Source organism: Aspergillus heteromorphus, assembly GCF_003184545.1.
Source record: "Aspergillus heteromorphus CBS 117.55 chromosome Unknown BO70scaffold_53, whole genome shotgun sequence".
NCBI classification, from domain to species: domain Eukaryota; kingdom Fungi; phylum Ascomycota; class Eurotiomycetes; order Eurotiales; family Aspergillaceae; genus Aspergillus; species Aspergillus heteromorphus.
The window spans coordinates 1-131742 of NW_020290458.1; the positions used below are offsets into that span (position 1 = coordinate 1).

The 131742-nt window shown below is 47.8% G+C and overlaps 42 protein-coding genes across 42 annotated transcripts; 23 read left to right on the forward strand and 19 right to left on the reverse strand.

The window, feature by feature from the left end:
* The first annotated feature begins 993 nt into the window (after positions 1–993).
* On the forward strand, positions 994–1654 carry BO70DRAFT_188177 (uncharacterized protein). Its single transcript, XM_025538488.1, has one exon. It carries the CDS (start codon positions 1033–1035, stop codon positions 1453–1455), a length of 423 nt encoding a protein of 140 aa, XP_025394419.1. The 5' UTR covers positions 994–1032; the 3' UTR covers positions 1456–1654.
* A 36-nt stretch (positions 1655–1690) lies between these two features.
* Positions 1691–6402, reverse strand: BO70DRAFT_302445 (M protein repeat protein; the record flags this gene model as incomplete). Its single annotated transcript, XM_025539754.1, has 4 exons — positions 1691–1808; positions 1861–1931; positions 2008–3780; positions 4357–6402. 4 exons carry the CDS (start codon positions 6400–6402, stop codon positions 1691–1693), a joined length of 4008 nt encoding a protein of 1335 aa, XP_025394420.1.
* Positions 6403–7199: 797 nt separating this feature from the next.
* BO70DRAFT_188193 (uncharacterized protein) lies at positions 7200–9973 on the reverse strand. The gene has a single exon (XM_025538489.1). It carries the CDS (start codon positions 9852–9854, stop codon positions 7524–7526), a length of 2331 nt encoding a protein of 776 aa, XP_025394421.1. The 5' UTR covers positions 9855–9973; the 3' UTR covers positions 7200–7523.
* Positions 9974–10092: 119 nt separating this feature from the next.
* BO70DRAFT_383361 (phosphotyrosyl phosphatase activator) lies at positions 10093–11749 on the forward strand. The gene is made up of 3 exons (XM_025545582.1): positions 10093–10844; positions 10891–11242; positions 11287–11749. The coding sequence occupies exons 1-3, from the start codon at positions 10216–10218 to the stop codon at positions 11659–11661; spliced, it is 1356 nt and encodes a 451-aa protein (XP_025394422.1). The 5' UTR covers positions 10093–10215; the 3' UTR covers positions 11662–11749.
* Positions 11654–13130, reverse strand: BO70DRAFT_346564 (Saf4/Yju2 family protein). The gene is made up of 2 exons (XM_025541550.1): positions 12992–13130; positions 11654–12915 (listed from the first exon to the last, which is right to left on the reverse strand). Exons 1-2 carry the CDS (start codon positions 13002–13004, stop codon positions 11819–11821), a joined length of 1110 nt encoding a protein of 369 aa, XP_025394423.1. The 5' UTR covers positions 13005–13130; the 3' UTR covers positions 11654–11818.
* Positions 13131–17404: 4274 nt separating this feature from the next.
* BO70DRAFT_420641 (beta-glucosidase) lies at positions 17405–20049 on the reverse strand (the record flags this gene model as incomplete). The annotated part of the gene is made up of 3 exons (XM_025547516.1): positions 17405–18958; positions 19009–19260; positions 19303–20049. The coding sequence occupies 3 exons, from the start codon at positions 20047–20049 to the stop codon at positions 17405–17407; spliced, it is 2553 nt and encodes an 850-aa protein (XP_025394424.1).
* A 105-nt stretch (positions 20050–20154) lies between these two features.
* On the reverse strand, positions 20155–22395 carry BO70DRAFT_433430 (sugar phosphate isomerase/epimerase family protein; the record flags this gene model as incomplete). The annotated part of the gene is made up of 3 exons (XM_025548406.1): positions 21716–22395; positions 20996–21660; positions 20155–20302 (listed from the first exon to the last, which is right to left on the reverse strand). The coding sequence occupies exons 1-3, from the start codon at positions 22094–22096 to the stop codon at positions 20155–20157; spliced, it is 1194 nt and encodes a 397-aa protein (XP_025394425.1). The 5' UTR covers positions 22097–22395.
* A 224-nt stretch (positions 22396–22619) lies between these two features.
* BO70DRAFT_375012 (6-phosphogluconate dehydrogenase, decarboxylating) lies at positions 22620–25769 on the forward strand (the record flags this gene model as incomplete). Its single annotated transcript, XM_025545003.1, has 4 exons — positions 22620–24151; positions 24234–24238; positions 24770–25279; positions 25372–25769. The coding sequence occupies 4 exons, from the start codon at positions 22620–22622 to the stop codon at positions 25767–25769; spliced, it is 2445 nt and encodes an 814-aa protein (XP_025394426.1).
* A 521-nt stretch (positions 25770–26290) lies between these two features.
* BO70DRAFT_366799 (uncharacterized protein) lies at positions 26291–27301 on the reverse strand. Its single transcript, XM_025544429.1, has 2 exons — positions 27203–27301; positions 26291–27117 (listed from the first exon to the last, which is right to left on the reverse strand). Exon 2 carries the CDS (start codon positions 27111–27113, stop codon positions 26355–26357), a length of 759 nt encoding a protein of 252 aa, XP_025394427.1. The 5' UTR covers positions 27114–27117; positions 27203–27301; the 3' UTR covers positions 26291–26354.
* A 181-nt stretch (positions 27302–27482) lies between these two features.
* On the reverse strand, positions 27483–29790 carry BO70DRAFT_366800 (proline-specific permease). The gene is made up of 5 exons (XM_025544430.1): positions 29184–29790; positions 29119–29131; positions 28960–29069; positions 28111–28907; positions 27483–28011 (listed from the first exon to the last, which is right to left on the reverse strand). The coding sequence occupies exons 1-5, from the start codon at positions 29566–29568 to the stop codon at positions 27649–27651; spliced, it is 1668 nt and encodes a 555-aa protein (XP_025394428.1). The 5' UTR covers positions 29569–29790; the 3' UTR covers positions 27483–27648.
* A 1791-nt stretch (positions 29791–31581) lies between these two features.
* BO70DRAFT_366801 (putative proline utilization protein PrnX) lies at positions 31582–33092 on the forward strand. The gene has a single exon (XM_025544431.1). It carries the CDS (start codon positions 31804–31806, stop codon positions 32848–32850), a length of 1047 nt encoding a protein of 348 aa, XP_025394429.1. The 5' UTR covers positions 31582–31803; the 3' UTR covers positions 32851–33092.
* Positions 33093–33288: 196 nt separating this feature from the next.
* Positions 33289–36131, forward strand: BO70DRAFT_383369 (Zn(II)2Cys6 transcription factor; the record flags this gene model as incomplete). Its single annotated transcript, XM_025545583.1, has 7 exons — positions 33289–33368; positions 33403–33597; positions 33665–33933; positions 33995–34080; positions 34128–34762; positions 34810–34980; positions 35025–36131. 7 exons carry the CDS (start codon positions 33289–33291, stop codon positions 36028–36030), a joined length of 2442 nt encoding a protein of 813 aa, XP_025394430.1. The 3' UTR covers positions 36031–36131.
* A 214-nt stretch (positions 36132–36345) lies between these two features.
* On the reverse strand, positions 36346–39381 carry BO70DRAFT_302443 (BUD22-domain-containing protein; the record flags this gene model as incomplete). Its single annotated transcript, XM_025539753.1, has 5 exons — positions 36346–37425; positions 37536–37879; positions 38302–38400; positions 38507–39160; positions 39225–39381. The coding sequence occupies 5 exons, from the start codon at positions 39379–39381 to the stop codon at positions 36346–36348; spliced, it is 2334 nt and encodes a 777-aa protein (XP_025394431.1).
* A 581-nt stretch (positions 39382–39962) lies between these two features.
* BO70DRAFT_375016 (CCR4-NOT core ubiquitin-protein ligase subunit MOT2) lies at positions 39963–45894 on the forward strand (the record flags this gene model as incomplete). The annotated part of the gene is made up of 7 exons (XM_025545004.1): positions 39963–40015; positions 40095–40161; positions 40258–40373; positions 40437–40805; positions 40854–42612; positions 42643–42709; positions 43658–45894. 7 exons carry the CDS (start codon positions 39963–39965, stop codon positions 45892–45894), a joined length of 4668 nt encoding a protein of 1555 aa, XP_025394432.1.
* A 454-nt stretch (positions 45895–46348) lies between these two features.
* BO70DRAFT_356812 (uncharacterized protein) lies at positions 46349–46950 on the forward strand (the record flags this gene model as incomplete). Its single annotated transcript, XM_025541950.1, has 2 exons — positions 46349–46385; positions 46604–46950. The coding sequence occupies 2 exons, from the start codon at positions 46349–46351 to the stop codon at positions 46948–46950; spliced, it is 384 nt and encodes a 127-aa protein (XP_025394433.1).
* Positions 46951–49578: 2628 nt separating this feature from the next.
* On the forward strand, positions 49579–51435 carry BO70DRAFT_401164 (uncharacterized protein; the record flags this gene model as incomplete). Its single annotated transcript, XM_025546973.1, has 1 exon — positions 49579–51435. The coding sequence occupies one exon, from the start codon at positions 49579–49581 to the stop codon at positions 51433–51435; it is 1857 nt and encodes a 618-aa protein (XP_025394434.1).
* A 967-nt stretch (positions 51436–52402) lies between these two features.
* On the forward strand, positions 52403–55640 carry BO70DRAFT_383374 (beta-mannosidase mndA; the record flags this gene model as incomplete). The annotated part of the gene is made up of 5 exons (XM_025545584.1): positions 52403–52774; positions 52835–52841; positions 52892–52972; positions 53029–53255; positions 53308–55640. The coding sequence occupies exons 1-5, from the start codon at positions 52591–52593 to the stop codon at positions 55638–55640; spliced, it is 2832 nt and encodes a 943-aa protein (XP_025394435.1). The 5' UTR covers positions 52403–52590.
* Positions 55641–56315: 675 nt separating this feature from the next.
* On the forward strand, positions 56316–58612 carry BO70DRAFT_390899 (putative MFS sugar transporter; the record flags this gene model as incomplete). Its single annotated transcript, XM_025546198.1, has 7 exons — positions 56316–56730; positions 56852–56941; positions 57028–57437; positions 57492–57683; positions 57739–57833; positions 57887–58271; positions 58523–58612. 7 exons carry the CDS (start codon positions 56316–56318, stop codon positions 58610–58612), a joined length of 1677 nt encoding a protein of 558 aa, XP_025394436.1.
* A 241-nt stretch (positions 58613–58853) lies between these two features.
* Positions 58854–59292, forward strand: BO70DRAFT_366805 (uncharacterized protein). Its single transcript, XM_025544432.1, has one exon. It carries the CDS (start codon positions 58950–58952, stop codon positions 59127–59129), a length of 180 nt encoding a protein of 59 aa, XP_025394437.1. The 5' UTR covers positions 58854–58949; the 3' UTR covers positions 59130–59292.
* A 191-nt stretch (positions 59293–59483) lies between these two features.
* Positions 59484–60620, forward strand: BO70DRAFT_390900 (class I SAM-dependent methyltransferase; the record flags this gene model as incomplete). Its single annotated transcript, XM_025546199.1, has 2 exons — positions 59484–59670; positions 59748–60620. The coding sequence occupies 2 exons, from the start codon at positions 59484–59486 to the stop codon at positions 60506–60508; spliced, it is 948 nt and encodes a 315-aa protein (XP_025394438.1). The 3' UTR covers positions 60509–60620.
* Positions 60621–60839: 219 nt separating this feature from the next.
* Positions 60840–62604, forward strand: BO70DRAFT_383375 (SIS domain-containing protein; the record flags this gene model as incomplete). Its single annotated transcript, XM_025545585.1, has 2 exons — positions 60840–61638; positions 61714–62604. The coding sequence occupies exons 1-2, from the start codon at positions 61207–61209 to the stop codon at positions 62602–62604; spliced, it is 1323 nt and encodes a 440-aa protein (XP_025394439.1). The 5' UTR covers positions 60840–61206.
* Positions 62605–64052: 1448 nt separating this feature from the next.
* BO70DRAFT_302425 (nicotinamide/nicotinic acid mononucleotide adenylyltransferase) lies at positions 64053–65021 on the reverse strand (the record flags this gene model as incomplete). The annotated part of the gene is made up of 3 exons (XM_025539752.1): positions 64053–64313; positions 64385–64658; positions 64723–65021. 3 exons carry the CDS (start codon positions 65019–65021, stop codon positions 64053–64055), a joined length of 834 nt encoding a protein of 277 aa, XP_025394440.1.
* A 626-nt stretch (positions 65022–65647) lies between these two features.
* On the reverse strand, positions 65648–66219 carry BO70DRAFT_188494 (uncharacterized protein). The gene has a single exon (XM_025538490.1). It carries the CDS (start codon positions 66176–66178, stop codon positions 65852–65854), a length of 327 nt encoding a protein of 108 aa, XP_025394441.1. The 5' UTR covers positions 66179–66219; the 3' UTR covers positions 65648–65851.
* A 1333-nt stretch (positions 66220–67552) lies between these two features.
* BO70DRAFT_188523 (uncharacterized protein) lies at positions 67553–68370 on the forward strand. The gene is made up of 2 exons (XM_025538492.1): positions 67553–68083; positions 68150–68370. Exons 1-2 carry the CDS (start codon positions 67800–67802, stop codon positions 68325–68327), a joined length of 462 nt encoding a protein of 153 aa, XP_025394442.1. The 5' UTR covers positions 67553–67799; the 3' UTR covers positions 68328–68370.
* Positions 68252–73692, forward strand: BO70DRAFT_188500 (HECT-type E3 ubiquitin transferase UFD4). The gene is made up of 5 exons (XM_025538491.1): positions 68252–68993; positions 69043–70660; positions 70714–73149; positions 73201–73350; positions 73407–73692. The coding sequence occupies exons 1-5, from the start codon at positions 68415–68417 to the stop codon at positions 73601–73603; spliced, it is 4980 nt and encodes a 1659-aa protein (XP_025394443.1). The 5' UTR covers positions 68252–68414; the 3' UTR covers positions 73604–73692.
* Positions 73693–74050: 358 nt separating this feature from the next.
* Positions 74051–74818, reverse strand: BO70DRAFT_276106 (PaaI family thioesterase; the record flags this gene model as incomplete). Its single annotated transcript, XM_025538986.1, has 3 exons — positions 74051–74077; positions 74138–74526; positions 74593–74818. Coding segments are annotated over 3 exons (642 nt in total), but the record flags the coding sequence as incomplete, so codon positions are not given.
* Positions 74819–76406: 1588 nt separating this feature from the next.
* Positions 76407–76983, forward strand: BO70DRAFT_255999 (uncharacterized protein; the record flags this gene model as incomplete). Its single annotated transcript, XM_025538850.1, has 3 exons — positions 76407–76655; positions 76728–76843; positions 76923–76983. Coding segments are annotated over 3 exons (426 nt in total), but the record flags the coding sequence as incomplete, so codon positions are not given.
* A 127-nt stretch (positions 76984–77110) lies between these two features.
* On the reverse strand, positions 77111–79676 carry mak5 (ATP-dependent RNA helicase MAK5). The gene is made up of 3 exons (XM_025544433.1): positions 79396–79676; positions 78087–79346; positions 77111–78034 (listed from the first exon to the last, which is right to left on the reverse strand). Exons 1-3 carry the CDS (start codon positions 79579–79581, stop codon positions 77180–77182), a joined length of 2301 nt encoding a protein of 766 aa, XP_025394446.1. The 5' UTR covers positions 79582–79676; the 3' UTR covers positions 77111–77179.
* A 149-nt stretch (positions 79677–79825) lies between these two features.
* Positions 79826–81482, forward strand: BO70DRAFT_366813 (tRNA methyltransferase TRM7). The gene has a single exon (XM_025544434.1). The coding sequence runs from the start codon at positions 79862–79864 to the stop codon at positions 81233–81235; it is 1374 nt and encodes a 457-aa protein (XP_025394447.1). The 5' UTR covers positions 79826–79861; the 3' UTR covers positions 81236–81482.
* Positions 81483–81550: 68 nt separating this feature from the next.
* Positions 81551–84903, reverse strand: BO70DRAFT_366814 (sulfite reductase subunit alpha). The gene is made up of 2 exons (XM_025544435.1): positions 83080–84903; positions 81551–83050 (listed from the first exon to the last, which is right to left on the reverse strand). Exons 1-2 carry the CDS (start codon positions 84836–84838, stop codon positions 81702–81704), a joined length of 3108 nt encoding a protein of 1035 aa, XP_025394448.1. The 5' UTR covers positions 84839–84903; the 3' UTR covers positions 81551–81701.
* A 352-nt stretch (positions 84904–85255) lies between these two features.
* Positions 85256–86256, forward strand: BO70DRAFT_366816 (uncharacterized protein). Its single transcript, XM_025544436.1, has 2 exons — positions 85256–85341; positions 85469–86256. The coding sequence occupies exons 1-2, from the start codon at positions 85303–85305 to the stop codon at positions 86129–86131; spliced, it is 702 nt and encodes a 233-aa protein (XP_025394449.1). The 5' UTR covers positions 85256–85302; the 3' UTR covers positions 86132–86256.
* An 87-nt stretch (positions 86257–86343) lies between these two features.
* BO70DRAFT_366817 (uncharacterized protein) lies at positions 86344–87090 on the reverse strand. Its single transcript, XM_025544437.1, has one exon. It carries the CDS (start codon positions 86983–86985, stop codon positions 86803–86805), a length of 183 nt encoding a protein of 60 aa, XP_025394450.1. The 5' UTR covers positions 86986–87090; the 3' UTR covers positions 86344–86802.
* Positions 87091–87678: 588 nt separating this feature from the next.
* On the reverse strand, positions 87679–88531 carry BO70DRAFT_366818 (uncharacterized protein). The gene has a single exon (XM_025544438.1). It carries the CDS (start codon positions 88408–88410, stop codon positions 87943–87945), a length of 468 nt encoding a protein of 155 aa, XP_025394451.1. The 5' UTR covers positions 88411–88531; the 3' UTR covers positions 87679–87942.
* Positions 88532–92024: 3493 nt separating this feature from the next.
* On the forward strand, positions 92025–92872 carry BO70DRAFT_346634 (uncharacterized protein). Its single transcript, XM_025541551.1, has 2 exons — positions 92025–92220; positions 92270–92872. Exon 2 carries the CDS (start codon positions 92272–92274, stop codon positions 92608–92610), a length of 339 nt encoding a protein of 112 aa, XP_025394452.1. The 5' UTR covers positions 92025–92220; positions 92270–92271; the 3' UTR covers positions 92611–92872.
* Positions 92873–93267: 395 nt separating this feature from the next.
* BO70DRAFT_366820 (uncharacterized protein) lies at positions 93268–93987 on the forward strand. Its single transcript, XM_025544439.1, has one exon. It carries the CDS (start codon positions 93308–93310, stop codon positions 93605–93607), a length of 300 nt encoding a protein of 99 aa, XP_025394453.1. The 5' UTR covers positions 93268–93307; the 3' UTR covers positions 93608–93987.
* pre9 (proteasome core particle subunit alpha 3) lies at positions 93638–95090 on the reverse strand. Its single transcript, XM_025544440.1, has 4 exons — positions 94926–95090; positions 94675–94859; positions 94171–94589; positions 93638–94084 (listed from the first exon to the last, which is right to left on the reverse strand). Exons 1-4 carry the CDS (start codon positions 94947–94949, stop codon positions 93945–93947), a joined length of 768 nt encoding a protein of 255 aa, XP_025394454.1. The 5' UTR covers positions 94950–95090; the 3' UTR covers positions 93638–93944.
* A 160-nt stretch (positions 95091–95250) lies between these two features.
* Positions 95251–97132, forward strand: BO70DRAFT_433452 (FF domain protein). The gene is made up of 2 exons (XM_025548407.1): positions 95251–95361; positions 95416–97132. Exons 1-2 carry the CDS (start codon positions 95292–95294, stop codon positions 97056–97058), a joined length of 1713 nt encoding a protein of 570 aa, XP_025394455.1. The 5' UTR covers positions 95251–95291; the 3' UTR covers positions 97059–97132.
* A 13-nt stretch (positions 97133–97145) lies between these two features.
* Positions 97146–98425, reverse strand: BO70DRAFT_324957 (uncharacterized protein). The gene has a single exon (XM_025540628.1). The coding sequence runs from the start codon at positions 98249–98251 to the stop codon at positions 97421–97423; it is 831 nt and encodes a 276-aa protein (XP_025394456.1). The 5' UTR covers positions 98252–98425; the 3' UTR covers positions 97146–97420.
* A 689-nt stretch (positions 98426–99114) lies between these two features.
* BO70DRAFT_356830 (putative PHD finger domain protein) lies at positions 99115–102082 on the forward strand (the record flags this gene model as incomplete). The annotated part of the gene is made up of 3 exons (XM_025541951.1): positions 99115–99121; positions 99243–100093; positions 100151–102082. The coding sequence occupies 3 exons, from the start codon at positions 99115–99117 to the stop codon at positions 102080–102082; spliced, it is 2790 nt and encodes a 929-aa protein (XP_025394457.1).
* A 394-nt stretch (positions 102083–102476) lies between these two features.
* Positions 102477–103829, reverse strand: BO70DRAFT_346646 (LUC7 domain-containing protein). The gene is made up of 3 exons (XM_025541553.1): positions 103732–103829; positions 103314–103645; positions 102477–103200 (listed from the first exon to the last, which is right to left on the reverse strand). The coding sequence occupies exons 1-3, from the start codon at positions 103772–103774 to the stop codon at positions 102748–102750; spliced, it is 828 nt and encodes a 275-aa protein (XP_025394458.1). The 5' UTR covers positions 103775–103829; the 3' UTR covers positions 102477–102747.
* Positions 103830–103985: 156 nt separating this feature from the next.
* On the forward strand, positions 103986–106324 carry gpi16 (GPI-anchor transamidase subunit GPI16). Its single transcript, XM_025548408.1, has 3 exons — positions 103986–104588; positions 104650–105044; positions 105099–106324. Exons 1-3 carry the CDS (start codon positions 104230–104232, stop codon positions 106130–106132), a joined length of 1788 nt encoding a protein of 595 aa, XP_025394459.1. The 5' UTR covers positions 103986–104229; the 3' UTR covers positions 106133–106324.
* Positions 106325–106366: 42 nt separating this feature from the next.
* BO70DRAFT_433457 (uncharacterized protein) lies at positions 106367–106951 on the reverse strand (the record flags this gene model as incomplete). Its single annotated transcript, XM_025548409.1, has 2 exons — positions 106367–106786; positions 106898–106951. 2 exons carry the CDS (start codon positions 106949–106951, stop codon positions 106580–106582), a joined length of 261 nt encoding a protein of 86 aa, XP_025394460.1. The 3' UTR covers positions 106367–106579.
* Between the last annotated feature and the right edge of the window lie 24791 nt (positions 106952–131742).

Consider the following 131742-nt stretch of genomic DNA (forward strand, 5'->3'; position numbering starts at 1 on the left):
ACTACAACCACAGCCAGAGCCATTACTATACCAACCCCAACCCCAACCCCAACCATAACCAGAACCAGAACCATAACCACCACAACATACACACCAGACCACACAAACCAAACCACCAACCCTCACCCTCATCCCCACCACCAAACCAAGAACCAAAACCAGCAACCCACCCCCTCCGCCACTGGCTCTCGCTGCGTCTCACCCGTCCATCGAAATCGATCTCCAACCTCGCTGGGCTGTTTTCCAGACCCAGACCCAGACCCAGACCGGGAACTCGTACCCATTCCCACTCCCATTCCCAACTCAAACCTCAAACCCTAATAATAAACCCTCGACCCAAACCCAACCCGAAATCCCAGTTCCGAACCAGATTACACCATCAACTATAACGACAACTACAATTCCCGTGACTGCGACTGGGACTGCGATTGCCACTGGGACTGTCACAGCGACAGCGACAGTCACCCCCCAACTGTTACAATCGCAGAAACAGAGCCAGAGATATTGATAGAAACACAAACAACAACAACAACAGAAACCAAGCCTGAAACAGCCCCAAACCCTTCCCCATACCCAGCCAAATCCAAATCCAAAAACCTCCCCACCAAACCAAGTAAGCGCCGACTTCTCTTCCGCTCCGTCTCCAACCGGAGCATCCTCCATCGGTATCGGTATCGGTATTCGGCTCGGAAGACACATCTCGACGCTGTTCGGGACGGAGAGTCGATATCTACATTTACATCCCCATCCACATGCACATCCACATCCACATCTACATCTACCTCCGAAGAGGAAGAGGAAGATGTCGAGAATGAAACGGAGGATGAGGATGAGGATGAGGACGAACTCACCCGTTCCTACGCGGCATATTGCCAGGCATTCACCTCGGGTTTGACGCATGAGAATTACGAGTTGGAGTACCGCTATACCTCTGCCAATGATGATGACAATAACGAGGACATTGGTAATGGCAATTCCAATGGCAATGGCAATGGCAATTTTAATGGCGATGATCACACGCATCCCAAAAACATGGAAAACAAAAACAAGGAAACAGAAACATATCCCACGCAGAATCTCAAAGGGAAACTCCCCATCCATACACGATTCTATCTCCCGCCGTCAGAGCCAGACCATTACATTGGACAGGCACAGCCCCAGACCCAGAACCAAGACCGATATCAAGAATATGACCCCCCCCGCAGCACCCACAACCTCGAGATCCTACACTGGCTGCGCACATCCACCTTCGACGACGCCTCATCCTCGCCCTCGCACGACCTGTCCGAACAGCTCCCGCGGGTGTCGCCCCCGGCGCGGATCGTGACTCCCGCGCGATACGAGCAGTCCCGACGGGCGGCGAGACTGCGGCAGCGGCGGGAGGACAAACCGGAGCGAGGGCACATCTGGGGCTCCATCCAGGCGTGTTGGGCCAGGATGCGTCGGAAGGACTAGACTAGACAGACAGACAGACATCCACCTCTCTCTACATCACATCTACCTCTACATTCTATCCAGACTGCATCAAGCACATCAACGTCATTCGTGCAACATCACTCGCCCAATGGGATCCCCCCGGAGCGGCACAATAGGCCCCTGCTCAAACAGACTGGGTATCCTGAGCTTCTTATTACATACAGCTAGCCCCATACAAACAAAGGAAATCATCATGCAGGCCGCGCAATCATCCTCACGAGCTGCTCTCATCCACCACCTCCGTCCCGCTGCCCTCCGGCGGCGGCGTCGTCGACTGGCTCGGTGGGTTCGGCGTCGCCCGTCGCGACATCTCGGCCAGTTCGCCTAGGATTCTGACACACTCCAGTCAGCCTGCACCCGATACCACCAGACAGAGACACTCACCGGCGGTGTTCGTCGTACCAGTCGTCGTTCGTCGTCCGGATGTGCTTAAGCTGCTCCTGGATGCTTGCCATCTGCAACGAGCCAATCAGTCAGTCACGGCCGGCAAGGGAACGGACCAGGTTAGAAAAGGTTCATGGGGAATCCCACCGTTCCCTGAATGGATGAGCCAAGGTCCTCACCTTCCGCGGCCGCGGGACCGTCCTCGCCCGCCCACCGGCTGCCCTCCAGCCCGGTCGAGCCCTGGTGACCCGCCTTCAGCGCCGCCAGCTCCGCCTCCAGCTCGCGCACCCGCCGCCGGCTGGTCGCGATCGACGAGTCCACCTCGCCCAGCTGGTTCAGCAGCGACATGTTCTTGTCGATCTGGCTGTTCAGGTCCCGCTCGCCCTGCAGCAGCCGCTCCTCCATCGCCCGGTTCTGCGTCTTGAACTCCTGCAGCTGGCCTGTGATCGTCTCGTGCTGGCTCTTCAGGTAGGACAGCTCATCCTTCGACACCGCCAGCTGCTGCAGCACGTTCCCCAGCTCCGCCTGCGTGCTCTCCGACGCCGCCAGTGACCGCTCCAGCTCCTGCGCCCGGCTCGCCGCCGCCTCGTGCTTCTGCTCCCACTCGTTCTTCTCCGTCAGCACCGTCGACAGGTCCGCGTTGTGCTTGCCCGCGAGCTCCTTCGACTCCGCCGCAACGTGCTCGGCTTCGTTCAGCTTCTGCTCGAGGTCCGCGATGGTGAGCTTCAGGCTCTCCAGGACGGAGGCGTCCTGCGCGGCCGCGTGCGCCTCGGCCAGCTGGGTGTGGACCTCCACCAGGACCGCGTCGTGCGCCTTCTGGAGTTCCGCAATCTTCGTCTGGCTGGCAGACTCGAGGTCCGCCCGCAGGTTGGACAGCTTCTCTTCCTGCAGGGTGAGCAGCTGCTCGATGACCTGGCTGTGCTCGGCATCCGTTTCGGCCGCCCGGGACGTCTGGCTGGCCTGCAGCTCGGCCTGGAACTGGACCTTGGTCTCTTCGTGCTGCCGCTGCAGCTCGGCGATTTCCTGGGCGCGGGTCTCGCTCTGCTGCGCAACCTCCTCGGCGTGGCGCTGCAGGGTGGACCGGAGCTCGGCCTCGAGCGACTCCACCTGCTCCGCGTGCTTCGCCTCCAGGTCGCGGTGGGCGGCCATGGACGCGTCGACCTTGGCCTGGAGATCGCTGAGCGCCTGCTCGTGCGAGCCAGTCGCATTGGTCTTAGCTTTCTCCAGCTCGGCCACCAGCTCGGCGGCGTGCGAGGCCTTGAGGGTTTCGAGGGCCTCGGCGTGCTGCTGCGCCACCACCGCGGCTTCCTTGATCTTCTCCTCGAGCACCTGGCCGGCCGCCGTAGTCTGCTCCTCCAGGGACTTGAGCTGGCTCTCCTGTTCGGCATCCTTGGCCTTGGTCTTGTCCTCGAAGTCGTTCAGGTGCTGCTGCAGCGCCTCCGCCTGCCCTTGCTTGCTTTGGATCTCGTCCTGGAGCGACTTGATCTCGCCCTGTCCCGTCGACAGCTGGGCCTCCAGGGCTCCGACCTTCTCCTTGAGCGACTCAATCTCCTGGATGGCGACGTCTTGGGCCGTGTTGCTGCCGTCTTCCACTGCCTGGCGAGCCTCGGTGAGACCCTGTTCCGTAGCCTCCAGGCGCTGCTGGAGCGCGTGCAGCTCGGCCTGGTGGGCCGCGTCGAGCTCGACGATCAACTCCTCCCGGTCCTCTTCCGCAATGGCTTCCGCTTGTTCGAGTTTCTCGCGGAGCTCCTGCAGTTGCTGGGAGTGGGTGGCACCAGCAGACTCGGCGATCTCTTTAGCAGCAGCAAGCTCCTGCGCGTGAGCAGCCGCAGCCGCGGCAAACGCCTCCTCGTGCTCGGCCCTGATCTTCGAAATAGCGGTTTCATGAGCAGACTCCAGGTCCTTAACCTGCTCGCCAACCTGGTTCTCAGCGGCCGATGCGAGGGCTGCGTCATGCTCAGCAGTGAGCTTGGCGATAGCAGACTCGTGCGCAGCCTGGAGCTCGGTGACCTTTTCGCGGACCTGGCTGTCAACAGCAGCAGAAAGTGCCTCTTCATGAGCAGCCTTGAGTTGAGACAGGAGTTCGTCGTGTTCGGCCTTGAGCTGGGCAATAGCTGTCTCATGGGCGGCCTCAAGATCCTTAACCTTCTCGCCAATCTGGCTCTCGGCGGCGGAGGATAGTGCTTCCTCGTGGGCAGCCTTGAGCTGGACAAGAACCTCTTCGTGTTCAGCCTTGAGCGTCGTAATCACGGTCTCGTGGGCGGTCTCCAGCTCCTTGACCTTCTCTTCAAGCTGGCTCTCTGCGGCCGACGAGAGGGCGACCTCATGCTCAGCAGTGAGCTTGGCAATGGCAGACTCATGCGCCGCCTCGAGCTCCTTGACCTTCTCTACAACTTGGTCAGCGGCAGCGGAAGACAGGGCTTCTTCATGCTCAGCCTTGAGTTGGGCGATCGCGGCGTCATGGGCAGCTTCAAGCTCCTTGACCTTCTCTACAACCTGGCTCTCAGCAGCAGAAGACAGCGCCTCCTCGTGCTCAGCCTTGAGCTGGGCAATGGCGGCCTCGTGCGCAGTCTCGAGCTCCCGAACCGTTTCACCGACCTGGGTCTCAGCAGCGGAAGAAAGCGCGGCTTCATGTTCGGCCTTGAGTTGGGCGATAGAAGCCTCGTGGGCGGCCTCCAGCTCCTTGACCTTCTCGCTCAGCCCGGTGTCGGCCGCCAAGGTGAGCGCCTCGTCGTGCTCCGCCTTGAGTTTGGCGATCACGGCTTCATGCGCGGCCTCCAGCTCCTGGGCCTTTTCGCCGAGTTCCTTTTCAGCGACCGCGGCGAGCGCCTCTTCATGTTCAGCCTTGAGTTGAGCAACCAGAGCCTCGTGAGCGGCCTCGAGTTCCTTGATCTTCTCTCCGAGCTCGTTCTCCGCCACCACGCGGGCCTGCTCCAGCTCCGCCTGTGCCTTGTCGAGTGCCTTCTTCAGCTCGGTGATCTCCGCATCCTTCTCGGCCAGGCGAGCGGTGGTTTCCTCGCTGCTCTGGCTGGTGGCTGAGCCGGCGTCTTCCAGCTGGGCTTCCAGCGACGCAACCTTGTCCTCCAGGGCAAGGATGGCCTGCTTTGCAGCTTCTTCGGCCGCCCGGGTCTCCTGCTGCTTGGACTGGTTCAACCGGTCCATTTCCATGTGCAGATTCTCAACCACCTGGTCCCGGCCGTTCAGCTCCCGATGGAGGACTTCCAGCTGCGAGACGGTCTTTTCCAGATTGGCGCTGGTCTCAGCGAACTGGCTCTTCTGCAACTCCAGTTCCGCCTTCAAGGAGTCTATCTGCTCGGCATAACCAGCAGCCGCAGCTTTTTGCTCCGCCAATTCCTTCTCGTGCGCTTCCAGTTGCGCCTGGTGCGACAGCTTCAGTTCTTCCAGAGCGGCGGCGGTCTCATCATCTCCCTGGGAGGCAGCGGACTTGACCGCCTCTTCCAGGTCCTTGAGAGACTTCTCCTCCAGCTCCCGATGCCGTACCTCAGCCTCCGCCAGCTGGACCTGCAAGGCCTGCAGCTTTTCCTCGTGGCTAGCGGTCAGCTGTTCAATCTCTGCCGCGTGCTGCTCCCGGATCGCCTTCGTTGCCTCGTCGACGTCCTGAGCAGAATCATTCGGGGCGAGGGACAGCTCAGTCAATTTAATGTTGACGGTATCCAGATCCTCCTTCAGCTTCGCCACGGTGGCCTCGCTTTCGGAGAGCTTGGTCTGCAGCGACACCAGCTTCTCGACCTCCTCCTCTGCACCCTTGGGCGTTGCGCTCAGTCTCTTGGAGGCGAGGGTGGTCGCCGGACGGGTAACGGTGGAGGTCGGCCGGGTGGTGGTGCGTGCGGTCGCGGACGAGGAGGTGGTCGGACGAGTAGTCGACGGGGCGGTGGTAGGCTTGGTCAGCGGTCTCACGGTGGAGGCCGTGCTGGGGCGTGCGGTGGAAGTCCGCTTCTCCGCCGTGGTCGAGCCCGCGATGCTGGAACGGCGGTCCAGAGCCGCAGCGGTGGCCTTCACCGGGGCGCGGGTGGCCGGGGTGCCGACCAGCGACATGCGCTTGGCAGCGGTGCTCGAGATGCCGCGCTTCTCGTCGCCGGAGCTGGCCACGGAGCGGTGGGACTTCTCATCGGCGGAGCTGCTGACGGAGGCCCGGGATCGGTGGGAGGGGGTGGTTGTGGTGCCCAGGGGCTTGCGAACGGTGGTGGTGGTCGCGGGACGGGTGGGCGGCTTGTTCAGGGTGGTGCCATTGGTAGTCGAGGTACGCGTCGTAGACGTAGGCTTGGGCGGACCGGTCAAGGAGATGGGCCGCTTGGTGGTGGTCGTACCTGACACGGGGCGCCGGGTGGTGGTGGTGGCCGTCGGGCTCTTCTTGAGGGGGGAGGCTTTGGCGTTCTCCTTGTCCTTGGCCACATCCGGGCTGGTCATGGGCTCCTCGCTGCCGGAGAGAATGCTGGATTCCACGGGAGTGGCGGGGGGCGCCATCTCCACATCGACCTCGGCGGGGGCGATTGGGGTGATGGGATCCTCGGTGGACGCCATTGTGTAGGGGAGGGAGGAGTCGAGGATAGTGGAGGAGGGAGGTGGGAGCACCCGAGGGTTCGGAGTGGTCAGGTCTTAGCGAGGCAGTCGAACTAACGAATTGAGAGCGTCCACGTTAGCTGGATCGGCGAGCAAAAGCAAAGCATGCGAGATCACATAGACGAATGATGCGGTGGACAGCGGGGAGAAAATCGCAGGGACAGCTAAGCAAGCCGCCAACCAGAGGCATGGCATTGCATGAGCGCCCATCCCAAATTGGCGAGGCTCAAGAGTTCCCCGTTGAGGGAGCTGCGACGGATAACCGAGGCGGGCCTCCTTTTTTTTTTTTTTTCCCTCCCAACTCCGGGGACACGGCGATGAGGGGATGGCGGCGCACGCACACACTTGCACGGAGGGGAGAGCACACTCAATGGCAGCAGAGGGGATAGGGGAGGATTGGGTGCAGCTTGGGGGAGGGAGTCAAGCCGGAGGGGGGAGGGGGAGGGGGAGGCAGGGGGGGAAGAGGCACGGTTCAGGGTTCTTGGATTTCCCCGGAGGTGCCGATCAAAACAGCTGGGGTCACTCACCAGGAATGAATGGACAGCGCGCGGGAGGGGGAAAACAACGGAGGGGGGAATTAAAGAGAAGAATTAAAGAATTACAAAGTAGATAGAAGAAGAAGATGAGGAAAGGGGGATATGAAACAATGCGGGGGGGATAAAGGGGGTGAGGATGAGATGAGGAGAGGAAGAGGTGGAGGGAGAAGGAGAAGGAGGAGGAGAAGGAGGAGGAGACAAGAATCAAAGAAGGGGAAGGAGGGGAGAGCCAAAAGGCGGAAGGGCCGGCCAGCAGTCCTGATTCGCCTGAGGCCGCTCTTCCCCGGTCAGGAGGTCACCGTGTTCCCCCAGCACTACAATTCACTAGTCCTGGCACACCGGAGTACTCCCCTGATTATTGATTGCGCTCATTACCAGACAAAAACATTCCCCGGGCCCGTCCCTTCCTGTCCACTGGTTCGCGTCCCCCGAGCCACTCCGATCCATGGTTCCTCCCCAGCCCTCCAGAGTATACCGAAACCAACAACAACAAATCATGGGGATCACAGTTTCACAGTATCACACTTCACCTCTCCCTCCTACTACTTATCGCTGTATCTTCGGTAGCCACCATTCATGCGACGCTAGTTCGTCTCGCGACATCTGGGGCAGGAGCCGGTCATACAGCTGCTCGCTTTCCTCGCGCACCTCCCGCACCTGCCGCCGGCCCAGTCGCTTGCCGTAGTGGCTCCAGATCTGGTAGTATCGATTGGCACCTGTGGGAATGAGTATGGCCATCAGCTGGAGGGTTGGGATTGACCGACCTTGGAACTCCTGCAGCCCTTGGATCAGAGCCTGCATTTGATCATCTGTCCACTCTTGCTCCTCCGTCCACCCTCGCGCGCCCGCCTTCGAGGCAGAACTCGTGGAGCCCCGGGTTGGGGGAGGCGGGGGCTGCGGTCGGTGGGAGTAATAACTGCCGCCCCAGCCATCGTCTGCCAGGGATTTGCGGAGTTTCTTCAGGGGCTGTTGGAGCTTCGAGCTGCTAGCCCCGGAGGCCACATACTTGCCCTGTACCTGTCGGCCCACCCGGACGCACAGCTGGAGCAGGACCTTCATCGTCCGATCCAGGCAGTCATACGCCTCTGGGAAGAGGGAACTGTCCGTCTCGTAGGCCTGGAGGCTGATGAGAATGAGCTCCACCAGCGGCGGTAGGACATGCCTCTCGAAGTCTTTCACTTGTCGTGTCGCCTTCCGGGGCTGGCCCCCTTCCAACCGCTCCCTTCTCGACAGCCGGGCGACCTCATCCAGACAGGCGTCTCCATGCTCCTTGATGGCTTCGAGGCCGGTGCCATAGCTGAGCACGTCGTTATCCGATGGTCCAACCCCATCCTGGAGGCCGCGGCAGATGCTCCGGAGGAGCTCGGCGCAAGAGGAGATCTCGCCCGTGACCTGTCCAAAATCGGCAATGTGGGAGGTAGTAGCCCGGTCTCGCAGCTGGCGCGCAGTCGAGGTGAGCGTCTTCCAGTTTTCCGTCTGGCCGTCGTGTTTCGATGCTTGGAGGAACCACGGGCTCTCGTCCAGCTCGACTTCATGGACGATCTCCTCGGTGGTGTCGGGCGCCGCATCGGAGCCCTGGTGAGAAGGCTGGTAAGCATCCTCGGAGGCTGGGGAGCTGGGCTGGGGGGCTGCACGCTTTCTCCGCCTGGGCTCCGATTCTACTTCATCCGTTGTTGCATGATGTTTGGATTGTGTATGGCGCCTCTTGCGTGTGTGTTTATTTGTAGGGGAGACTTGAGCCACTGCAGCCGTCGAGCTAGGCGGTGCCTCGGCCACAGGGGCGGGAGAGCTAGGGCGGTCTGGTCTTGCTGCAGTGTCACTGAGGGCTCTGGACTGTGTCGAGGGGGGTGCAGTTGGAGTCGCGGAGGTCTCACTGGGCTCGTCTAGCTCTGGTGTAGCCGTGGCCCTAGTCTGGTCATGTTCCGGGGATGTAGTCGTGGGCTGGGTAATCCTTTTCGTAGCTGAAGTCTCCGTAGGCTGAGGCTTACTCGGAGGGGTGGTCGAGGTGGATGCAGGCCCGCTCTCAATCACGACCCAAACCGTGTCCGCAGGGGCAGCGCCATCAGGCGCCGTGGTCTCCGTTGCACTCTGTATCTCCGCAGCGTCGACCCACTCGTCCTCGCCGAGTTCCTCATTGGTTTCAGCGACATCCTGGCCTTGTGAGGTTGTGGACTTCCTGGTAGCCGGCCGCTGGCCAGGAGTGAGCTCGTTATCACTGGAGAAGTCAACGTCTGATCGGAGACCTTCCACGCTGAGAGGGCCTTGGTGACTCTTTCTGGGGGTCCCGGGATCGTCTATATGGGCGTCGGCTTGCTCGTCGGCTTCCTGGTCGGGTTGTTCAACGGCTTCCTGGTCAACTTCCTCATCAGATTGTTCCTCGGACTGTTCCTCCACTTCTTCAACCAAACTTTGCTCGGATTGTTCGTCGGCTTCCTCATCGGCTTCCTCCTCGGATCGTTCACTAGCTTCCTCATCCAATTGCTCATCGGCTCCTTCGTCATATATCTCGTCCGCGGAGGGGGACTTCTCTCCGACACCATACTGAAGCAACGGACTCTTATGGCGGCGCAACCGTGGCAATCTGACACCGGGAGCTCCCGGCTCCGACTCATGGAACCACTGGGAAGGCGCTTCCGTCGGAGGGATTTGCGACGAAATTGGCGATGACGATCGAGTGTCCGGGAAGTCTGCAGTGGGGGAGTGGGAGATTTCTTCAGCGGGGCGAGTCCTCGCAGGGAGGGTGCGTCTGCGGGGATGCGGAGTCGAGAGCTGTTGGGTCTGACTGGGCTGGGTCCGCATGATGCCATTCAAGAAGTCGACGGAGTCGGAGGCATCGCGCTTCTTCCTGCGGGGCGTGGCCAGACGAGACAAGGGCATTTTAGCTGGCCATGGAATTGAGTGCCGGGGATATCAATGGCAGATGGTTGGCGCGAGACATCAGGCAGTCAGCCTGTGACTGGGTCAGCGAGAGAGAGAGAGAGGGAGAGATTGCGAGGGGGAAAGAGAGGAGAAGCCAAACAAAGAACCCGTGATCCGATCGGGAGTCGGCGTCATCGCCGGCCTTATCGATAAGGCCGTCATCGCCCACTTCCTCCCCTCCAATTCAACCCATCCTCCTTCACCAACATTCGCTCTACGACCAGCCACTCGCCACACTCAGGTTCAGCGGTGGAAAATCACAGCCATCCTGACCCCCTATACAACTCTTCATCGGTGTTTCCATCCCGAACCTCCCAACATGGCCACAGACACCCCCTCAGTCCGGATCCTCCCTCCCCTCGACCCCTCCGCGGGGCACGTCTTCATCGAGCCCACCAAACGCATCCACGAGCACAGCGACGTGCCCGAGTTCCTGTGCTCCAAGGCCTACGTGGACATCATGACTTTCCTGCTGCAGCTGAACCGATCCATGTTCCCCGCCAAGCTGTCGGACGGGCGCGTCCAGCCCTGGCCCTTGAACTCCGACGCGGTCGAATACTCGGCCCCCGTTCGCCAGCTGCAGCTGCTGCTCTCCAGGCTGGAGGCCATCCTCGAGGAGGCCCTGCCGGACACGGGCCCCCGTCGCTTTGGCAACATCAGCTTCCGCAGGTGGTACGAGATTGTCGAGAGTCGCGCCTCCAGCCTGCTGGAGGAGTGTCTGTCGCCAGACGTCCTACACAGAAAGTCGTCCGACGAGGGACCAACGGCGGAGGCGGAGCTCAAGGCGTACTTCCTGGGGAGCTGGGGGAGCCCGCAGAGACTGGACTACGGGACGGGGCATGAGCTGAGCTTCCTGGCGTTCTTGGCGGGCATCTGGAAGCTGAGTGGGTTCCCGAAGAGCAGCCCGGGGGTCGAGGAGAGGGCGCTTGTTCTGGGCGTGGTGCAGCCGTGGGTGTGACATACTGTCTGGCGAGATCGACGCTGACTCGGATAGGTACCTCGAGCTCGTGCGCACCATCATCAAGACCTACACCCTGGAGCCGGCGGGCTCCCACGGCGTCTGGGGATTGGACGACCACTCTTTCGTCCCCTACATTTTTGGGTCGGCCCAGTTCGCCCCCGCGCTGTCCGAGTTGGACCGCGTGCCGGAGGAGGGCTCCCTGCCTGATGCGCCGGACCCAAACGGGGTGGCAAAGGCCAACGTCGTGGAGCGGGAACGGCGGGGCAACCTGTACTTCTCTGCCATCGGGTTCATCTACGACGTGAAGAAGGGGCCGTTCTGGGAGCACAGCCCCATGCTCTATGACATTTCGGGCATCCGGACCGGCTGGGCCAAGATCAACAAAGTACGTCAGCCGTCGTTTCTGGTAGTACCGACTAACGGCCGCAGGGCATGATCAAGATGTACAACGCGGAAGTGCTGTCCAAGTTCCCGGTGGTGCAACATTTCCCGTTTGGCTCCCTGTTCAGCTGGGACCGCGACCCTAATGCGGTGCCACCCCCGACAACTGCCCACAGCACCTCGGGGCCCCAGTCTCGACCAACCGACGCACAGGCACCGGGAACCAAAGCCCCTTGGGCAACGTCTCCAGCCGTGCCGTCGCCAGGCGGCACCGCGGCGCCCTGGGCCAGAGGTCCAGCCAGCGGGCCGGCCCTGCCTGACACCTCGCGGTTACCCCCTGGACCGATGGCGCCTACGAGAGCCCCGTGGGGACCGGGGGACATGGACCCCAGGGAGGGGACCAAGGCCCCGTGGGCCAAATGAAGTCCTTTTTGACGCAATCACGCTGTACCTATACTATACCCTTTGCATATCCGTTTGCATCCACGATGCAGAAAAGCATGAGATGGCTTCATTCATGATCCGTAACTCCGCCCAGGGTATCATCGATAACTATACAGGCGCCATAGACCCATGGCCGTCATTCAGAGTCCGTCGCGTAGTCCACCAGTCCAACGGGGCCTGACGTCTTGGTCCCAGCCGGCTCAGCAGACTCATGCACGACATGAGCTGTCTCATCCCCCGCCACAGCATCATCCCTCGTACCACCAGCAGCTTTACCCCCCGAGGCCAAGGCCAGCTTCCGTCTCTTGACGTCCGGGCGCCACTCGCTGCCATCGCTGGCGAGAAACGGATCCACGACCGCGCGCGTATTGCCCGTCAACTCACTACGAAAGACCGCTTTGCGATCAGCCACCAGTTGCGCAGCTTTGGTTCCCTTCCCCTTTCTTCCCCCCGCTGTATCCACACCCGTCTCGAAAAACAACGGCTTCACCCTCGCCCTCCTCCCCCCCTCCCCCACCCCGTGGACCCCCTCTCCAAAATCCACCATCCCCGCCCGGACACGATCACTCTCAATCTCATCAACAACCTCGATCCCCAAACTCATCTTATCCTTCAACGCCTCCCTCTCCGCCTCCTTCGCCTGCAACCCCTTCCTCTCGACCCGAAACGTCCTCCTCAGCCGTCTAGACATCTCATACGGATCCTCCCAATCACGACTCTGCCTGCTCTGCAACTCGAGTATACGATCCCTCTCCGACTCCCCCCGACGCTTATCCTCGACCTTCCCCTCCAGCTTCGCCAACGCATCCTCCTTACCCCCCTGTGCCCCCGTCTTCACAAAAATCTCCCCCGCCCCCTCCGCCCCCTCCGCCCCCTGATCCCCCAAATCCCTCCTCCTCCCCCCCTCATGCACCACATACTCCGTATTCCGCGGATCGGTCCTGATCTCAATCCACCCGCCACACGCGGTATGTTTCATGCGAAAGCTGTACACGGGGGTGGAGTAGTAATTGCCGACTTTCTTTTTCTCGGCGTTGAAGCGCACGCCTTGCCCGATGAGGGTCTCGTGGGGGGTGCAGGTCGTGCACCACACCGCGAAGGGCATTTCGAAGCGCACGATTAAGGACCCTTTGGTGTGCAGGTGGCGGGCCCGCGCGCCCAGGGGGTGTTTTTTGTGCAGCGCGTTCGCGGTGGTCGTGCCTTCGAGGTCCGGGGGGATGTAGCGGCCCATGTCTGGAGGGGAGGATTGTTTAGCAAGAGGGTGGTAGATATTGGGATGGACTGGGAGGGAGGGAGACGGGGTACCTACTGAAGCCTTGCATTCTGGCGGGTGGTCTCCGAGACGGAGTGTGTATGCCGGAGTGGCGAGGATATGTGCGTGCGTGGATGTGATGTAGTGTAGCGTAGCCTAGCGAGCCAGCGCGGCGTTGGGTCGAGTCGAAAGTCCAAACCAAAGAAAGTCGTGGTGGTGCCGATGCCGATGACGACGGGGCTGGCGATGGTTGGAATTTGTGAGGATGACTCAGCCGTGGGTAGTGAATTATGTGCGTGCATAATCCCGGCCTGGTGCCAACGCCGGTCACTGTGCCATACTCTGTGCCCTACCTATCACGATCATTCCAGCTGATTCTTTCAGGTGAAGGGGGCCAATGAAATTTTCTTGGGTGATGCACTCAACTGTGCTTTATTCAATTTCGTCGTCATCCTTTGGAAATTCCCTCCGAGGGGTGGGCAATATATAAACCCTGTTTTCTTCCTCCATCCTCCTCTCTTCTTCTTCTTCTTCTTCTCCTTCTCACATCTCCCATCGCCCATCTACTGTCAATACAGACATTCAGAGTTGGTCTTGAGCATCAAAATGCCTTGGCCTTCTGACATGGTGATGGTTATATATCCATAAATGATTTTGATTATACCATCCCCACCCAAGCCATAGCCCTGGGCATCAAAATATCCTAGACTTACCACCTGGATTACCTTCCATCAAGATATATTTACTTGACCTACCTTCCTTCAAGATGCAATATCCTTGCCCTACTTTCCACTCAGTCATATTATTCCTTCTATACCCCTCATCAGATTCATAAATTGGAGGGACGTCCCTCTGTATCCTCATCAGCTACCGAACTGTGGCATCAACCCCATCAGACTCGGTTACAACAATCGAAAACCCTACATACACCCTAAATGAACGTCATCTGCAACCAGAATGTTGACTTTGGACACACGGAACAATCTATCCATCAACTGGCACATCCACACTGTACCTCGATACACTATTTTGCGGAACCGCAACGTGATGTGCCGGTTTTATATACGCTTCTGGTTCCTCTCTCTTCAGGGATCGACGTCGGTACAACTCCTGACCGTCTTGTTCGGTGCCCCCTTGGCATGTCGTCGCGACCAATTGCTATGCACGCAAAGAGCAGCCGGATCGGAGTATCGAAAAACACGAACACAGCCAAACAACCCCCAGATCTTGAACGATGGTGGGGTTGGTTTGGCCCTGTTTGGCCCTGTTTTTATACGTACACCAGGCCTATCCTCTCGAGTACGCATAACCAGACCCGTTAGCTCAATTCGCACCGGATTTTAAAAACTCAAAGTCGAGATGTCCAATCCGTGGACTGCCACGAGAAAGCAGAGGCTCGCCTGCTCGGTTTAAAGAACCGTGTCCAGGCAAAAGACATACCTTGAACATTTGGCAAAAAAAGCACCAGTTGACGAGGAATGTGTTATTGACCGTCTCCCTGCTCGGGTATGCAATCGAAGTGGCCTGCGTCGCGGTGCACGCACTACATGGCTACCTTTCATCTGTTGTCGTCGATGAATGTGACTGAAGAGGTGACAGACCAAAAAGACCAGTCGGCTAAAAAGGTGTCCAGACTGGGTTTGACAAGATGTTATCTACCCATTTCTGCGCTACTAGGCTGTCTGTCTACCGGATATCTTCGGGTACACCTGCGGTAGCTGCACTCAGCTAGTTCAATCAGTCAATACAACCGATACAATTTCATCATATTTCAAAGAACAAGCTTACTTCTATCAAAAGACTTGTCGTGAGCAGTCCATCCGCTGAGCCATTGAGCGATTGACCTGTCTGTGTAGCAGGCTTCTAATATTGTCGAGACGGATTCCTACGCAGGGCTTTGGCAAGACATCATCCGTCTTGATGACGCATGCATGGCATGATCGACTTGCTTGTCAGAGACGTTCGGGCAAGGGCTTATAATGTTTCCTGGATACTCAGTCTAGACAGCTGGGTCATCTCATCGCTCAACGAAATTGACCAGCCTTGGGGCATGTCGCTGGCGGTTCAAAGTGAGACCGAAAAAGGCACCGGGACGGACATGCTATCAGCATGCAGTATCCCGCTGGAATTTCCCGTTCTTGATAGCCGACAAAGTCTCAAGACCTTATTGCAAGGGTTACTGGGCACAAACACCCGGGGTACTGACAACGGCCTGGGAAATGCTCTCCTGTGCAAACATGATGTAGTTGTCCAGCGATCTATATTGATTCGCCTGATTGAACGTCATTAAGAAGGCATTTCCTTCCCGGGAGCTTTGTCGCGAGGGCTGCGGCTGCGTGTTTTACGAATACGAACGACTTTTCTTGTTCGTTACATCTCCGCCAGGACCAGGGGCTCCGGATTTGTTCGACGAAAAGGAAGGGCCAGTTTTGCTTCAACGAGTCCCCGCGTGAACAAGAACCGATACGGGGTGGTCCATTGGGAAAGCAACAGGAAGGTACTGGATATGCGGAGTGTGTCAGAAGATGAAATCCCAGACGGATCTTCCATTTTGTGTTTGCGGTTATCAAATGATACTATATACCTGGTGTGAAGTCTCGTCCGGTTCTGTTTCTTCTGTCACAGAAGGTTCAAAATATCTTCTCCCGGAATATTTAGCCGAATTCTCGAGATCTCAGACTGGAAGTCTATACTCTCCGTGTCGGATTGACGCACACAATCGCAGACGGAGAACGTTACATGCTTCGCGGGTGTGAAGAAGAACCAACGCAGCCAGTTCACCAAATGTATATCGCTAAACGGCATGTAAAGCGCATGGTCATGCCTCTCATCAACCTAGAGAATACACCATCAAAACCATGCAACCACTTGGCGAGATAAGTATACTCTACCGACTCGATACCGGATGCTGTCCGGAGACCCGATCAAGCTGGCAGCCACATCAAGCAATGGTGTCACGCTGCAAAGACGACATGGGAGATCGAAACATCGTGTGCCTGAAAGACAATCAAGAAATGCTCTGAAGCATTCCCACGCGTACGAAAAGAACCAGACGCATCATACAGAGTCACCACGACATTGGTGTCCCGTCCCCTGGATCGGACAAACGACGACCATCATATCGAAAGGATCGTGGCGAACCCATTCGCAGCGCCGAATATGTTCCCGATCGGTCTCCTGGGACTAGTATGTGGTTTGAACAAGAAACTCGCGCGGCTGAGATGAATGGTCTACCCGGGAAACCCGTTATCGTGAATTACAAGCGATTCTCTGCCCCATTGTCGCTCTGCATGGACAATGGATGATGAGTCTGCGTCCCAGGCGAATGTTCCTCTGGTATGCAGTACCGATCGGCCTCCCGAGATTACACTCCCAATGAGCCCTAACATTCTGTCCACAACCACAAAGGTCAGAAAGAGGCTTTTTATTGTCCCGATGGCGAGAATTGACCCCGTCCACCCCCTCTCGCGAGGACATCGCGGCCCCCGCAGCCCTCCTCCGCGGTAGATTTTGACGTGTAATTCTGGACCATGGGTGTGCTACATAGATTATCGCAAGCGCAAACCCACTGATAGTATCTATAATACGGATAGATCCGACACCAGGGTTGTGTCTCCCTGCAGTGTGGGCGACACCTGCCCTTTCTTGCTGTCCATTGCTGGGAATATGTTGCACGGCAAGCCGTCATAAGCATTCAAACATTGGTTTTGTGATTGGCGGAAATCAAAGAAATGTTGTTTTCAACCCCAAGAGAATATGGATCGGTCTACCCTATGAATCGACAAATTGTCCAGTCTATACCAAAATCCCAGTTCGGGATGCTCTTTGGTACTACTATCAAGATGAGAGGTACAAGACGCCTATCCCGGCTTCTTTTGGCCGTCTGAAGGCACTACAAATACGAGTCATCCGTCTTCAAAACTGGAAGATTCGACAAGCAACTGCAATCTGATTTCCTCCCCTGCGCCAATTGTTCAACGGCTATCCCGCCACACAAGCAAGGACATGATTTGCGACTGTGGTCTCGCAGCAAACCCAACACGCAGTGGTTGATTCGCTATCGATATATCAAATTGAAGTTCCAAAGACTGGAAAAAGATATTCTCGGGCTCTCAATATCGATAGTTCGATTTGGGTTGGTTGGTGTCGTTGACGGATGGGAAGGGTGGACGGCAAAGTTAGGGTTACGTGGTATGCGGGGTCTAACTAACTATGCCAGGTGTGGACTGGGTGGTTGATATCGTAGTTAGTATACCATAGCAGGATCAGATGAATGGATTTCTTCTCCATGATTATCTCATATTTATTGTTTCCTGGATTTTCTAATGGCTTCGGGGCGAGTAAGGTGGATTGATATTCATAATGGTAAATGACCGTTGCAGAAAGTCTCTACTACTCTTCTTAGTTCCTACCCCCCCCCTAAAACTCCTCCCACCCACTCCCACCAACAACGAACCCCCCACCACGCCCCTACCCCCCTTCTCCAGCAACCCACAGCCCGACCCCCTCCGCCGCCATCACAGTCCTCCAATCCTGCACTTCCACATCCCAAACACTCAGATCCTTCCTCGTGACGTTCAACACCACCGTCTCTACATCCCCCGGATCCAACACCCCCGTCTTCCCAAAGTCCCGTAACTGAAGGCCCGGAACATCCACACCGATACTCTCCGGAAGAGAAACATACAGCTGGACCACGGCGCGGCCGCTGAACGAGCCTGTGTTGGTGATGTCGATGGAGAGGGTGAACGCCACGTCGTAGAGGGAGGGGTTGCCGCCTGCGCCGCCGCCGGAGCGGGGTGGTGGGTGCGGGGTGAGGGTGTAGCCGGCTGGGTATGGATATTCTGATGTGCTAGCGTTGGAGGAAGGGGTGATGGAGCTTGGGTCGTCGAGATAGGGGTAGAGGTAGCGCCAGATACGGGTGAGGGAGGCAGGCCAGGCGACTTCGCCTGGGTCTGGGATGGTGGATGGGTAGACGGGGGTGGGGCCTTTGGGGGCGCGGGGGGGAGGGAAGGTGGTGTTTATGGGGGTGAGTGGTGTGAGAACGGGGTTGGAAAAGGAGAAGCCAGTGTAGGAGAGGCCGTAGCCGAAGGGGTAGCGCGGGGTGACGTTTGCGTGGAGGAAGTGGCGGTAGTCGATGTAGAGGGCCTCGGTGAAGTCGTCCTGGATCTGGCCGAAGGGTTGGTCGAGCAGGCCGACGCTGGCGGGGTAGTTGGTTTCGTTATAGGGGATGGTGTAGGGCAGATGGCCGCTGGGGCTGGAGTCGCCGTAGAGGACGTCGGTCAGGGAGTAGCCGGCTTCTTGCCCGGGGAGGTGGGCGATGAGCACGGCTTTGACGGGGTCGAGGTCGATCCAGTTCTCGAGGATGAGGGGGCCGACGGTGTGGATGATCACGACCACGGAGGAGAAGGCCTGCGCGGCGGCTTGGACCAGCTCGTCGCCGCTGTGCCAGGCGAATAGGTCGGCGGTGGTGCGGTCGCCGGGGTTGTCTTCAACGGTGATGTAGTTCTCGCCGGAGTCGGCGTTGATGAAGACGATGGCGGTGGAGGAGGCGTTGGGGGTGAGATCCGAGGGGAAGGTGTCGGTGATGTAGAAGGCAGCGCTGGGGGTGATGTTGGCGATGGCTTCCTGGGGCGTGACGAGGTAGGGCAAGCGCGAGGTGCCGCTGCCCCAGCCCATGGTTAGGACGCCGTTGTCGCAGCCCTGGTCGGAGCAGGAGTTGAGTCCGTTGGAGTTGGGGCCCGCGTCGGTGCCGAAGACGTAGAGCGAGGCATTTTTGGAGAGAGGGAGGGTGTTGTCGTCGTTCTTGAGGAGCGTGATGGCGTCGCGGGCGATGGCGTGCGCGGTGATGTTGTGGTCGCCTTCGACGTTGACGTACTGGTTCACGACTCCGGTGGGCGAGAGGAGGGCGCCTGGATACAGAGGCTCAATCTCGTCCAGGGTGTTGCTGGAGAAGTTGGGGAGGGGGTAGTCTTGGTCCTGGCCCATCTGGTACCAGGTGGCGACGATTCGAGTGACCTGGCTCTGTCAGTACTTAAGTGATATATACGGACAGAAAGAAAGGGGAGACGCACCATATCGTTGAGACGCTCCATGGGAACCGTCCCGTTCAGGATGGCGCGAGACAGCTGCGATCCCCAGTAACTATCTCCCAGCAATGGGATGAGACCATCGCCAGGCATGGCCATGTCAAGCCCCGCCAGAGCAGACGAGACGCCGCCCATCTGAGCCAGCCAGTCGGTCACGACGAAGCCCTGGAAGCCGAGCTCGTCTTTGAGAACTCCGTTGATGAGCATGCTGTTCTGGCTGCAGGCAGACCGGTTGACCTGGACGTGTCAGTGAATGACCACCGTTAGACAGAGACATACATCATTGTAAGCCATCATCACAGCACCCGTCCCAGCCCTGACACCCTCCGCAAAGGGCCACAGATAAAGCTCATGGAGCGTGCGATCATCAATATTTGACGAGTATCCTGGCCCAAGGACAGTAGTCTCCCGATGCATCTCCTGCTCATTCCCAATGAAATGCTTAATGCAGGCAATCGCCCCGGTACTCTGCATCCCCTTGATTGTCTGCGCGCCCCCAATAGCCTGCAAACTGGGGTCCGCCCCAAAGCCCTCCCATCCACGACCACCCCTGGGCTTGCGAAACATCGGACCAACGACCGGCCCCAAAAGAACATTGACGCCCTTCCCTCGCGCTTCTTCCCCGAGTCCCACGCCGCGCTGGTACATCAGGTCTTTATCAAATGTCGCACCGGCAGTCACACCCGCTGGAAAGGCCGTGTTGTGGTCGGAGTTGCGGATTCCCAGCGGCGAGTCGTGCAGGCATAGGTTGGGGATGCCGAAGCGGAGAGCACTCCCTGTCTGTCCGGCACAGGGGCCCATGAACTCGCCCGTCCCGGTGGTCAGGTTGACCTTCTCGGCGAGGGTCATGTTGCCTACAACCCTTTGCGCTTTCTCGTATGCGTCGGCCCAGTCGGAGAGCCAGCCGCCGTTGGGGGCTGGGTAGTAGGGCGGGGAGAAGGCTGCATCGTCGCGGGGGTGGAGACGGCGCTGAGAGGCGAGGGTATAGGGTATCAAGCAGAGGATGAGGTATGGAAGGAGAGCCATTTTGGCGGGAGGAGCCACAGGTTACATTAGAGAGTATCGCCAGGTACAGAGGTAGATATACACCGGCCAGCTGCACCTGCCTGCTCTGTCAACCGAGGGCACGGATCATGCGATCACAAGCTGGAGAAAGACAGACCCTGCAGGGGGTCCAGACCATAAGTAATGCGACACCACGATGCGGGCCAAGGGCGCCTTCTGCATTTTCAGCTGATCATTGCTGAAAATTAGGCTGGGCAATATCGGGGCGACCATCCTGGAGTGCAGTTTGCATGGGCCAGGATGGAGCCGGGTTAGCCACCCCAGACGGCAGGTTGGGATGATCCCTGGATGAGTATATGATAGACGGTGCATTTCCTCTGCGGTGCAAGGCCCACATTCAGCCGGGCTGCGGATTAGCCTGCTTTTATGTCCGTGACAGATCGGGGAATATGCAGGTGACACGGCTTGTGATGATGGATGACCGAGGTTGTCGATCTCACCAGCCCTCCTGCTTGAGGGGAGGGCAGCATCCATGGGTCGCGAGAGGGTTCCGCAGTAGTACTAGCTGTGCTAAGTTAACCATGCATGCATTGACTACCGATGGCTGATATCAAGTCTAGACAGAGAGGGTGTTACGGTGAAGATGTCGGAACACATAATAGACTGTGAATCAGACAAAAGAAAGTTAAGCTGGTTAGGCAAACCCAAAAAAAAAAAAAAAAAAAAAAAAAAAAAAAAAGAGCCAAGCCAGTTCTAGCCAGGTTGAGGGATCTATTCATAAATAGTCTGTAACAGGCAGGACCTTCAGCGAATCGGTGCTATTCTCACCACCAGAGTGACAGAACTATCCCGCAATCCCGCACACCCACAGTTGCACAGCCATGGATGGATTCAGAACTCTTCACCATCTATCTATACAGCCCCCCCTACTAGACTAGCCGACACTTGGATCGGCTCCCCCGCACACCTCCCCAGAAACATCTTCACACAGCCCATCGCTGTGCCCGCAAACGCCGTGATCTCCTTCTCGCCCTTCCCCCCGCCCATCTCCTCCTCGCCGTCCCTCCCCCCATCAAACACCTCCACTGAGAACCACCCCTTGAACCCCGTCCCCAGCACCGCTCTCCCCACCTCCTCGACCGGCAGATACCCGCCTCCGTACGGCACCGGCCGATAGCTGTGGCTCCATCTCGCCCGCGGATCCATCCCGTCTAGCTGTCCCTTCTCTAGCCGCTCGTGCGGGCGGTACGCGTCCGAGACCTGCAGGAGGTAGATCTTCTCCGCGGGCACGGTGGCGGTCAGCTCCTCCAGACTGGCCAGATACCGCTCTGTGAGGTCTTTGCGGTTGTCCGAGGGTTCCTCGATCAGTCCCGAGGCAGTGGTCGGGTCGCCGTATTCGGACCCCGCGGTTTGGAACGTATCCAGACACAGACCCACGTTCGGGCGGTTGACGGCGGATACGATGTTCCAGACGGATTTCCAGGTCTGGGCGTGCGACGACCAGCACCAATTCTCGTAGGCGATGCGCTGCTTGCGCTGCGCGAAGATGTCGGCGAGTTCTTGCAGGTCCGTGATGATGTCTTCTTTGTAGGTCGGGGAGAGCTTATCCGTGGGGGTGTCGGTCGAGCCGACCTTGATTGTTGTTAGTATTGGGCGAGAATGGGTTGGCGGTTGGGGGAATGTGTACCTGGAGTAGGTCCGTCCCCACGGCGGTCATGATTTCACTCCAGCCCTCTGCTCGCTGGAACGCATCTTCGCGTTCTTTCGAGCCCCGCGGCCAGCCCTCGAAGTTGGCGAAGGGCTGCAGCATCATCACCGCCAGATTGCGCGCGTCGCATAGCTCGTGGATTTTCGTGGCGACCTGCACCAGCTCTGGGTAGTTGGTGGGCGAGACGGGGCGGTTGTAGACGCTCTCGGCGTAGCGGAGGATGTCTGGGAAGGAGAGCTCAATCCCGCTGAAGCCGGCGGCGCTAAGAGCGGACAGTTTGGATGGGAGGGTGGTTTCGGGTGTGCCAATGGAGCAGGTGGCATAGGAGAGGGGGATGTGGGAGACGTCGGGGTGAGCCATATTGAGTGTTAGTGGGGTTGGTGATGAGGTTGGTGCGATATATTCTTTGCTAGGAGGTAATTGGGAGCATTGATAGGAAACAAGATGTCAATTTCGGTAGCAATTGAGCAGTTGGCTAAAGGCAGGTTCAGAACTGGACCTGTTTGGAGTCTGGATTGGTGGAATTGACTTTTGTATGTATGCTTGCCCGCATGATGTAACCGCATCCGCCATTGAGGGTCCGATGCATCAGATGTGGACTGACGTGTGCGGGAATACCTGCCAACGATGGATGTTAGTAACAATTGCCTCTACTAAAAAGTAGTACTGCGGTGCACAGCTCATGGTACTGAGCGGTACTGCCTTGTTCAGGCTGTAGGATCAATCACTGCTGGATGCATGACGTCTGACGTATGATGTAACCGGTGCGTAGGTAGGTTCCTGGCCATCCGCATCCGCATCCGCCAACGCCGTTAAAAGCCATTCAGTTCTCAGCAAGCTGTCGATGCATTCCAATGTCATTATCTTAATTCTGTTTAAAAAAATGCCTCACAATGAGCGCGCCCACTCCTTCAAGCGCATCGGTATTGTTGGAGCCGGCAACATGGGCTCCATGATGGGCTTCGCCTTCACCGAACTCGGCCTCGACGTGTCCGTCTGGGACGCCAAGCGCGAGAACGTCGACGGCATCCGGAAATGGGTCGACGAGGGCAAGTTCACCGGCAAGGGCAAGGTCGAGGTCTTCTACGAGATCGATAAATTCACCAAGAGCCTCGAAGGCCAAGGCGAGCGGAAACTCTTCATCTTCTCCATCACCCACGGCGACCCCGCGGACTCGGTCCTGGACATGATCAAGGACGACCTGAAAGAAGGCGACATCATCCTCGACGGCGGGAACGAGAACTACCGGCGGACGGAGCAACGGCAGCAGCGCTGCAAGGCGCTCGGCGTCAGCTGGATTGGCATGGGGGTCTCCGGGGGCTACCAGTCGGCGCGCCGTGGCCCAAGTCTGTCGCCGGGCGGAGATCGCCAGGCCGTGGAGCTCGTCCTACCCTTGCTGGAGCAGTATGCCGCCAAAGACGAAAAGACCGGCCTCCCGTGTGTGACCAACGTCGGGCCCGCAGGTTCGGGCCATTTCGTAAAGATGGTCCACAACGGCATCGAGGGGGGGATGCTCTCGACCGTGGCCGAGGCCTGGGCGATCCTGACTTACGGGCTGGGATTGACGTACGAAGAGACCGCAGACATCTTTGAGGAATGGAACACCAAGGGCGAACTGCGGAAGAACTTTCTCCTCGACATTGGTATTCAGATCCTGCGTACAAAGAAGACGCCGCAGGGCGACCATCGGGGCGAAGGCGCGAGCCAACACGGCGGTTACGTGCTGGATGATGTGCTCGACAAGGTCGTACAGGACGACGATAACACCGAAGGCACGCCGTATTGGTCTGTTATGGAGAGTGCGAACTGGCACGTCGCCGGGCCGACGCTTGCAACCGCTCACTACATGCGCATTGCCAGCGGCAACCGCGCAGAGAGACTGGAGGTTGCGAAGAAGCTCAACGTCCCGGGTCCCAAATCAATCGAGGTCAAGGATCGCAAGGACTTTGTCGAGAAACTGCGACAGGCCGTCTACACCTCTTTCCTCACGTCATTCTGTCAGGGGCTGGAGTTGATCGCGCGCGCGTCAAAAGAGGAGGGGTGGAACGTGGATCTCAGCAAGTGCATCCAGATCTGGCGCGGAGGCTGCATCATCCAGTCCGAAGCCATCGCGGATCTCCTGCAGCCGGCCATGCGGGTGGACCTGACCAACCTGAAGACCGTGGACGTGGTTGCGCGGGAACTGCACCGCAACTTTGCCGCACTGAAGGAGATCGTGCTGGCGACGACGGTGGCCGACCAGTACATCCCGGCGCTGTCGGCAACATTGGAATACCTGAAGTACGTGGGGGGGATGAAGCTGCCGACCCAGTTCATGGAGGCGCAGATGGACCTCTTTGGGGCGCATGGATACTATAAACCGGGGGTTCCTGGCGAGGATCCAGGGCCGGTCAAGAAGGGGCCGCACCACTATGAGTGGCGGCCAGCCTAGATGGGTCTGTATGGAGCTGTGTAATGTTAATGATTGAATGTCACATATGAACGAGGTCGCCGTCAGCCCCGGTAGTATAATTGTGCGCCGTACGCCTTGTAAACTTGTAAAATGAGAAGATCCCAGTCGTCCTCTGGGTGGAAGGAGACGAAAGATGGAGGATGGAGAGTTGAACCGGTTGAACCGCGAGGGGAAAACAACGGCGCCAGGCAGCCACGGTCATCATGCCTGCGTGCCTGCGTGCCTGCGTGCCTGCCTGAGGACCCCACGTGGGGCCCTCCGTGCCCGCCTGAGGCCGCGGCGGAGTTCCCGATTGGGCGAACCCCGCCAGGCAGAATTACTTGCGCATCTTTCGTCTGTTCGTCTCCTCTTTTCCCATGCTTCTTCCTCTGCGTCGCTTCATCTCTTCTTCTTCTCCCTCTCCCTCTTCCTCTCTCTCCCTCCCCCTCTCCAGACCCCTCCGCAGCATCCTCTCCCCCAAACAACTCGCCCGCAAAATGACCGCCCTCCCCTCCACCTACGATGGTAAATCCCCCTCCCCCTCCCCGCCCCGCACCAACTGCGCAACTTTCCAATCTAACCATACCAACCATCCATCACAGCCCCCGTCCGCATCGCCGTCATCGGCGGCACCGGCCTGCGTGAGCTGCCCGGCTTCCACCAGGTGGCGTCCCTGAACGTGTCGACCCCCTGGGGCGCGCCCTCGTCCCCGATCACCATCCTGCACCACCAGTGCTCGCACAACAACCAGACCGTGGCCATCGCGTTCCTCAGCCGGCACGGCCAGCACCACCAGATCGCCCCGCACGAGGTGCCCGCCCGCGCCAACATCGCAGCCCTTCGCTCCATCGGCGTCCGCACCATCATCGCCTTCTCCGCCGTCGGCAGTCTGCAGGAGGAGATCAAGCCCCGCGACTTCGTCATCCCGGACCAGGTCATCGACCGCACCAAGGGCATCCGTCCCTTCACCTTCTTCGAGGGCGGCGTGGTCGCTCACGTCCCCTTCGGCGATCCGTTCGACGAGGGCGTCGCTAAGGTCGTGCGCGCCTGCGGTCACAGTCTGGAGGGTGACGGCGTGGTGCTGCACGACCGCGGTACTCTGGTCTGCATGGGTACGTCCATTTACCCCCCATCCCAACCCCAAATATGATCTACGTCACGGTTATACATCAGCAAAGGCTAACGCAAATCATAATACACGCAGAGGGCCCCCAATTCTCCACCCGCGCCGAGAGCAAGCTCTACCGCTCGTGGGGCGGCAGCGTCATCAACATGTCGTGTCTCCCCGAGGCCAAGCTGGCGCGCGAGGCCGAGATCGCCTACCAGATGATCTGCATGTCGACCGACTACGACTGCTGGCACGAGTCGACCGCCGACGTGACCGTCGAGATGGTCATGGGCAACATGAAGGCCAACGCCGTCAACGCCAAGCGCTTCGTCACCGCCGTGCTGGATGCCCTGGCCGCGGATGAGAACTCCGCTCTCGTCCAGGCCAAGCACATCGAGGGTTCCGTCAAGTTTGGCCTCAGCACTGCCCAGCCCAACTGGAGTCCCGAGGCGCGGGAGAGGATGGAGTGGTTGTTCCCGGGGTACTTCAACTAGATGCTGCTAACCTGCCGCTCTGGGGGCTGGGGGTTGGGAGTTAGCAGTTGGTGACGACTGGTAGATGGCAGGTGGCAGGTGTGCTGCTAGTCGATATTATGAGTCTATAGAGGTTAGATGACCAGACCATAGTAGATAGATCATGAACTTATGAAGTCTTTGGATGATGTCGGAGTGAGATGGTTTTTTGAATCTCCATCACGGTACCCTTTTTTTAAAGAAAAAAACTTATCAACATCGACATCGACATCTACCAACCAACCAACATTTCCCACCCTGAAACACCACCGTCATGATACAACCTATCCCTCCATCCCTCCATCCCTGAACTCTGACCCTTGATACATACACCCGGATCCTACGTATGAACAATGTGTCAGATGGGCCGTGTCTGGTGTTACTGCCTGCAGTGACTGCCTCTGCAGAAGTCTGAACGGTATTGATACAGGAAATCTATTCTGTCTCCCCATCCTGGCAGAGGCTAGTAGTCCCTGCATGGGGATGTAACTACGAAAGTACAGGGTCATCATAACCGCACCGGACGATATCAAGACAACTGGACCAGCCCCACAGGTCAACGCGATCTCATGCTCTCGTGAGTATCGGATCCAGGAGATCCACTGCCTCCTTAATGTCCGCCTCCTGTTCGACAAACCAGAGCTTGACCGAGGTATGTCCGTACCCTTCTTTTATTGTCTCAATACACTTATAAAGATCCAGTAACCTATCGCGATACGTCACGCGGTATTTGGACTTCCATTTTTCACGAAGCAACCGCGGTATCTCTCTCTCGAAAGCGTCTCTCAAATGTTTGTTGCAAGTCTTCAAGACCAACGTTTTCAACGGGGGGATAAATGTGTCCTGGCCACTGGCAAACAGCTCGAGAGCGTACTTGCAAGCCTCCAAGGTTGCTACCCAATTTGTCCTGATGGTCTTGTGTTCTATACTGAAGTTCCACTCATTCCCGGGGCCCCCCCAGTATGCCGCCCACCCTGCCACAGTTTCCTTAGTACCCGTACCTACGTCGCGGGTCATGGTGGCCCCGTGGACCTTGACAACGAGACCATCCTGATGCTCGGGGTGGAAGTCTGTATAGCAGACTGCATTGGACTTGGGACACCCTAAGTATACCCAGCCGTTTCGTGGGATTTCGATCTTCGTTTTCGTCTGTTTCCACGGCGTGGTATCGAACATCAAATTTGGCGGCCGAGAAGCGGGGCCAGGCAAAGGACCAGTCGAGGGACCAATCGAGGGACCAGCTGGGGGAACTTCCTTGGGAACAGCTGGGGGCTCAGTCGAAGAATCAACATCAGGCGAGTCGGTGATCTGTCTACCAGTCATCATCAGTATGATGACACAGTTAGCACTTTCCTCTTCCTGATCGACGGGTATTCATGCGTGTTCTTACTCCGTGGGACGCTAGCGCTATCGAGATATTCCCGCAGCGCTAACAGTATGAGTGTGATAGAATGCTCGCTGGAATGAAAGGAAAGTGGGTGGAACGATGGTGAGTTGGAAGAGAAGAGAAGAGGAATGAGTGGTTTGGTACATGGAAGACGCGGGGGGTGGTTCTTTCCGGATGGGGAAGATCCCAGAAGCAGTGGGAGGAGTCGTGTAGGAGTGGTGGTGGGAGTAGTAGGAGTGGTGGTGGTAAAATAGTAGACCCCGTTAATATGGGAAGTCTAATTCAATCACCTGACGGCAGAAGAAAGACAAACAAAAACAGGTGGTATTCCCAGCAACCCTCCCAAAGAATCTATATACAAATGAATTGCCATACCACCCATCCATCACCATCAATCATCATAATCATGAATACACTCTCCCACAACCCCCACACCCATCAACTAACCAAGTATGTACTATGTGTATATCCATCTCAAGCAACCCACCACCACACCCTCTCCAACCAATTCCTCGGCTGGCGATCGAAATCATCCTCACACAACCGATCAATCTCCTCCTTGCCCGAGAACACATCGATCTCAGACACCTTGGTCATCCACGGCGTGCGGTACCAGATCTTGTGGCCGACGTAGAGGACCACGAAGATGGCGATGCCAATGTACGCGACGAGGAAATCCGCGGCGGAGAATTCCCCGGGGAAGAAGACCGCGTAGCCGTTGGTGATGGTCAGGAGAGTGACGATCGTGATGACGTAGTAGGTGCCGTAGGGCTGGAAGACGGTTTTGAGGGGGAGTGTATCGAGGAGGTCGTGGAAGGTCATGGCTTTGCGGAAGCGCTGGGTGAGAAGGTTGGTGAGTTGTTGTGGATTATGAAAAAAAAAAAAAAAAAAAAAAGTGATGGGATGGGAGTCAGTGGGGAATTGGGGAGTGCTTACCAGGTAGGCGATACCGATGAGGATCCAGTTGATGAATCCGCCGACGGTGGTGATGTTGGTGAACCAGTAGAAGACGTTGGCGCCGGAGCTGGACAGGTTGAGGAAGGAGAGAAGCCCCACGGCCCAGGTGATGAGGACGGCGTAGTAGGGCACGCCGTTGCGGTTGCAGCGGGTGAAGACCTTGGGGGCCTGGCCGCCACAGGCCATGGAGTAGAGGGTACGGGAGCCGGCGAAGAGCCACGCGTTGCCGGAGGACCAGGCAGAGATGAGGATGGCGGCGTTGACGACGTGGTTGAGGCCGGAGATGCCGGCGTTCTGGATGGCGATGACGAACGGGCTGGCGCTGGCGGTGGACGAGCCGCTGGCGACGGCAGACAGAAGACGCGGGTCGTTGTAGGCGACAGTCACGCCGATGACGAGCGTGCCCAGGATGTAGAAGGTGAATACTCGGTAGATGAAGCGGTTGGTGGCTTTGGGGATGTTGCGGCGCGGGGCCTCGACTTCGCCGGCGGCGGTGGTGATGAGTTCGGGCGAGAAGATGAACGAGAACCCGGACTTGATGAACGCCGTCCAGAAGTCCAGGAAGCGCCCCGTGGCTCCGGCGACCAGGTAGGGGTTGAATGCCCCTGGATGCTCCCAGTAGCGGAAGCCGAGACGGTCGTGGTTGGGGCCGCCGCCGAAGAAGAGCACCACTCCCAGGATGATGAGTCCGATGATGGCGAGGATTTTGAGGGTGGCGAACCAGAACTCGGCCTCGCCGTACCAGGATACGGCGACAATGTTGAGCAGGAGGATGACTGGGGTGTAATTGTTAGTCTTGTGCTGGGTGGAGGGGAGGAGGGAATGTACCGAGGAGGATGATGGTGATCCACACGCCGACGTTGATGGAGGTCGTCCAGTATTGGATGATGATGCCGGCAGCAGTGACTTCTGTGGCTAATAGCATGGCGAAGGAGTACCTGCGGTTGTGAGTTTGGGGCGGTTGGTATATAGGGCTGGTTATCTTACCAATAGTTGTACCCTGGGGTGCTGTTAGCAAGGTGAGTATAGGAGGGCAAAGTGGGAGAACTCACCAGCAGCGAATCCAATACTCGGCTCTGTGTAGCGGCCGATGATATAGGGCACGGAGACGCCCTTGATAGGGAGGTAGGTGGTCATCTCACCCAGCACGTTCATCACAAACCAGACCACCGACGACATGGCCATGTAGCCCATAAACAGCGGCGCCGGGCCCACCGTGGACAGGGTCGATCCTGACCCCACGAACAGACCCGTTCCAATACAACCACCGATGGCAATCAGCTGCAGCTGCCGCGAGGACAACCCTCGCTGGGTTTCCATGTTGTGTTCCAGCTGGATTTCACCCTTCAGCGCCGGGGGGTCTTCATAGTCGTACACATCCGGCCTCTTCACGTCGGACTTGGCCTCCTCGAGGGCCTTCAATGACGGGGCACTCATGATGACAGCGCGCAACAAAGTTGGAGATGGAGTGCAGCAGCAGTCCAGACCACAGCGGGGGCCGGAGACGGGCCATTATAAGGAAGCTGGGGAGGCAAGGCATTCGCCATCCCGACAGCAAGCAGCTTATCGTGCCGACACGAAGGAGTGATTCAGTTACGGGGATCCCATTCCCATCAGCAGCCATCATTGGCCCAGAGGCCCCCTGGGCGTCCGTTTGTGGGGTTGATCAGCTTATCTCTGGGTTGGGATTTCATTCGATGACTTTTCCTGTTAGAAGATCGGAACGCGCAGCGCCGTCTTATCTGGCTGCCTTATGGGCGGAGACCGTCCGACGCGTCAGGCATGGCGCGATCCCTCGGCGGCTATCAGCCTGTCTGCCGATCGACTCTCGCGGCGTTCGAGGTGTCTGATGCTGCCCCGGGGTTGCTGTTGGCGTCCCTCGTGCATGAGAGGATGTAAATCCGGGGTGCTTCTCCGCAAACGCATGGATGGCCGACTTTCTCGAGAACGATGTTATCCACCGCGAGGGGCCGGTGACTAACAGAAACCCCAGGCGCGCTCCCGTTACCTAATGGTTTGATACCTCGTTGGTGGTGAGAAAATCTGGACCCATCCAGAAATGGGCTTTCACACGGCTGATTGGAGGACCTGCCGCATGGCAGTGGAGCCCGTCTTTTAAGGTGCTCACCACTAGACTGTATCCGGCTAGTCCGATCATCTAGTTGATCCCTGAGTATTCAGGCAGAGGTCTGTGTCTGCCTCGTCACAGCAAACTGGCGACCATGGCGTCACGTATCAACAGCTGCTGCCTGTTGTCGAAGCCATGTCAGAGAAATGGCATGGCGTCCAGATACCGTTATCTCCAATTTCCCAAGGCAGGATTGACCGCCCCCTGTCTCAGTCTCCTATCCCAGTCTATGTAGACAGAAGATCGCAAACCGGGCCGGTCAAGCGGCAGCCTTCCGGTGGGTGGGCCTCGACCGGCCCGTTATCGCGACTATCTCTCGAGTATCTATCGAGCTTCAGGGAAGTATAGCCTGTCAGTGTCAGCCTGTGCTTGGGATCGGTGACTGACGAGATATTTACATACTACCTTGAATTGGAGCGCAAATATCCAGCTGCTGGATATTTACCTCCCAGCCCCGACGGACACCGCATGGATCCGGATCCACTGGATGGATGCATCTCCAGATATCAACCATCATCGCGAAACCTCCACGTTAGAGTGACGTTTTTTCTACTTGACTGATCACTTATTCCGAGGCACATGCCTATCCCAAAGTTGCATAGCAGCAAGGCTTGGTGAGCATCTATTGCTCGTCTGACCAGCATGGGACGATGTATCACTGGGAACGAGCCCAGACATTGGCCCAGGATACCATCAGATAACTACCTCTCGTCTCGCATGTCAACTCTGACTATCACAATTAAAACATCTTGGCTTTCACATGGGATACTGGCCCATGCTCAATTTCCCCTGTCAGCAGAGCGTTACCGGATGCTTTGTCATGCAGTGTAGGCTGCATGTCTTCCAGGTACTGATCTAGTCCCCAAGTCAAAGGAATGTTGCTGTCAAGACATTTCCATTCGACAGTCCACTGAGCCAAAGGTTCAATGTAGCCTTCCAAGTTCGAAGTCCCAATGTTCAAATTTTGCCCAGCCCACTAACATCAGTAAATACCCATCCTGAATTTTGTCTCTCACTGACTGCAATCTTGTCATCCTGGGATATTCAACTTGTAACACTCATAGTATCAAATCCATTCATGATGCCAAGAAACTCACTGTTTCCATGGGGCTTTTTCACGAGGGGTTTCTGGTATTTCAGAGTAAGGAAACTTCTCCCGGATATGTGAAATGAAAGGAGAACTCTCAATCGAAATAGTTTGGCGTGAAAGTGGGTTCTGTACTAACAAGGAACCAGGGAGTACAGTGCAGTAGCCGGGTGAGGGGTAACCCTCCATCCCTTCCCCGCCTCCGCCACTCAACTCACTCCTCGTCCCTTGTCTCCCTCAATCCATCTCCCTCTACTGCTGACTTTCGATCGGTCTCGTTGTCATCCATCAGCAGTTCCTCCGACATAGCTCCCGTATCCGCTAGTCTCGGGGCAGTCTGCCCTTGATTGGATAAAGCGCCAGGGACAGCCTTCCCCTCCGCCATTCTTGCTTTACCCGTCCATGGCTCCCCGTCGTCTACACTTCCACGCCTGAAACCCAATCATCCATATCCACCATGCTTCTTCTCCCTGAGCCCGCAGTTGCGCGCATCCTCCGCCAGCTGACCCCGAAACAATGCCATGGCTTCCTCGACGCCATGTGCCAGTCGTTGACGGCCGCCTCGTCCCAGACCACCTCCCCCGCAGCCGACCGACTCATCCACCAGCCTCTCCGCAGCACCATCACAACCAAGGAGCAGAACCTCTCGCTGTTCATGCCCGTCTCCAACACCACCAGCACCGGAATCAAGATCGTCACCGCCTCCCAAGCAAATGGCATCATCGGAGTCATCAACATCTTCTCCCCGGAGGGTAAACTACAGGGTCTCCTCAGCGCCGCGGAAATCACGGCCTTCCGCACCGCCCTGGCCATCATGTCGCTCTTCGTGCGCTGCACCACCCTTAAGAAAGAGCACATCGTGATCTTCGGCTCCGGACGCCAGGCGGAATGGCATGCGCGACTCGCCCTCCGCCTCGTCCCGGAACAGATCAAGCGCATCACCTTCATCAACCGCGGTCGCCGGCGCCTCACAGAGCTCGAGAAAAACGTGGTTATCGATCTACGCTCCGCCCATCCTGCCGTCGCAATGACCATTCTGGCGAAAGAGGATACCCCCGACTATAAGGAACAGCTCCGCGCGGAACTGGCTTCCAGCGATGTCATTTTCAGCTGCACGCCCGCCACAGAGCCCAACTTCCCCTTCACTTACCTTCAACCTTTCAAGCCAAGGTTCCTCTCGCTGATCGGGTCGTACAAGCCGCACATGCGGGAAATTGATACCGAGACACTGCTCTCGGGCGGAGGCAAGATCTACGTAGACTCCAAGGAGGCGTGTTTGGAGGAATCCGGAGAGTTGATCCTGGCGGAGGTGAAGGAAGATCAGTTGGTGGAGATTGGGGAATTGTATGGGCAGCGTGACAAGTCACAGCCATTGGAGGTGCCGGATGGGTGTAATGTGGTGTTCAAGTGCGTGGGGATGGGGATTATGGATCTGGTGATCGGGAATCAATTGTTGGAGGTTGGTCGGGAAGAGGGAGTGGGCATGGAAGTGGAGGGGTTTTAGACTGTAAAGTTGCGGTGATATATATACTAGTAAGTATATATATATCGGGGGTTGCGCGGATCGATCAGAGCGGCGAACACGGAGGATGGATCACAATAGTAATCCAGCAGTGTCGCATTCACCTGGAGGGACTTGTCTGTCAATAGACAACAAATTGACTAACAGGTTCCGTCTGGATAGTTGCTGCCTGCGATTGGACTGTGTAGTAGGGTAGCACAGGGGGTAACGGTACGGAAGTGTATAGCGGGATGGGGGGACGGCTGATGGGTCTCGTGCCGCGGCCGATCTTATCAACCCAGGCCAGCCTCAAACTCGGGCAAAATTTCTCGACCTCCGCAACCACCGGCCTGAGACCCTCTCCCCTCCTCCCCATGGGTTCTTCCCCATAGTCCTACCATGCGCCTGCCTGTCCGTCGTCCTCCCTGATCTCCAACTGCCATGGACGAGAGCCCACCCACCCCTGCCGGTCAGAAACGACCCCGCGTTTCGGAGGAAAACCGCAAACGAGCCGTGAGAGCGTAAGCTGCTGATCTCCTCTCCCTCCCCCATCAGCGCCCTCGAGTCTCGACCAGAAGGAATTGCCATCCAAGACTGTCCCACTGACCGCTGCAGTTGCGACGGCTGTCGCCGGGTCAAGGAGAAATGCGAAGGAGGCGTGCCCTGTCGGCGTTGTCTCCGGTATCGTCGGCAATGCGTCTTCACCCACCCCGACCATGCGGAGAAGCTCGCCCGATCTTCGTCCACCCCGTAAGTCGACACACACCATGGAACACACATCTGGAGGCGGAAGAGGCTTATAACAATGACGGGCTAGACTGCTGGAACGCTCTGTCGCGCTCAGTCGACATGATATCGCCGAGTCGGAACGGGTCCGCTGCATGGAACGCATTCTGCAGCACTATGTCCCCAACATCTCGTTCGACGTCCACTCGCTCCGCAAGGTGGCCGACGAGCTACAGCACAAACATCGTCGCTCGGGCTCCGACGAAACCCCCTCCATGCAGCTGGAAGGAGATGACCTGGAGGATCTGGCGATCGATGATGAGGACTTCACCATTAAGGCTTTGCCGGATAATACCACCCGTATGCTTGTCCCCCGAGGGATCTGTCTTGGAATGCTCGCGATCGGCTAACCCGACGCTAGAATACTCCGGGGAGTTTTCGTATCTCAACTTTTCGATGAAAATCAGACAGAAGATTGACGAATGGATGAAGGACGCGGCTCCAGAGGTATGGCGGTGAGATTCGGCTGGGGGACTGGTGACTGACTCGTGCAGGCATCGACCGAAACAGAACCCTTTGAGGAGCGATGGAGGGCAACACAGTTACAGTCGGGATCGACTTTGGTCTCTACATCCGTCACTTGTCTTCCGCCCCGTTTTGTCGCCGACTTTCTGGTCCAAATATTCTTCAAATACGCGCAGACGAATAACTTCTACGTGGAAGAAGACTGGCTGCGAGATAAACTCAATACTTGCTATTCGAATCCGTCGAGCCTGTCCTCGAATGATGCCGGTTCAGTCTGCGCCATTCTGATGGTTTTGGCTGTTGGCACACAGTTTGCGCACATGGAGTCATCCATCCCCATCAACCGTCTGTCATCGAATTCGGCGTTCGACGACGACCATCACTTTTCCGAGGACGATGTTGGTTTGACCTTCTACCAGTTCGCATCAAAGCTGCTTCCGGACATTATTGCCACGGCTTCTGTCCGAAGTGTCCAAGCGTGCCTGCTGATCGGGACTTATCTATTGCCACTCGACACGTCTGGTCTCTGTTACACATACTTTGGTCTGGCACTCAAAATGGCGATTCAGAACGGCATGCACCGGAAGTATTCGGGCGAGGGACTGTCGCCCCGTATGGTAGAGATCCGGAATCGGGTGTTCTGGACTGCCTACACGATAGAAAAGTATGTCTCCTGTTTCCTTACCTCTATGCCATGCTTACACTTTCCAGGCGTGTCAGTATCCTTCACGGAAGACCAGTCTCCCTCCTAGACGCGGATGTGGATGCCCCGTTTCCTACCGATGTTCCTGGCTTGACACCGTCAGGACATTCGTCGAACGACATCAACATGGTGACACTCATCAAGTTAACCCTCAAGCTCGGAGAGGTTGCAAACGAAATGTGCGTATTCCCACCAGTATATCAGACGCTTACTAATTAATTAGATCCGTACTGCGTAAATCTCGCAGGAACCAGCAACAGGACTGTCTGGAACGGCTGCTGAATCTGCGGAAGAACCTCGTGGACTGGTGGTCTACCCTGCCCGAAGAAACCAACTGCCGCGATCTCAACCCAGCAGGGCCACTTTTCCGCTCCAACGTGCACCTGAAGCTGGACTACTGCCTGACTCGCATCTTCCTCGGACGACCGTTCCTGTTCAGCAGCATGAGGGCCATCAGTCTCACCACCTTCACGCCGGCTCCGTTCAAGACACAATCTGGTCTCTCCAAAAACCGGTCCACCTTGGTCACAGACTGCATAGACGCCGCGCTGGAGATCATCGACCTCTGCCGGCTGCTACGCGACGAGGCCGGCTTAGCCCGCGCCTCGTTCACCGAATTCAGCTCCTGCCGTGCCGCCCTTCTCGTCATCCTAGCCCAGAGCTTAACCAAGCGGACAGAGCGACTAGGCGAAGCTCTAGACAAAGGCATGGCCCTGATCAAGATCATGTCGATGGGCGTCGGCTCCGCGCGATCCGCCGTGAGCGTCATCGAGACGCTGGAACGCGCCATCCGCCGTCTTGAAGAATATAGCAAGACCCAACCCGGCGGCAGCACCGGCGCCACCGAATCCGCATACGACCGGTTCAAAAACTGGGAAATGCTCTGGAAGTCCGGCCCCATTTCACCCGGTGTCGTACCTTTCCCGGACCAGTTTCACGCCGGAGGGGGCAGCGGTCTCCCCCCCATCGCCACCCCCATGCCCGGCGCGCCCAGCGCCAACGAGCCCGTCGAACCGGACGTGACCAACGCCAGCCTCCCCGACTCGTCTGAATTCCCCGTCTCGCACCCCCTCTCTCAGATGCCGCATTTCGGGCTCGATCACTTCGTCTCCAACCTCCCGCAGGAACTGGAGGAATTCACCGCGATTCCCTGCTTCGAGGCCGATGGCCAGCCCGGTATGAAGTCCGGGGGGTCTGACACCCCGTGGATGAACTTCATGAATGATTGATTGACCTTTCTCGTCTGGCTATTCTGGTGGTTTTGTGGTTTTCAAGCGTTTGAATTTGGCATCTCTCTTTCTCTTTTTTTTTTTTTTTTTTGTCGGTGTTTCTGTCCTGTTTGTAGTACGTTGTCCTGTGCCACCGACCGCTTTGTACTCGTTTCAAGATACCTATCTAGTCCGTCCGTCGTCGTCAAGTTTACGTTAGTTCTGCTTGATGCTTGAGAATCGAAGACATGATCCCGTAATATATATTCTTGGACATCATCTGCATTATGTACAGGGCGTGGAAAACAACCCGGATATCTGTCTACTACTACTAATCTAATCAAACACGACCTTCTTACCCGCAAAGGCAGCCGTCGCCTTTGCCTTCGCCTCCTTGGCCTTCTTCGCGGCCTCCCACGACGGATGCAACGGCTTATCATCCTGCGGCTTACCCGGCGCCCCGCGCTTCGGAACATCATCGCGATGCTGAGGTCGAGGTCTGCCTCCCCATCCGCGCTGATGGCGATCCCCGCCCATCGCGCCCCTCCGCGCATCCCACCCATTATCACGCCCCCTCTTCGCATTCATCTGCTCGTTCTTGACGTGGTTCGCCCCCGCCCCGTACTTCTTCTCCCAGAGCGCGCGACGCGCCTGCTGGCCCATCCGGTTCTTGCGCTTCGGGGGCTCCGCCGCGTCGATGTCTTCGGCCTCGGACTCGGAGCCGGACCAGTATCCGCCCATTGTGAGGGAGGGGAGGAACGTTGTTCCTGTTAAGGGGGTTGAGGAGGCTTTCTTGGCCGCTTTGGGCTTTTTGGCTGGTGGAGATGTGGGGCCGGGGGAGGGGGAGGGGGAGGGGGAGAGGGAGATGGAGAGATCGCGCGCGCGCTGTCGGGGATTGGAGTCTTCTTCCGCGTCGCTGTCGGAGCCGATGTCGATGTCACGGCCGCCGTCGCCGGCCTCTGAGCCCTCGGAGTCGGATGCCAGTCGGGCGTCGAATTGCGCAAGGTCGATGTCCTCATCATCCATATCATCCATATCCACATCCCCGTCGACCTCCTCCACCCCCGCCTCATCGCCAGACCCAGCTGACGCCGTCTTCGTCGTCCGTCTCGACGACGGCCCATCCTCCTTGCCCTTCACCGTCTTATTCCCTGTTGCTGTTGCCCCCGACGCAGCTTTCACCTCCACCCCCAACAGCGACCTCAACCCCTCCATAATCCCCGGAAACACGTTCTTCACCGGCGTCGACTTGTACAGTCTAGCCGTGACATTCGCCTCAGCCGCACTCTTCGGCCCCTCCGTCGAGATCTTCGACCGCTCCTTAAACTTGATGAATACCGGCGACTCCGCGATCCGCTTCGTCTTGAGGAGCTGCTTGAACAGGTATTTTTCGGCCGTTTGGGTGGGGTCGAGGGTCTATAACGTTCCCAGACAAACAAATTAGCCATTGCGTTCCAGGAAAATCGGGGGACGGTGTTGATATTGATATTGATATGGGGGGGTGAGTGGGTACGTGTAAAGTGTACCTTCAAAACCGCAACCTCCTCCCCCAACCGACCCAGGGTCTTCCCCTTCGCCTCATCCGACTTGGCCGTCTTCTCGCGCCGGCTCATCTTCTGCCTCTCGAACCCGCGCGCCAGCTTCAGCGCCTTCGAGAGCGCGTCCACCCCGTACTGGAACTTCTGCGTCAGCCGCGTCAGCTGCATCCATGTTACGCCGTTGTCCAGGTCCGCGCGGTTTTCTTGCGCGTCGGAGAGTTTGCGTTTGGGCATTTTGATTTCTTTTCTTTTCGTATTTCCCCCTTCGTTTTGATTTGATTTTTCTTTTGGTTCGGTTGGCTCGTTTGTTTGTCTGATGGGGAATAGGAGGACTGGCTGCGTGTGCGTGGTGAGTGAGGGGAGCGGTGGGTGGGTAGGTGGGTGGGTGGGTGTATATGGCGTGCGGAGACTTTTTTTTTTGAGATGGTCGTCGGGGTTAGGAGTTTGGAGTTTGATGGCGGGTTGGTTGCCGTGCCAAGAGATTTGGAGGGCGGGTTGCCGCTTTGGGCGATTATTTTGGGGGGGCGGTCATTGGTCCGTTTGGGTTGGGTTTTATGGGGGAGGGTTTATCGATGACGAGGTCTGATTATTGGATTAGTATTGAGATAGTATGGGTTCGGTGGGTTGGGATTGGGATAGGAATATTCAGATCGAAACGAAAAATATGAATGGACTGTGTGGGATTGAATGTTGTAGATATTGGCGATAATGAGTCTACCTACGGTACGGTCTACAGATATACTATGGGACGTACTCTGATCCACGGGAAACAAAGGTTGAATCAACGTCAGAATCCAGATATAGACGTATGTACATACAGAACTAGCACGAAAGGAAAACCCAATTACTTCACCTCTATTTCTTCTCCTCCTCGGGCTCCGGCTTGGGGGTGGGCAGTTTGAACTAATTCGTCAGCAGTCATCCTGTATCGAGATATGTTCCAGAGGGAAAAAAATGACTTACCGACTCAGGAGTCTTGTCCAGACCCGCACCGACCGGCTCCCAGGAGGCGCTACCGCCCTCGAAGTTCCGGAACGCCTGCGTCAGCTCCAGCGGCTCAATGACAATGCGCTTCTTCTCCTCGTCGTACCGCAGCTCCGTGTATCCGGTGAGAGGGAAGTCCTTGCGGAGCGGGTGGCCATCGAAACCGTAGTCCGTCATGATACGGCGCAGATCGGGGTGACCGGTGAAGAACACGCCGAACATATCGTACACCTCACGCTCGTACCACAGCGCGCCCTCGAACAGACCGGTGACACTGGGCACGGGGCTGGCCTCGTCGGCGTAGGTCTTGACGCGGATGCGCGAGTTGTACCGCACGCTGAGCAGGTTGTACACGACCTCGAAGCGCTGGTCGCGCGTCGGGAAGTCCACACCCGTGATGTCCGAGATCTGGGTGTATTCGGCCGCCGTGTGGTATTTCAGGAACGTCATCGTGGGGATCAGCCCCGAGGGGGGCACGTAGACGCAGAGCTCGTCCTTCCACACTGAGAATTGCTGCACGTGCTTGGGCAGGCACGACATGATGTACTGGCCGTACTTGTGCAGACTGTCCGCCTTGTCCTGGTACTTGTCGACGGGGTTGATGACGGGGGCGCGCAGGGGTCCGGGGGCTGTGAGAAGGAGAGTTAGCAATGGAGAGGTCTAGGTCAGGTCATTCCCCAGCCATTGACATACGGGGACGCTGGGCGTGGCGCATGTTGGGGACATCGTCCGTGATGGGCGCCGTCGACGCCTTCTTAGCCTGCTGCAGAGCGGTCGAAGAGAATGCGCGGGTGGCCGAGGGCAGGGACCGGCCGGAGCCCAGCCGCATCAGGGAGCGAGCAGAGGCCATTGTGAGGGGCAATTGCGGATGGGAGGGCGACGGGGGAGGTGGAGGGAGGGGAGCAGCGGAGGTTCCATCCAAGATTCCAAGGGGCTTTTGCCCGGCACTGGCGAAGTTGCGAGCCGTCACGTGAGAGGCCCTGCAGCTGAGTCAGCGGGCGCTCGTGCATGCCTGGGGACGAACTACACATTCCTGAGGCTGCAGTTTCCCGAGCCCGCTGCCTGAGGCGGTAATGCAAAACATGCAAACCCGCGCAAAGCCCGTCAATCAAAGCTTCACTCACTCACTTCTCTTTCTCTTCGCCTTCAACTCTCCTGCGTCTGCCTCCCTCCCCTGCTGCTTCTCTCCTCCTCCTCCCTCCACCACCCCCCCCGCCCTCGATCTCCATCCGCATCGCTGCTCGGACTCATCTTCCAGTCCGCTTTCCATTCTCCCGCGCTTGATCTCCGGACACGTTCTTTTTTCCGCTTTTCTCGTGCCCTTCTGCCCTCCTGCCCCCCCTTCCGCCCCGGTCGGTTGATGGATCTCAGTATTCGACCGTAATCGTCGTCCGTTTCACTTGTACAGTTTCGACATACTCGTCGCCCATAATGTCAAATCGCCAACAGATCGACTCCGTCATCGACGATGACGATGAGTTCTGGTGCGTGTGCCCTCACGCTTCCCCGTCGGGTTGGACTGTGACATAGTGCGTTGGGCTGACAGCTTTCCGTCTTCCTTAGTCCCCTCTGCATCGAAGAATTCGACTTGTCCGACAAGAACTTCAAGCCGTGCCCCTGTGGGTACCAGGTACGCTCCCTTGCTCCCCCCATATGTCCATCGCGGACAGGCGGATCTTTCTCGCGTTCGATGCGATCTGGCCCCGTCACTAACACAACCGGCTAGATTTGCCAATTCTGCTACAACAATATCAAAACCCACAGCGAAGAGGGCCGCTGCCCCAACTGCCGACGCCCCTATGATGAGAGTACCATTCAATATAAGGTCCCCGATGCTGACGAGTACGTCGTTCCCCACTTGCCCTCTGCCGCGTTTTGCCGCTAACATCGCATCCCGCACAACAGATTCAAAGCCGACCTCGCGTTGAAGCATCGGAAGGCCGCCGCCGCGAAGAAGAAGGAAGCCGAGAAACGTGAAATCGAGGCATCGAGCCGCAAAAATCTCGCCGGTGTCCGCGTCGTCCAGAAGAACCTTGTCTACGTGATCGGCCTCAACCCCACAATACGTGACGAGAGCCAGCTCCTTCAGACTTTGCGCGGCAGGGACTATTTCGGCCAATACGGTGACATCGAGAAGATCGTCGTGAGCAAGGCGAAGCCCGGCGGCAACCCCAACCAGGGCATCGGCGTTTACGTCACCTATGCGAGAAAGGGCGATGCTGCAACGTGCATAGCCGCGGTTGATGGGTCGGCTAATGCCGATCGGGTGCTACGGTAGGTTACCTGCATGGTATGTGTGAAGTAGTATGCTGATTGCCCTAGGGCCCAATATGGCACGACGAAATACTGCTCCTCCTTCCTACGCAACGAACAGTGCCATAATCGGAACTGCACCTTCTTGCACGAAACTGGCGAGGACAGCGACAGCTACAGCCGACAGGATCTCTCTTCGATGAACACCCTCTCGAGTCAACGTGTCAACGGTACTCCCGCTCCCACGCCTGCGATCCCTGTGCACGTTGCCCGCTCCTCGGCTCAACCCTTATCGCAACCCATGCGCCGCCAGCCGAGTAGGGACGATGCTGCTGGTAGCCGGCCGCCCGACGGATCTGCCCTACCATCCTCGGCAAGTTGGGCGAACAAGGACGCTGTGCTTAGTCGGACAAGAAGGGCAAGTCTAACTGGAAGCCAAGCGTCACAGAGTCCTCGACCCGCAATCGCCACGGTCGCACCGGTTGCACCGGTTGCAGAGGAATTCAAGCGCATAGAGAGACAGCCCATCAACACGCCAGAACGCACACACGCTACGCCAGCACCCGAAGCTCGCCCCTCGCCGCCTCCCTCCCCTCCTACGGAACCCGCTCCTGCACCCGTTGCCGTCCAGACCCCGATCAAGACACCGCCCAAGCCGGAGACGCCATTGCTGGACAACCTGGTCAAGGCTGTCAATTCCCCGGACTTCAAATTCGTCTTCTCGGCGGCTGGTCTGCCTGCGGAAGAGGTTGCGCTTATCGAGAATCACCCCTCGTTCATCGACCCTTACGGTGGTGTGAAACGCCGAGCCATGCGCGAGAAGGCGGAACTGGAACGTGTGAGGCGAGAACAAGAGTTGCTGCAGTCCGCTTCGGTTGAAGAGGAGAGCCGTGAGAGCGGAAGCTTGCAACTGGGTGGTGAGCCGGATGATGTGATGCCCCCGAGAGGCCGCCCTGGCCGCGAGTCTCACGGTGCCATCCAGCCTCCGTCTCAGCAAGGCACGACGACTAACTCGGTGGTCGGGTCACCCGTGTCCGCGTCAAGTCACCAGTTCCAGCAACTCAACCTCGCCGGTCGCAGCCTAACCCCTCTGCAACAGCAGCAGTTGCTCCTCTTGAAGTCCGCCAACAACCAACAGGCCGGCCTGGTTGACCAGTTGCAGGGTGGAATAAACTCCGCTGCCCTGGATCAAGCTGCTCAGGTCCGTCAGGGTCTCCTCCAGAGCCAGATGGCCCAGTTTAATGCTTTGCAGGCGCAGAGTCGGCAGAACTCGCGGTTCTCGTTTGCCAATGAGGCCAACTCGAAAAACATCCCCAATGTCCGGATGTTGAGCCAACAGGCGTCTCTGATGCAGTCCGGTACCCCCAACCCGCTCGCGGCGCCCAGTCCTCAGCACGGACTCGCTGGCAGCTACTTCACTAGCGGCGTGCAGGGACCACCCCCGGGGCTGAAGACGGCCGGCACCCCTCCTATCAGCGGAGGTGGCATGTTTGCCCAAGGGCACGGGTTTACCACGAACGCCAATCTCGGCTTGGGCGCCAATATCGGAAAGCAAGAAGCCAACCCAGACTTGATGCGTGAGCTGCTGCGAGGCCGCAGTGGTGCTAATGCCGGTGGTTTGCAGGGTCAAGAGGCTGCTAAGCGTGAGTTCATGTTTCCTTTCCTCCAGCAACACCAAACCCCTCCTCCCCTGACTCCCGCAAACGGCCTTCTCAGCTCTTTCTATGGCACTCAAGCGGGGAACTTCTCCGAGTCTGGGCCACAGAAGCAGAAGAAGAAGGGGAAGAAGCACAGACACGCTAACACTTCCTCCGGTGGAGGCGGTGTAGTAGATCTTGCGGACCCGAGTATCCTGCAGGCGAGGATGCATCAGGTCGGTGCGAATACTGCTGCTGGGCAAGCGCTGTACGGGAGTCAGGGCCAAGGTGGGTACAATCAGGCCATGATGTATGGCAGCGGATTCAACCGCTGGTGATTGTTTCCCTTTCATAATCCATTAATTCCCTTTGCCCCCTCGCTTTCCCTTCTATCCCTGTTCTTATGATGACTACCCTTTTGCCTCTTCTTTATTTTCATCCTTTCTCCATACCTTTTTTTGTGATGACATGATATCATATTTGTCTAGATGGGCGTGGGATATGATTTCTTATGTTTCAGTTTTCCGGATTTTCCGATTCGATGTTGAAAACTTTGCGACATATTTTCCACTCTGCAACGAAGCATTAAGCAAACGGCTCTTGAAAACAACAAGAATACGGGCTAGGCGTGCCTTTGGCGTTATTTTTATGGACTTTCTATTTCATCTTTCTGTTTTTATGTCTATTCCTCGTCATGTTTTCCTTTTTTTCTTTCTTTGCCTTTTTTTTCTCTCTCTCCGGATTCCGTATGGATGGGAGGCGTCATTGCACATTCATGGGCGCATCGTGTCTTCCAAGCCCACTGCGATTTGGTGGCTGTCGTATACTTTGTTCTTTTGCATCCAAGCTGGGTTGATCTATCAGCATCTTGGTGGCCCCATTCGGTCTGGTCATGGCTTTATGTACGTTAACCTCCCTGCCCTGGCTTTCGATAAACACAAGCAGGGCTCTCTATGCGAAACCAATTTCTCACGCCTATTGTTATAGACAATATGCCCTGTGTGTCCGTCTGGTTGAATGGCCGGGACCTTTGTGTAATTAAGATGCCTGCCCTGTCGTACCTTGATCGTCTGGTTCTGTCTGTCTTTGGAGAGTCTTTGGCACGCCCTGTCCCTGGTTTTCTTCATGCGTGCTCGGGTCGTTTGCAGCTTGTTCTCCTTTTCACGTCGTTCTGACATTCCACCGGGCCGTTCCACTCATGCTTTCCGCGTGGTCACGCTGACGTGGCTCATCTAGTTGACGAAGAATTCCCCCCTCTTGGGGCTCAGCCCAAGGACAAACGTCCTGTCGACAGCTTTGGCTATCTCATTCGCTCCCATTTCCCTAGCGACTCGCAGGGCTCAGCTCGCTCCGGAACCCCGTCCCTGCCGCCAGGACTTCCTCTCCCGCACGCGCATCCAGCATCTTTGTTTCACAGTCCCCTCAACCCGTCTAGCCCAACCTCGTCTGTGTCTGTGCCCCCCGGCTTGAACCCCCCTTTCCCTGGCCTCGGAACTCCCTCACTAGGGTTCGACGAGAACCTCTCGCGTCAGCCCTCACCGGAACTGAAAGATGATGATGTGACCAGCTCAAGCCGCATCAAGAACGTCTCGGAAATATCTCTCGGGTCCCCTGTACCCAAGTCAGCCAGCAAAGCTCGTTCCCAGCAGAAAGGGGACCTAGCAGTTGCTTCTGACAAAAAGTCTGGTCGATCTAAGGCTGGAGATGTCGGCGAGAAAGCTGTAAAGACCAAGCCCATGAAGCTTGATCTCCCGCCTGGCATACCTCATCCGCAGGAAGCCTCCAGGATGGAATCATCCGGCCAGACTATTCCCGGTCAAGCCCCGATCTCTGTTATTGGATCTCGCCCCAACACGCCTATGACCGGTGTTTCGCGTGTGTCAGATTCCTCAGCACCCCGCCAACCCAGAGTTCTGCGAGTGGTGGACACACCGAAGACCGAAACTCCGCCGCCTCCCTCCGCCGCTCCTTCGGTTGCTTCCTTGCCGGCTGCCTCGAAGGCCCGTTCGAGAAGGCAGAGCATCTCTTCTTTGAGCAGACCGGACACCCCGGGCGACCTGGCATCGGAGGGTGATATGTACACCTCGGCGTCGGTTTCCCGCGCCAACTCCCCTCCACCGTCGTCCCGAATCGGCTCCGCTCCGGTCAGATCTATGACCAAGAGCCAGGCGAAGAAGGAGCGTCGGCAGAAGGCCAAGGAAGCTGAAGCCAAGAAAGATCCTGTTGCGACTGTCCCCGAGGAGCCGGTGCAAGCGCCAATTATTGGAAGGAAGCGGAAGACTAAGAAGACACCAGCGAACACTACTGAGCCATCGACCACGGGAGCCGAAAATACTTCCGAGGCTGGAAAATCGACACAGGCGGCTAGCTCTGATCAAGATAAGGTGGACCCACGCACTGAAGCGAGCAAGAAGAACAAGTCGACGCAGAAAGCCCCGAGGGACCCGAAACCCTCTCCTGTTGAGGAGAAACCGCCTGTGGAGCAGAAGCCTGCAGTAGAGGCGTGGCGCTCGAAGAATACCGTCGAGCAGCTGGTTAAGGATGCGGAATCAGGCGTCGCTTCGGTCAAGGAGCTGTTCTCGGAACGGACATCTCCCTTGCAGGTCCTGCTTGCCCAGCTTCACAGGTCTGGCAACTTGGATCTGAACAACCATCCGCTGTTCAACCCGTCCAACCTGAGCCAGCGGTTTGACATGAAGTGCAACGCTGACGACTACGATTTCTTGAAGCAGCCTATCGAATTGGCCGATGAGCATCGCAAAGCGCTACTGCGTGGCGAGGCAATCCGGGTCAATTCCGATTCTGGCCTGCTGAAAGACCGATGCCTGATCAGTCCCCGCGGCTGCGTCCTGCATCACCTGTCTCACGAGGAAGAAGACCGGTACCTGGCGCTTGAGAAGAACATCGCCTTGGCGATGGATTCTTTCCAGGAGTACTCATCTGTCCCCATCACGGAACCGGACGTGACTAACCGTGGCGGGGGCCTCGATGCGCTCTTCGCCACGCCCGAAAACTTCAATATCTGCTGGGTGGACGAGACCTCCGCCGGTCTCTCTTCTGGCTCGCCCTCCATCAGTGTCGCCGAGCTTCTGAACCCCGGGTCCTCCTCGGGCATCCCGGCCCCGCCCAACGTCCTCTCAGCCATGGAGGCCGACAGCACTCGCAGCCACAACTGGGCCATCGCCAACTCGGCAGAGCTGATGAATGCCACCCCAACCTCGGTGCGGTCCTTCGCCGCCGCCACCGCCAAGCACATGCTGGGAGCCGCCGGCGTGGTGATGGGCAACATCCCCGACCTGGACGACGTGGTCGGAATGACCGACGAAGAACTGCACACCTTTGCCGTCAAGTCCCAGAAAGACCTCGAGTCGTCGCGCAAGGAGCTGGACACCATCGACAAGAAGCTCAACGCCCTGGTCAAGCGCAACCGCAAGCTCGCGCACCAGGCTTTGGCGACTACCGTGGAAGCATGATTGATTACAGTGGTTATGGGATATGTACTGTACTTCTAAGACACGATTTTCATTTCTGTTCTCTGATTTTTCTCTTGCTTTTGCTTTGGCTTTTCGAACTCGACTGTGTACGTTAACAACATTGACGCCTTTGACACCCTGTATATGTACCCATGGGCCCCGTGATTCTACTCTACTGCATGGTGTTGATGGGGGATTGCATCCGGCCTGAGATGGACTGGAATGAGAAATGCTTTAGCTGCTTGATAATGAATGAATACATGCCGTTACTCTGATAACGCTGTCCACCCTGCCCTAATACCTGGTTTTACTGCACGGGGAGAACCCATGAAAGTACTTTGCTCCGGCAGGGATCGACCTCCCGGACCTTCAAGTGCGACATTCCTTCCTTCCTGATGAACTCCCGCTGCTTCTCCCGGTTGCAGGCAGGAGCATGATGAAAACCTGCCCCGTCATGAGGAAACTTTCCGGTACACTTCGGGAAGGTGGATGTAAGTGCTGGAGACGCTGGACCTTCCTTCCTTCCAACTCACTTCCAGAGTTATGGTGATCCCGAATCCGAGATGCTCAAACAACCTCAGGTTGCTCCATCGGATTATGAGAGCAAGAATCGTTACTAGAGATTCGTCGCAGACGACTTATCCATTTCCTGTATGCTGCGCTCACCAAAAGATTAAGTAAAGAACATTACGATGACAGTTTTGATCAGTCCGTCATCCTCCGCCAACGGCTATTCGAGTACGCCGGTACGCCCTGGGAGACAGAGATTCGATGTCGCTGCGGGCAGAGCTCATACACTCAATACGGAATTGGCTCACAATTGCTCAGATCTTCAATACAAATTCAACAGCGGGTGCTTGTTCGGTCGCTCCGGTGGAATATCCAGAGAATCTTGTCCGGGAAACCCTTGCCTTGGAAAGAAGCCAATATTACAATACTGCTAAAGAAGTGGCCTATGATATGAAAGCCAGAATGCTTGAAGCAGCCAATATTCCTGAAGATGTTGCTGCTGTCCGAGACCAGTTTCCTTTCGAAGATTTCGATGAAAGCACCTGAGCTATTGAGGATGAATGTATGTGCTTGAGACACTGGGGCCTTCCTTCTTCTAAGGCTGCTTATCCTGATGTCCCCTGTCCACACTACCGTAAGATCCGGGAATCTTAAGCATAAACCCTAATAAAAATTACTATGAATCCGTGTGTCCTCCCCCCCCCCCCCCCACCTTCCTTTTTTTCTTCCTACAGACTACTCCGTATGTCACCTCCCTGCACTTCCATACCAAGCCAGGGCAAAAGGAAAAAAACAAAAAGAACATACAAACAGGAGGGATTCGCTGGTGGTCACCCACCCAACTACTAACCTCCCGGCGTGTGGCTTAAGTACGGCTGAGCGGACGGGAAGCCCTGTTCTCCACACCCTATGGTCGTATGTGCTTGTTCTGTAGGAGGGAAGAGTGATATACAATGACATCTCTGGCGGTCGTTGTCCATTTTCTACGGATTGTATCAAATGATGAACAGCAGCACTCTGACCCATGTAGCCCGCCTCCGTCCTAGCCATGAATGTAAAAATCATACAGACTAGCCACCATCTGAATGAGCCACACTGCGCAAAATATGTGAACTCCACTCAGGACAGATTAATTATCCTATCCAAATCCTTCTCCACACGGCCCCATTCCGATTCAATAATATCACGATGTATCTTGCTTCGCACATGAAACGTCGCTCTAAATGGCGCCGGGGGAGTCGCCAGCCCTTGTTTCATCGCCGACGGATCCACCTCCATCCACCCTATTACCACCGCTACTGGCAAGCGTAATGTCATATGCCCACAGCAGCCTCGAAATGACGATCAACAAAGTGCCCTGTGCGACGTGCCTGCCAGGACAGACTCTTCCTCTCAACCCGAATGTTAAGCAAGGGAGATCGGGCCTTTCGAGCTCTATCTCCGGGTGGAAATCGAACGGGTCCTCATAGATCTCGTCGCTCAGTTGCAGGGCCCAGGTTTGCTTGCTTGAGGTGAAGGAGGAGGAGGAGGCGCGAGGTAAGGTAGAGAGAGGATTGTTAGGTAGAGAGTTGGAAAGACGAAGAGGATTAGCAGGGTGGTTGGGGACGTGGATGTTTGCCATATCATTTTGTATATCTCTGGGAGAGGGCTCAAGGAGAGGGCTCGCCAGACTCAAGAGCCGGGTTCATATGATCTGGCCTGATCTGCTCGGGATGATCTTACATATGGTCAGAGACGCGGCTATCCGGTCAGGGTTCGAGGCGAGGACGATAGTCGTATCAGTCCTTGGGGTTCTTTTCACCTCTCGCCACAACCCCGCGGGGGGGGGGGGAGGAGCAATGATCACGAAGGTCGGCGATCGGTAGAGAGATGGCCCTAACTAGGCCACGTACAGGAAGCAGACTGCAGGGCTGGTTGCTGGTTGGCTCCAACACTCTTCTCATTCACAATCGAGATGAATAATATGTTCAATGGCAATGTGGTCTGCCCCTTGCTGTTTAGAAGGCTCTAAAGCTGACTGTCCCTCTTTGCATCCGTATAGGATGGTGTGAATGTCACGCTGATTCGACATGCAGGCTGGATCTATAAAGAACGGCTCTGATCGTTGCCTCACATGGGCAGAATGTCGATCCAAGAATGGTGCCGCCTGCAGGGTCTCTGGTCGTATGCCTATTGGTTCGGATTTCTTTCTGTCTGCATCGTCAGCCTTACTTGTATACAGAGGCAGATAGATATAGATGCAGGCATCTGATCCGGCCCTCGGAATATCCAATGATGTTCTAATTTCTTTTTGAAAGCTGGGCCTGTATTCGTATCTGTGTAACATGCATTTGAAATCAGTTTGTCCGATCAAGCGCGCTTCAACTGTGCTGTCACGTACAGGAGCCAAGGACATATATAGTATGTATGATAGTTGTTCATCTCAAACTAAATTCTCTCTTCCTATCCCTTCGACAGCTGAACATCGGGTCCTCTGGACATGATTTGTGGCGGTCAGACCTGTACCATGTAGAGCAGTGGCTGATTGTAATATTCTGTTGTGTTCTGGTGAAAGTCGTTCTGCTATGTAAAATGATTATTTCGTCTTATATTATACTAATCATTATGTAGCAGGATAGTATCAATATCAACATCAATTAAGTACCTTGGTTCGGTGGAGTGTTGTCCAACTATACTTTAACTCCTATATAGTACGTACCATGTTTTATATAACCCCAAGGTTAGCAGTCGAATGGATACTGTCTATATAGCATGATCAATGAACTTAAGAATCAAGATATAAAATGCTTTACCCTCTTTAACAGGTAACCGAGTAATCCGCGAATTTAAATTTCCAGATTTTATTTCATCCCCAAATTAAAATATCACTCGTCATGGGAACAATGACATGGGAGGCCAGATTTGTTCGATACTATTGAATAAGTCGATTGGTTACTACTGCATGGATCAGCAACCTGGTGGTTACTCAGATCATCCCTCATGTTTCCTGGTTACAGTGCATACTTATGTTATGAACTCGATCACAAGGCGTTGTAGAGGAATGTGAAGTGCGAGGGATGAAGTAGAGTTCTGATATTTATTAATCTGATTCTGGCAGATACAGATATTCTCCTAAACATGATCAAATCTTCATCTCTCTCTGGTCTGTGTTAGTATACATACCTATCACACAACATGGCTCCCTCTACTGCAACAGGACAACCTATTATTATAAGGAGCGCTTGTCAGGATTCTACACCCCAAAGCTCAAACCACTGGTCCACAAGCCTTGAGCAAAAGCTCCAGAAGGACCTATGCAATGGTTCACTCCGCGGCAGAGTCCCGTCATGGCTATTACAGCCAGAGAGCAATCATGCCGCCCCATCCTGGACAGATACAGTGACGAAGCCCATTGGCAACGCCAGCCACTACATCACCTGCCCGGGACATCGCGAAGATGTGAGTTGTGCGGGCTTATGGCGACGACAGGAGCGCAACATCATGGCCATCGGACTTCATTGTGTGTTTGGTGGCTGGGTCGTTTACAACGGCAGCCAGATCTCCGATGTTTTGCCCGATCCAGCGACGGGGGAGGGCCGCTCAGTGCAGCGTCTCCGACGCATCTGGGCGCAACATGTCCTCCCGCAGACGGCTGTTCAGACGGACGCGCAGACGGTGTGGGAGGATGAGCGCGAACTGGACGGGTTCAAGGCCATGTTATCGCGGGGCTTGGGTCACAAACCCAGCCCTGCCTCTGCCTCTTCCAGCACCCAGGACGCCAGGCAGCAGAACCAGACCGTCCGGGGAAGAGGCAGCGGCGGCTGGGCAGGGGTCAGCGAGGATGGGAAGGTTGTGCTGAAGAGAGACCCAGGGAAGCAGGTTCTCTGCGGGGGCCAGGCGCGCTGTGATGTCGAGCTGGGGGGGATTTTCCAACCGCAAGACATCGAGATCTGGACGGCATGGCATGGGCTCTCCACGCTGGCGACCCGCGATGGCAGATGGCGACCGGGCTATCATGTGGAGGAGCTGATGGGGATCTGGCTCTTTGTGGTGGACTATGCCCTAACCCGGGAGAAGTGGCGCAGCATGGACGAGACTTGGATGCAGGCGGTGCATTGGTCCCTCCTGCGCACTCCGCCAGATATCCCTGCGGGCTTCATCCAGGGAGTCCAGGAGGACTTCGCGGAGATGTTGCCGCAGGAGCTGAGACGGGCGTGCTCCCTCTCCTCTGATCATGAGGATGAATATACGCCGCAGGACGCCAGTTCGGTGGAAAAGCGACATCGGCTCCTGATGGACCGGGCGGGAAACACGCTCATGAACCAATCGATCGGGGAGCCACTGAGCTCCCCTCGTGGCTCGATCGGGATGTATGCGTATACGATCCCCAATGATATCGTCGATTTCGAGCGAGATGTCCTCTGCGGCGAGACCAACAACACCCTGCGCAGCCTAACCAGTGCACAGCAGGTGGTGGATGGCGCGGGGTTCTGTATCGAGGCCATGCTGTGGGCCCTGGATCGCCGGGACTATGATCTGGTGGTGCTTACGTTCAGTTCGGCCGCCTACTATGCCGTCTGCTGGAGATATAACTTGGTCAAGATCGCCGCTCGCTACCCGGCGGTCAGTATCCGGGATCGAGAGCTGACTGTGCCACCGGAATATGAGGACCTGTTTGATCTCATGCGTTCACGGGACGGGGGTGGCGCTTCGAACCCCCGCGTCTATGGGGAGCTGTATGATAGGGCTCAGCGGCAGCTGGAGGAGATGTTCGGCCGCTGTACTTGCAATGGGTATGTTCCCGGTCATGAAGCATGGAATCTCCTGTCGCAAGCTTTCGACCAGGGTGGGAATGATGAACTGGAGCAGAAGGTCCTCATGGGACTCGTGGAGCTGAATAACGCGGCCGATGCAGGGGATATCCGCAGTGAATGTGGTCTCGATTTGCTGTGTTACGAGGCGTTTGTGCGGTTTTTCCATCCTGATATTGGGATTGTGGCTCGGATGCACTACAAGACGACGATGGACGGGGCCCGTAGTATTATAGAATGAAGGGTTATTGTAGTCCGGATGATTGGGATATGTTGCTCATTTGATAGGTTCCATGAAAGGAGACGATTCTGCTTATGTCTATATTTCATCACATCCATTAAGTTGTTGGCAAGAATTACCTCATACAAAGGTCACATGTGATTGCTGAAGGTGAAATAAATGTCTCCCTCTTCTACTACCTCTTTCTCCTTTCCCTCAACTGGAGCATCCGCTTCAGGCGGATGAACTAATCCATTGCGGTGATTCATCAAAGACATACACGCAAGTCATGATTTTCTATCAGATTCAGAATCTATGCTCCAAAGAATGTCTTGAGGATCTTGGTCTGGTCCAGTAGCTTTCTTTACCTTGAAGCTTGGTCGTTCGGGGAAGTAGTACTTCATCAGCTAGTGGATAAGAGCCGTCCGTACCCATTTGGATCGAATGACTTCCAAGTCATCACTGTGGATATTATTCGCGGTCTATGCAATGCTTTTCCAGCTCTTCTTGGCTGGGAGTCTCGCCAAAGCTCTGTCCTTGAGCATAGAGGAATACTTCCATGGTGGCAGGGGTGGCCGTTTAGGGCGTCACTCGCCATGTGACTTTCGGCGGGCATCCACTGCCACCATTTCTCTCCTCTTTCTTCCCATCTTTCTATCCTATTGCCCCATATCATCGTCTATCCACTTCGCACAGACCATAATATGCCAATCTCTGCAGCACCCTCGTCCCTCCAGAGGTTACCCCTCTCCTACCCCTCCTCAACCCCGGAGTTCCATCTCCGTGCTGCAGATCGGCAACTGGCCGGCCTGTCCGACGACAGGATGTTGAATTTAGCCGATTCATCACGATCCCTGCAGCTGGGCTTCCCCGCATGTGGTGAGTCCGACGTCACCTCCTTCATTGCCTGATTTCCGCTGAATGACCATCATAAGAATGATCGGCTCCGTCCCCTCATAAACGGCCAGCATACCGCCGCCCCCTTCCCCTTTCTGGCATTCCGCCCCCTCCCTCTCAGCCTTTAATTATTGAGTCCGATCCCCGTCGGTTTCACATCCTTCGGGTCAGGTCCGACTCCTTGTCGACCCGGCAGTGTTAAAAGCGTCGATGGTACCTCGTTGAGGTCGAGTGTTCGGAATTGTTGACCGAGAGCTCGACTCTCTTCGGTTTTGCGCCATGTTATTTCGAGCCGGGACAGTATCAACGCTGCTGGCTTCGACTCTACCCGTCGCTTTGGGACAGTATGTCCGGGACCTAAGCAGTGAAGATTGGACTCTTAGCGGTCGGGCCTTGAACCAGACCGTGCCTGCGCAATTCCCGTCCCAGGTCCATCTGGATCTATGGAATGCCGGTATCATCGGTGAGTACCACGCGGACCACATCACATCTGTAGAGGGCACCAGGCTAACAGCAATATTAGATGATCCGTGAGTGAATATCTTTGATGGAAGGACTCCCCGCTGAACAAACCTCCCAGATACCTTGGCCTAAATGATTTCAATCTTCGCTGGATCGCGGATGCCAACTGGACCTACACCAGCGACCCCATCGAGGGCCTGTGAGTGATCATTCTCCATCGAGAGGTCTGCCGTAAATTCTCATGGTAATAAATAGACTTGATGACTACGACTCTACTTGGCTGGTATTCGATGGCCTCGATACTTTCGCAACCATATCCTTCTGCGGGCAGCAGATTGCGTCCACAGACAACCAATTCCGCCAGTATGCGTTCGACGTGTCCGAAGCGCTCGGGGCCTGTGAGGCAGACCCCGTTGTGAGCATCGACTTTGGGAGCGCGCCAAACATTGTCGATGCAATTGCCGACGATCCGAACTCACAGAGTAGGTTTCCGTTCTCTTCATTCCACGACTTCAGGCTGCTTACTGTCTCCAGCATGGCCATCCGGCGTTCAGATCACCTACGAATACCCAAATCGCTGGTTCATGCGCAAGGAACAGTCTGATTTCGGATGGGATTGGGGCCCCGCGTTCGCCCCCGCAGGTCCCTGGAAGCCTGCATATCTTGTTCAACTGGAGAAGACTGAAGGTATCTATGTGTTGAACACCGACCTGGATATCTACCGACGAGGGCAGATCAATTATCTCCCGCCCGACCAGAGTCAACCCTGGGTGGTCAACGCCAGCATCGACTTCCTGGGTTCTCTACCAAGCAATCCATCGATATCCATCGACGTGACAGACGTTGACTCCGGCGCGCTTCTCACATCTCGGATCTTAGAAAACATCACCACCTCCGACAGCTCCATCACGGGCATCACCATCCTAGACGATCTAACCCCCAAGCTGTGGTGGCCCCAAGGCCTCGGCGATCAGAACCTCTACAACGTCACCATCACAGTCGAGGACAACCAAAAGCAGCCCATCGCCCACGTTTCCAAACGCACCGGCTTCCGCACCATCTTCCTCAACCAGCGCAACATCACCGAAGCCCAACGCGCACAGGGAATCGCCCCCGGCGCGAACTGGCACTTCGAAGTCAACGGCCACGAGTTCTACGCCAAAGGCTCCAACCTCATCCCCCCCGACTGCTTCTGGCCGCGAGTCACCGAGGACAAAATGACGCGACTCTTCGACGCCGTCGTGGCCGGCAACCAGAACATGCTCCGAGTGTGGTCCTCCGGCGCCTACCTCCACGACTTTATCTACGACCTGGCCGACGAAAGGGGCATCCTCCTGTGGAGCGAATTCCAATTCAGCGACGCCCTCTACCCATCCTCCTCCTCCAGCTTCCTCGAAAACGTCGCCGCCGAAATCACGTACAACGTCCGCCGCGTCAACCACCACCCCTCCCTGGCCCTGTGGGCCGGCAGCAACGAAATCGAAGTCCTCATGCTCCTCCTCGTCCAGGAAGCCGACCCAGCATCCTACCCCTACTACGTCGGCGAGTACGAAAGCATGTTTATCACCCTCTTCCTGCCCCTGGTGTACGAGAACACCCGTTCCATCTCCTACACGCCCAGCAGCACCACAAACGGCTATCTCTCCATCAACCTCTCGGCCCCGATCCCCATGGCCGAACGCTACGACAACACCACCCCCGGCTCCTACTACGGCGACACAGACCACTACAACTACGACACGAGCGTCGCCTTCGACTACGGCTCCTACCCCGTGGGCCGCTTCGCCAACGAATTCGGCTTCCACAGCATGCCCAGCCTCCAGACATGGCAAACCGCCCTGACGGACCCGCAGGACTTCGCCTTCAACAGCTCCGTCGTCATGGCGCGAAACCACCACGACCCCGTCGGCGGCCTCTCCACCACCAACACCACCAACTCCGCCATCGGCATGGCCCAGATGACCATGGGCGTGCTCTCCTACTACCCCGTCCCCAACATCCCCGCCGACCCCACGGCCAACTTCAGCGCCTGGTGCCACGCCACCCAGCTCTTCCAGGCAGACATGTACAAAGCCCAAATCCAATTCTACCGTCGCGGCAGCGGAATGCCCGAGCGCCAGCTCGGCTCCCTCTACTGGCAGCTCGAGGACATCTGGCAGGCGCCGTCGTGGGCGGGATTAGAATACGGCGGACGATGGAAGGTGCTGCACCACGTCGCGAGGGATATCTATCAGCCCGTCATTGTATCCCCGTTTTGGAATTACACGACCGGCTCGCTGGAGGTGTATGTCACGTCGGATCTCTGGGATGGTGTTTCCGGGAGTGTGAATATGACGTGGTTCGATTTGCAGGGCAACGCGATCCCGGATAATGCGGGGACGCCGCGCCAGATGCCCTTTTCGGTGGGTGGGTTGAACACGACGCGGGTGTATGGGACCGATGGGGCGAGTTTGAACCTCCCAGACCAGAACGATGCGGTGCTGGTGCTGGAGATGGAGGGGATGGGGAAGCGTCCGAATAGTGATCAGGCGACAGCGAGCGAGAGCAGGTTCACGCATAGCAATTATGTGACCCTGGCGTGGCCGAAGGATCTGAGGCTTGTTGATCCGGGGCTGGAGGTCCGGTATCAGCGGGATAGGGGGACGTTTGTGGTGCGGGCCACGACCGGCGTGTCGCTGTATACCTGGTTGGATTATCCCAAGGGCGTGGTGGGGTATTTTGAGGATAATGCCTTTGTGTTGGTTCCGGGGGAGGAGAAGGAGGTAGGGTTTGTGGTTCAGGACGATCCGCCGGATGAGGGGGAGTGGGTTAGGGGTGTCAACGTGCGGAGTCTTTGGGATCAGAAGGGGACAGTCATTCACAGTTAACTAACAGAAATAGTATATCTGACCATTTGCTAGTATACTATTAAGGTTATCATCATTATCCCCTTTCAATCATCTCATTCAATGAATGGCCGTCGATCATCTCCAGAGTCCAGGGGGCTCCTTTCCTTCAGGGGTCCCGGTCGATCCACCCACCAACCAACCGCCAAGGGTCGAACGTGTCTGCATGCATCTATCCCCATGCATCTATCCCCATGCATCTATCCCCATGCATTTATCGATGCGGTAAAGCCACTCCTCCGCCACTCCCTCCCTCCCAGCCGATCACAATCAAGGGGAGTCAATCAACACTCGACCCTTGCATGGGGGCCAGAGCAGAAAAAAAAAAAAAAAAAGGATGTGTAAGATCCGTACTATCCCCAGCATGCAGGATCGGCCGACCAACCGACCGCAACCTTGAGTTTTTTAAAAAGTACCGACGGGGGTGGGAATAGGAGAGTTTCCTCTCTCTCTCTATCTCTGTCTGTCTATCCCTGCTCTCTTTTTCTCACACACTCTCTCTCGTCTGTTGCTCTTGACATATGCAGTTACGTGGTAGTGCTAATCATTGACTTGGCTACTGACTACGACTGACTACTGTTCCTGTTCCTGTTACCTCTTCATCGATGCCCTTACTACCCCTTTCCTACCCCTTATCCCATGCCATCCATGCCATCCATGCCACCCAGATCCAGATCCACGGGTTACACAACCCTGTGGAAGCGGCTCTCACCGCGCCAGCTGAATCTGGTGATTACGGTGTTCTCGCTGATCGCGATATTCTTCGAGGGCTATGACCAGGGGGTGATGGGGGGCGTGAATGCCGCGCCGCGGTACGTGACGGAGGTGGGCATCGGGGAGGCGGACGGACACGTCACCGACACGACGCATCAGGGCGGGATCGTGAGTATCTACTACCTGGGGTGTATCTTCGGGTGCTTCACGGGGGGGTGGTTGGCGGATCGCATCGGACGGATCAATGGGCTGTTTGTGGGGTCGGTGTTTGCCCTGGTTGGGGGCGCGTTGCAGGCCGCGGCCCAGAGCTCGAATTTCATGCTCGTCGCCAGGATAGTCACCGGTATTGGGACTGGGGGTATGTATGTTTTGCTTTCATTCTTGGATGGTTGGTGCGGATTTGTGTAGGGTGGTAGGGTGGTTGTACTTATGTTACTACTATATGTACTCGGGAACTGACGATGATGGCGTTTGTTTAGCGTTGACGGGCATTACGCCCGTCTTGGTGTCGGAGATCTCGTTGGCGGATCGCCGCGGTGGCTCGCTGGGTTATACCTTCATTGCTAATTGTATGTCCGCGCCGGGTTGTGTGCCCCTGGCCTCTGGCCACGGTTTATTAGGTGTGTGTGTATAGAGTGGGCTGACGGTTTCGTAGATCTGGGCATCTCGCTGGCCTACTGGCTGTCGTTCGGGCTGGCGTTTATCAAGAACGGCTACTCCGACCTGCGATGGCGCTTTCTGCTGGCCTTTCAGTGCATCCCCGCCATCTTTCTGATCCTCTTCATCAAGACCTTGCCGGATAGTCCACGTTATCTGGCTTCGGTCGGACGTCATGATGAGGCCCGCGAGCTGCTTCAGCGTATCAGAGGTGACACGACTACCGCGAGAGAGTTCGATCGAGAGTATCTGGAGATTACCACCGCCGTGCAGGATAGTAAGCCGAGCTCTCCACTTGATTTCCTGAGGATCTTGGTTGGGAGGGGTGGGAAACCGGGTACCAGTCTGGGTCGACGTGCCTGGCTCTGTGTCTTTCTTCAGATCATGGCGTCTTGGACCGGCATCACGGTGGGTGTTCTACTTATATCCTCTGTTGTGTGTATTTGCTGATAGTCCTTCCAGGCAATCACGGCGTATTCGCCGGGTCTCCTTCGCCAAGCTGGATATAGTGAGATCGAACGGAATGGCCTGGCTGGCGGCCTGAACACCATCGGGATCGTAGGTACCATCATCAGTGCCCACATCATCGACCGTCTCGGACGGCGCACGTGTCTGATGGTAGGCTCTGCGGTTCTGTTCAGCGTCGAGATTGTTGTAAGTGAACTAGTTTGGTTGACGTCTCGGGGCTCTGCTGATGATGATACTCCAGGCTGGCGCTATCTATGAAGCTTCGCGTCATCAGCCGGACAAGGCAACCCAGTACGCCCCTGTTGCTGTCTCGATGCTGTTCCTCTTCAACCTAGCGTAAGCATCACTCGCAGGCGTTTCTGGAAGCTCTATTACTCACCCTGATACAGGTATGCATCAACCTGGGGCACCATCGCCTTCCTCATCCCGACGGAGATCTTCCCCTCGGATCTGCGAGCCCAAGGCAACGGATTCGGTATCACCGGATGGGCCATCGGTGTCGGCATGACCACCCTCGTCAACCCTATCATGTTCGAGCACCTCAAAAGTCGCAGCTATTTCCTTCTCGCGGGCCTCAATCTGCTGTGGATTCCCGTGGTGTACCTCTTCTATCCCGAGACGTGCAATCGATCGCTGGAGTCGATCGAGGCGTTGTTTTCGACGTCCAGTCCGTTCTATTGGGGAATGGAGGAAGCGTACCGCTTGCATGGGGATGTGCTTGCCGGTCAAGACCTTGGGGACTCGGTTAAGGATGAGTGTAAGGTGGAGGAGCCGGTTCTTCCACGGCTCGGTTTGCCAGAGCTTGTTTGACGTTCTGCCGATCTTTCAAGTACCATAAGCCCCTCGAATCTGCTGTACCACGTATAGTATATTAGCTGTATTATCATGGAGGCGGCTCACCCGCAGGCTTCGCTCACTGACGCGCCCACTTACGCATTTAAATTATTTAAAAACACCTTGGAGTGAAGTACTCTGTAGTGTCTCTGCCGCCCTTAATAACTTAAAAAGCTACTTACTATACACAGGGTACGATCGGACATCAAAGAGCCATCAACGTGCACATGGACCGACCCGATTCGCGTTCCACCTGGCTGTGGCAAGGCCTACTGTTATGACCATCTCATTGTCACTCCTGTCCTTGGAGGAATAATGTGCCACTCGCACCCCTAGTGGGCTCGGGTTAGCTGATTCCTTTGCAGGCCTGGGACATGGTCTGTGCTCGAGCTCTTTTCAATGGCCGAAACAGCGATGGCATTTTCGACGATCGGGCTCATCTTGCGGCCATGGTTGCGATTCTGGGTCCTCCTCCAATCGAATTCATCCGGCGCAGCCGGGTAGGTTCTGTATTTTGGGATAATAATGGTATGCTAAATCTCCAACTAAACAAGCCATAGGAGCCATGGGTTAATAGACACACCAGGGAGCTGGAAGAACCTTGCGCCAGTGCCTAGCATGACCCTCGAGGACAGAGCGGCCGATATTCAGGGTCTGGATAAGGAAGGGCTTTTGCGGTTCCTGCGAAGGGCGCTGGAGTGGGCTCCGGAGAACAGGCCAACCGCCAGAGAGCTTCTGTTTGATGAGTGGCTGATGAAAGGGTTGAAACTTCGTAGTCATGAGGGGTCAACTTCATGATGCTCAGATTCGTAACTTGTATGAAGACATTATGAATGGGGGTTCTTTCGTTCATGCTTCTTTAAAGTATCTTTTAGTTCTCGAAGAGATATTCCGTTCGCTCACAGTCATGGTCAATGATAATACTTCCGATCTGCCACAGTGGACGTTCAATCCGTACGTGTCTTGCGAATGGAAGCAACGGGGAAAGCCGTGGAGCCGGCGGAAGTCGGGGAAAACAGTCGGTTGGTGCCTGTGCCTGCCTCGTTGCCTGAGGCCGGCGACGCGATTGGATTCCGCCCGGCACGGATTCTCGACTTCTTTCTGCCGATCACGATCAATCCATTCCTCTCCCACCCCCCCAGTCCAGCCATCATGTCATCTCGAACCGTCTGGAGAAGCTTCCAAACCCAAGCCAGGAGGCGATTGGTCGTTCCGGAGACCCCCTACCGCTGCTTCTCCTGCACCCGACGCGCCCAGGACTCGCCCAAGTCGAACGATCAGAATCGCATGACCCATTTCGGCTTCCAGAATGTCCCCGAATCCCAGAAGGAGTCGCTGGGTATGTTACTACGCTTTCTAGGTCCGCTATTGATCTGGCAGAACAGCCTGAACTGACACTGCTGTGCCGATTGCTAGTGGGTGCCGTTTTCAGCTCGGTTGCTTCGTCCTACGATGTGATGAACGACATGATGTCGCTGGGCATCCACCGCCTGTGGAAGGATCACTTCGTCCGTTCCCTGAACCCCGGGTCCGCGCTGCCCTCTCGCGAACACGACACGGCCGGCCGCGGTTGGAACATTCTGGATATTGCCGGCGGGACGGGCGATATCGCGTTTCGCATGCTGGACCACGCGACCAACATCAACCACGACAACCAGACCCGCGTAACGATCGCCGATATCAACCCGGAGATGCTGGCGGAGGGTCAGAAGCGGAGCGTGCAGACCCCATACTACAACACAGACCGGTTGTCGTTCATGCAGGGCAACGCGCAGCACATGCCCTCGATTCCGGACAACTCGGTGGATCTCTACACGGTGGTGTTCGGCATCCGCAACTTCACGGATAAGCAGGCGGCGCTGAACGAGGCCTTCCGGGTGCTGAAGCCCGGGGGTGTGTTCGCGTGCATGGAGTTCAGCAAGGTCAACAACCCGCTGCTGAACACGGCCTACAAGCAGTGGAGCTTCAGTGCCATCCCGATGATTGGCCAGCTGGTGGCGGGTGACCGCGACAGCTACCAGTACCTGGTGGAGAGTATCGAGAAGTTCCCCAGCCAAGAGGAGTTCCGCGGCATGATCCAGAAGGCTGGGTTCATGATTCCGGGGCGCGGGTACGAGGATCTGACGGGAGGAATCGCCGCCATCCACAAGGGCATCAAGCCTCTCTCCTCGGCTTAGACGGGGGGGGGAATGGGGAGGAATTGTTCTAGAAGATCATGTACACTAGCCAATACCATATTGACATTCGACACTGTAATATTATTTGGGCCTGTTATTGTCAGGGTATCCGAACGAATGCCGGGGGGGGGGGGGGGGGAGAGCGGCCGATGGGGCGGCGGGAAGGCATCTGCATTTGTGGAGGGGGGAGGAATGGGGATGGATCTGCAAGACATCAGTATCAGCCCGGATGGTGTGATGGCGGACATGTTCCGGCCAAGACCAGCTGCCTGGCACTGTGTATCTAGTAGTCTAGGGGAATAACATTTATAATCACACCCCTTTTGTCCCATGCGAAACGCGAAACGCACTGCCATCCGATCCGAGGCTTTTTCTTTATCTCCGATGGGGGCAGATTGATCACCTCCAATCAGAAGGGCACACCCTCCCTTCTGTATCAATATTAATCTGCCCGCCCGGATCCATCCATCCATCCATCCATCCATTCCTTCTGCTGCCTCCCCCTCCTCCACTTACTACTTTCCTTTGTGTGCATCTCTATCTACCCTCCATCCCCTCCATCCCCTCCCTACCCACCATCCGGCCTTCCCCTCAATCCTTCGCGTCGCCAGGCTCTCGTCCGGGATTTCTTTTCCCAGGCCGCATCCTGGGAGACGGCGTCGCTTCACTCTTTCCCTCCCAAGAATGCTTCCGTGACCATGGGCCATCTCAAGCAGCAATTGCCGATTCCGCTGTCGCCCGCAATGCCCCTCCCGCGCCCGAATCCCTCCCTCGACGATGACTTCTGCCTTCCCATGACCCCTCCGGAGCCTGCCGATGCCCCGCTGTCCGGGACTAAGGACACGGCGCCTGTTGCTACGGCCCTTCAGGTCATCGCAACGGAGCGTGCGGCCCTGGCGCACCTGGAGCACATCTATCAGACCGATCCGCTGGCGCAGGAGTACCTGGCGCGCGCCGTGAGTCAGATCGTGCGCACCATCAAGCATGGCGGGAAACTCGTCTGCTGCGGTGTCGGGAAGAGTGGCAAGATCGCCCAAAAGCTGGAGGCCACCATGAACAGTCTGGGAATATACAGTGCCTTCCTGCATCCGACTGAGGCCCTGCATGGCGATCTGGGCATGATACGACCGGTAAGCCGTGGCCAATGGCATGGTGTGGATAGGATCAAACTGAACCCATGTGCTGACTGGAGATGACTGTCTTAGCACGATACCCTCCTCTTGATATCCTTCTCGGGTCGCACCCCGGAGCTTCTGCTCATGCTCCCTCACATACCTTCCACGGTTCCAGTCATCGCCATCACCTCCCACATGCGCCCCTCCACCTGTCCGCTTCTCTCCTTCCAGCCCTCCAGCATGGGAATCCTCCTGCCCGCACCGATCCACGAGGACGAGGAGTCCTCAATTGGAGTATGTGCCCCGACGTCGTCCACCACCGTCGCCCTGTCGCTAGGAGATGCACTGGCCATCGCTACGGCGCGACGTCTGCATACCTCTCCCGGACGAGGCCCGGCGGAGATCTTCAAAAGCCACCACCCCGGAGGAGCCATCGGCGCCGCGTCCATCGCCCTGACACCGATAAGCATGTCCTCCGCCTCCAGTTCCTCTGCCCCATCCGACTACCTTCCCACCCAACCATCGGAATCCTCATTCCCCCAATCGGACACCAAAACCGACCAGCGTCCTTTGGTCCGCGACATGCTTATTCCTCTGGACCAGATCCCCAAAGTCACGGCCTCAGGAAAGGTCCGTCTCCTGGACATCCTCCTCACCGCGATCCAGCACCCCAACGCAAAGTCCTGGGTCTATCTCTCCCCGTCGGAGATCGTCCCTCCCCGCCACCTCCGCTTCGTCTCCCAGAGCAACTACGTAGACATGCCTGTTTCCGCGTTCGTCGATCTCGGCCTTCCCTTCGGCGTCGCCCGCAAGGACTGGCTCGAGATCCCCAGCTCCAGCACCATCGAAGACGCGCGTCGCCTCGTCTCAGACGCCTCTGCTTCCGCCGGATCCCCCGTCACCGTGATTGCCGTCATGCAGGAGGACGAGTGTCTGGGCGTGATCGAAGCCGAGGATCTGTGGAATGACTGCGATGACTAGACGCAAGACAAGACAACACAGCACAACACAACACAGATCATGTTGCCTCTTCCTGTGTCTATAATTTCTCTGTTTTTCTCTTTCCTATTGGGCTTGTCTTTTACTTCACCCCACGAACATACCGAGTCGGATCCATCCCTCCGATCACTTTGATGATGTACATGAACTTACGCTTTGAATATTCTCTCTTCTTCTTCTTCTTCTTCTTCTTCTTCTTGTTTTTTACTTTTTATCTCCTATAGATAGTTTTGCTTCAGAACTGGTTTGCACTGCACTGCACTGCACTAGACATACATCCCCCGCGGGAGAAGGCTGCGTGCGCTCACATAACATTTCCGGCTTGTTTCTTATTATTCTGCTTTCTTTTCACATTTGGCTTGACTTTACATACTATACACACTTTAGCACACTTTACTACTTTATCTTTGGGATTTGGGTGCTTTACTTTACCTTGGGGGTTTGGGTGGCAGACGTCACGTTACACACATGCACACATACACACATACACATACACATAAGTACACATACACATACACATACACATAAGTACACATACACATACACATAAGTACACATACACATACAGGATAGTGTGAGAGTTGGAAAAATATCTAGATACTCTAATCTAACCTCTCACGAGAAGAAAAGGCATTCGTCCCATTTGAACGGATAAATAATTCTTACTACCATGGCTATACTCCGTGCAGCATCTTACATCTCGACATACTACTCGTAATCTCAAATTCATAAAATGTGGTGATATTAATCATCGCGGAAGATCTCAAAGGCATATATACCATATAGAATCCGGCCAAAAAAATAAGAAAAAAAAGGAAAAAGTAGATAATTAATCTATGGTATCTTCAACGCATTATTCGTAACACAGAGCAAAACGCCTGCACTGAACCAGGACAAACAAACACACATACACACATGATATCGCAAGTATAAACCAAGGGTGGGGGTCTGTCTTCTCAGAGTAGCAGTCCGGGGCAATCAGGGAAACCAAACCGGGGGAAGGACGAAGGGAAGGAAGTTAAGTCCCGTACACCGTGTCGGGGGGGTCATTCCTCTGCGCCAGGCCGGGTTTGATGGGGCCTGGGGGCACGGAGGTATATAATCCATCGCTTGAGCACACCTTGATGAAGGCTGACAGGGGGTATATGTGGTGGGGGAAGAAGGGGGGGGGGAGAGATGTACAGCGGGTAGAATTATACTGGCACCAGGCCGAGACGACCCGCCAGTTGGTCTGAGTCATTCATCTCTCCCCCCCAGTCGTGTGAAGAGATGCATTGGCTGGGGTAGCTTGGTTCACCTACAGCCCCTTTAAATTCTCTCTCTCGCTTGTGTTCCGCTCTTCCCGGTGGTGCAACGCGGGACGACTCTTTGTTTGTGAGGGGGGAGAGGGGGTGGATGAGTAGAGCGGGGGTTGAGTCACCGAGCGGTGTTCAACCCGACTCTTGTCGGCCCTTGCCCTTGTCGCTTGTTGCGGAATCGTCTTTGTAGAGATTGTGCTGTTCGATGTAGTGGATGACAGGCACGGGTATCAGGTATCGGACGCTCATGTCACGTCTCAGGAATAGACGGATTTTGGTGCTGCTGACGTCATTTTGGATGAGTTGCTGGATGACATGGATCTTTTTCTTCCATGTTTGCAGAGCAGCGAGGGCTTCGTCGATATCGGTTCCGCTGCGTTCCACGATGAAGGTCTGGGGGATGTTGTTAGTAAAGTGAGGATATTAGATGGTGGTGTAGATGGATTGGGCAGTGAGCAACATACGCCGTATTTTCCAAGAATGTGGTCCAGATCCTTTTCACTCCAGACTCCAGGGGTGGACATGGTATGGACCAGATCGGCACCCGCCAGCAGGGCAATCTGGATGGGCTTGCGAGTGCCATTGCCGGCCTCGATGCCCTGGCGTACCGTGTTGATCTCGTGGTCGAAATGGTCCAGCACGACGGCGGTCGGTTGGTATTCTTTCTGAATGGGTTCCCACGTATCCACCATCAGCCAGTCGGAGGTCTGGTCCACGGCGAGCTGGCACATCGCGACACTGTCGGGGCCATTGCGGTTAGCTAGCTGGTGGGTGGGGAGGGGTAGACGGCGGGAGGCTTTACCGGTGCTCAGCGCTAGCCAGACCGGCTTTACGATAGGCATCCGACACCGGCGACAGGTACCCCCCAACGAGTTCGAAGTCCGTGCTGAATTTGACGTAATCGGCGGCCATCTCGAACATGCGCAGGTGGAGGTAGGTGATAGGCGAGAAAGAGCCACAGGCCACGAGCAGGAGGGGGGTCTTTTCGGGGTCGCTCATGGTGCGCTTCAGGCGGAGCTCGGGAAAGGTGTAGTCGTCCATCACGGCGGGAGACAAATGGGAGGGCCGCCGGTGGACGTCGTCGCTGATTGTGTCAGTCATAGTGGCGGTTGGCAGGCAAGACGGGGTGCCCCAGGAACGGGTGAGAGGAACACTGGGGGGGGGGGGGGGGGGAGCCAAGTCTGGCCGGGGACGATTTGAGAGTATGGGAATGGGACGATGAGATGATAGATGGGCGGATGAAAGACGGGATCGAGAGGGGAGATGAGATGGGATGGAGAGGAGATGAGATTTGAGTTCGCCGGCAAAAGGATATGGATGCGGGCGCAGCGGCGAGCGTTAGTCAGCGTGGGGGAGCGAGGCAGGCGGGCGGGGAACCACAAAAAAAGGACCGAAAGACCCAGACTGGACGCCCGGTGTGCCTCGGGCTCGGTTTGACGCGATCACATCATTTCTCCCCAGCGGAGATGTCCTGCGTGAGTCAGCCCGGAGGCCTCCGGTCTTACTGTATCTCTAGGAGATAGATTCATCTGCCTACATCTGCCTACTGCCTATCGTGCTCGTGGCGAATGGCAATGGTCGCCTGGAGTCCTGGCGCCGAATGCGTCCGGCTTGTACCTGCGAGCCTCGCGGGATGCCTGTCATTACCCACATGAGCGGTAACCGGTTACCGATCGGACCCAGTTGCTAAGGCAGCCCTGTGATTGTGTGTGAACTGTGAAGCCTGATGGCAGTTCGACACGAATGCCTGTCAATAATAGAATAATCCAGATCTGGAAGCCTGGCTATTGGATATCTACATCCATCTCTTTCTCACCCTTAGAACCATCTATCCACCCCTTCCCCCGGAGTACTAACTACTCCTAGCTCTTTGCAGGGTGATATGACCCTATGCCAGTCAGTCAGCTCCTGTTGAATCTCCAATCAATAATTCAAGTGCATTGCCATCCCCCCTTTTGTCCGACCCAACACGGTCGATAATGATGGTGAGAGTCACTGGTCTCATGTCGACTCCCATGGAAGGAAGTCTGTCTAGACCAATCTTCACCTCCTGATGCAGACAACCCTCCTGCCGAGCTGCAACGATCATCCCCCGCAGCATTCTTATCCATAACAAGGGGACAACCAGATCCGTGATCATGTTGACAGAGCATGTCGGACTCCCGTGGGACAGCAAGCTGGTCGGACATCCGACCGGCTAACAAATCCGAAGCAGGCGATAAGACCCCGAGGAACGAACCCCGCGCAGCTGCAATCATCTGCACGGGATGGAATGCCGCGGACCTGATGCCTGGATGTAGACAGCGACTTGTTGGATTTATATTGCTCGAGGCACCCTTGCGGAGGAAGAACCCCCGAACCCGCCCCCCGGCCAAGAACCAAATATCCGGAAATCCGACCCATCACGTAGCTCACGTGCGCATGGTATATCTGTCACAGTCATCACCATCCTTCGGGCCGTGAATTGTAAGACTTATAAATAGTAGTATGGAGGGAGCATCGGTAAGGGGTGCTGATCTAGACGCCATTGAACAGTTCCATGCGGATGTGGTACCGGGTACTTAGGATCATCGTGAGGGTGACATCAGAGTGCTGGTGGTTGAAGCAGTAGCCCAATGTAGCATGCATCGTCGGATGTACCCATTTCAGCCCGACACCACCGGTGACCAGAGAGTCTCAGGTCGTAGTGACAGACTGGACTCAGTCCTGGTACTGGGTACTCTGTACTCTGTAGTTTATTTCGGAATCCTGAGCTGGCTGTCGGTTCCTCGTGATGCCAGCCACTCACTCACTGTAGATGATGGATGCTGGCTCTATCGTACCGATGCCAGGAGATTAGCTGTTCCGATAGGAAATTTCAATTGCGACTTCATGCTGATTGCTACATGACTCCTTGAATTCCGGGACCTTCAGGCTCTTGCTGTGTTGACTGTGTTGACGTGTTGATGGGATGAAGGGGGAGCAGCGGGCGTGGTGTCTGACGCTCTCCGGACTGGCTTCCTCAGGCCGGCGTCACCACCGCCAACCACGTCAATCCACTCCAATCCACTTCCCCCCCCCCCCCAAACCCCCCAAACGCCCCAAACTCCCTCCTCATCACCAACCCAACCAACTATCTACCACCTCTTCTTCTCCCCCCCCCAAACCTCCCCCCCATTTCCACCATCATCACTACCAACCAACCAGCAACTGTCTCGTCTCTTCTCATCCTGTCTCCAACATAAATCCCTCGCCGTGTTCAATCTCCTCCTGCTGGAGGTCTTCGTTTGCCTGGAAGTCCCCCCCCCCCCCCGATCGGGTCGCCCTCACTTACCGTCCCCCGGATCGTCGACCCGGAACCCAGTCCGCCATTCTACCCGCTCTCAGTCACTTTCTCTAGAGTAACGAATGGCGGGTTAACAGTGTCGACCAACGAGCGTGCCCTCCCTATTTAGCTCTCGTTAGCAATCGACATATGGCCAGACAAAGGCCCAGTGCTCACCGCCAGGACCCTCTTGAGGACTCTTCTGCTCAGCCATCCTCCGCTGGACCTTCCGCTGCTGCCGCCAGGTACATACCACATCTCTTTTTCCTTGACCCCCCCGGTCAGTCCCCTCTCGTCACTCGGAACCAGCTCGATTAGCTGGCGGACGTTTTCCCTCCTTCGTGGTTGCCCTGAAAGCTGCTGTCTTCAACGGTCCCGCTTTACCGGCCCTGGTGCATGAGAGCTCTGGCTGCCAGCTGTCTACCCGGTTGAGCTTATCAACTCCTACGCCTCGGCCAGAGAGGGCTGGGGGGAATTTCCTGCCACAATATCAGCTGTTTTTCTGTTTGATTCCTCTTCCTTCACGCCATTCACCACCTCTACTCTCACTATTTCCTGGAAGTGAACACTTTCTCATGTCCTCCAGAATCACTCGCTCAGCCGCGAGAGTAGCTGCAGACTCTCTTCCGTCCACCAGTCCCGACCCCTCTCCTGCGAACGCGGCCGCTGGTTCGGCGTCGACTCGGAAGCGAAAGGCCCCCGCGCGATCAGATCGATCGGTGGACGCCCCGGAACAACCGAACTCCTCGTCGCCCCGGAAAACCAAGCGACAGCGACGTGCAGCTTCCCCCCACGTCCCGGCCCCGTCTGCTACCACTCGCCGTGGTACTCGCAACCGTCCAGCCATGTCCCAACCCGGGTGAGTCGGATACTGTTTGGGTTTTACTTATCAGAAGGATGCGCGCTGACCCGTTGGTCTACCTAGCCCATCATCACGTCCTGCGGAGGAGTCGTCAAGGAGTCAAACATCCCCTCCGGCATCCAGGCGGAAGTCCAGTAAGAGTGGGAAGGTGTCACAAGGTAAGAAACGAACACAGCGTGGGAGGAAGCTTTCCTACCTTTCGACTCACCTTTCCGTGGCGCTTGTGCGATGGCTAATCTGACCTGTGGTAGCAGATCGCCTTTCGGCAACCCAGTCTCCATCTCGTCGGCAAAAGAAGCGCCCGTCCAGGACCAGTCCCGACGTCATCATGAAGGAGGCGGAAGAGGAGATGGAGGAGCAGGAGCAGGAGCCAAGTGAAGAAAGGGAATCCTCCCTGCCGAGCGATAGTCATGAAGGAACAAACCCTTCAGGGCTCGATGATGATGATGACGACGAGGATGATGGGGACCTTTTCCACAACAGTCTGTTCGGGTCACGAAGTCCCCTGGGCCTTCAGAGCACCCTCCGGGCTTTGAGTGGCATGATGTCGGGCATGTCTTCGCGCCTGCGAGATATTCTGTGCAATCTGAGAATGAAGGATGACCCGTCCATCCAGCTAATCGCTCTGCAGGAGCTCTCTGATCTACTACTTGTATCAAATGAGGATAATCTTTCCGGCCAGTTCTCTCCGGATCCGTATGTAAAGGAGTTGGTCGCATTGATGCAGCCAAGCGACTTTGGGGAAGAAAACCCCGAGATTATGCTTCTTGCATGTCGCTGCTTGGCCAACTTGATGGAGGCCCTGCGGGGTTCTGTGGCTAATGTGGTCTACGGAGGGGCCGTCCCAGTCTTGTGCCAGAAGCTACTGGACATCCAATTCATTGACTTGGCTGAGCAAGCTCTCAGCGTAAGTTGTACTCCATTTACAACCTACAATATGCTGACTGGCTCTGTAGACTTTGGCGAAGATATCGGTCGACTTTCCAGCTTCTATCGTGCGCGAGGGTGGGTTGACGGCTTGCTTGACATACCTCGACTTCTTCCCAACCAGTACACAACGTACTGCCGTGACCACAGCCGCCAACTGCTGCCGCAATCTCCCCCACGACTCGTTTCCCGTCGTGAGAGATGTCATGCCGACCCTCCTCAACGTGCTCTCCAGCAATGATCCGAAGGTTGTTGAACAGGGCTGTCTATGTGTCTCCCGGATCGTCGAGAGCTACAAGCACAAGCCGGAGAAGCTGGAAGAGCTCATCGAACCTGCGATGCTAAAGGCTGTACTTCGACTGCTTTTGCCGGGCACGACTAATCTGATCGGCCCGCACATCCACACACAGTTCCTTCGTGTATTGGCAATCACATCCAAAGCGAGCCCGAGACTGTCTGTGGAATTGCTCAGAATGGACGTGGTTGATACTCTTTACCAGATCCTGACGGGGGTTTCACCACCGGCAAACTTGGACGACACCGCGGTCAAGATGGACAGTGTCCTCGTTATGCAAGCGTTGATTCATCGCCCCAGGGAACAGGTCTTCGAGACTCTAAATGTTATCTGTGAGCTGCTACCTGGCGCTCCTAATCGGCATCTTCCTGAAGCGGAAAGTTTGCCTGGATATCCTCTCGGGGGTGAAGTTCATGGGCCAAAATCTCCGAAGGCGAAGGAAACCGCCGAGAAGCGCCGTTCATCCTTGATGGACTGCAAGGCCGAACTGAAACGCTTTGCTATGATCTTGTTGCCGACCTTGACGGATGCTTATTCTAGCACTGTTAATTTAGAAGTTCGCCAGAAGGTCCTGACCGCTCAGCTCAAGATGCTGCACAACCTAGATGCTGGCCTGGTAGAGGATGCCTTACGAACCGTCCCGTACGCCTCATTCCTCGCTGCCATCCTCTCTCAAAAGGACCACCCGTCTCTGGTGTCATCTGCCCTGCGCTGTGCGGAAATTCTGTTCCAGCGCTTGGAACACGTTTATCGACATCAATTCCACCGCGAGGGAGTCATTGCAGAGATCTTCAAACTCTCCGAGGGACCTCTATCTACGGAAAATGAAACGAAGCCGCCGGGGGATGCCTCGTCAACTAAGGACACTACTTCTGGGGACGCCCAACAGGTACCACAGAGTGAAACCAATGAGGCTGCCAATGTGGAAGATGAAGATGGCCCTGACGATGGAGAAGGGGCGGACGACTATGACGAGCAAGATGACGATGACAACGACGATGCTTCCGAGTCAGGAAGCTCTTCATCGTTCTCCGGTCATGCCCTTTCAACGAGGATTGACAATGCTATGCGCGATATCGTGGTCCGTGATGCTCGTTCTTTCGTGGATCTGTACGAGGCTAGCCAAGGCAAAGACATGCGGGACAAGGCTTTGGAAACGTTGAATGAGCTGAAGGCTCTTGCCACGGGAATCGAAGCGTTCTACTTGGGCGATGGCGAAGAAGCGGGGATTTCCCTTTTCACGAAGCTTGCAACCTATTTCGACGGCGACGCACTGGAGAGCATCACCAGCTCTGAACTTCTCAACTCAGGCATCATCAAAGTGCTACTTGATGTGTTTGGTGATTTTCAAGGTAAGAATTCTTCCCGGTATTTAGTTTGCCAGACATTCACATCTGTACAATAGCTGCCCCCATGCGTGAGGCCCGTACCGCTTTCCTGCAGGCTTTCATGGGATCGTGCATCTCTGAAAAGGCTCAGAGCCAAAGTACAGCAACCACCCCGTTTAGTGTTCTTATCCAGAAACTGCAGGATCTGCTCAGCCGGACTGAGCATTTCGAGGTTACCACCGTCAGCCACAACTCACTCGAGAACACGCGAAGTAACGCTGCCTATATGCTGGGGAAACAACTTAGGTTGAAGCTGGTGGCAGATGAGAACTCGGATATCCCTCGCACGTACCGGAATATCATGGTCTCCATTCATGCTATCGCCACCTTCAAGGCTTTGGACGATTTCCTTCACCCGAGAATTAGTCTTTCAGATCGGCCCAGGCCGCCTCGCTCCCGCGACACAATTCTGTCTCAGATTGCTAATGCAGCACGTCTGCGAGATCAGCTGACTGGTGATACTCCTCATCTACCTCGGACGTCAACTACTTCCGGCAGACCATCTCGCCCAGAAGAGACGCAGCCGACTACCAACGAGTCTTCAGCTGAAGGTCATGATCGCAGCTCGAGGGCTGGACGATCTGGCCGGCACCAAGGACCCGGTGACAACGACCACGAGGGCGAGCCCCTTGAGTGTGCGGACGAACGCCACATGAGTGATGATGAGGACCCGGAAGATGATGGCGAGGACGAGGAGTTGAACGCTATCGTGGATGATCTGGACGATGATATGTCTGACGACAACGTCCATGACCCGACTGCCGTCAACATGGAGGTGGCTTCTTCTGGTAAGGTGACTGCCCGTAAGGAAGATGGAACTCGCGTTGCCACACCATCACAGTCCACGCCAGCATCCAAGGCCTCTACATCAGCCCCAGGTTCCGCACTAAATCCAGCTGGCGGAAGTTCATTGGCAATGGCTGGTCGCCCATTCTCCTCCTATGCAGCAGCCATGGCGTCCATCCCGACTGATTGGCATATCGAATTCAGCGTTGATGGTGAGCCTGTTTCAAACGAGACGACCATCTACCGCGCTGTTCATCATAACCGCCAACAGACGGATCCCAATGCGAAGAACGTTTGGTCTGCTATTCATACGGTCAAGTTCCGACGCGCTTCGGGACCGCCACCTCCAGAGCCTTCCACACTCACCCAGAGCACGTCCAGCGCTGTGGCGAAACATGACAGCGATGAGATCCCCCCGTCGCTCAGCCAAGACTTGACGACGGCGTCTATCTTCCAATTGCTGCGTGTGTTGCACGAGATGAACAGCACTTTGGATGACATCCTGGCGGAGACAAAGGAGCTGGTCTCCCTGAAGCCAGAACCGCTGGCCCAGTTTATCAACACAAAGCTTACCGCTAAGCTCAACCGACAGTTGGAAGAACCGCTCATTGTGGCAAGTAGCTGCCTCCCCAGCTGGAGCGAAGATCTTGCCCGGCTCTTCCCATTCCTGTTTCCGTTTGAGACACGCCACTTGTTCCTCCAGTCAACCGCCTTTGGATACTCGCGCGCGATGATGAGATGGCATAATTCCCAGAACGGAGAAGATAACCGCAGCGATAACCGGCGCGACGATCGGCCCATACTTGGACGGCTTCAGCGACAGAAGGTGAGGATCTCCAGAACCCGTATTCTCGACTCGGCTATGAAGGTGATGGAGCTCTATGGCTCTTCGCCAAGCGTGTTGGAGGTTGAATATTTCGAAGAAGTCGGCACCGGCTTGGGTCCGACGCTTGAGTTCTACTCTACTGTTTCGAAAGAATTTTCCAAGAAGAAGCTCAAGATCTGGCGGGAAAACGACTGCCTCAATGGCGAGGAGTATGCCTTTGGCAAGCGCGGTTTGTTCCCTGCGCCTATGAGTGACGAGCAAGCTGCCTCAGAACCGGGAAAGAAACACCTTCAGCTCTTCAAAGTCCTGGGCAAGTTTGTTGCCCGGTCAATGCTTGACTCCCGGATCATCGACGTCTCCTTCAACCCAGCCTTCTTCCGGATCGCCGACAACTCGTCATTTGGCACCCCGTCGCTTGGCACAGTGAAAGCGGTTGATCAAGACCTGGCAAATTCGTTGCTTCTGTTGAAGGCATTTGCCAACGCCAAGAAAGCTGTGGAAGACCATAAGATGCTGTCGCAGGCGCAGAAGGCGCAGGCTTTGCAGGACGTCCAAGTTGGTGGCGTCAAGGTGGAAGATTTGAGTCTGGACTTTACACTGCCCGGCTATCCGGCCATTGATCTGATCAAGAATGGCTCCAATATACCTGTAACCATTGAGAATGTTGATCTGTACGTCGATCGGGTCGTGGACATGACTCTGGGCAGTGGAGTCCAACGCCAGGTCGACGCATTCCGTGCCGGATTCTCCCAGGTATTCTCTTATTCCGCCCTCCGGACCTTCACGCCTAGCGAGCTAGTTATGCTGTTTGGAAGAGCCGAGGAGGACTGGACCATCGAGAGTAGGTCATTCCCTTTACACTTTTGCAGTCAGGGTTGCTAACGCGCCACAGCCCTCATGGATTCCATCAAGGCCGATCATGGCTTCAACATGGACAGCCGCAGCGTGCGCAACCTGCTGCAGACAATGAGTGAACTGAGCCCGCAACAACGCCGGGACTTCTTGCAATTCGTCACCGGCAGTCCAAAACTCCCCATTGGCGGTAAGACGACCAGCATCTTGGATTGGTTTCGTGATACTAATGCGATGTCACATTAGGTTTCAAGAGCCTTACTCCCATCTTCACTGTGGTCTGCCGTCCCAGCGAACCACCGTACACGCCCGATGACTACTTACCCAGTGTCATGACCTGCGTGAACTACTTGAAGCTACCTGACTACAGCACGCTGGACATGCTCCGCGAGCGATTGTCCGTTGCCATCAAGGAAGGGCAAGGGGCGTTCCACTTGTCATGATCATTGAATGTCGGAACCCGATCTCAGTCCGCAGTGGCTTACACTTTAATATGGATAGCGGGAGATCAAGGATGAGGGGAAATACGACGGGTAAACAAACACAAACAAGCACCAGCGGTGCATTGGTACAGTAACAAAGTGCATACCCTAATTGCTATGACGGTGGGATGTTATTGCAATGCCTGGGAAATCTGTTTCTTTTTGGTGGATATCTGCGTTCGGGCCTGATTTGTCTTCTGTGTCTTGTGGGAAGGGAGTCGGGGGAGGGTTTGCCTGTTGCTTCCATCTAGATAGAAATGCCACTCTACCAGGGGCCTTTGACTCTACTCGTTGCTGATGTATCTATTCTATTGATTACATAGGTCTATTGTCTATTGAACAAAATGAAAAGGGTATTACGCAGTCGGCTCTCCTAACCAGCTCCATCCATCAAGCATCAACCAACAATCAGTTCCGGTACAGCGGCACCATGGACTACATCACCACCAGTCAGTATCAATCAACATCCACTCAAACGTCAAAGAAGGAACTTACATCCGCAAACTTCGGCTCAACAAACAGAGCCCTCGCCTCCGCCACAACCGTCTCTCCCTCCGCACCCTTCCGCGAAGAACCCGAAGGCAAACACTTCATCGTCCCCTCCACCCACGCCTTCCGGCCCTCGACCCTCACCGTCTCCGCCCGCAACACATACACCCGATCCGGAATCGCCGGTTTCCGGAAATCCACATTCAGATTCGCCGTCATCCCCAGCCCACTGGGAAACGAGTCCGACACGCACCGCGCAAACGCCTCATCGAACATCACGCTCAACAGCCCGCCGTGCACGTATCCCGGGTGTCCGCACATCTGCTCGCCGATGTGGAAGATCGAGATGATTTGCGCGCGGGGGCGGGACGCGCTTCCCTCTTTCTCTCCTTCACCTTCTGCTGCTGCCATTGCTTCGCCGGTTGTGGTGCCGTCGGTGGCGGGAGTCGGATTCACAAGACTGGTGAACATGTACGGCGCGACGGAGACTTTCTCGGGCCCGGAGAGCGTGCCGGCGACGAAGTGCGCGGGGCGCAGCGAGGGCGTCATGGACAGATGCGGACGCGATTCTTTGTATCTTGTGGGGTTTTGGCGCAGGGTTTGTACGAGCGGGAGGGAGGCGATTAGGTCGTCGACGCTGATGCGGGGAGGGGGGGTCGGAGTCACGGTCGGTTGGTAGCTGGGGATGGTGGTGTTGGTTTCGATGGCGGAGGTGCTGGTTGTGGTTTGGATGGTGCGGTACTGTTGGTGGGTGCGGTTTTGTTTGAGGAGGAGAGAGGGGAGGAGAGACCGCTGGGAGTAGCAGGAGAGGCTGAGGCTGGATGGCTTGCCTGCTAGGAGGGGGAGGCGGCGGGTGAGAGTGAGGGTGCTGGTGCTGGTTGTTCGTGGGAGAGACATGGTTGTTGATTGTTGATTGAGTGGATGAGTGAGTGAGCAAGTGAGTAAGTTCGGTCTTGTATATGCGGGTAGGGAGATATGTATGCAGGGACAATCTTTCTTTAAGTAGGCAGTCTTCAGGTTAGTTCAATTTTCTCCTTGTATATGATTTCTTGACTATACAACACTAGTAATGCAGTCAATTAGGGTAGAGGGGGGGGCGCATTGCATGCATGCTAAATCAACACAGGACACCACTCACGACTATATACTTCCACTTCCCCGGAACAGGCAGGTTTCTAGTCGAGAGGCGCAGAACAATCCTAAGAGGAAAGAGGCATCTTTAGGTCCTGCGTCGGCCGGGCACAACAGGGAAAAAAGGAAGAAAAACCCTGTCCAATCCGGGAAAGTGGAGCCCCCTGCCCACGTGGAATGATGGCATCGCGGTGGGTCCGCGCCGCCAATCGGCGTCTCGGGCGAGCAGCGCTAACCCTACTGGTCGGCATCGAGGCCCGAGACCGGCTTGCAGGGATCGCCTGGTGGGGCAGATTCGGTAGATTGTTGGGGTTGTGATTGGTTGGGATGGATGTTAGTTAGTGTTGGCTGAGATCGATATGGGCTATGGGCTGTAGCCTGTCGGGCGTACGGAAGGTGATGGGAATGGGATAGGCAGGGATAGATAGGGAGATAGGAGAATAGATGGATGGGGAGAATAGGAGGTGAAGGGGGTGGGTTGGTGTTGGGCTGTGGGCCGAGGGCTATCTATGAATTAGGGAAAGGGGAGGGAGACGGGCTGGTTCTCCAACTACTGCAGATATTCCGTATTTGTGTATGTGCATATCAGTAGATGGTATTATACCTCTTAGAGTCATACAGTCATGCCATCTCAAGAATGCCAGCGACGACTACGTTGCTGGTCGGGATAGACAGCCGCCCCATCCCACTGATTGCATTGGAATCGGGCATCATGACGAGAACAGCTCCTCACTATGAGCTCATCCGCAATAGATGTCCTGTATACCCCCTCTCGAAGGACATATAGTCCACACCCACCCTCTTCAAACGGATTTCCATCAATTTGTCCCTTCATGCCGCCACAATGGGATTGATTATCTCAGTAAGATCCATCGTGGAGAAAGTCTTGCAGAAAGCAAGTCGCTTCATTCCCATCTCCCAACCAAACAAGAACAAAAACAACAACAACAACAACACTGCCAGCACCGAAAAGCCCATCCATCAATACAACACCCGATCCCAAGCCAACAAGAAAAAAGGCTACACCTGCATCATCTGCATCCACGACTACACACAGCTGTCAATGGTATTCAAGTCCCCCTGCGACAACGAGCACTACTACTGCAAGTGCTGTCTGGCGCGATTCTTCTCGACCAGCCTGACCCCCCGATGCTGCAAAACGATCATCCGGGCCAAAGACGCGCGGCTGTTCCTGGGCGGCTCATTCAGCAAAAAGACGCAGGCGGCACGGAGGCAGCTCACGGGGCGGAATCCCATCTCATGCCACGACTGCGAGACTTATCTGGCGCCGGATCTTGCGGTTGGGTCCACGCGGAGGGTAGAGGTGGAGTGTTGTCCGGCGTGTCTGAACGAGACTTGTGTGTGGTGCAGGCGGGCCAGGCATCAGGGGTCGGTCTGTCGCCAGATGCAGTATGCCAGCAAGCGAGGGAAGTCTTGCGAGGTCTGTAATCTGCCGCAACATGAGGGGCCGTGTCTGGATGGGTCGGATGCGTTTGCGGAGCTGGCCAAGAGGAATGGTTGGAAGAGGTGTTTGGTGTGTTCGGTTATGATCGAGAGGGTGGGTGGTTGTCAGAATATTCAGTGAGTGGTTTCTCGTTGTCTGGGGGTGCTGGTTTGGGGGTGGTTGTGTGGTTGTGTGCTGACGGTGGATGTTGTGTAGTTGTTTGTGTGGGCATAGAATGTGTTATCTCTGCGGGACGGCCAACTGCTCGGGGAGATGTTTATACGAGGAATATGGCCGTTATCAATACAGCTAGCATCCAAGTCATGGGTTTCAGTTTGTTGTGGGTGGGCTTTTTTTTTTTTTTTTTACGGATGATAGCAATGAGTTGATCAATAAACTCGAGTCTGGGTTTGCGTCTGGTCTACAGCGTAGGTATCATGGTATATGCAACATAGAGAGAGTATATACATGCCTTAGAAGTCCAAGGCATCCACTTGGCCCAGGAACGAGTTGTTGCCCTCTCCGCGCAGCAAAGCTTCGATGTCCACCCGTCCCGACGTAAGGTAGCGTTCACTCACGCCCACGTTCACGCGCTGCGACAGCAGATGCTTGAGTTCAGCGCGCAGCCCATTGATCTCATTCTTCGAGACCTCTCCAGCCTTGCGTTGCTGCTCCTGACGACCGCGACCACGTCCACGTCCACGACCCTGTGCACTGTCGAACTCATCGCTGTCATACTCAACGCCGAGATCTTCCGCCGCTGTGCGTAGCCAGTTGTCTTCCGCAGTGATCTTCTCCTTGGCGATGTTGGAGTCGGCGATCTTGGCTGCCAGATCCACACGTTGACGGACCCGGGAGACGACGCGACGGTCGAGTTCCAGCGACTCAAGAGGCAGCTTCTTGCCATTGGCCATCTTGACGTGCACCTTGGCAGCCAGGCGGACCACGCCAACCATTTCCTCGGGAGCGCAAATAATCACACTCTTTCCCGAAGCACCCGCACGGGCGGTACGTCCCGAACGATGGACATACGTGTCGGCCGCGCGGGGGACGTGGTAGTGGATGACGAAGTCGATGCCCTTGATATCGAGACCACGGGCTGCGACGTCCGTCGCAACAAGAATACTGCTCGGATCGGCGGTGGGAGAAGAAAATCGCTCCACTGAGCGCAGACGGGCCTTCTGTGCCATGGATGAGTGAAGGGCCAGGGCGGGGAGTTGTAGGTTCTGGAGGAATTGTGTGAGACGGCGAACAGCGGAAATCGAGTTGGTGAAAACCAGGGTCCGGTGTTTGGGGTGATATAGCAGAAGGGTATAGAGATAGAGATCCTGTGTGCATCCTATTAGCCAGTGACCTCGCAGGTTAGCGGTAGATATGTACCTTCTCCATGGCTCCACACTCGACAATTCCTTCCTTGAGCCTTTCCGCCATCTGTGAAACGGGGTTCGTGTCAATGAACTTCGGCTTCTCTTCGCGGAAGTTCAGCTTCTGGAGAAGATATTCCATGGACTCCTTGTTGTCCATCATATCGCCAGTCGTCCATCGTGCCTTACCGGCCAATTTCTGCTGCAGGTCACGGTGGAAGGTAGCAGAGAAAACCAAAGTCTGTCTCTCGGACCGTGGATCGGCCTTTTCTTCGTCGGTCTCTTCGTTCTCAAAGTTTCCTTGCACCACGCGATCAAGGGCACCGATGATCTCTTCAGCCTCCTTGAAGTGGCCTTCACTCAAAAGTCTGTCCGCTTCGTCGACCACAAGGAACTTCATTGCCTGCATCTTGTGAATCAGTCCCTGGCCAGAGCTAAGAACTTCCCATACTCGACCAGGGGTACCGATGACGATATCGGCCCCAGTCAGCACTCTCTGCTGCTTCTGAACGGACAAACCACCGGTCAGAAGTGCAATGCGAGCACTGGCGCCCGGGGCGTGTTGAATAAGCTCTCCAATATGCTTAGCCAGCTGGTGCGCCAGCTCTCGAGTAGGGGAGAGGATAAGTGCAATCGGGCACGAATCCTTCTTGTTCTGTTCCTTGCCATTGCGCAGGTCCACTCGTCTCTTCTCAAGGTAATGTTCGAGAATAGGGATACCGAAGGCCAGTGTTTTTCCAGAACCGGTCGCGGCCTTGCCGACCACATCGTGGCCATCCAGAATCTCGGGTATACAGGACTTTTGAACAAGCGTCGGCGTAGCGAAATTCATCTTCGAAAGACTGGTCAGGACTTCCGCGGAAAGGCCAAGCGACTCCCAAGCTGAGATATCCGCGCCGTCGTCGTCGGCTTCGTCCTCCAGGGCTGCGAACGAGAGTCCGGACTTAATGTTCTGGTCCTGCTCCTTGGGCGAGTTCTTCTGTTTCACGTCCTTTTTCGGCTTCTTCTGCTCCTTCGCATCCTTCTTCTCCTTCGGATCTTGTTCTTCCTTTGTCTCTTTCTTTGCCTTCTGCTCCTTCTTCGCTTTCTTCTTGTCCTTCGCCTTTTTCTTGTCTGAGTCCTCTTCGGTCTTCTGCTCTTCCGTCGTAGCCGACTCCTTTGTCTCGGCCGTCTCGTTGTCGCTGAAACCGGACCATTCGTCATCCTCGAACTTGGACTCTTCTTCCTCGGGTGCCTTCTTCTTCAGGATCGATTTCTTGGGTTTGCCAGCGGCCGCCTAGCCATGTCAGTCAGCCACTCCCCGGCAGCGCGATCGCCGGCCATACCTTGAAGCGAAGCTCTCTCCCTCCACCGGACTTGATAACATCAACACCGTCGATTTCCTCCAGTCCAAAGAAACCACCGGCATCCTCCATGCGATCCGGCAAGTCAACCTCGCGCCAGTTGAGATCGTTCACGGCGACAACGCCGTCCCAATCGGTATCCGGCATCTTCATGTCGTCGTCCTCCATCTTTCTCTTCTTTGCATGGAGGCCATGGGCCCCCTTGGGAGCACGATATCTTTTCTGACCCATAACGAACGGAATTAACTCTGCAGCAACAGCAGAGGTGGAGTGTGGAGGAGGGAGCAATCGGCCGGAGAAGCCAGCGGCGCGAAAGAAGGAAAGAAAAAAAAGCGGCAGAAAGCCGCCGCCTTCATCTTATCGCCGCCCCACGAGAAATTCATCGAAATTCCCCTCCACCAGACCGAAATTCCCCAAAGTCACTCCCCCCCCTTACCACGCCGTCACCATGGGTAAATCCTCCAAGGACAAGCGCGATGCCTACTACCGTCTTGCCAAGGAACAGAACTGGCGCGCCCGTTCCGCCTTCAAACTGATCCAGATCGACGAGCAATTCGACCTGTTCGAGCACGAGAACCCGGAGAAAGTCACCCGAGTCGTCGACCTGTGCGCCGCCCCCGGCAGCTGGAGTCAGGTCCTGAGTCGTGTGCTGATCAAGGGCGAGAGTTTTGGCCGACGCGCCTGGGTCGAGAAGAAGCAGAAGGAGCGCGAAGCCCTCGAGCGAGTCCGCAATGGTGCTGATGCGACGACGACGACAACGACGACAAGCACCGAAGACGATGTCGACATGGCCGAGCTGAAACCCCGCAAGAACGTCAAGATCGTCTCCATTGACCTGCAACCCATGGCGCCCCTCGAGGGCATCACCACCATGAAAGCAGACATCACCCACCCCTCCACCATCCCGCTCCTCCTGCGCGCCCTCGACCCTGAAGCCTACGATTCCTCCACCACCACCACAGCCATCACCTCCTCATCCTCCTCCTCCACACCCTCCACCCCCTCTGCTATCCGCCCCCCACACCCCGTCGACCTGGTCATCTCCGACGGCGCCCCAGACGTGACCGGCCTCCACGACCTAGACATCTACATCCAATCGCAACTCCTCTATTCCGCGCTGAACCTCGCCCTGGGCGTCCTACGACCCGGCGGCAAATTCGTCGCCAAGATCTTCCGCGGCCGGGACGTCGATCTCCTATACGCGCAGCTGCGGACCGTCTTCGAGAAAGTCAGCGTCGCGAAGCCGCGCAGCAGTCGCGCCAGCAGTCTAGAAGCCTTCGTCGTGTGCGAGGGCTTCATCCCGCCGTCCATCCACGACGGTCTGAAGGGCATGGACGCGCTGAAGAACCCCGTTTTCGGCGGCGTGGCGGTAGCGCCCCCGGTCTCAACGGACGGGAATGTCGGCGTCGAGGTGGTCGATGAGGACAGCGCGGTTCAAGAGCCCGTTAAGGCGACTCATATCGCTCCTGCGGCTGCAACGCTGGCCTCTAACAACCCCTACTCTGACCACAACACGGAAAACCAGACTCAGACTCGTCTCCTCCACGCCGACTCCTTGGCGTCCGTGACTCCCGAACCGCTGGCGTATAAACCGCTCTCGGAGAAATTCGCCGTCGAGAACCGCTGGATCCCGCGGTTCATTGCCTGCGGCGATCTGTCGGCTTGGGACTCCGATGCGTCGTACTCGCTGCCGCCGGACCATGTTAGTTTGGATCCCGTTCAGCCGCCCACTGCTCCGCCGTATCGTCGCGCGTTGGAGTTGAGGAAGGAGAAGGGCGGGGCGTACGGCAAGACGAAGTTGGGGAGTATGGGGCGGGCGTGATGGGTTTTCTTCTTTGCTCTTGAGACGTTGTCGAGTTCAACGACATACATAAATCTTCTTGTTTATACTTATGCTCATGCTTGTGCTTAGGAATGTTTTCATTTGGCGGCGGTGGGAAAAGTTGGTTTGAATTGCTAGATGGGACAAGCGAGGGAGTGGAGTGGGTACGCAAGTTGGGGAGGGATAGAGCATATACCCATAGATTTACGATAGATGATACAAGAGAGAGAGATTAAGCATATCCAGTTGGAAGTAAGGATCAATAATAAAAGAGACTGTTTGACAATGATATCAACAAGAGTAATCCAATATTTGCAAGTCTATCGTATCGTGGATCAGCAAGTCTATGCTAGAAGGCGCTAAACTCAAAACAGGATGGCCCGATCATCTGCACGCAAAACAATATTTTCCACATTTTCCCCACCATCTCCTCTCCTCCACTCCACTCCCAACCCCAACGTCCCGTCTAGTACACCTCGAGAACGTATCTCTCCTCGTCCTTCAGCTTCTCGATCTCCTTGCGAGGCTCGACCTTCTTGCCCTGGTTCTTGGCCTCGATGGCGATGGCCTCTTCCAGCACTTCGGTCACGTCAGGAACGGGCCAGGTGGGACCGCAGAGGTAGAAAGCACCCTCTTCGCGGATGTACGCCTGGACGATTTCGGGCAGGGTCTGGCGCATGCGGTCCTGGATGTAGATCTTCTCGGGCTGGTCACGAGAGAAGGCACGGCCCAGGACGGTGATGACACCGGCCGCCTGGTAGGCCTCCCACTCCTCACCGTAGCAGTACTCCTCGCGCTGGTGGCGGGAGCCCATGTACAGGAGAACAGCACCGATCTCCTTGCCTTGGGCCTTCTCGAGCGCGCGGTGCTGAACGAAGGCGCGGAAGGGCGCCAGACCAGTTCCCAGACCGGCCATGATGAGCGGCTGGGTGGACTTGGGGGGCAGCTTCATCACACTGGACTTGACGCTGACGGTGATCGGGGCTCCGGGTTGGAGTCGGCTTAGGTACCGGGTCGCCAGACCGAAGCGGTCGCGGCCAGTGGGGTCCGCCCAGGTCACGGCGACGATCATGAGCGCCACCGTGGTCGGGGTCACCTTCTGGCAAGAGGCGATGGAGTACTCACGACGCTTCAGAGGACCGACGATACGGATCAGGTCGTGGAAGTCAGGGCGGGCGGACGAGTACTTGAGCAGGACATCGGCGAAGGTGACGGTGTCGACCTCGGCAAGGCGCTTGAATTCCACAGCACCTTCAGGGCCACCCAGGGTGAGAAGGTCGGTCTTCTCCTTTTCATCGCTGGCAAACTCGGCAAGGGCTTCGTAGAAGCGCTTGGGAGGACGACCGAAGATGTCAAGGTTCTGGACAAGGGCCTGGTAAACAGTGCGGTTCTCCAGGACGGCAGCGCTCTCACGGCTGGGCACCTCGACGATATCGTTGGCGTTCAGACCGTAGAACTGGATGAACTCCAGCACATCGTTGGGGTCGTTCTCGGCGTGGACACCGAGCGCCTCGCCGATGTCGTACTTAAGCCCAGAGTCGCCCAAGTCGAACTCGATGTGGAAGATGTTCCGGTCATAGGTTTCGGGAGTCAGGCGTCTGTTCTCCTTCACGTGGACGGTGAACGTCTTGGTGGCTGTTTCAGGGCGGAGGGCGTTCTGGGTGGCGTAGGCCTCCTTGAATGCGAGACCCTTGGCAGCAGTCTGCCAGTCCTTGAGGTAGGAGGCGGGCTCGGTTTCTTCCTTCTCGAAAGAGACGAAGCTGTTGGGGGAGATGTCCTTGGGCAGCTGGCTGGCCTGGGATCCTTCCTCGGGGTCTTCCAGGTCTCGGAGACCTCGATCTGACGGAGCACCTTTTCAAGCTCTTTGCTGACACTTTCCAGGGACTCGGCATTTCCGCCAATGGAAGCGAGCTTCTTGATGCCCAAGCTCTCCTGGGAAGGTAGCGCAACTCGCAAGAAAGCAACCTGGATCGTGGAGGACTCGGGAGCAGAGTCACCGGCAACAGAAGCATCAATGAGGTAGAGAGAGATGCCCTGTTCAGCGACAGCCTGTCTGAAGGCCACGGGCAGCTTCTTCTCCAGCTCATCGTCCTTCACACCGGGGGCGTTGACAATGATCTTGCCGTTGCTCTTAACGGAAGCGACAACGTCGACATCACCCAGGAGCTTGATATCTCCAACATAAGCAGTGTCGGCAGCGGTGATAGCGTACGGGGCATCCACGATCTTGGAGCTCTTGCGGATATCGACACGGACGACTCCACCCTGGATGAGGTTGTCGTGGGCCTTGCTGGTGGTGACATTGCTTGCCGAATCAGCGGCCAAGGCTTGCGCAAGGGTCGTGGCGACATCGCCACCAACGGAGTTGTCAACATCCCAGAAGGTGTATTCCTGCACGACAGAGGGGTCGAGCAGCTGGAGGGGCTCAGTCTCTGCACCCTCCTTGACGATTGGCGTGTCGTGAATCAGCTGGAAGGTGGCAGCAGTGTTAATCAGATCCCAGCGCTGAGCGCGGGCGTACTTGATATCCACACAGGCGGGGGCCTGCTCACGATCGGTGGCGAAAGTCAGGGCGGCGAGAACATCTTCATACAGCGCAGAGCGAACACCCTGCTCCTGCACAGCCTGCTCGCTGGGAACCTGGCCGAGAACACCGACAGTCTTGACCGACTTCGGCAGAACGCGCAGGAATTCCTCTTCCACGAAAGGACGGTAAACGCGAACGTTGATGACACCAACACGGACGCCGTCCTTGGCCAGAGAGCGGGCAACTTGAGCGGTGAGAGAGGCCTCGACAGTGCCGAAAGCAACGAGGACCGAGGAAGGCTCAGCATGACCGTGGTACTCGAAAAGGCCGTAATCGGTGCCGAGCTCGCCGTTGAGGGACTGAAGGAGCTCCAGCAGCTTTCCTTGCGAGTCAAGGTGGCGGCTGCGGGAGTCCTCGAGGGTCTTGCGGACGGTCTCGTAGGTGCGAGAGAGACCGGCCTGATCGAGGACATCGATAACGCGAGTGTGATCCCGGCCGACACGCACACCGTCATAGATGTGTACGGATGGCAACACCGACGAGAGGAGAGTGGTGAGCAGAGCCATGTGCTGCGACTCGTGGACAGAGGCACTGGACACCAGACCCAGGCCAAGCTCTTCGGCAAGGGTAAGGGCAGAGGCATAGTCGGAGACCAGACCCTCTTCACCGGCATAGTCGACAGCGGCGACGTGGGCAGCGACGGGGCTGGCGACAGAGTACAGGAGGGACAGCTGCTCCAAAGCCGCACGCATGTAAGGGAGGGTGGCAGAGGATGCGACGATGCCCTGGGGAACGTGGCGCTTCTTCAGATCGAAGTCCTGGGAGAAGATGTAACCGAGGGCGATGTTACCGGCACCCTGGCGAGTCTCCATGGCCTTCACTTCGGGAGATTCACCATTGGCATTGATCTCCTTCTTGGAGGCCCATTCCTGCAGAGCAGCATCGAGGTCGAAGGACTCCGGGGAGTAGGAGAAGATCTTGTCGCTCAGCACATAAGCGACCTGCTGAATGAGGGTCTGGGCAGTGACATAGGTCGGACCGCCAAGGGTCGACAATGCAGGGGAAGGAGAGCCCATGGTGTAGGATTCTTGTCTGGAGACCTGGGGATCAGCCAGCCGGTATCTCCACGAAGACGACAAGAAAACAAGAGGTGAGGATAGGGACAAAGCAAGCGAGAAGGCGAGGGGGCGATGGGGGGGAATAAAAGGGCCCTCGCCCCCGTATAGAAAATCCCAGGGGATCTTACCCCATCCGGCTAGTGGCAATCACGCAATTTCTTATCGATCGGGCCTGAAGGCGGCCCATCGGGGCAGAATTCTCCGCTTTCGGCCTTTCCCCGCATTAGTCAGGCGCTTCTCGGCCGGCCTGCACACCCTGCACGCCTGCCTGCCTGAGGCAGAACAGGCAGACAGGTCATCCCCTTTGGGCGTAGCGCGGGTCTGGGGACAATCCACCCGGCAAAACGTCATCCGCATCCCTTCCAAGCAAACTATCACCCCTGCCTGCATACACCTGCATCTATAGTCTCTTAGTAGTTACAATGGCTAATGTCGCTCTGATCGGCTGTACTGGCATGGTGGTACGTACTCATCGATCACATGCGCTCTCCGCGACAATGTTCTCTCCCTCAATCCCCACTTCCTTTTTAATTTACAGCTTCCATCCCACCCATGCGCGGTGACCAATTGACCCTAATGGATCTCTAGGGGAGCCACATCCTCACCAGCCTGCTCGCCAACACCTCCGTCGCGCGCGTCGACACCATCTCGCGTCGCACCCCGGACGCCGCCACCACCGCCCCGCAAGAGAAGCTCACAACCTTCGTCTCCGAAGACACAACCAAGTGGTCCGCGCAGCTCTCCTCGCTAACCCCCACCCCGGGCATCTTCTTCTCCGCCTTCGGCACGACCAGGGCCGCCGCCGGTGGCTTCGAGAACCAATACAAGATCGAGCATGGCCTGAACGTCGAGCTGGCCCGCACGGCGCGCGAAGCCGGCACCAAAGTCTACGTTCTGATCTCCTCCGCCGGAGCGGACAAGAACTCCTCCTTTGGCTACCCGCGCATGAAGGCCGAGATTGAGGAAGAGGCTAAGGCCCTTGGATTCGACACGACTATTATCCTCCGTCCGGGGCGGATTGCTGGTGAGCGCCAGGAGAGTCGGCCCGCTGAGGCGGTGGTGCGGTTCTTTGCTGGCTGGGCGGGCAAGATCCATTCTGGGTTGAAGGATGGCTGGGCGCAGGAGTCGGATGTTATTGCTAAGGCGGCGGTTAATGCGGGGATTAAGGCGCTGAATGGCGATGCCCCAGCCGGGAGTGAAAAGGTTTGGGTGCTGAACGGGCAGGACATTCTGAAGTATGGGAGGGAGTGATTGACTTTGGTAGACTTGGGTTTTCTAGAGATACAGTGCCGTGGTTCTCGGTGGTTTTGTATGGATAATGTGATCATTGTTACTTTCTTCCTGTGGGTGTTTGGTAGATGCGTCTATACTTAGTACTATGGTTATTGAATGTCTCCATTATTATCCCCTCATTAATTCCTTCGCTACTTCCCTCGTCGTTTTTCTGTCATTTCCCTCGTCGTTTCTGTTACTATTTCATCATCGTCGTTGCTTACATCGTCATTTCTTCTGTCATCTCCGCTTCCCCCGTCCCCGTCCCTTCCTTTGTTTCCCTTATAAATAGTACCCGGTCCGCCCCCTTCCCTTCTCCTTTCCTTTCTTCCTTCTTCCTCCCATCAATTTTGCAAATCCTTCAGCATTCAACTTACCAGCTATTTATTGCCATCTTGCCTGCCATTCCTATCTTTGCTATTTGTATATCTGGTTGACAGTTGCTGTGATAGTAATCGACATAGCGGTAGCTATAGCTTTAGTTAGGTAGCTGTCTGAATAGGTGTAGTTGTAAGTTGATCCGTAGTAACTGTAGTAACTGTAGTCGTAGTCGTAATCGGAGCATGATGTTTATATGGCAGCTGTAGTCGTAGCCATCGTCGTAGTCGTCATAAGATGATGCCCTATAGCAAGTATTAGCCAAAGTGTAGTTATGTAGTTGTTAGACTATGTTGTAGGAGTATGCCGTAAAGGACTGTGTTGGTGATACCGACCACATTTGCAGTTATTGTCGTGGTTGTCGTAGTTGTTGTAGTCGCTGTACTCGCTGCATTCGCCGTAGTCGTTGTTATTGTAGTTGTCCTAGTTATACTCATAGTGGCAGCCGTCGTCATAGAGATGACTCAATAACGGAGGCATGATGCCAATGAGGGAACCGATGTAAGCTAGCTGGGTAACTTGGCTAACATCAAGAAGAGATGGGAGGAGATGAGGGGAGAAGAGGGGGGAGAAGAGGACTCAGTGAGGTGGCTGCCAGACGCGCGCAGGGAGGCGGAGGCAGTCACGGCAGGCGCGAACCCCAGGCACCACCCCACTGACGCTGATATGGCAACTGCGACCACGGCTACAGCTGTAGTTGTCGTCGTAGCTGTTACCATATATCGCTTAGGCTTGTCCCATCGCACTGTTGTCGGCGCTAGGGAGTCAACATAGTGACTCGGGGCTTGCTTGACCAGGCTCTCAATTCTAGCCAACGTGTGGCAATGAGCAGCTCGCTCTCCAGCACAAGAACCCCATCTATCTTGAATCGGATGATGATTGAGCAAAGGACGGAGAGAGAAGATGGATGAAGGCGGGCGGCAAGGGCGGGCTTGCGGCCTGAGGCATAAGTGACTGGCGGTTCCTTCTTAGCTTTGGAAAAAAGCTCATCTCGTCGAATCGCCCCCATAAGACTCGCTGGAATTATCCCTGCTTTGCCTTGGGGGGAAGGGGGTGAATCGACTTTCTCGTGATTTGCCTGGCGTGCCCGATTACACGAGGCGATAGTGCACACTGAACCCCAGGTAGGTAGCATATGGCCGTAGGCCGTGAAAACAATTGTATGAAGTGGCCGATTCAATCAACTCTGAGAAGTATTAAGCAAAGACCATCGCCCCCATTGTATCTCTCACAGCACAAGTGCAAAAGCATTGTAGAATATCAATATTCCAAGTTTATCATTATACAAAGTAACAAGAACATATAAACGATCGGTACGCGGTACCAAACATCCCCAACCCAAAAACATGAACCCTTGAATTAACACTCTCCCCATCTTTCTACCTCTATACTCTTCAAGCACACTCAACCCCTCAATTCTTCCCCGCCTTCTCCCCCACAGGCCGATTCTTCTTCGTCCACCCCCTGGAACTCGGCCCAGATTTCTCCGCATTGTGATCCGGCCCGCCCTCCGTCGGATGTCTCCAATGACTCACATCCTTATTGGCGGGACTCATGTCCAACGGATTACTTACTTTCCCTTCCCGGCGGGTCTCCTCCTGCGTGGCCTCAATCTCGCTCTCGGGCGACGTCTTCGAGGGATCATACGCCGCCGGGTGGCCGGCGACTTCGTTGTCCGTGCCGGATTTCGACACCTCAGAGCGTTGCGGGTCGAGGACCGTCCGGTCGCCGGATTTGGCCTCGGAGCTTTGGTCGTGGGTTGTTTGGAGGGCGGGGAGCGTGTGGAAGGGGCGGGGTTGAGTGAGGGTGAGGACGCTGCTGGTATGGATGGGTCGGCTGCGCTGGGCGAGGCGGCTGATGGAGGCGAGTTCTTTGAGCATCGTGCTGCTGCTGCTGTCGCTGGTCACGGTGGTAGACGCGAGGTTTACCGGAAGGGTTCTTTCAATTAGAAGTTTGAAGAAGCTCGTGTGGTAGTGTATTTGATGGTATGGTGCAGAATGACTGGGAAGCGGTTAGCTGCCTATGTTCGCGGTCGTTCAAAGTTAGGGATTGGGGTTCCTCACGCACGTTATTAGCGATGGTCTAGGTGTAAATGGTAATGAGGAGGAATGAGAGGCGCTGGATTAGAAAAGAAAACCGGGGAGAACTACTGGGTTGCTCGAGGTACTATCATCCTGACGTCATCACCTATGCCAGGGTACATCGCGGGCACGTGATCCTCTGATGTACAGTACCTGCTGCTCCCTTCGCATGGCATGGAATGACCAGTTCCCTCTAATACAGGGCTAAAGCAGGTCAGGGGCATGGGCCTCTGTTCGCCTTGTCGTGAGATGTAATAAAATAAAGGAGTGAATTCGGAGGCACGGGTGAAAAACCACAGTAGGATTTGCCATGATCGACAACCCCAGTCACAATTGGGGGAAATGGTTCTACAAGGAAGAAATAACGATAGAAGGTATCAGCAATCGCAGTACACACCCTCTTGAGAGAAACAAGAGAGATTGTACCTCCGTGTCATAGCTAGAAGAATAGGACATGTGCTCGTTTGGCCATCCCAATGAGAAACGGAAAAGTAAAGACCAGTTAGTCTCCAGACACTCTCGAACGATTGACATCAGATGAACTCAGAGCTGCCACGTCAATCATGACACACGCAGATACCGCTCCTATAGAAGCCTGGTTGCCGCAGTGCGATGGCACAGTGCTCGTGCATCCGGTCCTCAGCCCCAGATGCAAGATTCCGGGTCCATCCCGACCTGCCCAGGCAGAGCATTCACGCCAGACAGGAACCGCCTCATGGTTCAGGCTTCATCGGCATATGATGGTGCTCTATCACAAAGGCAGGGATACCTGCGGGCTAGGTCATCGATCCGACATGGTGGTCATACCCAAAACGAAAAAAAAAAAGAGAAAATAAAATAAAACAGATATGTTAGGCCAGCTGAGCCACATCAATTAGACTTGGTAGTGAGCTCGGCATCAGAAGCAACACCATGACTGCACAGTACGCAAGGCTGAAGGCCCCAAGCTTGATGGTCGTAGAGAAATACTCACAGGTGTCGACTTGCAGATGCGAGGACCCGCCCATGAGTCTTCCCTGCACGAGTCAGTTGACATGGTGTCTGGCCTTTTTCCGGGCTAGAAACGCAGCGACAGGGGTTTTTTTTAGCTGCATATACCTCCCGGCCAGCTAAAGTCTTTCATTGGATTTCGCCCAGTGACGCTATCGAATATGCTTTCGTCGATGAACCAATCCAAATTCGTAAGCCGGAAACAGTGAAAAGCGTTTTCTCACCTTAAATTCTCGAAGGGCGATTTGGCATATTCCATTTGTTGACTGCAAGAAAATGAGGGATGCGTAGATGCACAGAGGGTTTCGGTCACGTTACAATCATGAGACCCAAAAATCCCAGCAAACTGGTGCGTGTATGTGGGTCATAAAATCCAAATTCAACGTCGTAAAAAGATGAATTGAACAATATTCACGGTATATGAAAAGCGGACCTGGACAGTTGGAGCCCAAAATTGTTCTCCAGCATTCAGCACATACCAAACACCCTGGCTCGTTGGGTAAAGACGTTTTACCAACCTTATCGAGCAAAATCCTTGTTACGGAAGTGCAATCGCCACAGGCAAGGCTGGGCCAGAGACATCCGAAGTAAGACAGCCTGTGAGAGAGAGCGGAGAGGTGGCAAATCGCATCGTGGTATCCGGACGGATTATCTCTGGAGTGGCAGAACAGTTGGTTATCGGCGCTGCAATTTCATTGCGGCTGTAAGCCAGCACCGATAGTCGCTGAGTTGGCAATCAACGTCGTTCCATGAATCCGCTGCTCGAATTCTGAATGTACAGGGAACCTAGCCGGGTTGCCCGACGATCCAATGCTGTGATGAATGGACAAACGCACGAAATTATCCCATGCAATCAGGTCGAGGGATGGCCGGACAAGCGGAGATTCGGGTACACTGGCCCACTATAGGTCAATGCCGGAGAATGCACAAGAAGCCTTGCTCGAAGTCCTATGGATTCTGTACACCATCGTCTGTTCGAGAGATCCCCCCTTCATCACGAAGACCGAAATTTCGAGCACTTGGGCCAGCCGAAGCGTGCCACGTCACCGAGACTCCGAGCTTTAGTGCAGCTGCATGGGTTCAACAGTAGGTGCACCGTACCACGGTCTGTATCTGCCATGGCCGATGTACAGGTATGGCATCCTATCATATTGATCGGGCAAAGCAAGTAAATGAAGATGAACCCTGCACCCGAGCGGGGGCAAATGCGGGATTAATCGTCTGCAGATGTGGGAGATCAGCTGAAGAGAATCGGCCTTTCATGGAATATTGAGCTCATCATGCAACTGCATGTCATGTTGACTTCCGAGGACGATTCCAAGGACGCAACAGACGCCAATGGAGATCTCCTAGTGACGCGTCTTTCGCCACTAGAGGCAGAAACACTTGGTTGATAGTAGCCAGACGGATACCTGCGGAGTGCACGAGGCACTCATTGGCACGGAAGCCAGATTCCTCCGTGGACGAGTGTTTGGAATACATGGGAAAGGAAACTTGGTAGGGTTGCAACCGGGTGACGGAACCCTGACCCATTGGGCATGCTATGTGCTAGCTAGATAATTGGGAAAAAGAAACGGGAACCAGGAAGATGTTCACTCGGGCTCGTTCTGCCCTCGGCCCAAAGTCCGTATCAAAGGTTATGCTACTAGTCTTCTTCGTGTGAGAGCTAGTTGGTGGTAAGCGAATGGCCACAAGGTCATGATGGTAAGGCATCTAACAAACCAGACTGAGTGATCAGTAGAGTGATCACACCGATCCTGCACGAATTAACCGTGCTTTTTCCCTCCACTTGGGCTAGGACGCTAGGTTGCCCATGGATAGGAGAGGGAAAAAAGGTTTCGATGGTGAGACGGACGGCGTGACAGCTGGCACAAGTAAAAAAGCGGGTTTTTTTTTCTCATGCAGGAGCTTTGATTCAGTAAGCGTGAATCCTGCCTCATTCTCGAAAGAAGGCCGTAGACGAAACGAAGACGCATAGAGGAAGCGGGGATGATCGATGGAGAAACCAAGGCTGCAACGGCAATCCTAGCCAGCAAGACGAAAAGAGTTGCTATCAAATGCGGGATTTTCAGGTGCGCAACCTGAATCAGGATAGATGATACTGCCACGACATCAAGATGCATGCATTCGTGTGAAGCATCCACCGATTACAGGCAACCCAAATAGGAAGGGTGTGGATAATTTGTGTCTCCACTGCTGGGAAATCCCAGCATAGCCAACCGGAAAAGCACTGGACCAAAGCGATGTGAATTTGATGACAGATTGCCATAGTCGATAAGCCATCGTATGTTGGAGGGGCTGATCGACAGTTGATGGGCATAGGACGAGAGGTGCCTGAACTGGGACATGCAAGTTTCTTGCGAAACATAAATAAGACCCCCGGGCCTTCCACTCAATGGAATCTGGATCATTAACCGTTTCAGACTCATCGTCTTTGGGAAGAATCGCAAGAGATCAAGCATTGTTTGTGGTCAAAAGCGTTTCATTTTGAGAAGCCCATCAATCTTCCATAGGCCTCGTGCAAGCTTAGCCTATCAAATCTCTGCAGCGCGGCAGGAGCATTCAACAGAGCCAATAGAACCTGAGATCGAGAGGTGAAACAACGAACTGCATCAGCAAGTGAGTTTGAACATGACCCTGACCAGAGCTTTGCTGACGGGTATGATAGGCATGTGTTTCTACAACCAAAAGAAATTCATATGTGACGACTGGTGTTGGACGACTTTTGCTCACCGTTGCAATTACGAGTACCGCACTGGAGAGACCTGCGGTATACGGCTCGTCAATTTGACCGAGTACGAGAAGACGAAATGCCGCCTCTGCGAAAAGATCGAAACCAAGTACCGGCGGCGAAGCGCCGAGGTTGAGCGGTTGACCCGGTGGAGGCAGGAGGGAGGCACCCTTGTAGCATCCATGGACCGGTCACAGAAACTCATAATGGAGCTGGAGAAGGAAATCCGCCAGCTGCAACGGGAGCGCGACGACAGGAAAAATACGCTGAACGGTTGAGAAAAGTATTGACTCGGCCATGCCTTGGGCCACTTGCTGTTCTGTTCTTCTGGATTTTGGATTCCCACCTTGGCTCGTTTTCTTTCGGTTTCAACCTGTGTTCCTGTTCGTTAATTTTGTGTCTCACAACCAATGTGTCACTTGGCTCCTTTCTTGTATGGTCGGTCATCTTCGACCGGACTTGCTTTCTTCAGGCTAGACCCGTGAATTGGTTGGAGGAAAAGTCTGGGTCAATGAGACGCCGCTGGCGAGAAATTATGAGATCCAATGAAATGCTTTCATTTCTGAAAATCTGGCCTTTTGGGGTGGCATTTGCGAGAAGGAGTTCCACATCATAAGCGCCTATGTTCGTGACGAGCGGCTCGCCAGGACAAGGATGAGACCGCCTCCCTGGTGCCATTGAGGCAGACGTAGGAGTCATTGCGGGAGCAGGTCTGAGGGATTCTGGGGTGCACATATTCAGGGACCCGGCTCAGGGTCAAGAAGACCCGACAAACTCATTGTTGTTGAGAGTAGGTGCTGGCGAGTCTTGAGATGGGGGGATCTGGATCCTGGAGAAGTACATACCCCGCGTTTCGGCGGTCCCCGCACGTGACGACCGACCTCTCTTCATCCGGTTAGGCGCCGTCTTCCCATCCAGACCGGCTGGACAGGAGAGGACCATCAGGATATCCCGGGAGAGCTCTGCTACCGCTTCATGTTGGATGGCTTTTGGGCATACTTACGGTCCTTCTGTGCTCTTACTCTGTCTGCCCTGTTGTTTCCGGTCACAAGCAGTGCTGGATTCGATCAAAGTCATGCGGTAACGGAGTTCAAAGAGACATATCGTAGCCAGTCATCGGACATTTCTGTGACGGCGACAATGGAGATGTTGCGAGCAAAAGACTACTACTTTTGTCTCCTGGGGTTTCCTGTATGTATATATATATACCGACCCTCCCAATCTGATTTCAACTCCGAAACATTCAGCATCTGTTCAAGCGCCGAGGATGCTTGAGGGTTTTTCAAGAACTACGTGGACCATTCATCTGCAATGCTCAGTGACGAATTCGATTGAATTCGGGCCAGAGACGCGAGGGTCAACATGCAATAATGAATTTTCCGGTGCTCAAATCGACATCGCCGCTTGCCACGTCACCCATGGACAACGTCAGTTGCGCTTCAGATGCAGCTGTTGGGCCTTACCCGCCTCGTGAGTAATTTCCCCGGCCGGTTCGAGCAGCTTACATACAAGCAGAGTATGAGGGATCTACATCATCTTCCAGGGACACAGGCGTCGCCGAAAACAAATGGGATTATTCTGATGAAATAGCGGGAAGGGGTCGTTTTCTCATTTATTTGATCTCGCCAGCCTCGGGCTCGTCATCCACCTTGGCCAACCCATGCTCCTTCAACAAAGCGTTGATCTCGTCGGCATTCCACAGATGGTGGTAGATGTGGCCGTCTGCCGTCCTGCCCACCGTGGCGAATTCAACTGGAAGAGCGGACGTTCCCGTTAGCGTATGCTGCAGTACAATGGTGCGGGTAATACGAGGACATATCCCCGCGAGGGCGACTTACTCTTTTCACTGCTCAGCTTGGTGGAGTCCATCGTCTTGCTGAGAACCTTGACGGCCATGGCGCAGGCTTCCTTCAGGTCACAGTCCTCCTTGTAATCTTGCTTGAGCAGACTCTGGGCGCTTGCGTTGTTGGCACCCACACTGGTGGCCTTCCAGCCACCGTAGTTACCACTGGGGTTGCTCTGGTACAACTGGAACTGCCGAAGAGGGTCGTAACCGGCGTAGATGAACGATACACCGAACGGACGGAGACCACCATGCTGGGTGTATCCCTGTTTCAGATCACACAGGCGACGGACCAGTTGCTCGCAAGGGATCTCTTCGTTGTAGGTGAGAAGGTACCGCTGGGCGGCTTGTCGGGCATAATTGATAAGGATGTTCGCGTCTGCCGTCATACCAGCAACAGCACAGATCATGTTGCTGCCCAAGGGGTTAGTTCCAGGGCACACAGGATTTGGGTGATTCGTCGGGAGAGGAGGGAGGGGGGGGCGGCTGAGATGCATACTCATTCAGCGTGTAAAGCTTCTCCGCCGATGTGTCCTGCTCCAGCAGCTTGCTAGTGACCTTCTTCTCCGCCGCGAGGACGATTCCATCCTTGGCCAAAATTCCTAGAGCCGTACCGGCGTGCGAGATAGCCTCTAGCGCATATTCCACCTGGTAGAGTCGACCTTCGGGGGAGAAGATGGTTGTCTGTCGACGAACGTCATCGGGTTAGCTCAAGCTACCTAGGGAACGGAATTGAGGGGACCAGCGTACTCTGGAATCGTATCTCCGTGACATCTTGAATGCGACGTATTTTCAGAAGGGAAAATTAAAGGACGGACTTGTTGAGAGGAAAGGTCCGACCGAAGGGGGGACTGGAGGATGAGGGATGGGGTTCGGGGCAAGCTGTGCAGGAAGGTCGGCTGAGCTGCCGATGAGTGAGAGAGTGAGTGAAGTGACCAGGCAACTTCGCCCTGGCGCGTCAGTCCGTCAGTCCGCCAAGCTCGGACCACCCCGACCCTCCATGCAGCTCGCGGCCGGCGCAAACCCGCACCGGAAATCCTACTTGAGATCCTGCTTCATCTTGTCTTCTGACCGAGTCCGCGCGCATTTTCGCGAGTTTTTATTTCCGTGATCACAATGCTAAAGTCCACCTATACCCCACCTCCTCCGCTGCCGCCAGGATGGTCCGAGCATAAAGCTCCTACAGGTTCGAATCACCGGTGCTCTGGATCTTTAGAGGGTCCTGGCTAATCAATCGCAGGCCACACCTACTACTACAACTCGCAAACCAAACAATCCACATATACCAGACCTCAAGCCGTCCCTACACCACCTCCCGCGTCCACACCGGCACCCGAACCCGCACCATTTCTTTCTGCAGACACATTACCCCCCTTCTCCTCGACACCCTACGCCCCTCATGGTTTTGGTTTTGGCGCCGCATCCCATGGAGCGCCGCAGGATGGCCATTCCCGCGGTGGGTTTCGTGGCGGGAGGGGATACCACGACCGTAAACATCGGGGACCAGAGGATAGGCCGAAAACGAAACATGACATTCCTGGCTGCGTGCCATGGGTACTTGTGAAGACCAAACTGGGGAGAAGATTCGTTTACAACCCGGAAACAGATGAGAGCTTCTGGAGGATTCCCCCGGAAGTTTTGAAAGGCGTCGTCGAGTATGATCGCCTGGAGAGAGAGGCCAGAGAGAGGAAAGCGCGGGGCGAAGAGCCTGAAGACGCTAAGAAACCCCAGCCTGAGCCTGAACCTGAGCAGTCTTCCAGACAACAGGCAAGAGAAGGAGAAACACCTGGTGCCGCTGCGAGGCACGGAGAAGATAGCGATGAGTATGAAGAGGTGGAAGTCACGGACAGCGAGGGGGAGGAAGACCATCCTTTCAAACGGCCAAGGACTGAAGATGGAGATGAGCAGCCCATGGAGTTTACCGAGGAGGATATCGAATATCAATTGGCCGCAATGGGAGAAGAGTACGGCCTCGACCCGGGCGAATACGGCGAACCAGGTGATGAGGAGTGGGAGGAGGGCGCAGAGGGTCTTCCGCTCACTGAGGCCGACGCCACAGCTCTGTTCCGCGACCTTCTCGACGACTACCACATCAATCCGTATTCAACATGGGAGAAGATTATCGAGGAAGGCCGCATCATTGATGACTCCCGCTACACTGTGCTTCCGAATATGAAAGCGCGCCGAGATGTATGGACGAACTGGACTCGCGACCGGATCCAAGAACTCAGGGAACGCAAAGAAAAGCAAGAGAAGCAAGACCCGCGCATCAAATATCTCGCCTTTCTCCAGGAATACGCAACCCCGAAGCTGTATTGGCCGGAGTTCAAGCGCAAGTACAGGAAGGAGCCAGAGATGAAAGACTCCCAATTAACAGACAAAGATCGCGAGAAGTACTATCGTGACCTGGTTTCCCGTTTAAAACAACCCGAGAGTACACGGAAGTCCGACCTTTCATCTCTGTTGAGGTCCGTGCCCCTGCACGAATTGAATCGATCATCCAGCCTCGAAGCTCTCCCTTCCAGCATTGTCACGGATCTCAGATATGTCGCTGTTCCGCTCAAACTGCGCGATCCGCTCATCGAGGCCTACATCTCAACCCTGCCTGCTGCGCCAGAAAGCGAAATGACGGCAGAAGAAAGGGAGGAGCTGGAGAGGAAGAGGGTCGAGCGTGAGAGACGTGAGAAGGCGCTGGCAGAACGAGAGAAACAAGTACAAGAGGACAAGCGGAAACAGAGAGGCGATCTTGTCCGTGGAAGGCATCTCTTGAGAGAAGGGGAGGCGGAGATCGAAGCGGCCATGAGGGTCAATAAGGGCGGACTCCGAAGCTATATGGAGGCGGAAACTGAGCCCTCCAAGGGCGAAGACGAAAACGCTAACTAAAGCCTGAACGCCCTACCACACAACCCATGTGACTTATAGATAGTGTACTCATGATTGAAAATGACTGTAAAAATACATGCTTATGCTGTCTGATTAATCTGGTTTACAATCTTGCCCGCGTAGGGTCCTCACAATAGATAATGTTAGGGTACAATATTTCGCTCCCAGAGAAACACAACACGAGACACCACACCACCGACGCTGCCCAAAGAGGTACTGTGGCCCGTGAAGAGAATTAATAGCACTGTCGTGATTTCACATAGCTTATGGGGTATCACTGTAAGTAAGAAGAGTCCCGGACCTCCCTGTTATGAATTGACGCCTTTTGTTTTCCACATCCGATGTTTTACCCCGTAAAAACTTCATTTAAATCTCCAATTATCCCAGTCGTCGTCATAGTCATCATCGTCGTCCTCGTCGTCTTCATCGTCATTGTTTTTGTTGCTTTCCGCGTGATTGTGTTGGTCCTCTGATGGGACAACCGCAGGAGACTCGTCCATTTCGTGTGTCCCTGGATCCTCCGCGGTTTTCATTTTCCGTAGCTCCTCCCGCATGTGCTTGAGGCGTCGGACTCGTTCCTCCAGCTGTTCCATTTCGTCGAACTCGTCTTCTAGCAGCCGCGCCGCATCCTCCCGTTCGCCTTCCGCCTCGGCTTCCCGCCCTTTCTTCATCGATTCGTGCTCTTTCGCTTGTTGCGCGGCGAGCTCCTCCGCGGTGACAGGCGCTGCTGATATGGTCGCTTCCGCTGAGAGCGCAGCGGGCCTATGTGGCATGCGGGTGGGGGCCACCACGTCGCGTTCGAAAGCGGCCCATTCGTCCTCATCGACGGTCTGGGTCTTCTCGGTGGGCTGTTCGGAAGCTACAGGGGGCATTTCGGACGGCTGCGCGGTCGCATCCGCCGGTTCCTGCTCACGAGTCGTGTCTGGCGGAAGTTCCGGTCCGGCGATATCTTGTTCTGTTTCCTCTATGTCTTCCTCCTCCTCCTCCTCGATGGCTCGCGCACTGGGTGGCTGTACGGTATGCGGTGATGATTGGCCGGACGGTGTACTCGTAGATCTCATCCTCTTGCGCATCAGGTCGTCGGCCGGGTCTACCTTGCGCTTCTTCGTGACACGGTTCCCAGAGCTCCCTGTCTGGGATGAACCCTTGCGGGCAGCGAGCTCACTCCGAAGTAATGATCGAACATCTGCCATGATATGAACGGAGCAAGAGAGATTTGAAAGGATAGTTGGTATTAGATGCGCAGGTCCTATCGGACAGTTGGATACAGGCAGGGTTCGTGAAAAGTCAAGTCAAACGGTCTATGTGGGGGGAGGGGGGGGATCTGGAGAAAGCTTTCCAGGGCGCCGAAAAATAGACGCGACGAGAAGAGGCGAGGCGACCTGCTTGCCTGGCGCCGGCGCTGGCGCTGGCGCCCGCCAAGCCCGCCGCGGAGCCGCAGTCACGTGCAGCCTGAGTCAGCATCCCGGACCGAGCGCGACAACGTCTCCTCTCCTCTCCTTCTCTTCCCACCATCTGTCTTCTTCTTCATCTCCCCACGCCGTCGCTGAACGTCGCTGGACCCCAGTTTTATCTCCTGTTGCTCCCGAGAGCCCTTCTCGCGACACTCCTACCGCAGTTTCTCGATCTTCTCGGGGCCTCGCCGTTCAGACTCAGCGCAGTCCACACGCGACCCCGCTTACGCCAAGCATTCACGCTGCGCGCGACGCATTCAACGAGACACAAGCTCCCACGGTCGGCGCCCACCACCCGCGACCACGCGTTGTGTCTAAATATAATCCCCTGGAGTGGAAAGAGGACAAAGTAATACTTGCGCGGACTGGGCCCAAAGAGAGTCACTTTTCCAGAGCCTTCCTCTGTGTATTACTTTAGCCCGTCTGATGCCGTAGAACGAGATTTGGGTGGCGTGCGCAATTCTTTCCTGGGCCTTCTTTTTTTACCCCCCCCTCCAAATCCCCCTCACTCCCTCAACATCATCTATTCGGATCTTTCAACCCTCCCCTCAACATCGCGCCCGTAGAAATTTGAAATCTTGCCTCAGTTATATACTCCCATCATGGCCGGTAAGCTATAGTATACCAACCAAAGTTTGCGACCCAAGGTCCACGCCACACGTGGTGTGGCGAACTGGGAAAGCTCACTTCACCCCCTCTGACGGACAGAAAAAGCTAATTGCGATCCCAGACGAACCAAGACGCTCCGGCCGCTCGACCAAAGGGCAACACAAGAACCTGGATATGATCACCGAGACTCCTTCGAAAAAGACGAAAGTCAAAGCTCAGCCGAAAGAGAAATCCGCGAAACCCTCCGTGGAGCCCACGCCTGCTCCCAGCGAAGAAGAAGAGATCATCCGATGCATCTGTGGCGAATATGAAGAGGAGGAAGATGTCGAGCGCGATATGATCTGCTGCGACCGGTGCTCTGCCTGGCAACACAATGACTGCATGGGCTTGACGTTCGTCAAGGGTGAGGAACCCGACGAATACTTCTGTGAACTTTGTAAGCCCGAGAACCACAAAGTCCTCCTGGAGAAGATTGCGCAGGGTGAAAAGCCGTGGGAAGAGGTCGCCGAAAGGAGACGCAAGGAAGCTGAGGAGAAGAAGGCGTCTCGGCGCAGAAAGAGCAAGAAGGGTGGCAGAAGAGGTAGACCGAGCGAGTCCAAGTTTGCTGAACCCAAAGTCAGCGAATCTAAGACGAGCGAGCGCAAGACGAGTGAGCCCAAGACAAGTGAGCCCAGGGCGAGCGAACCCAGGGCGAGCGAGCCCAAGACGAGTGAGCGAAAAGCGAGCGAGCCAACGAGAGACACAAGCACACCTACTCGCGCAGCCACTTCTACAACACCTGCCCCTGCCCCTACTGCCACGCCCGAGGCCCCTGCCCCTGCCCCTGCTGAACCTACTCAGCCTGAACCTACTCAGTCTCCGGCTCCTGAAAAGAATGGCCATGAACACCAGGAGCCTGAGCCCGAGGCGCAATCCACAAGCGCCCAAAAGCGCAAGTTTGATGAGCACCAGGATGTGCAAGCCCCCGAACCGGTGAGCTTTTATACCATGCGCTTCTTATCCAGTTATCTGCTAACACTCACTGCCCAGGGCCCGAAAACGAAACAGCAAAAGATCTCACCACCGGCACCTGCGGCTCCTCCGTCTGCTCCTGCTGCCCCGGATGCTAAGCCAGCTCCAGTAAAGAACGAGCCCATTGTGCAGCCTCCCCGGCAAAGCTCCACCGCGGGAATAGTGGCCGACGAGGTCCCGAAAACCATAGAAGAGCTCACGACGCCAGCTCGGAAGGGTGTTGCCAGTGCTCTGGTCAAGTTATTAGTAGATCAGATTTCTGAGGCCCAGAAGCGAGGATCTTTCAACTTGCCCGAAAGGAAGTCGGCGAAGGATTTTGCTCGGCAGCTTGCTCTCTCCATCGAGAGTGCTATGTATCAGAATATATGCGGAGGATCTGGAGAGCCCACAGAGCCGTATAGGTTACAATTGCGGACGATCTTGTTCAACGTAAAGAAGAACCCTTCTCTACGGGACCGTCTGCTCGTAGGTAGTTTACTTCCTGATACCCTCTCTAAGATGAGCTCCCAAGACATGGCAAGTGAGGAACTGCAGCAGAAGGATGCGGAAATCAAGCGGGAGGCCGAACGGCAGCATATCATCGTGCAGGACCAAGGGCCTCGCATTAGACGGACCCATAAGGGCGAAGAGTTGGTGGAAGACGATAACCAGAACGTCGCCAGCGAGCCCGTCTTCTCGACGGCAGCGGCGCGACGCAGCCTGGCCGATGCTGAGGGCAGTCCTGGCCAGAGCCCGACGACGCCTGGGCCGCCGTCTGAAGCCGATGGCCTTCGCAAGTCATCCAAGTCGCAGGCTGGCGATGCGAGGATCGCCGACGGAGTCACTCACCATGACCACTTCCCTTCACGGGCCCATTCACCTGGAGGCACCAGTCACGAGCAGGTGTTCCCCGAAGTCTCAGCTCACATCCGCGAACAGCTGCCGGCTCGCAGGGCGCAGGCCGATGCTGAGATCGATCAACTCCTGCGAGACGACGAACCGGACTCGCCGCCCTACTCGCCCAAGGAATTCCACGACGAAGCAAGCATCTGGCATGGCAAGGTGGTCATGAGCCCCATCGCCGAGTTCTCGTCCTACGCAAAGCATGTGGGAGGAGCCGACCTGAGTGGGAGAATCCCGTGGAGCCAACTTGTTCCCTCGACGCTGCTGATCGATGGACGGATAGACATCGAACTGGCAAGCAACTACCTCTGCGGTCTACGCTTCAGCTCCTCCACCGATGTCACAGTCGTCTCCATCAGCCGCCCCGAGTCGCCCAAAGAGCGGCTAGGCTTCGACAAACTGTTCAGCTACTTCCAGGATCGCAAGAGATACGGTGTCAGTGGCAAGCACCCGTTACCAGCAGTCAAGGACACGTATCTCATCCCCATCGAGGCCGGTTCCACCAAGAAGCCAGAGTTCATCGAGCTCCTGGAGAACAACGCCCTCGAGGATCCAGCACCCGAGCGTGTCCTCCTCGTCGTCTTTGCCGTCAAGACGGGGGACTCGAACCCCCCATCCGTCCAACCTCCCTCACACAACCCCAGCCAGGAGCTCGGTGCCTCTGCCAGTCCGTTGACTGCCGTCGCGCCCACTCCTCACCAGCCGCAGTTCATGACCCCGGGGCCGCCGCACGCCTCCCAGTTCTCCCCAGCCCCAGCCTCATTCGACGGAGCAGCTCAAGTGCCTATTCCATATGGACAACAATCTCAGCAACAAGGACAACCCGACGGACCGATCCTCACCGGTCTTGCTGCAGCAGTGCAGGTGCTGGGTCCCCAGCAAGCTCATTCCCCTGCCATCCAGCAACTCCTGCGCCAGGCGCCCAATGCGGATGTCTCCCAGTTGAGCGTGGTCCGGGACATCCTGGTACGGCGACCCGAGGCAGGCTCCGACTACAAGATGTTGACGGATGAGTTGTACGTGGCCACTACGACGAATGGTCACGGCCCACAGCAGAATGCAGGGTAGTAGAATGGTCCCCAACACTGCTGTATAGTACATCTATCTTCTTCTTCTTCTTCTTCTTCTTCTTCTTCTTCTGCCTTCTTCAATTATCATTTTTTCTTGTTTGCACTTTTTATTCTCTTTTGGGCTTGGTGTCTTATTCACTCTGCTACTTCCTTTTGCCGGGAAAGGTTTAAAATGGGTATTGGGCGATCACGGATATCTCTCTGCTTTTTTTGTTTTCTTCTTCTTTCTTCTTTTTCTGCCAGAAACGCGGGCTTTTGAACCCAGCGATGGTCTGCTTGATTCAACCCATCATGTCACCTCTCTTGCCTTTCGACTACTATCTACTATCTACTCTGTCGCATGCCATTCACCATGCATTGACCTTTGTAGGCTAAAATGAACACGATGTTCCATTCATATTCTCCTCCTACTTGAAATGCCCTGCTGTATGTGGATCAACTCCAGACCCAAGGTAGTATAGTACGAGACGAGACCTCGTAAGACGAAGAGCAAGCAAACAGCTGCGTAGAGTCGGCCGTACGTAATTAGCTTTTTAACCCGTAAGACATCCTGGGTGGTAGTAATAGAAACGCCTGCGCTATGCAACCCCAGAGACAGAATACAGCATGATAGAATCGAAAACCCTCAAGAAACAAGACGCTCTCCTTCTCCCCTCGTCACGTTCACCACCGACCACGCCTCTTATAACCGCCGCCGCCATACCGACCCCGTCCACCGCCCGAGCGCCCACCCCAACCACCGTCGTCCTCGTCGTGGTGACGGATCGGCGGGGGCCGTCCCTTGAGTTCCTCGCTGAGCTTCTTGAACGTCTTGCGCATATCCGAGTATCCCATGTGCATCTTTCCGAAGAAGTGGTCCGCCAGCCGACGATCGTTGTCCAGACGACTCAGGTACGCGCCGCAGACATCGCACACCTGCAGCTTCTGGTGGCCCGACGGGCCGGAGGTATCTTGGAGGTTCTTCAGGTCGCGTTCGCAGGTCTCCTTCTGGTGCTTGGCGGTGCGGACCTTGTGCAGTTCGTGGAGCGCTTGAGCGACGGAGCCGGTTTCACCCAGCACGGAGATCTCGAGGAGGCCGGAGTTGATCGTTTTCGTCAGGTCCGAGATTTGTTTTAGCTACAGGATGGACACGTTCGCTGTTAGACTTGTCTCTTCTAGTGGAGCGTGGCGGGGAGGCTAGCTAGCTACAATGGCTATCCATGAGCTTTGCTGGGCTTGGCTTCGCTTACCAGGTTGTTCGTCTGTCGGATCTCATCCGGAGTCTTTTCCAATCGGCGCTGCGCGGAGTCAATCCGTCGGTCACAGTCCTCAATGTACTTCTGCATATCGCGCATGTAGTCGTAGTCGAACCCCCATTTGGCCTTCTCCGCGCCGCCGGCGGTCTCGTATTCGGTCTTCAATCCTTCGCTGTGGACCTTCGGACACTGACCCAGGTCCTGCTTGGTATTGGTGAAGAGGTCATGCGGACAGGTGCCGACGAGGTATGAGCGGCAGACTTTGGGGTCGGTGATCTGGAGCTGCGCGTTGCGAGACTGGGCACCAAAGCCTACGAGCTGGTCCGCTGCAGAGAAAGAAAGATTTGGATTAGCTACCGGTCTGGAGCTTGGGGGAGGCGGGGGAGGCGTTAGGAAGGGGGGGGGCATTTACCTCCCATGAGCTGCTCGAGCAGCTTTCTCTGTTCCGCCGCCATGATAGGATGTTGCCAGGACAGGAATGGGAGGGTGGGGAGCAGGAATGGTCAGAGCGTAACGTGAGGGATTGATGGAGATTGCGATGGCGAGTCGAGATTCTGCGGGCGTCGCGCTAACCGCGGTTGGCGGGCGCTTATGTGAGCCCCTGTCATCCCATCCCGCATCCTCTTGCGGAGTACGTCCTGGACTGTCCTTGACTCCTCCGTCCATTTCGATGCTGTCATGTCATGGCCTGGCATCTTTGACCTTTGATCCAAATACAATCGTCGCGAGGCCCCGCCAGCCGCGTTTCTGCTCTCCCTCCCCGTCTCGCCGAATCGAACTGTTCTTCTCCGCCGTTCGGAGCTCTGGACAACATTCCCCGTGGGCCGTGCATGGCTAGCTGGCGGTGGACGATATTCAGTCCTATAACTACTCAACAGTCTGAAGGGTCCGCGTTGGCAAGCATGACGTGATGACGGTCCTCTCTTCTCTCGCTTTGCTCTTCCTTGTCGCGCTCTCCTCGCTCACCTCCGCGACATCGGACTACCACGAGAGCCTCATCCTCCAACCACTCCCGCAATCATCCCTACTAGCATCCTTCAACTTCCGAAGCAATGAGACCCAGGAGTCCTTTGATGAGCGACACTTCCGCTACTTTCCCCGCGCACTAGGCCAGATCCTCCGCCACGCGAACACAAAGGAGCTCCATCTCCGATTCACCACGGGGAGATGGGACGCTGAGAGCTGGGGCCCTCGCCCGTGGAATGGAACCAAGGAGGGTAGTACTGGGGTGGAGCTGTGGGCATGGATTGATGCTCCCGATGACGAAGCGTATGTGTGATTCAAATGGAGAAAGCAACTGCAGATGGGACATGGTACTGATGTCCACCAGGGCTTTCGCGAAATGGATCACCTTGACGCAGTCCCTCTCCGGGCTGTTCTGCGCGTCGCTGAATTTCATCGACTCGACCCGAACCACCCGACCCGTTGCCTCGTTTGAACTGATGGGAGACCACTCGGCTTCTAGTAACCTTCACCTCCTGCACGGAACGCTTCCCGGAGAGGTGGTCTGCACGGAGAACCTGACACCGTTTTTGAAGCTCCTTCCGTGCAAGGGCAAGGCTGGTGTTGCGAGCCTTCTTGATGGACACAAGCTGTTTGATGCCTCTTGGCAGAGTATGTCGGTGGACGTGAGCCCCGTTTGTCCTCATCCGGATGAATGTTCCGTGCAGATCGACCAGACAGTGGACATCGTGCTTGATATCGACCGGTCGAAGCGGCCCCGGGGTGAGTTTGGGAATGGCTAGGGAGTTCGTCACACTGTACTGATGATGGCTTTAGACAACCCAATTCCCCGACCAGTGCCTGCTGACCAGCTCGCGTGCGACACGTCCAAACCCTACCACTCCGACGATACCTGCTATCCGCTGGAAAGCACTGCCGAAAAGAGCTGGAGCTTGACGGATATCTTCGGACGGACTATCAGCGGCGCTTGCCCCCTCGCCGACGATCATGCTCACGAAGACCCAGTCTGCCTACGAGTGCCGCATGAGCGCGAAGTACATGTCGCTCCCGGCGCAGTGGAGACCAAGAAGTCGGACGGCTTCACCCGTTGCTTCACTCTCCAGCCTTCTACACCGTTCGACCTCACCATCCCTGAACAGGAGGCTACGACACAGGTTCCACTCGAGGAACCTGTTCTGCGCGCAGAGAGGACAATTGTCGGCAATGGCCAAGAGCGGGGCGGCATGCGAATCATCTTCGACAACCCCTCTGACACCAACGCGGTCGATTTCATCTACTTCGAGACTCTCCCGTGGTTCCTCCGACCCTTTGTCCACACCTTACAGGCGACGATTACAGGACGCGACGGGGTACGTCGACAGGTCCCCGCTTCGGAATTCATCAAAGAATCCTTCTACAAGCCCGCAATCGACCGAGAACGCGGAACCCAGCTGGAACTTGCCCTATCAGTCCCCGCCGCTTCGACAGTGACGCTCACATACGATTTCGAGAAAGCCATCCTGCGGTACACAGAGTACCCGCCAGACGCGAACCGGGGCTTCAACGTCGCCCCAGCCGTGATCAAGATGGGTTCCCATGACGGCCAGAACAACCACCCGATCTACATCCGCACCACCAGTCTTCTCCTCCAACTCCCCACCCCGGACTTCAGCATGCCCTACAACGTGATCATCCTCACCAGCACCGTGATCGCCCTCGCATTCGGCAGCATCTTCAACCTCCTCGTCCGCCGCTTCGTCACTGCCGACGAAGCATCCGCGCTCCTGGCGCAGACCGTCAAGGGCCGCCTCTCGGGCAAGATAATAGCCATCCGCGACAAGATAAAAGGAAAGTCGGCCAAGACAGAATAGAATCCCACCTTTTGCATATACATTACAAGTACGAGACTTTTACAGATTACAGCGATGAATTGATAGACATTCTTGAACCGAAAGGGAAACCCACCTATTCCCCACTTCTTCTTCCCACTCAACCCATACATTATCATACCATCATACCATACCAATTTAACAAATTCAAATTCAAATGCTCATTCTCATCACAGCAGCCCCCCCCCCCCCCTCCCCTCTACCTTTCTTCCATTCCTAAACTATCCTTAATCCTTAATAGCATTCCCAAATCTACTCCGGATATAAACTAAACACCCCCAACAAAACCACCGTCATCGTGATCAGTCAGCCCCATCCTCACAGGGGAACAGAAGCGACAAACAGCACAGCACAGCACAGCACAGCAAACAATCGCAACGAATCGCAAAAGAAATCCAATCAATCAGATTCGCGTGAGTTGAGTGTTGCTTACAATCCCAACTTATCCTTCATCACCGACCAACCCGGCAACGTATCCGACTCTCCGGGCTTCTCGGCCGCGAAACTGTGATCCTCGGTGGCGCACGACCCCTGCTCTTCGCCGTGGCCTTCGTCCCACCGGCTCATGAACTTCTTTTCCGCGGCGCCTTTTTGTGCGGCAATTTGTTGGAATTCGGGGGGGGTGAGGACTTCGGACTGTGTGTCATACGGGGGGTATTAGTTTGGGGATTTGGGGGGTGCTGTGACGGGGGGTGATGGTGGTGGTGATGGTGGTGGTGAGGGTTGGATTTGGACTGCTTCACGTACAGGAATCTGATCCTTGCCGCCGACGTTGGAGGGTGGGACGCGGTCTTGGGACATTTTGATTTTGATTAATTATTTGACTGATTCACGGACGAACTGTGGTGTGTTTGATAGAGTAATTGCTTCTAGACAGACGACAGACGCACAGGTTAGTTTCAAGGTTGGTATATAGATCGGGTATATATGTATATGCACTTCAGTCGGACAGTAGGAGATTGCAATGAGATGGATATTGATTTTGTTTACACTTACCTCGAAGGATATCCAGTATGAGAGAGAAAATAGGCTATATGGTATAACACCACCCCCTGATTCCGAGACCGAACCTACTTACTTTATATACCTGGACGACCCGACTCGGTGATATCATCATGAACAAATGTCAGAGAACGTGGACTGTGATTGGTCTATTGTTGCCACTCGGCTTAGTCGGTTGCACAGTCATCCGTGGATCAGATGCTGATATGATATAACTAGATTTACAGATAGAAGATTGTTCTATCTCTGGCTTACTAAAAATAGAATATTATTATTCTGTCTTTAATTAAGTAAGTATATAAATTAATAAATAGAGTGGCTTAACCTGATTATTATATCTTAACCTTAATCTGGCCATAATCTGACAGTCAGATTAAGATATAAAAAATTTTTAATTATATAGTTAAAATCAGATTAAGATATAATTATTATTTTAATTATTTATATTTATTAGTTAGAAAACTCAGATATAATAGATAGATTAATAATTATAGATTAATTTATAATATATATATTCTTTTTATATAGATAATATAGAAAGTATAATATTATAATATATATTTAATTATAATATAATAATATTTTTTAGATATAGTCTATTATTTAATCTGCTTAATTAATTATTTTAAGAAATATATTATATTCTAAAAAAGACTTTTATAAAATCTAATATTAAAAAAATAAAAAAAAATATAGAATATTTATATTTTATTCTTTATATTATTTAGAATAATAATTATAATAATATAAAAATTATAAAAATTAGATCTCTATCTTTATTTAAGTATATATAATAATTAAAAACTTAAATAAGACTAGTTTCTTTAATTCTAATAATAATCTATTCTTTTAATTATTTTTAAAATTATTTATATTTTTATTCTTATTAATATAAAAAATAATAATTATCTTATTTCTTTTTTATTTTTTAAATATAAAAATAATTAAATTTATATTAAGATTATTAAATATATTCTAATATTTTTTATTTATAATAAAGTAATTAATATATATTTAAAATATAATTATTTTAATTATATTAGAAATTAGAATAAAGACAGCTCTGATAATAATAATAGATATTTTAAGAATTATTAAAAAAATATTTAATATTAATATTATTAATTATAATTAAAAAGCTTTTTTAATTATTTAATAAAAAATAGAAAACTAATTATAGCAGAATTTTTAGTAAATAAAAATATTAATATATTTTATAATATTTAGAATTATATTAGTTTAATTAAAGATAGAGTGGCTTAACCTGACTGTTATATCTTAATCTTAATCTGATCATAACCTGATAATTAGATTAAGATATAAAAAATTTTTAACTATATAATTAAGATTAGATTAAGATATAATTATTATTATAATTATTTATATCTATTAATTAAAAAAATCAGATATAGCAGATAGATTAATAATTATAGATTAATTTATAATATATATATTCTTCTTATATAAATAATATATAAAGTATAATATATATTTAATTATAGTATAAATATAATAATATTCTTTAGATATAGTCTACTGCTTAATCTGCTTAATTAATTATTTTAAAAAATATATTATACTCTAAAAAAAATTTTTATAGAATCTAATATAAAAGAAATTAAAAAAAATATAAAATATTTATTTTTTATATTATTCAGAATAGTAATTATAATAATATAGAAATTATAAAGATTAGATCTTTATCTTTATCTAAGTATATATAATAATTAAAGACTTAAATAAGACTAGTTCTTTTAATTAGAGTGGCTTAACCTGACTGTTATATCTTAACCTTAACCTGGCCATAATCTGGTGATTAGATTAAGATATAAAAAATTTTTAATTATATAGTTAAGATTAGATTAAGATATAATTATTATTATAACTATTTATATCTGCTAATTAAAAAAATTAAATATAGTAGATAGATTAATAACTACAGATTAATTTATAATATATATATATTTCTTATATAGATAATATATAAAATATAATATATATTTAATTATAATATAAATATAATAATATTCTTATTTTTTTAGATATAATCTACTGTTTAATCTGCTTAATTAATTATTTTGGTTTTTTAAGAAATATATTATACTCTGAAAAAAACTTTTATAAAATCTAATATAAAAAAAATAAAAAAAAATATAAAATATTTATTTTTTATATTATTCAGAATAATAATTATAATAATATAGAAATTATAAAAACTGGATCTTTATCTCTATCTAAATATATATAATAATCAAAGACTTAGATAAAACTAATTCTTTTAATTTTAATAATAATCTATTCTCTGAATTATCTTTAAGATTATTTATATTTTTATTTTTATTAATATAAAAAATAATAATTATCTTATTCTTCTCTTACTTCTTAAATATAAAAATAATTAAATCTAAATTAAGATTATTAAGTATTTTCTAATATTTCTTACTTATAATAAAATAATTAATATATATTTAAAATATAATTATTTTAATTATATTAAAATTAAGATAATTTCAGCAATAGTAGCAAATATCTTAAAAATTATTAAAAAAATATTTAATATTAATATTATTAATTATAATTAAGAGAAAATCTCTAATTATTTAATAAAAAATAGAAAATTAATTATAGCAGAACTTTTAATAAGTAAGAATATTAATATATTTTATAATATTTAAAATTATATTAATTTAATTAAAGATATCTTAAGAAATTATATATTTTTAATATCTAGATATATCTTAAGTTCTTTATATATCTTAACTATAGATAAGAATCTCTAATATTTAAAGATATTATAAAAAATCTTATCTAGATCTAATAATAATTTAAAGACTATTAATAATATATTAATTATTAGATTTTGACTAAAATAAAAAAAAAATATTTTTTTAAAAATAATTTAATATTTATAATATCAGTTAATATTCTTATTTAGCTATATATTTTTTTTAAATTTTTTAAGCTTTAATATTAAATCTAGAATAATTATAATTATATAAATATAATTTTCTGTCTAATAAATATAATAATAATATTTTTAAAGCTTCTGATATATATTATATAAGCTTTTGATAATCTTTTTTTTTTAAAATATCTGCTTACTTTTCAGTCTGTTAATTAAATAATCTAAATAATTAAAAAGATTATTATAAATATTATAAATTTTATAAACAGTAGGTCTTAGAGTGGCTAACAGTTAGATCAGATCAGGTTAATTAGAATTTTTATATCTAATCGCCAGATTATAATCAGATTAAGAAAATTTTTATATCTAACTATAATATAGCTAAAAATCAGATAATTAACTATCTTAATTATTCTTAATATTAAGATCTATCTATTATATCTTTTTAGACTTTAGTATAATTAAGATATATTTAAATTAAATAATTATTAATCTGGCTATCTTTACTGTTGTCTAAAAATATATAAAAAGAAGTTTTTTAGATTAAAAAAATATAACTAAAAAAGAAATTAATATCTTTTTTATTATTATTTATTAAAAATAATAAGAAAATTCTAGTTATATTAATAAAATTCAGCTTTTTATAAAATTATTATTCTTATAATAAAAAATATATATAAAAAAATATAATTACTGCTCTGTTTTAGCTATATATTTTAATTATATTATAAAATACTAGAAAAATTATATATTAATTATTAATTAGAATATTAAGAATAAATATACTGCTTTTATTCTATTATTTCTTTTAAATTAGACTATTCTTAGATTTATAAATAAGATATAGCTTAAAGAGCTATTAACAGAATCAGAAACTAATAAATAGTTAAGAAGATTATAAATAATTAGATTATTAAAATAGAGTAGATTAAATAGATTAAATAGATTAAATAGATCAAATAAATTAAATAAATAGAATAAATAAATAAAATATATTAGATCTATATTATAATATTATAATTCTTATAGAAGATTCTGTAAAAATCTTTTATAAATCTTTTCTATAAATATCTATTTTTTATTCTAGTTTATTATATTTTAAGTAGTTTTATTTAAAAGAAGAAACTATTTTATAACTCTGGACTTTAGATATAAATTTCTATTTATTAAATTTATTAAAATAAATAAAATACAGCAGGCGTCTTAGCTATATATAATATATTAAAATATAATAGATTATATTTATATAAAGTTATATCTTAAAATAAAATAAACTGTCTTTACAGAGTTTTCTATTTTTATTTTTTATATCTATTATTTACAGAACAGCTTTAGAATTATAAATTAATTATAATTATCTAATTTATTTTTAAAAAATATTATTAAGTCTTCTTCTTCTGTTTCTCAGATTTTTATAAATTATAATAATATTTAAATTAAAATAAGTTTTTTAAGTTAGATCTTTTCTTCTCTCTTAAATCTTAAGATTATATATATTATAAGAAATCAGAAGATTATTTTATATTTAGCTTTTTAAAAAAAACTTCTTATTTTTCAGAATTAATAATAGAAGATAATCTTTTCTAAAAATTATATATAAATTAAAAAACTATTATTTTACTTTAATTAAAAAAAATTATTAATAATATAAGACAGTTTTTAGAAAGATATATTATTTTCTAATAAAATCTTTTATATTTATTATATTATATATCTTTATATCTTATAATATTCAGAAATTAAAAACTTAGAAACTAGTTTTATAAATTATTATCTCTATAAGAATTATAAGAAGAAATTATTATTAATTATATTTAAGTAAATAATTAGTCAGATACTAAGTAAAAAATTATTATAGATATTTATTTATTTTTTTAAAATAAATCTTTTTTAATTATTATCTTTCTCTAGATCTTTATAATTTATAATAAATAGGATTTTTAAAATTAAATTTTATATTTTATAATTATCTATTATCTACTATTTTAAATTATTAAATATATTTAATTTAAATAGATAATTAATCTTGCTGCTTTATCTCTTTATTAAAAATTAAATTTTTCTAATTAAATATAGATTAAAGAATATCTTATAAAATTATTTAAAGAGATATATATATAACTGCTATTAAAATTTCCGGATATTAAATAAATATTAATTATAATAGACTACTGAATCAGCTCTGATTAAAAAATATTTTTTAATTTAATTAGATACTTCTTAATAAAAGATATAGATTATTATAAGATTTTACTAGACTTTTAATTAATATCTAAATCTTATATTAATAAGAATCTAGCTATAATTATTTTATTAGTTTTATATAAATATAATTTTATTTATTAATTATTAGATATAATAATTAATAATACTAGTAATAATAATATAATATTTAGTATAATCTTAACTAAACTTTAAACTTAACTTAGTTAAAATATTTAATTTTATAATATTTTAATTAACTCTAATTTTTTAAAAATTATTTAAAATTAGTATTATATTCTCTGTCTTATTTATATAATTTAGTTTATAATTAATACTCTTCTGCAGAAACTTCAGATTAAGATTTTAAATAATATTATTAAATATATATAAAAAAATAATAATAAAAGTCTTAAAGTCTCTTTTATTATTTTAAAAATTTTTAAGAAGATATATTCTAGAAATTATCTATAAAAAATTAATATAGAATTTTTTTTTATAAAAAGCTTCTAGAAGTTTTTTATTAGCTAGTTTATTATATTAATTTTTAATTATAGATTTAGAAAATTATATAATTTATAAATATAAGTTTTTAATACTATAAGAAGTTCTTATTTATTTAATAACTTAAATCTAGCTTAATCTATTATTTTTTTTTTAATTATAAAATCTACTGGAACTTAATCTATCTTATAATTTATTAGATATTTAAATTTTATTAAATAATTAAAAGTTTTATTCAGTACTGTGAGTATAATAATATTAATTATTTTTATTTTATTATAATAAAATAAAAATAAATAAAATATTTTCTTAAGTTTCTATATTTTTTTTTTTTTTATTTTTTGTCTCTCTAAGAATAATAGATTTATTATTTATAAGATTTATAATATCTATAATAATCTCTTTAATTATCTGGATTATTTAATTAACAGATTAGAAAGAAAGCAGGTATTTTAAAAGAAGAAGATTTTTAAAAATTTATATAATATATATTAGAAGCTCTGAAAATATTATTATTATATTTATTAAATAAAAGATTATATCTATATAATTATAATTATTCTGAACTTAATATCAAAGCTTAAGAAATTTAAAAAAGATATATAACTAAATAAGAATATTGACTAATATTATAAATATTAAACTATTTTTAAGAAGATATTTTTTTTTTATTCTAATTAAAATTTAATAATTAATATACTATTAATAGTTTTTAGATTATTATTAAATCTAAATAAGATCTTTTATAGTATCTTTAAATACCGAAGATTCTTATTTATAATTAAGATATATAAAGAACTTAAGATATATTTAAATATTAAAAATATATAGCTTCTTAAGATATTTTTAATTAAATTAATATAATTCTAGATATTATAAAATATACTAATATTCTTGCTTACTAAAAGTCTTGCTATAATTAGTTTTTTATTTTTTATTAAATAGCTAGAGATTTTTTCTTAATTATAATTAATAATATTAATATTAAATATTTTTTTAATAATTCTTAAGATATCTATTATTATTACCGGAGCTGTCTTAATCCTGATATAATTAAAATAATTATACTTTAAATATATATTAATTATTTTATTATAAATAAGAAGTATTAGAATATATTTAATAATCTTAATCCAGATTTAATTATCTTTATATTTAAAAAATAAAAAAAAAATAAAATAATTACTATCTTCTATATTAATAAGAATAAAAATATAAATAATCTTAAAGATAATTTAAAAAATAGATTATTATTAAAATTAGAAGAACTAGTTTTATCTGAGTCTTTGATTATTATATATATTTAGATAGAGATAGAGATCTGGTCTTTATAATTTCTATATTATTATAATTATTATCTTAAATAATATAAAGAATAAATATTTTATATTTTTTCTTATTTCTTTTATATTAGATTCTGTAAAAATCTTTTTTAGAATATAATATATTTTTTAATATAATTAGTTAAGCAGATCAAGCAGTAGACTATATCTAAAAAATATTATTATTTTTATATTATAATTAAATATATATTATACTTTATATATTATTTATATAAGAAGAATATATATATTATAAATTAATCTATAATTATTAATCTATCTACTATATCTAATCTTTTTAATTAATAAATATAAATAGTTATAATAATAGTTATATCTTAATCTAATCTTAACTATATAATTAAAAATTTTTTATATCTTAATCTAACTATCAGATTATGGCCAGATTAAGGTTAAGATATAACAGTCAGGTTAAGCCACTCTAGTAGGTCTACTGTTCTCAGAGAGATAGAAAATAAAAAAAAAAAATATAAAAACTTAAAAAGATATTTTATCTATTTTTATTTTATTATAATAGAATAAAGATAATTAATATTATTATATTTATAATATTAAATAAAATTTTTAATTATTTAATAAAATTTAAATATCTGATAAATTATAAAATAAATTAAATTCTAATAGATTTTATAATTAAAAAAAAAATAGTAGACTAAGCCAGATTTAAGTTATTAAATAAATAAGAATTTTTTATAATATTAAAAGCTTATATTTATAAATTATATAATTTTTTAAATTTATAATTAAAAATTAATATAATAAACTAGCTAATAAAAGACTTCTAGAAACTTTTTATAAAAAAAAATTCTATATTAATTTTTTATAGATAGCTTCTAAAATATATTTTTTTAAAAATTCTTAAAATATTAAAAAAGATTTTAAGACTTTTATTATTATTTTTTTATATATATTTAATAATATTATTTAAAATCTTAATCTAAAATTTCTGCAAAAGAGTATTAATTATAAGCTAAATTATATAAATAAAACAGAGAATATAATATTAATTTTAAATAATCTTTAAAAAATCAGAGTTAACTAGAATATTATAAAATTAAATACTTTAACTAAGTTAAGTTTGAAGTTCAGCTAAGATTATATTAAATATTATATTATTATTATTAATATTATTAGTTATTATATCTAATAATTAATAAATAAGATTATATTTATATAAGACTAATAAAATAATTATAGCTAGATTCTTATTAATATAAGATTTAGATATTAATTAAAAATCTAGTAAAATCTTATAATAATTTATATTTTTTATTAAAAAATATCTAGTTAAATTAAAAAATATTTTTTAATTAAAACTAATTCAGTAATCTACTATAATTAATATTTATTTAATATTTAAGAATTTTAATAATAATTATATATATATTTCTTTAAATAATTTTATAAAATATTCTTTAATTTATATTTAATTAAAAGAACTTAATTTTCAGCAGAAAGATAAAATAATAAGATTAATTATATATTTAAATTAAATATATTTAATAATTTAAAATAATAGATAATAGATAATTATAAAATATAGAACTTAATTTTAAAAATTTTATTTATTATAAATTATAAAAATCTAGAGAAAGATAATAATTAAAAAAGATTTATCTTAAAAAAATAAATAAATATCTATAATAGCTCTTTATTTAATATCTAATTAATTATTTATTTAGATATAATTAATAATAATTTCTTTTTATAATTTTTATAAAAATAATAGCTTATAAAACTAGTTTCTAAGTTTTTAATTCTTAGATATTATAAAATTTAAAGATATATAATATAATAAATATAAAAAATTTTATTAAGAAATAATATATCTTTCTGAAAACTATCTTATATTATTAATAATTTTTTTTAATTAAAGTAAAATAATAATTTTTAAATTTATATATAATCTTTAAAAAAGATTATCTTCTGTTATTAATTCTAAAAAATAAAAAGCTTTTTTTAAAAAACTAAATATAAAATAATTTTCCGATTTTTTATAATATATATAATCTTAAGATTTAAGAAAGAAGAAAAGATCTGACTTAAAAAGCTTATTTTAGTTTAAATATTATTATAATTTATAAAAATCTAAGAAATAAAAGAAAAAAACTTAATAATATTTTTTAAAAATAAATTAAATAATTAAAATTAATTTATAATTCTAAAGCTATTTTATAAATAATAAATATAAAAAAATAAAAGCAGAAAACTCTATTTAATAAATATTAAATTAAAATAAAAACTTAATATAATAATAAAATAAGATTTAATCTCTGATTATAAATCTAATAATAAATTTAATAAATAAAAATTTATATTTAAAATCTAGAGTTATAAAATAGTCTCTTTTTTTAAATAAAGCTGCTTAAGATATAATAAACTAAAATAAAAAATAGATATTTATAAAAAAAATCTATAAAAAATTTTTATAAAATCTTTTATAAGAGCTGTAATATTATAATATAAATCTAATATATTTTATTTAGATATTCTATTTATTTATTCTATCTATTTAATCTGTTTAATTTATTTAATCTATTTAATTTATTTAATCTGCTTTATTTTAATAATCTAATTATTTATAATCTTTTTAATTATTTATTTATTTCTAATTTTATTAATAGCTCTTTAAGCTATATTTTATTTATAAATCTAAGAATAATCTGATTCAGAAAAAATAATAGAATAAAATTAATATATTTATTTCTAGTATTTTAATTAATAATTAATATATAATTTTTCTAATATTTTATAATATAATTAAGATATATAGCTAAAATAAAATAATAATTATATATTTTTATATATATTTTTTATTATAAAAATAATAATTTTATAAAAAGCTGAATTTTATTAATATAACTAGAATTTTCTTATTATTTTTAATAAATAATAATAAAAAAGATACTAATTTTTTTTTTAATTATATTTTTTTAATTTAAAAAACTTTTTTTTATATATTTTTAGATAACAGTAAAGATAATCAGATTAATAATTATTTAATTTAAATATATTTTAATTATACTAGAGCTTAAAAAAATATAGCAGATAGATCTTAATATTAAGAATAATTAAGATAATTAATTATCTGATTTTTAGCTATATCGCGATCAGATATAAAAATTTTCTTAATCTAATTATAATCTGGCGGTTAGATATAAAAATTCTAATTAATCTGATCTGACCTGGCTGTTAGCCACTCTACTTTTAATTCTGATAATAATCTATTTTCTGAATTATTTTTAAAATTATTTATATTTTTATTCTTATTAATATAGAAGATAGTAATTATTTTATTTTTTTTTTATTTCTTAGATATAAAAATAATTAAATCTAAATTAAAATTATTAAATATATTCTAATATTTCTTATTTATAATAAAATAATTAATATATATTTAAAATATAACTGCTTTAATTATATTAAAATTAAGATAATTTTAATAATAATAATAGATATCTTAAGAATTATTAAAAAGATATTTAATATTAATATTATTAATTATAATTAAGAAAAAATCTCTAGTTATTTAATAAAAAATAGAAAACTGATTATAGTAAGATTTTTAATAAATAAGAATATTAATATATTCTATAATACCTGAAATTATATTAATTTAATTAAAAATATCTTAAGAAGCTATATATTTTTAATATTTAGATATATTTTAAATTTTTTATATATTTTAACTGTAAATAAGAATCTCTAATATTTAAAAATATTATAAAAAATCTTATTCAGATCTAATAATAATCTAAAGATTATTAATAATATATTAATTATCAGATTTTAATTAAAATAGAAAAAAAATATCTTTTTAAAAATAATTTAATATTTATAATATTAATTAATATTATTATTTAGCTATATATTTTTTTTAAACTTTTTAAGTTTTAATATTAGATTTAGAATAATTATAATTATATAAATATAGTCTTCTGTCTGATAAATATAATAATAATATTTTTAAAATTTTTAATATATATTATATAAGTTCTTAAGAATTTTTTTTTTTAGAATATCTGTTTTTTTTCTAGTCTATTAATTAAGTAATCTAGATAATTAAAGAGATTATTATAAATATTATAAATTTTATAAATAATAGACCCACTGTTCTCAGAGAGATAAAAAATAAAAAAAAAAAATTTAAAAATTTAAAAAGATATTCTATCTGTTTCTATTTAATTATAATAGAATAAAAATAATTAATATTATTATATTTATAATATTAAATAAAACTTTTAATTATTTAATAGAGATTAAGTATTTAATAAATTATAAAATAGATTAAATTCTAGTAAGTTTTATAATTAAAAAAAATAATAAATTAAGTTAGATTTAAGTTATTAAATAAATAAGAATTTTTTATAATATTAAAAACTTATATTTATAAATTATATAGTTTTTTAAATTTATAATTAAGAATTAATATAATAAACTAGCTAATAGAAAACTTTTAGAAACTTTTTATAAAAAAAATTTTATATTAATCTTTTATAGACAGCTTTTAGAATATATTTTTTTAAAAATTCTTAAAATATTAAAAAAGACTTTAAAACTTTTATTATTATTTTTTATATATATTTAATAATATTATTTAAGATCTTAATCTAAAGTTTCTGTAGAAGAATATTAATTATAAGCTAAATTATATAAATAAAATAAAAAATATAATACTAATTTTAAATAATCTTTAAAAAATTAAAATTAATTAGAATATTATAAAATTAAATATTTTAATTAAGTTAAGTTTAAAATTCAGCTGAGATTATATTAAATATTATATTATTATTATTAATATTATTAGTTATTATATCTAATAATTAATAAATAAGATTATATTTATATAAGACTGATAGAATAATTATAACTAGATTTTTATTAATATAAAATTTAGATATTAATTAAAAATCTAGTAAAATCTTATAATAATTTATATTTTTTATTAAAAAATATTTAATTAAATTAAAAAATATTTTCTGATTAAAGCTGATCTAGTAATCTATTATAATTAATATTTATTTAATATTTAAGAATTTTAATAACAGCTGTCAGCTATATATATATTTTTTTAAATAGTTTTATAAAATATTCTTTAATTTATATTTAATTAAAAAAACTTAATTTTTAGCAGATAAATAAAATAATAAAATTAATTATTTATTTAAATTAAATATATTTAATAGTTCAGAATAATAAATAATAAATAATTATAAAATATAAAACTTAATTTTAAAAATCCTGTTTATTATAAATTATAAAGATCTAGAGAAAGATAATAATTAAAAAAGATTTATTTTAAAAAAATAAATAAATATCTATAATAATTCTTTACTCAGTATCTAATTAATTATTTATTTAAATATAATTAATAATAATTTCTTTTTATAATTTTTATAAAAATAATAATTTATATAACTAGTTTCTAAGTTTTTAATTCTTAAATATTATAAAATATAAAGATATATAATATAATAAATATAAAAAATTTTATTAAAAATAATATATCTTTCTAAAAACTATTCTATATTATTAATAATTTTTTTTAATTAAAATAAAATAACAGTTTTTTAGTTTATATATAATCTTTAAAAAAGATTATCTTTTATTATTAATTCTAGAAAATAAAGAGTTTTTTTTAAAAAGCTAAATATAAAATAATTTTTTAATTTTTTATAATATATATAATCTTAAGATTTAAAAAAGAAGAAAAAATCTGATTTAAAAAGTTTATCTTAATTTAAATATTATTATAATTTATAAAAATCTAAGAAATAAAAAAAAAGATTTAATAATATTCTTTAAAAATAAATTAAATAATTATAATTAACTTATAATTCTGAAATTATTTTATAAATAATATATATAAAAAAATAAAAACAGAAAACTTTATAAAAATAATTTATTTTATTTTAAAATATAATTTTATATAAATATAATTTATTATATTTTAATATATAGCTAAGATATTTATTATATTTTATTTATTTTAATAAATTTAATAAGCAGAAATTTATATCTAAAATCTAAAATTATAAAATAATCTTTTTTTTAAATAGAGCTGCTTAAAATATAATAAACTAGAATAAAAAATAAATATTTATAAAAAAAATCTATAAAAAACTTTTATAAGATTTTTTATAAAAGCTATAATATTATAGTACAGATCTAGTATATTTTATTTATTTATTTTATTTATTTAATCTATTTAATCTATTTAATTTATTTAATCTATTTAATTTATTTAATTTATTTAATTTATTTAATCTGCTTTATTCTAATAATCTAATTATTTATAATCTTTTTAATTATCTACTAGTTTCTAATTTTATTAATAGCTTTTTAAGCTATATCTTATTTATAAATCTAAGAATAGTCTGATTTAGAAGAAATAGTAGAATAAAAATAATATATTTATTCTTAATATTTTAATTAATAATTAATATATAGTTTTTCTAGTATTTTATAATATAATTAAGATATATAGCTAAAATAAAATAGTAATTATATATTTTTATATATATTTTTTATTATAAAAATAATAATTTTATAAAAAGCTGAATTTTATTAATATAACTAGAATTTTCTTATTATTTTTAATAAATAATAATAAAGAAAATACTAATTTCTTTTTTAATTATATTTTTTTAATTTAAAAAGCTTCTTTTTATATATTTTTAGATAATAATAAAGATAGCTAGATTAATAATTATTTAATCTAAATATATCTTAATTATATTAAAGCTTAAAAAAATATAATAAATAGATCTTAATATTAAAAATAATTAAAATAATTAATTACTCAGTTTTTAGCTATATTATAATCAGATATAAAAATTTTCTTAATCTAATCATAATCTGGCAGTTAGATATAAAAATTCTAATTAACCTGACCTGACCTGGCTGTTAGCCACTCTAATATCTGCTGATTAGAAAGATCAGATATAGTAGATAAATTAATAATTATAGATTAATTTATAATATATATATTCTTTTTATATAAATAATATATAAAATATAATATATATTTAATTATAATATAAATATAATAATATTTTTTAAATATAGTCTATTACTTAATCTATTTAATTAATTATTTTAAAAAATATACTATATTCTAAAAAAAACTTTTATAAAATCTAATATAGAAGAAATAAAAAAAATATAAAATATTTATTTTTTATATTATCTAAAATAATAATTATAATAATATAAAAATTATAAAGATTAGATCTCTATCTTTATCTAAATATATATAATAATTAAAGACTTAGATAAAACTAGTTTTTTTAATTTTAATAATAATTTATTTTTTAAATTATTTTTAAAATTATCTATATTCTTATTTTTATTAATATAAAAAATAATAATTATTTTATTCTTTTTTTATTTTTTAAATATAAAGATAATTAAATCTAGATTAAGATTATTAAATATATTTTAATATTTCTTACTTATAATAAAATAATTAATATATATTTAAAATATAATTATTTTAATTATATTAGAATTAAGACAGCTTTAGTAATAATAATAAATATTCTAAGAATTATTAAAAAATATTTAATATTAATATTATTAATTATAATCAAGAAAAAATCTCTAATTATTTAATAAAAAATAAAAAACTAATTATAGCAGAACTTTTAATAAGTAAGAATATTAATATATTTTATAATATCTAAAATTATATTAATTTAATTAAAAATATCTTAAGAAGCTATATATCTTTAATATCTAGATATATCTTAAATTCTTTATATATCTTAATTATAAATAAAAATCTTTAATATTTAAAGATATTATAAAAAATCTTATCCAGATCTAATAATAATTTAAAAATTATTAATAATATATTAATTATTAGATTTTAACTAAAATAAAAAAAAATATTTTTTTAAAAATAGTTTAATATTTATAATATTAGTTAATATTATTATCTAGCTATATATCTTTCTTAAACTTTTTAAATTTTAATATTAGATTTAGAATAATTATAATTATATAAATATAATCTTCTGTTTAATAAATATAATAATAATATTTTTAAAGTTTTTAATATATATTATATAAATTCTTAAGAATTTTTTTTTTTTAGAATATCTATTTTTTTCTAGTCTGTTAATTAAGTAATCTAGATAATTAAAAAGATTATTATAAATATTATAAATTTTATAAATAATAAATCTATTATTTTTAGAAAGATAGAAAATAAAAAAAAAATATATATAAAAATTTAAAAAATATTCTATTTATTTCTATTTAATTATAATAGAATAAAGATAATTAATATTATTATATTTATAATATTAAATAAAACTTTTAATTACTTAACAGAGATTAAGTATCTAATAAATTATAAAATAAATTAAATTCTAATAGATTTTATAATTAAAAAAAAATAATAAATTAAGCTAGATTTAAATTATTAAATATAGAGTGGCTTAACCTGACTATTATATCTTAACCTTAATCTGGCCATAATCTGACAGTCAGATTAAGATATAAAAAATTTTTAATTATATAATTAAGATTAGATTAAGATATAACTATTATTATAATTATTTATATCTATTAATTAAAAAAAATCAGATATAGCAGATAGATTAATAACTATAAATTAATTTATAATATATATATTCTTCTTATATAGATAATATATAAAGTATAATATATATTTAATTATAATATAAATATAATAATATTCTTTAGATAAAATCTATTACTTGATCTACTTAATTAATTATCTTAAGAAATATATTATATTCTAAAAAAGACTTTTATAGAATTTAATATAAAAAAATAAAAAAAAATATAAAATATTTATTTTTTATACTATCCGGGATAATAATTATAATAATATAGAAATTATAAAAATCAGATTTTTATTTTTATCTAAATATATATAATAATCAAAGACTTAAATAAGACTAGTTCTTTTAATTTTAATAATAATCTATTTTTTAAATTATCTTTAAGATTATCTATATTTTTATTCTTATTAATATAGAAAATAGTAATTATCTTATTTTTTTTTTATTTTTTAGATATAAAAATAATTAAATCTAGATTAAGATTATCAAATATATTCTGATATTTTTTATTTATAATAAAATAATTAATATATATTTAAAATATAATTATTTTAATTATATTAGAATTAAGATAGCTTCAGCGATAGTAATAAATATCTTAAGAATTATTAAAAAAATATTTAATATTAATATTATTAATTATAATTAAAAGAAAATCTCTAGTTATTTAATAGAGAATAAAAAACTAATTATAATAAAATTTTTAATAAGTAAGAATATTAATATACTCTATAATATCTAGAATTATATTAGTTTAATTAAAGATATCTTAAGAAGCTATATATTTTTAATATCTAGATATATCTTAAGTTTTTTATATATCTTAACTATAGATAAGAGTCTCTGATATTTAAAAATATTATAAAAGATTTTATTCAGATCTAATAATAATCTAGATTCCAGAGATTATTAATAATATATTAATTATTAAATTTTAACTAGAATAGAAAGAGAATATCTTCTTAAAGATAATTTAATATTTATAATATTAATTAATATTATTATTTAGCTATATATCTTTCTTAAATCTTTTAAGCTTTGATATTAGATTTAGAATAGTTATAATTATATAGATATAGCTTTCTGTTTAATAAATATAATAATAATATTTTTAAAGCTTTTAATATATATTATACAAGCTTTTAAGAATCTTTTTTTTTTCAGAATATCTATTTTCTTTTTAGTTTATTAATTAAATAATCTAAATAATCAAAGAGATTATTATAAATATTATAAATTTTATAAATAGTAGATTTACTATTCTTAAAAAAATAAAAAATAAAAAAAAAAAAGAAATATAAAAGCTTAAGAAGATATTTTATCTATTTTTATTTAATTATAATAAAATAAAAATAATTAATATTATTATATTTATAATATTAAATAAAATTTTTAATTGTTTAACAGAGATTAAATATCTGATAAATTATAAAATAAATTAAGTTTTAGTAGATTTTATAATTAAAAAAAAGATAATAAACTAAGCCAGATTTAAATTATTAAATAAATAAGAACTTTTTATAATATTAAGAGCTTATATTTATAAATTATATAATTTTCTAAATCTATAATTAAGAATTAGTATAATAAATTAACTAATAAAAGATTTCTAAAAACTTTTTATAAAAAAAGATTCTATATTAATCTTTTATAGATAGCTTTTAGAATATATTTTTTTAAAAATTTTTAAAATATTAAAAAAGACTTTAAGACTTTTATTATTATTTTTTTATATATATTTAATAATATTATTTAAGATTTTAATCTAAAGTTTCTGCAGAAGAGTATTATTAATTATAAGCTAAATTATATAAATAAGACAGAAAATATAATACTAGCTTTAAATAATCTTTAAAAAATTAAAATTAATTAAAATATTATAAAACTAAATACTCTAACTAAGTTAAGTTCAGAGTTTAGTTAAGATTATATTAAATATTATATTATTATTACTAGTATTATTAGTTATTATATTTAATAATTAATAGATAAGATTATATTTATATAAAATTAATAAAATAATTATAGCTAGATTCTTATTAATATAAGATTTAGATATTAATTAAAAATCTAGTAAAATTTTATAATAATTTATATTTTCTAATTAAGACTGATTCAGCAGTCTATTATAATTAATATTTATTTAATATTCAGGAATTTTAATAGCAGCTATATATATATCTTTTTAAATAATTTTATAAGATATTTTTTAATTTATATTTAATTAGAAGAACTTAATTTTTAATAAAAAAATAAAATAATAAAATTAATTATTTATTTAAATTAAATATACTTAATAGTTCAAAACAGTAGATAATAAATAATTATAAAATATAAAATTTAATTCTAAAAATTCTGTTTATTATAAATTATAAAGATCTAGAGAAAAATAAAAATTAAAAAAGATTTATTTTAAAAAAATAGATAAATATCTATAATAATTTTTTACTTAGTATCTGATTAATTATTTATTTAGATATAATTAATAATAATTTTTTTTATAATTCTTATAGAGATAATAGCTTATAGAATTAATTTCTAAGTTTTTAATTTTTAAATATTATAAAATATAAAAATATATAATATAATAAATATAAAAGATTTTATTAAAAAATAATATATTTTTTTAAAAGCTGTTTTATATTATTAATAATTTTTTTTAATTAAAATAAAATAATAGTTTTTTAGCTCATATATAATTTTTAAAAAAAATTATTTTTTATTATTAATTCTAAAAAATAAAAAGCTTTTTTTAAAAAACTAAATATAAGATAATCTTCTAATTCTTTATAATATATATAATCTTAAGATTTAAAAAAGAAGAAAAGATCTGACTTAAAAAGTTTATTTTAATTTAGATATTATTATAATTTATAAAGATTTAAGAAATAAAAGAAAAAAACTTAATAATATTCTCTAAAAATAAATTAAATAATTATAATTAATTTATAATTCTGAAGCTGTTCTATAAATAATAAATATAAAAAAATAAAAACAGAAAACTCTGTAAAAATAATTTATTTTATTTTAAAATATAATTTTATATAAATATAATCTATTATATTTTAATATATAGCTAAGATATCTGTTATATTTTATTTATTTTAATAAATTTAATAAATAGAAATTTATATCTAAAATCTAGAGTTATAAAATAGTTTTTTTTTTAAATAAAGCTGCTTAAAATATAATAGACTAGAATAAAAAATAGATATTTATAAAAAAGATCTATAAAAAAGTTTTATAAAATTTTTTATAAGAGCTGTAGTATTATAATATAAATCTAATATATTTTATTTATTTATTTTATTTATTTAATCTATTTAATCTATTTAATCTGTTTAATTTATTTAATTTATTTTATTTTAATAATCTAATTATTTATAATCTTCTTAACTATCTACTAGTTTCTGATTTTATTAATAGCTTTTCAAGCTATATTTTATCTATAAATCTAAGAATAGTCTAATTCAGAAAAAATAATAGAATAGAAATAATATATTTATTCTTAATATTTTAATTAATAATTAATATATAATTTTTCTAATATTCTATAATATAATTAAAATATATAGCTAAAATAGAATAGTAATTATATATTTTTATATATATTTTTTATTATAAGAATAATAATTTTATAAAAAGCTGAATTTTATTAATATAACTAGAATTTTCTTATTATTTTTAATAAATAATAATAAAGAAGATATTAATTTTTTTTTTAATTATATTTTTTTAATTTAAAAAGCTTTTTTTTATATATTTTTAGACAACAGTAAAAATAGTTAGATTAATAATTATTTAATCTAAGTATATCTTAATTATACTAAAGCTTAAAAAAATATAGTAAATAAATCTTAATATTAAGAATAATTAAAATAATTAATTATCTGATTTTTAATTATATTATAATCAGATATAAAAATTTTCTTAATCTAATTATAATCTGGCGATTAGATATAAAAATTCTAATTAACCTGACCTGATCTGGCTGTTAGCCACTCTAATTAAATAAATAAAAATTTTTTATAATATTAAAAGTTTATATTTATAAATTATATAATTTTTTAAATTTATAATTAAGAATTAATATAATAAACTAGCTAATAAAAAATTTTTAGAAATTTTTTATAAAAAAAAATTTTATATTAATCTTTTATAAATAGCTTTTAGAATATATTTTTTTAAAAATTTTTAAAATATTAAAAAATTTTTTTAAAATATTAAAAAAAATTTTAAAATTTTTATTATTATTTTTTTATATATATTTAATAATATTATTTAAGATTTTAATCTAAAGTTTCTATAGAAGAATATTAATTATAAGCTAAATTATATAAATAAAATAAAAAATATAATATTAATTTTAAATAATCTTTAAAATATCAGAATTAATTAAAATATTATAAAATTAAATATTTTAATTAAGTTAAATTCAGAGTTTAGCTAAGATTATATTAAATATTATATTATTATTATTAATATTATTAATTATTGTCAATAATATGGGCAGACTGGCCAGTTTGCTGCCTAAGGCTCGCTAGTTTGCGGCCTCAGGCCAGTTAGCTGTCTTAGATTATTAGTTAGCAGACTAATAATTTCAAGTTCTATCTATTCCGCAGCAGAACAAGAGACTAATTATTCTAGTCTTTATTTAATTACTAATTCTATTATTCTTAATCCTGTTTTATTTATATAATTTTTATATAATTTTTATATAATTTTATATATTTTTATATATTTTTAATAGCTAATTGGCTATAAATATAAATAAAAAAACTTTTTAATTTTTAATCAGTTTTTTAACAAGTTTTAATCAAGTTAAATCAGTTTTTAGTCTTTTTTTTATTTATTTAATTTTTAATTTTTTTTATTATTTTTTTTATCTTTCTCTTATCTTTCTTTTATCTTTATCTTACTTTTATCTTATTTTTGTATCTAATTTATATAAGAAAGTAAGAGTTTAGTAAAGTCTTTCTAAAAAATTAGAAAAAAGTTCTTACTTAGTTATCTAATCTCTGATTTTTCTTATTTTTTTACTTCTCTTATCTTTCTCTTATTTTCACCTCACTTTTGCATCTAATTTATATAAGAAAGTGAAAGTTCTTACTTCTTAAGAAAAGTTCTTAGTTATAAGCCTGGTTATACCCTTATATTAATTCTTTATCAATATCTCTAAGACTCTTTATATTCTTTTGTTCCTTTTATTTTTACTTTATCTCTGACTTAAAATTTATATAAGAAATTATAGAACTTTTAAGTAAAAAGTAAGATCTATCTAAATTCTCAAATTCTTTTGACTATTTCTTTATTATATCTTAAAATTAGTAATTTAAGAAAGTTTTTATTATTCTTAATAATTAATCTGATTAGTTTCTTTGAATTAATCAAATTTAATTATTTATTATTAATAAGAATATCTAGAAATATATAAATCTAGATTTATCTAAGAAATCTAATTATTTTATCAAGCCAGTTACTATATTTATTTCAGGCTTTAATTATTATATTATTTTAATAGTAAATCTCAGTGAATCAGACCGTCTTCTATATTAGAAAATTATAAATTAATTTAATTATTAATTTAAGAAATAGAAGAAAATTATCTCTGAACTAGTTTTTTTAAATTTATTAATAAATTTTATATTAAGTAAGCAAAATTAATATACTATATTTAATTTAAAAAGATTCTATTAAATTTTATAAGTTTTAAAGAAGAGAATTATCCCTACTAATTAATTCTATATAAAAAAAGTTATTAATAAATATTACAAGCTGTAATTCTCAGAAATAAAGAGTTCTATTAAAAATTATATAACTTAATAAGAGCTTGTTTATTTAGAAATAATAAAGCTAAAATTAAGTAAGATTACTAGTTTTATTTAAATAATCTATAATTTTCTTAAATTAGTTCAGAAAATAATAAGCAATTTTATAATAATTTAGTAATTAAAATTAATTAATAATAAGAATAATCAGAAAGAACTATCTAAGTTTCTTGAGATAATATAAAAAGTATATAATTAAATTTATTTAAATTCTTAAATTAGATAATCTATTAAGCTAGTTAATAATAATAATAACAGAATTAGTTATATCTTCTTTTAAGATCTTTTAGATAATCTTAAATTAATTATTTCAACAACTGTTTTAATAACTAAGTTAAAATAAACTTCTTAAAATAATAAAATATTAATAAAAAAATAAAGATTTAAGAATCAGCCCTGTCTATATAAATCAGATAAGAATAATAAATTTTATAATTTTAATAATTATTTCTATATTAATAAGAAACTAAGAGATTTTAAATAAAAGTCTGAGATTAAAATCTTAAACTACTTTAGAGATATTTTTAAAAATAGTTCTAAACTAAGATATTTCTTTGAACAATACTATCAGGCTTATTAAATATTATCTTTATTTAATAAGAATAACAAAGTAATTATTAAGATAGAAAAGATCTTTTTAGTAATAAGTTAATAAACTGCTTATTTAAAATAATTATTAATATTTTATTTATCTTAATAAACTTTTAATACTGCTTCAGATAATTATATCTATAATTTCTTAAATTTCTTTATTAATTATACTTTTATTATAAATAAAAGTGAATTAGTAAGAATAGAAGATACTATTTTAATTATTTAAGATTATAAAATAATTATTTTTTATTCTACTTACTTAAATAGAAAAGATCTATATTTTAAACTTAAAGAAGTAATCTATATTTTTTAATTTTATATAAATATTCTCTCAGCTGTAAAAGCTGATAAAAAGAGATTATTTCTAAATAAAAAAGATAGATTTCTTAAACAAGCAGATAAAACTTTATTATATTAAATTAAGAAAATCAAAAAAATATATTATATTTAATAAAAATAAAAATCTAGTTCTGCTATAATTATTACTACTAAATTAAATTAATTAGTTATTAAAATAAATTAGTTAACTATCTCAGACTTACTAGTTCGCGGTCTTAAGCTAATTAAACTCTCAGAATATTAATATATAATATCTAAAATAGTTAAAAAATAATATAAAAAATTAAAGTATTCTGATAAAAAAGTTCTAAATTATTTAAGTAATTTAATTCAGAGAATTAATATTACTAATTTATTAAAACAGACTAGCTCAGATAAGCTAAGTTAAAATAAAAAATATTTTATATATAAAATTAGCTAATCAGAAAAATAAATTTTAAAATAAAAATTTAAAAAAGAAAGTCAGATATTTAAATTAATTTATTAGAACTTGATTTATATAATAAATAAAATTAATAAATAAAGATATATTAGTTATCTTTATTATTTCTATTTAAAATTTTATCTAGAGCAAGCCCTAACTTCTAAATCAAATATTTTAGAATTAATTATTAATATAATTTAATTAATTATTAATTAGTTTAAGATAATATTCAAGAGATTTTATTCTAATTAGAACTAGAATCTTAATATTTTTCTAATCTGAGCTAGTATCAAAGATCTATTAATTAATTATTTATTAGTTTATCAGCCAGAGTAAAATCTATATATAAAAAGATCTAAAGTCTTAATTACTTCTAAAATAAGAAGTTTATTAATTAATTCAGGGCTCTCTATATTTTTATAATCTAAAATAATAGATTCGGCTATTTTTATTCTAAATAGAATATCAAATAAATAACTAAATTAAAAAATATTATATAAAACTATCTAGAAAAGTCTTTTATAGTTATTTAAAAAATTAGATATTTTCTGTTTAAGAAAATATAAATTATATATTTATACTTAAATTAGTAACTTATTTAAAAAAAATAAACTAGAATTCAAAGCTTTAATTAATTATCTAATTAATTATTAAATAACTAATATTTGACAGATCTAGATATCTATTCTTAAAAGAATAATTTCAGCTTGTGATATTATTTTTAATAAAAATTTTAATTATAAATAATATACTAAATTAGAAAATCTATTAATAAAATAAAAAATAACTGAATTAGTTAATTCTATTTAGTTAGAATAATCAGATATCTCTATTTCTAAAGAATCTAAAAAATCTAATACAGATAAAAATCTTTCTAATTTAGAAATATTAAAACAAATATCTGAATCTTTATCAGATAATTAATCAAAACAAGATTAATTAATAATCTTAGATTAGTTAACTGCTGAACCAAGCCAGTTGATAGTCTCAAATAATTAATTAAATATCTTATAAAATAATAATATAATTATAGAGAATTTACTATCTTTACTGTCTGATCTATCTTCTTTATTATCTTAGATTCTTATTAATAATTTAAATATTAATAAGCTAATTAATAAAACTAAGTTCTTAGATATTAAATTAATCAGAGATCTGAAATAGATCTGCTTAGAATTATCTAATTCTAATTCTAAAAGAACTAGACTTACTCTTCAAATTATTTAAATAATAATTAATTATATTAATAAAAATAAAATTCTCTATATTAATTTCTTATTACTTTTATCTCTGTCTATTAACTGATAAGAAATAAAAAATCATATATTTTCAAACTAATTTACTCAGGCTGCCAAAATTAAAATTAATTAATTAAAAGCTCTAAATACTTAGAAAATATATTTAATTTATAAAACTAATAAAACTAAAATATTACTATTAAAATAAATATTTTTATATAAATTTAATAAAACTAATCACCTGACTGATTTCAAAGTCTGAATTTATATTAAAAATAATTTACAGATATTTAATTAATTAAAAACATATACTAGTATTCTTGCAGTCAGATTTATATAGATTTTTTTAACTCTAATTACTATATTTAACCTAGAAATTAATTAATTAAATATAATTATTATCTTTTTTAATAATCTTATTAAGAAGAAAATCTATATAGATTTAATTTCTGAATTAGAAAACAAATAAACAGTTTTTCTATTATAAAAAGCTTTATATAAATTAAGATATTTATTATTTTTTTAATAAAATATCCTAAAACAGAGACTAATAGCCCTAAAACTTAAGTTTATTCAAAAAGATTAATATATCTTTATTAATAAATTTATAATTTTAATA

What these genes read in the sequence shown, in the direction of transcription:
- BO70DRAFT_188177 (XM_025538488.1), top strand. Translation starts at nt 1,033, where the DNA reads ATGGAAAACAAAAACAAGGAAACAGAAACATATCCCACGCAGAATCTC.
- BO70DRAFT_188494 (XM_025538490.1), bottom strand. Translation starts at nt 66,178, where the DNA reads ATGATTGCAGCTGCGCGGGGTTCGTTCCTCGGGGTCTTATCGCCTGCT.
- BO70DRAFT_366817 (XM_025544437.1), bottom strand. Translation starts at nt 86,985, where the DNA reads ATGACGACGGCTGCCACTATGAGTATAACTAGGACAACTACAATAACA.
- BO70DRAFT_366805 (XM_025544432.1), top strand. Translation starts at nt 58,950, where the DNA reads ATGACCCTCGAGGACAGAGCGGCCGATATTCAGGGTCTGGATAAGGAA.
- BO70DRAFT_383361 (XM_025545582.1), top strand. Translation starts at nt 10,216, where the DNA reads ATGGCCACAGACACCCCCTCAGTCCGGATCCTCCCTCCCCTCGACCCC. An exon ending in GTTCTGGGCGTGGTGCAGCC is followed by an intron (nt 10,845 to 10,890) that starts GTGGGTGTGACA and finishes TGACTCGGATAG; the next exon opens with GTACCTCGAGCTCGTGCGCA. An exon ending in GCTGGGCCAAGATCAACAAA is followed by an intron (nt 11,243 to 11,286) that starts GTACGTCAGCCG and finishes TAACGGCCGCAG; the next exon opens with GGCATGATCAAGATGTACAA.
- BO70DRAFT_366820 (XM_025544439.1), top strand. Translation starts at nt 93,308, where the DNA reads ATGTTGGATGGCTTTTGGGCATACTTACGGTCCTTCTGTGCTCTTACT.
- BO70DRAFT_188500 (XM_025538491.1), top strand. Translation starts at nt 68,415, where the DNA reads ATGAAGGAGGCGGAAGAGGAGATGGAGGAGCAGGAGCAGGAGCCAAGT. An exon ending in TGTGTTTGGTGATTTTCAAG is followed by an intron (nt 70,661 to 70,713) that starts GTAAGAATTCTT and finishes TCTGTACAATAG; the next exon opens with CTGCCCCCATGCGTGAGGCC. An exon ending in TCCAAAACTCCCCATTGGCG is followed by an intron (nt 73,351 to 73,406) that starts GTAAGACGACCA and finishes ATGTCACATTAG; the next exon opens with GTTTCAAGAGCCTTACTCCC.
- BO70DRAFT_346646 (XM_025541553.1), bottom strand. Translation starts at nt 103,774, where the DNA reads ATGGCGGCGGAACAGAGAAAGCTGCTCGAGCAGCTCATGGGAG. An exon ending in GCTCGAGCAGCTCATGGGAG is followed by an intron (nt 103,646 to 103,731) that starts GTAAATGCCCCC and finishes CTTTCTCTGCAG; the next exon opens with CGGACCAGCTCGTAGGCTTT. An exon ending in TCCGACAGACGAACAACCTG is followed by an intron (nt 103,201 to 103,313) that starts GTAAGCGAAGCC and finishes TCCATCCTGTAG; the next exon opens with CTAAAACAAATCTCGGACCT.
- gpi16 (XM_025548408.1), top strand. Translation starts at nt 104,230, where the DNA reads ATGACGGTCCTCTCTTCTCTCGCTTTGCTCTTCCTTGTCGCGCTCTCC. An exon ending in GATGCTCCCGATGACGAAGC is followed by an intron (nt 104,589 to 104,649) that starts GTATGTGTGATT and finishes GATGTCCACCAG; the next exon opens with GGCTTTCGCGAAATGGATCA. An exon ending in CCGGTCGAAGCGGCCCCGGG is followed by an intron (nt 105,045 to 105,098) that starts GTGAGTTTGGGA and finishes TGATGGCTTTAG; the next exon opens with ACAACCCAATTCCCCGACCA.
- BO70DRAFT_366799 (XM_025544429.1), bottom strand. Translation starts at nt 27,113, where the DNA reads ATGATGACTGGTAGACAGATCACCGACTCGCCTGATGTTGATTCTTCG.
- BO70DRAFT_366816 (XM_025544436.1), top strand. Translation starts at nt 85,303, where the DNA reads ATGGCTAATGTCGCTCTGATCGGCTGTACTGGCATGGTG. An exon ending in TCGGCTGTACTGGCATGGTG is followed by an intron (nt 85,342 to 85,468) that starts GTACGTACTCAT and finishes ATGGATCTCTAG; the next exon opens with GGGAGCCACATCCTCACCAG.
- pre9 (XM_025544440.1), bottom strand. Translation starts at nt 94,949, where the DNA reads ATGTCACGGAGATACGATTCCAGA. An exon ending in CACGGAGATACGATTCCAGA is followed by an intron (nt 94,860 to 94,925) that starts GTACGCTGGTCC and finishes GTTCGTCGACAG; the next exon opens with ACAACCATCTTCTCCCCCGA. An exon ending in CAAGCTGAGCAGTGAAAAGA is followed by an intron (nt 94,085 to 94,170) that starts GTAAGTCGCCCT and finishes CCGCTCTTCCAG; the next exon opens with TTGAATTCGCCACGGTGGGC.
- BO70DRAFT_188193 (XM_025538489.1), bottom strand. Translation starts at nt 9,854, where the DNA reads ATGCCCTTGTCTCGTCTGGCCACGCCCCGCAGGAAGAAGCGCGATGCC.
- mak5 (XM_025544433.1), bottom strand. Translation starts at nt 79,581, where the DNA reads ATGGAGGACGACGACATGAAGATGCCGGATACCGATTGGGACGGCGTT. An exon ending in GGAGAGAGCTTCGCTTCAAG is followed by an intron (nt 79,347 to 79,395) that starts GTATGGCCGGCG and finishes TGACATGGCTAG; the next exon opens with GCGGCCGCTGGCAAACCCAA. An exon ending in AGTGTGGAGCCATGGAGAAG is followed by an intron (nt 78,035 to 78,086) that starts GTACATATCTAC and finishes GGATGCACACAG; the next exon opens with GATCTCTATCTCTATACCCT.
- BO70DRAFT_433452 (XM_025548407.1), top strand. Translation starts at nt 95,292, where the DNA reads ATGCTAAAGTCCACCTATACCCCACCTCCTCCGCTGCCGCCAGGATGG. An exon ending in CGAGCATAAAGCTCCTACAG is followed by an intron (nt 95,362 to 95,415) that starts GTTCGAATCACC and finishes AATCAATCGCAG; the next exon opens with GCCACACCTACTACTACAAC.
- BO70DRAFT_366800 (XM_025544430.1), bottom strand. Translation starts at nt 29,568, where the DNA reads ATGAGTGCCCCGTCATTGAAGGCCCTCGAGGAGGCCAAGTCCGACGTG. An exon ending in GATCACCATCATCCTCCTCG is followed by an intron (nt 28,908 to 28,959) that starts GTACATTCCCTC and finishes ATTACACCCCAG; the next exon opens with TCATCCTCCTGCTCAACATT. An exon ending in TCATCGGTATCGCCTACCTG is followed by an intron (nt 28,012 to 28,110) that starts GTAAGCACTCCC and finishes CTTCTCACCCAG; the next exon opens with CGCTTCCGCAAAGCCATGAC.
- BO70DRAFT_324957 (XM_025540628.1), bottom strand. Translation starts at nt 98,251, where the DNA reads ATGGCAGATGTTCGATCATTACTTCGGAGTGAGCTCGCTGCCCGCAAG.
- BO70DRAFT_366801 (XM_025544431.1), top strand. Translation starts at nt 31,804, where the DNA reads ATGCTTCTTCTCCCTGAGCCCGCAGTTGCGCGCATCCTCCGCCAGCTG.
- BO70DRAFT_188523 (XM_025538492.1), top strand. Translation starts at nt 67,800, where the DNA reads ATGTCCTCCAGAATCACTCGCTCAGCCGCGAGAGTAGCTGCAGACTCT. An exon ending in CCAGCCATGTCCCAACCCGG is followed by an intron (nt 68,084 to 68,149) that starts GTGAGTCGGATA and finishes TGGTCTACCTAG; the next exon opens with CCCATCATCACGTCCTGCGG.
- BO70DRAFT_366813 (XM_025544434.1), top strand. Translation starts at nt 79,862, where the DNA reads ATGGGTAAATCCTCCAAGGACAAGCGCGATGCCTACTACCGTCTTGCC.
- BO70DRAFT_366814 (XM_025544435.1), bottom strand. Translation starts at nt 84,838, where the DNA reads ATGGGCTCTCCTTCCCCTGCATTGTCGACCCTTGGCGGTCCGACCTAT. An exon ending in AGAGCTTGAAAAGGTGCTCC is followed by an intron (nt 83,051 to 83,079) that starts GTCAGATCGAGG and finishes GAGACCTGGAAG; the next exon opens with ACCCCGAGGAAGGATCCCAG.
- BO70DRAFT_366818 (XM_025544438.1), bottom strand. Translation starts at nt 88,410, where the DNA reads ATGCTCAAAGAACTCGCCTCCATCAGCCGCCTCGCCCAGCGCAGCCGA.
- BO70DRAFT_346634 (XM_025541551.1), top strand. Translation starts at nt 92,272, where the DNA reads ATGTGTTTCTACAACCAAAAGAAATTCATATGTGACGACTGGTGTTGG.